Source organism: Electrona antarctica (assembly GCF_951216825.1).
Source record: "Electrona antarctica genome assembly, chromosome: 14".
NCBI lineage: Eukaryota > Metazoa > Chordata > Actinopteri > Myctophiformes > Myctophidae > Electrona > Electrona antarctica.
This window is the reverse complement of record NC_136795.1, coordinates 37045099-37174672: the sequence shown is the minus strand read 5'-3', so window position 1 is coordinate 37174672 and position 129574 is coordinate 37045099. Positions and strand designations below refer to the sequence as shown.

General features: G+C 43.6%; 5 protein-coding genes and 1 long non-coding RNA gene across 6 annotated transcripts; 2 read left to right on the top strand and 4 right to left on the bottom strand.

Annotated features, from left to right (window-relative positions):
- Window positions 1–4131: 4131 nt before the first annotated feature.
- LOC306937172 (small ribosomal subunit protein eS27-like) lies at window positions 4132–4413 on the top strand (the record flags this gene model as incomplete). The annotated part of the gene is made up of 1 exon (XM_079520836.1): window positions 4132–4413. The coding sequence occupies one exon, from the start codon at window positions 4132–4134 to the stop codon at window positions 4411–4413; it is 282 nt and encodes a 93-aa protein (XP_079376962.1).
- An 8727-nt stretch (window positions 4414–13140) lies between these two features.
- Window positions 13141–41548, top strand: LOC306936960 (myosin-4-like; the record flags this gene model as incomplete). Its single annotated transcript, XM_079520627.1, has 39 exons — window positions 13141–13344; window positions 13959–14102; window positions 14687–14843; window positions 15255–15282; window positions 15897–16008; window positions 16139–16231; window positions 16831–16894; window positions 16996–17094; window positions 19742–19845; window positions 19936–20074; window positions 21253–21371; window positions 21993–22142; window positions 22237–22407; window positions 22634–22940; window positions 24175–24248; window positions 26230–26317; window positions 26410–26527; window positions 27499–27622; window positions 28279–28415; window positions 28508–28763; window positions 29500–29742; window positions 30021–30197; window positions 30494–30639; window positions 30794–30884; window positions 31001–31390; window positions 31524–31650; window positions 32031–32149; window positions 32246–32442; window positions 33352–33535; window positions 33938–34103; window positions 35854–35978; window positions 36070–36378; window positions 36890–37093; window positions 39035–39160; window positions 39427–39597; window positions 40148–40252; window positions 40387–40482; window positions 40832–40963; window positions 41252–41548. 39 exons carry the CDS (start codon window positions 13141–13143, stop codon window positions 41276–41278), a joined length of 5823 nt encoding a protein of 1940 aa, XP_079376753.1. The 3' UTR covers window positions 41279–41548.
- A 911-nt stretch (window positions 41549–42459) lies between these two features.
- Window positions 42460–61875, bottom strand: LOC306936962 (myosin heavy chain, fast skeletal muscle-like). The gene is made up of 41 exons (XM_079520629.1): window positions 61852–61875; window positions 61500–61719; window positions 60616–60759; window positions 59678–59834; window positions 59517–59544; window positions 59129–59243; window positions 58950–59042; window positions 58725–58788; window positions 58531–58629; window positions 58340–58443; window positions 57867–58005; window positions 57654–57772; window positions 57394–57543; window positions 57075–57245; window positions 56044–56259; window positions 55781–55874; window positions 54932–55023; window positions 54736–54823; window positions 54485–54602; window positions 54122–54245; window positions 53904–54040; window positions 53543–53798; window positions 53169–53411; window positions 52136–52312; window positions 51548–51693; window positions 51380–51470; window positions 50901–51290; window positions 50677–50803; window positions 50476–50594; window positions 48803–48999; window positions 48153–48336; window positions 47907–48072; window positions 47643–47767; window positions 46691–46999; window positions 45892–46095; window positions 45295–45420; window positions 44181–44351; window positions 43990–44094; window positions 43317–43412; window positions 43098–43232; window positions 42460–42573 (listed from the first exon to the last, which is right to left on the bottom strand). Exons 2-41 carry the CDS (start codon window positions 61701–61703, stop codon window positions 42550–42552), a joined length of 5847 nt encoding a protein of 1948 aa, XP_079376755.1. The 5' UTR covers window positions 61704–61719; window positions 61852–61875; the 3' UTR covers window positions 42460–42549.
- A 3124-nt stretch (window positions 61876–64999) lies between these two features.
- On the bottom strand, window positions 65000–67545 carry LOC306936973 (large ribosomal subunit protein eL27-like). Its single transcript, XM_079520642.1, has 5 exons — window positions 67491–67545; window positions 66888–66970; window positions 66377–66546; window positions 65275–65388; window positions 65000–65064 (listed from the first exon to the last, which is right to left on the bottom strand). Exons 2-5 carry the CDS (start codon window positions 66966–66968, stop codon window positions 65016–65018), a joined length of 414 nt encoding a protein of 137 aa, XP_079376768.1. The 5' UTR covers window positions 66969–66970; window positions 67491–67545; the 3' UTR covers window positions 65000–65015.
- Window positions 67546–68312: 767 nt separating this feature from the next.
- Window positions 68313–69358, bottom strand: LOC306936976. The gene is made up of 4 exons (XR_013791576.1): window positions 69292–69358; window positions 69113–69195; window positions 68902–69005; window positions 68313–68802 (listed from the first exon to the last, which is right to left on the bottom strand). It is a non-coding gene; the product is annotated as an uncharacterized lncRNA (long non-coding RNA).
- Window positions 69359–86953: 17595 nt separating this feature from the next.
- On the bottom strand, window positions 86954–109240 carry LOC306937171 (uncharacterized protein; the record flags this gene model as incomplete). The annotated part of the gene is made up of 15 exons (XM_079520835.1): window positions 86954–87288; window positions 87529–87603; window positions 87796–87843; window positions 88074–88121; window positions 88674–88818; window positions 89820–89966; window positions 96265–96527; window positions 97686–97912; window positions 100003–100055; window positions 102376–102425; window positions 102647–102682; window positions 107043–107093; window positions 108101–108149; window positions 108437–108501; window positions 109024–109240. 15 exons carry the CDS (start codon window positions 109238–109240, stop codon window positions 86954–86956), a joined length of 1809 nt encoding a protein of 602 aa, XP_079376961.1.
- Window positions 109241–129574: the final 20334 nt, after the last annotated feature.

The following is a 129574-nucleotide window of genomic DNA, read 5'->3' as shown; positions in this document are numbered from 1 at the left end:
GGCCCCTCTAAAAAGATTGAAAGAGTTCAAGTGAGTAGCAGCTAGGCATAGCTGGACAAGAAAAAATATGACCCAAGAGGTGTATCGCTCTGAAAGAGATATGACCATTGTTGAGGAAGTTGCCTAATGACAATGGTCAAGGTCATATGCCTACTGGCAACATGCACAAGCGGAAATGCAGTGCTGGTCGGTCCAGTGGTTTGCGTGATTAGCCCTGGAGTCGACAACACACAATTACAATAACAGACCCTCATACACGGCTAGCTCCATATATGTGCCATGACATAAAAATGCATGTAACTTATTTAGATAGCTCGGATAGCACATTTCTTTCCCCATTTGGTTTCTCTCTGCCCCCAGGGCACAGTAGAGTATACAGGGGATTTTCAGTAAAGCAATTATAAAATGGAGCAGCCTTTTAGATGAATCTATAGCAACACAGGATGTTGATGGAATATACAGGCCAGGGGAAAAACAACTGGTCATGTTTCCTCTCCCACCCTAATGAGCATATAGCAACCTCAACTTCTGTTGACAGGTTGTCTAGACTTTTTCCACCAAAAAAAACCCAACAACAGAGCTTTAGAGAATACCACACAAAGGAACAGACTATAATGAAGTGCTGGACTGCTAACAACAGAAACACATTTGGCATCTTAATACCAACTGTGTTGGCAGAAGCAAGAACAGTGATCAGAGGATGAGACATCATCTTAATACCAACTGGGTGTTGGCAGGGCTACACAAAGCAAGAGCAGTGATCAGAGTATATGTGACATATGAAGGCAACACGTGTACGGCTGCACACTCTTTCAGAGTTAAACACTCAGGATTTTACAGTGTGGGTGTGATCAGGCCAGGGGACACTGATGGATTGATGCAAACTGGGCTGAATACGGACAGTATTGAGTGTACTTCTCTGTATCTCTACATACAGTACAGTACATTACTGTACTGTACGGTTCTTCCTATTGTTAGACAGATGCTACGTTCTTAGATTCCTTATGATTCTTGATGACTATTTTTATGTATTTGATGCATTACCATGTGTTGTTCTTGCTTACTGTAAATCGCTCTGGATTAAGCGTCTGCTAAATGCCTAAATTGTAAATGATAGAACAGCATACAATTCTTATATTACATACACACTATATTCATTAATAATTACACCATCAAATTACATTTTGTGATTTGTGATATGATTTTCATGTCCTTTATTATCCATTACTGTACAACAGCCACAGAAAGTAGTTAAACGTTTAGGGGTTTTATAGTACTTCACTATATTAGTTTAACACACCCATAATGTGTTTATACTGAACATGCTCAGTCATAAATGTGTTACCAGTTGCATACAGTGTACCATTGTTCAACTACTTTTGTAAAGCAATCCTTAAAGAAATCATAATTGCAATAAATAAATAAGACACAAGAATGAATCATTCCCATTCCTCTTAGATATGGCTTTAGTAATACTGTATAATACTGTTATAATATACGTAGATAAAACGTGCACAGCAAACGTAACAGATTGTTAGAACTCAATGATGCCTTTTATAATTTATTTGTTTTTATTTTATGTTTTTATTTTTCGGGGCGCAGGGGTGGGGGTAGTTTTAGCTTTATTTAGATATATAGGTGAGACAGGAAAGTGAAGGCAGCGAGGGTGAAGTTCATGCAACACAGGTCTAACCTTCAGGTCTCACTGTCTGTCATCAACTGGCGCGCATCAATGCCTTACAAACATGGGTGATTTTCACCCAGACAATTATATTTTTGGAATTTTCATAATGTCGCTGATGTCTGCAGGTGGGTGGGTCTTTCTGTACCTTCATGATGCTAAGTGACGTCATAGAAGGTAGGTTTGTTTCGCAGCCTACAGGGATGTAGGCTGCGAAACAAACCTAACTGTTTTTTACTACAGGCAGGTGTTTGGGTGAATTTCACAGATTTTTCACTGGACCATTCTCACATGTCCCAGGAATGGGTGGACCAAAGGAGGAGCTCCCAGCTCCATTAGACCATTATCAGTTTTTTTCATTTTTCACCGATTTTACCCGCCCATCTATTTTTATTTTTTTTGTGAAAAGTCATGATGAAATATTAAAGAAGAATTTGCCGTGTATTGGCAAATTGACAAAAAGGATGTTTAGTGTTATAGCCAGGGTTAAAAGGAATTTATGAAGACGGACTGGAAGGCTTGCCAATGCAGTCCGAATCATATGAGCACTTCACTACAAAACCCACATAAGGGCCATGCAAGGTACATTATCAGGTCATTAAAATGAAATCCTTACCATGTGCCACAATGTTGTCGTCTAACTTGGTCAGAAGAACTCCAAGAGCCAGAGGTGTCCGTTAACAAGCCACTGGAAAAGTGGATAGAGATAAAGCTACTTTAGAATGGAAAATGGAACGAAAACCTTTAGACGTACAGGATCACATAAACTACTGTACAAAAGTATTCAAAGCCTGGGGTCATAGCTAAGGACATAGAATATAGAGACACTGAATAGTTTATAAGTTATTCAGTATAGCTTTCAAGACAATTTCTTTCTTCATTTATGGGGGGAAAAAATCTGGAAGGGAGACACGCCCGCCTTGGTTTAATCAGTGCAAAACAATTTCTATGAGTCTTTGTTGAGTGTAAAGACCAGATGTAAGGGTCCAAGAATTGGCCCCATTGCCCATGCCCGAGCGGAGCTTCGCTCAGTGTTGGGCAGCACAAAAGCTGATACTGTCAGACAGAACTGTGATTTAGTCCCACACAACAGGGACTGTTCTGTGTTCCCAGCTTGTACTTTTATGCTAAATCAAATTGACCCTACATTATAGAGTGTCCCTTTTGTAGCACTCCTCGCTGATTCAAACAGATGAGAGCTATATCAAGAATGCAGACCCCACTGTCTGGCAACTAGCTAAACAGACTGTCAAAGACAGTGAGCTAAATGAAAGAAATCAGAACAACGCAAGCAAATCCTTCATTCTTAATTTCAACAAAGCGATTTGTGTTCAACTTCTGTGGTTCTGTTTTTTTGGCAAATCTAAGCTAGCAAATATAAGACTTCCAGTGGACGATCTCTTCAAAATAAGAGTACCCACTAGAGTATTGAAAAAAAGATTCATTTGCGCATTTAAACAATGCTATAAGACACACATTATGTTTCTGTGTAAAAATAAGTAATTAAAGTTATCTAAATGGATAAATGCTATTCACTGGAGTGCATGGACTTTATAAAGTGGACGCTGGACAAAAGACGGCTCCGCGAGGCAACTGTTGTGACATACGCACGCGTTCAGGGAGATGTCCTCTACCACACCCCACTCTCCGCTAAGCGGGAGAGGTGTAAAATTCTGAGCAGCAGACCTTCTACTGGTGTCAAGGTAAAAAAAGTGCCGTTTCCAGACCCAGAGTGGACACTGGACAAAAGACGGCTCCGCGAGGCAACTGTTGTGACATACGCACGCGTTCAGGGAGATGTCCTCTACCACACCCCACACTCCGCTAAGCGGGAGAGGTGTAAAATTCCGAGCAGCAGACCTTCTACTGGTGACAAAGGTAAAAACAAGTGCCGTTTCCAGACCCAGAGTGGACACTGGACAAAAGACGGCTCCGCGAGGCAACTGTTGTGACATACGCACGCGTTCAGGGAGATGTCCTCTACCACACCCCACTAAGCAGGAGAGGTGTAAAATTCCGAGCAGCAGACCCTCTACTGGTGACAAAGGTCAAACAAAGTGCCGTTTCCAGACCCAGAGTGGACACTGGACAAAATACGGCAGTAGGCTATATGCCCATATAATGTATGGGCATATGGCCATACATTATAAAGGTATGGGCATGTGCTTATATATGGGCAATATGCCAATGCATTGCCCATATATGAGCAATATGCCCTTATGTGTGCATATAGCTTGAGGTCGGATTGACCTTCAAGCCGGACACTAGTGCATTCAGGACACCTCTGAGTCTGCACAAATCGGCGTTGCTAGGCAACAGTTTGTGTTGTGTGTGTGTGATGTCAGCGCAGAACTCCTATTCAAGAGAGCAGCTTTTCTGAGGAGGATTTCAGCCTGATTTTTTTTAAGTTTTGAGAGAGAAACAACCTTTTGGATTTCTTCCTCGCCAACATGCCACTCGCCAGACACTTGCTGCACCCGTCCCCCGAGGAGCAGAGGAGGACGCACAAGAAGAAACGGCTCGTGCAGAGTCCCAACTCGTACTTCATGGACGTGAAGTGTCCAGGATGTGCCAAGATCATCACCCTGTTCAGCCACGCCCAGGCGGTGGTGCTCTGCAGCCGCTGCGCCACGGCCCTCTGTCAGCCGACGGGAGGAAAGGCACGACTCACAGAGGGCTGCTCCTTCAGGAAGAAGTCTCACCACAACGTGAACCAACAGAGGCAGAACTAGTTTGCAGCACTTGGAACCGAAGCAGAGAGAGGTTATGTTATGGGTTGATTCCACGACTCTGGCCGTTTCCTGTTTCTCTCCACTGTACTGCAGTGGTTCTCAAAGTGGGTGCCGTAAGCGACGCAAGTCCAGTGGTGGTCCAAGTCCAGTGGTGGTCCAAGTCCAGTGGTGCCTCAGAAAACGGGGCGACGCAAACAGCCGCCTGTATCTTCGCCCCGGCTGGAAAAATCCAACTGAAGCGACCCACGCCTCCCCTGGCCCCGACTCCACCCATCGCGTCCTGATAGCTAATCAGCGTTGATGTTGTCCCGTCCGGAACCCGGAAATGTTTTTGGCTGTTTGGTTTCATCCAGTTCCAACTGAACTGACCGCCGAGACCCTGCGGCAACAGTGGAAAAAACAATATACAAACCTTTGCAAACTTAAGACATGAGAACAAATTTTGCTGCTCATAAATGATATAGTAGCAGGAATTGTGTTAGATAATAAGAACCAAGCCGTCTTGGGTGAAGGAGCGGGTCCATGGTTACACAGTCCCAAAGTTAAATGACGGTGTCAGTGGGCCTACAGCCAATGTTCAGGGGTAGAGTGGCTGGATGGTAACCGCAAGGTTGCCAGTTCGAACCCATTTCCCCCACAGTTAGTGTCGAAGTGTCCTTGAGCAAGACACTGAACCCCTAATTGCTCCTGATGTGCTGGTTGGTGCCTTGCATGGTTTCCTCCACCATCGGTGTATGAATGTGTGTGTGAATGGGTGAATGTAATGCACAGTCTATGTAAAGTCCCTTGGATAAAAGGCGCTATATAAATGCACCATTTACCATTTACATATAAATGCACCATTTACCAATCTGCGCGATCAAAGTGATAATCACAATCATGACGACATGCCCAGAAAGCCAAGTTTAAAAGACCAGTTGACCAAGTTGTAATTTACAACAAAGGTAACTTTTAATTGCTCCTCATGGCTTGCCAAACGTCTTTAGAGATGACCCAATGCGATTATTTGGTTTTTTATCAGTTGAGTTTATATTTTGCCATATTATTTATGATGGGATGCATTTATAGGTTCTGATGCTATAGCTAGCTTATCACATTCACATCTAAGAGCAAAACATTTATCATTATTCGTGGGCCAATTATTTCCAACGACAATTAAGGCTAAGTTATCATTGATAACTTATCACTTATACTGTCTGTCCAGTGAGTGCATGGTTGCATGCAGCAAGCACATTATTGTTCAAGCTGCTCCTCTGTTCATCTGTTGCTCTTATTTGGCTTATAAAATAATTAAGAATTAACGCAATAGCAAGTTGTTGCTGTCATGTTGCTGTTCTTTTCTCTCTCTGTGTGACTGAACATCTGAAGGTTGTGCCCAAAAATTGTAGACAGTGGTTTCCACTCATGTTCTTTTTTCCCTCGTAAAATGACCTCTTTTCACCATTAATGTGACCATTAACATGTCCACGTGTCATTTGTTTACATATTTGGTTCGCTTTACAAAGTCCTGTGTGTGTGAACGGTGTCACGCTCGTAGAACGCAGTACCACGCCGTGGTACCAGTCATTTTGTGACGTGCACGCGCAGGGACGGAACGGTGCACGCTAGAACGCGTCCCCATAGAGGGTATGCGCGTGACATCATCATCAAACCAGGAAGTTATGTGGGAATGAGTAGCAAAAAACTACTTTCTGTCCTTCACAGCCCATACATCCACACAGAAAAGTCATATCTGATTGCATTAAACGACATTAAACAATGTTAAACTCACTTTGCATGTTGCTTTGCCACTCGATGTGCCATTCACTTTAAGCATGCGCATACTCTATTCAAGAGGTGAAGAACTGTCTAATCAACCACGCGTCACCAGACTTCCCAAGACGCACCATGTACCCAGTGGTCTAGGTTTACAAAAGAGTAGTATAAAAGAGAGTAATGACATCCCGTTGACTCTCATTGTAACAATGGAATGCGGAAGTGATCATTCTATCTCAATGGCATAGTTCCAGCCATAGGAGCAATGTTTGGAACTATCGCCCATAGGCACCCGTTTTGCAGCGAGATCAAAGCGTGTCACTACATTACTCTGGGTTTACTCCCCCTCCCCCTATCTTCACGCCGTGTCAACTACCGTGCCGAATCAAACGGATACTACTTTGCATAACAGGACAGCTTTAACTGTTTTTGCCTGAGCGCACGTAGCCTATACGGTAAGCACTAAGCATGCACAGTGCACACTTACAGCAGTAGGGATAGGCTATGGCTCCAGTAGGCTATAGACCAATTATTTGTTTACAAACATTGGGACTGGGCGCACGGGTGACTGTTTCATGTAATCGATTCCCAACAGATCTCCAAACCTGTTGTTTTGGGGAGCGCTGGTTTCAGTCCATTCAACCTCCTCTTGTGAGTTGGCTAGTGAGGTCTGGTCATAGAGTATATATATAATAATATAATAGAGACTGAACTGGCGCGAAGCTCCGCCCCCCCAGCTATTCATGTCAGTGGAAGTTGCTCAGTGGCGTTTTGAAGCACCCGGAAGACTGCCGGAAGTCCCTCCCAGGACCTCAACTTTGAGGTCCTGAGTGACGTAGGGCAACCGAGCGCTCAACGTTAAAGCCCAGCTGCACGGGGTTTCCCGGTCATGAATCCACGGGTCTGCCTGTAGTCCCTCCTCCTACCACTAGGACCCAGAGCTTCAACGTTGGAAAGTCTGCCTGCCCCCTTGGGTCTGGTGCACCATAGGAGACATTTATACTTCAAAGCCCAACAGTATTGCGCACATGGAACAGCTGATATACAAGCTCACATCGCATCACAGATGCGACTGTTGTGAGCGTAGAGGTCTCTGCGTGCGCGACACCATCGCTGGACGAAGCATAAATTATACTTGATGGACTGCAGGTGCGCGTGCAGCCGTGCACAAATAGGCTCTGCCTGGACGAAGCATAAATTATACTTGATGGACTGCAGGTGCGCGTGCAGCCGTGCACAAATAGGCTCTGCCATAGATATCTATGGGCTCTGCTGCCGTGTTCATGAGCGCACCTCCCGTTCTTATGACAGCGACTGGAGGTGTGGTTTTGAGCCCGAGGACAACTGTTTTGAATTGCTATTATTATTCAAACACAACAGAGACCAAGGACTATATATTTCAAGGGCGAGAGATCACAATAAAAATCCTAATCATTCCTCCACACTGTCACTGGGAGAAAAACAGCATCTGAAAGTTTGATGGGGCATTTTTTACACGTGAGTGCAGTTAGAACTTTTCCATTGCATCTTATGAGAGGTGGTGTTCTTCTGCTGCCTTTATGCGCGCGCATGATGTTTCTTATCAGTGTGACGTCGTCTGATAAGGCGTCTATTCTGCGTCTGTGTTCTGTACACAAGAAGAATGCCTCCTCCTCCATCAAAGAACAGATTAATTCGTCCAAAGCAAACTTTTTAGTTTCGCTAGTGTGCAAGTACTAAATTATTTTCGCTCTATATGCCACCAAAATGTGGAACGCCCTACCAACAGTCATTAAGACATGCAAATCCCTTGACTCCTTCAAAACCGCTCTCAAAGGGCACCTACGGACGGCTGCAATTCGAAACTGGCCCCCGAACATTCGGAATCCTCCCCCACCCCTTTTTCCCCTCACTATGTTTCTTTTCCCTTTTTACCTCCTTTATGATGAATTCCTGTTATGTTCTTTGGCTAGAAGTGTCTATTTGTACGTCTCTAAATGTTTTGATGAATTGAACAAGGTGAACCCTCTTGTAAAGAAGTGTAATGCTTTATTGGGTCGTCCACTCACAGTTAACAGTCTTTGTATTAAGTTGTGCTGCTGGAAATGTACTGTAATTCTGCAAACTGTTAATAAATATTTCAATCAATCAATCAAGATGTTTGTCTGACTATTTTAATTGTTTACTTTTGTGTTTGTCTAAAACTCCCATACACTATTTAACAATACTAGGCTTTATAGGTTATATCAGCTATTCTGTGTGCATGCCGCAATGCGCACATGCACACGCGTGCACGTGCGCGCGTGCACGCAACGTCATTAAAACACCACTGCCAGTGACCACTCTTTGCAAGATGTTAATGTTTCACCCAATAATCCATGCCCAAAATAGGGATTCCAGATTTAAAGTGGTTGAAATCTTTTTTGGGTGGACCAGGGTATAGAATTGGGGGACTCATGGGAATAGACTGACAACCAGGTAGCAGGTATAGTCTGGTGACCACCAGAGAGACGGGTGACAGCCGGAATGTAGACGGCACCCGGGTGAGCAGTATGGGTTAGCGCCCCAGCCTGTGTCCCCTGTGAGGAGGAAGCCCAACAGCCCTCTGTGAGGCCCTTAGGAGGGCCATGCAAGCAGCAAGCGGAGCCGCAGCACCATTTCCCTGCAGAACCATTGCCCACCACTCCTGAATGAAGTGTCTGGTGCTGGGACTCTGGTGCAACGCACAGGTCCCTGGTGAGAGCAGGAGTGGACCTGGTGAGACGTAGGAGGGGCCCGGACAGGAGACAACCCACATAGCCTAGTCCTTCCATGCGCCAGAAGTGTACCTCCCAGCCCTGGCAGAGTAGTTCTGGAGTAGTTCCAACAGATTGTGTGCAATGTGTGGCCCTGGTTTTGCCCTAGTGGGACTGATTGAGGGTAGCTACTGGGACGTAAGTCGGGACTTGATCACCCCGGCTGGGTCGCCTGAGTGAGGGGTATGATGTTGGAAGACCCGAAACCCCGTTGACCTCAGGATACATCACTGAGAAGTGAGAATACGTCCCAGGTGCATCTATGCGATGTATTTTTTTGTTTTTTAGTTATAGGGGGAGCTCTTGAGAATAATCACAAATATTAAATTTTCTCAAGTACAGTATGTGTATCTTAATTCTTAAATTTACTTGATTGATTGATTTGGGCTTGTGAATGAAGTGTTTGAGCAAGCAGCAAGTTGGTTTGAGTATACCAGTAGTTTATTAAAAATGAAATAAAATAATTTGCCATGATAATTGGATAGAATGTAACATACAATTTGTACTCCTAATTTTAGATAATGGTGATAAACCGTGGCAGTTCTTGCAACTTCCTAATACAACCTAACTTTAGTAATACCGGTATTCTTGTTGTAGTTATAGGTTACTGCAGTGCACTCTAGTGGAAGTTGTGAAAGGCATCATTTGCAGTAATGCAACAGAAAATATAAAATCTGCTTGCCTGACAGATACAGTAATGTATCTTTGTCTGCAAACGTGCAGACTAACATACAGTTTTTAATAAAAAAATAATTCTACCACACACTTGGACAATGCTATGCTGAAAGTGGCATTTAATTTGTTTAAAAATTGAATGTAATGACACTAAAGGTGAAGGCGATATAACATGTCTCCCTTTAGATTTGTATTGCTAGGGTGTGGCCTTTATGTTCATTTAATTTGACACCTACCGCAGTGAACCGTTACTGTACATACTGTACATACTGTAAATTAAAATGTCTTCTCAATAGAAACGTTGATTCCAGAGAACATTGCAGCACCCACTTTGTGAAACCCTGGTCTAAGCATACTTCCACTGCTGGCCGGTTTGGCAAGAGGCAGCCGTTAGGGGCTGCAGGCCTAGCTTCAGGTTCAGGGACCATAGCATTCACTTATTGCCATCAGACTATGTAGGAGAGCTACCAATTGAAACATCAGTAGTAACATAGTGAGGAAGAAATCATATGGTTGATTATATCTGACCTTTGCATTTTGCCATCACTTATGATACTTGTAGGCTATAATACATCATATTTGTAGCTGTATGGGCCTAGCCTAGATGTCTCCACTAAGCCTAATTAATAGTTTATGTTACAGCGTTCTTGTTGGCAGCTATATATAACCATTTATATACTATATAATATAATATATGATTTCTGCCCTGTGCTGATTGGCTGATTGATCCAGAATTCCACGACAATAGTCTCGAGACAGTGTTGTTTTTTTTCCCAGATTGGTAGTAACATAAGAGGCAATATCTAGAACTTCTGTGTTTGACTTCTCTGGCCACAGCACATGGTCAACTGACAGACTATCGCATATCTGTACACCACAGGGAATGGGCACTACAAAACCCAATCACCACACCACCAAGATACTCATGTACCTGTCTAGATACTTCCTTAATGTTAACGAAGTCCACACCCACAACACCAGAGGGAGTGCAACGAACCATGTACAACCTAGATTCGGCACAAACAAGGGACTAAATTATTTTCGCTCCTATGCCACCATCCGTAAAATCTGATTCCACCCTGCCCACCCCTTTTCCCTCACTGTATATGTTTCTTTTCCCTTTTTACCTCCTTTATGATGAATTCCTGTTCTGTTCTGACTATATAGAAGTGTCTATTTGTACGTCTCTAAATGTTTTGATGAATTGAACATGGTGGACCCTCTTGTAAACAAGTGTAATGCTTAATTGGGTCGTCCACTCACAGTTAACAGTCTTTGTATTGAGTTTGTGCTTGAAATGTACTGTAATTCTGCAAACTGTTAATAAATATTTCAATCAATCAATCAATCAAAAACAAACGTGCATGGTTCTATGTTGGAATACGGTATTCATTCCATTGTTCCAATATTCATGTTCCCAGCAGCTAAACATTTGCAATTTTTTTTTAACATGCATCATTATTATCCATCCATTACTTTACAACTTATTTTGATTTATTTTCTCTTGGGTTGTCTGTTGTTTTTCCTGTATTTGTGTTGTATTGTATATAGTAGACAGTTACAGTACGTATACTTTTAATTAAAATGACTACCCGTAAAAACATCTATGTGAAATATGAGCTCTATAAGTATTTTGTCAGCAATACATAGATGTATTGACTTCATAAATGGATGTTAGCATTTTACATCCAGACTCCCCAATATTCTTACAGCATTGCTGTAAGTGAAGACATAATTCCTGCCTGTCACCCTGGTGGAGATGATTAAATGTATATTGAATTGATGATATACACTAAAAGTATCCCTGTATTCCTGAGTGCCGGTGCGGTCAATTATCAGCAAGATAATACTACTCCCATTCCTGACATCAGACCAGCCTTGAGTATGGGAAATGTTGGGTGTCGGGAGGATTTAGCTGTGAATTTCTTTATATCTCTATCTCCATCTACCTAATTTGAAATACAAACAAGGACATACAATTACAATTCATTTCAATTTACATTTTTTATAGGACAAGCTGTGGTCTGTCTAGAATTGAGCTATCAAAGTTAAATCAAAACCCTGGTGCCAAACCCCTGGCCTTTCATCCCTCACCTTGTTATGATGTTGCACTCAGTACTGTCAAAGGATATGGAATTCATCCAAAGTATTTACCAAAATGATGACTAAACAAAGGACACAAATTGCTCAGTTTATTTATTTTTACGTATTTTATGTGGGGTCCATTTGAAGTTGGGGATTACAGGACTTTCTCATAGATGACCACAACGGAGTGCAGTATATCATATTATAAGTACTGTTTGGATTGGACTGACGCCATGTTCTCATTGTTAAAACAACTCTATCCCACTCAGGCTTTGATGGCCGGTATTTCCGTCCCAGCTGGTCGCAATAATCCCTTAAAAAGAATATAATCAATCCTCTTCAAATCCCCTTCTAAAGGTTGTCAGGCCGTTCGTGTCCGGACACTAATCATGTTAGTTTTCTTTATCTACCGAAATAGCTGTTGCAAAGGCTTTCACAACAAGTTCCATCAAGGGGAATATTTAGCCAGCTTAGTTTGGAGATGCACAGCTCTACATACGGACTACTGAATTGTCTCTGATGAGATTGTATAGATCTTGTTTGAATAAACTACTGCATCTAGTATGTTCTGCTAAGTTTGAATTTGCAGGATTTGAAATCAAACTGTATGGTTAGCTAACTTGCATACTGTATATGGCTAACATTCCTCCATTTATAATAGTTGGTAAGTATATTACATATTTAATTGTTGGAAAAATTGCAGTATGTGGAAGTGGCTTTTGATATACAATATTTCACTGGTATCAGTGGAAAATATGGCATTTTTGGGGGGGTTGTTCTGAACAATTCAAACGGTTTATATTGCAAATCTGCCTTTACCGTGCCTCAGAAAAAAAGTATTTAAGAAAACTGTTCATTGTGTTTGCTCGGCTTGAATATGACAATTTAAATATGCATGGCAGCATTCCTGGCATGGACTGTACTGACTCAAAACATGACATTTTACGGTGTTGGATGCTAAATATAGTTCTGTATGGCACCTTGTACTAATTAACTTATCCATGATGTGCAATAGGTTCACATAGCAGCTTAACCACTACGTGCCCATGTAAAGGGAGAAGGATTTGCACCTAGGACAATGACACAATATAAAAAGGGCCTCTACAACAAGCCCAGCCAAATCAACTACTGTAGGTAAGTCTGCACAGCACTCACAATGTATGGTGACGGTGTCTATCACGATGCAATGTATTTTATGTCATGGTTAGGATTAAGTGTGTGTGTATTTGTAAGTGTTTTGTCGTTGTAACACAAATTACCCAGACAGGTTTGGACGATTCAAACGGCTAGGCCACTTTGGTGATATTGATATTTTGTCTGGTGCAAGTAGGTGAGTTCAATCATGCCAGATGTCCACTATATATAAGTGAAGTAAAACAAAAAGAAGATGATGATGATGATGATGATGATTCTTCCATCTTTGACACAGGAATAGAAAATGAGCACAGACGGGGAAATGGCCATTTTCGGGCCAGCCGCCCAATACCTGCGTAAGTCAGAGAAGGAGAGGATTGAGGCGCAGTCTCGTCCCTTTGACAGCAAAGCGGCATGCTTCATCAGCGATGAAAAAGAGCTGTATGTGAAGGCAGAGGTCCTGAGCCAGGAGGACGGAAAAGTCACTGTCAAGACTCAGGATGACAGGGTAGGCCTGCAGTCTGTAGTGGATGCAGAATGTTGGTTATTCTATATCTGAACGTTCATGATGTGTCACACCATGTGTGCCCCCCAGGGATTCTTGAGGGGGTTCCTCAAGAATCCCCCAAGGGGGTTCCCCAGCTAAATTTATTTTGCTATTTGTTTTACTTCATGGCTATTAAAAAAAAATAGCCAATCTTGTAGATTGGATATCTTTGAATAAACGTGGATGATTTTGAAAATGTCATCACAACACAAATTATTTTTAGATTGGGGTCCACACACAGCCTAGCAGGCTATACTATAATAATATAATAATAATATCAATTTGGGGGTCCTTGACGTGAAAACATTTGAGAATTAACCACTGCTGCTGTGCACATGATAATCTTTACACATTGTGTGCAGTATGATAGTTGAGTGCATGTGTTTGGTCCGACGAGTCATTGGTCCGAAACACAACAACCCACCTCAAACCCTAACCTAACCATAACCGCAAGCACGGGAGCAGGCGCTAGTTCGAGGTGCGGACGCATGTCGAACCAATGCTCGTATGCTTCCCATGATAGTTATTGCTTCATCTTAACATAAAAGACGACCATGTTTTTGCTTCCCTCCTAGACGGTAACGGTGAAGGAGGACCAAGTCCTCCCCTTCAACCCACCCAAGTATGATAAAATTGAGGATATGGCTATGATGACCCACCTCCATGAGCCAGCGGTCCTGTTCAACCTCAAAGAGCGCTATTCAGCATGGATGATCTATGTAAGTCATTCAGGGAGCACCGGGACAGTTGTACAGTTTTACTTCAACCAGCAGTATAGGCCTTATTTGACACGTACACTGCTGTACATGATGGCCTGACATTACGGCTTTTGTAAGGGAAAAGTTGAATTGTTCCTGTACACTTGGGCGGGTGAAGTCAGTGATTTGCAATTGCATTTCTTATACCTGAGAAATGCACCTACCTTTCCTGTCTACATGCATCTATAGCTCACAACTAGGGCTGTCCCGATCATGTTTCTTTGATCTGATGATCATTTGATTGAGTATCTGCCAACACTTATGCCATATCACAATAGTAATATCCAAAATCACAGACAATATCCAGTTTAATATCATGATGATATGGATATAATATTGATACTATGGATATCCCGATCATGTTTTTTTGCCCCCGATCCGATCATTTGAAAATGACGCGATCGTCCCTGATTTCCAATCACGTGATCGGATTGGGACAACCCTACTCACAACATTTACATTCACATTTCTGCCTATATTATTGACATGGCCACGACATGTGATGCCAGGGTTTAAGAGGTTAACTTGCCTTCCCCGTCAACTAGACCTACTCTGGGCTGTTCTGTGTGACTGTGAACCCCTACAAGTGGCTCCCAGTCTACAACCCAGAGGTGGTCCAGGCCTACCGAGGGAAGAAGAGGATGGAGGTTCCTCCTCACATCTTTGCTCTGTCTGATAATGCATATCAGCTCATGCTTACTGGTACGTACATATCCACCAATTTCCAGTATACTGTACAGTTGGAGGCCATCGATATTGTCCTTTTCTTTTTGCTGAGGTTTGCGTGATCTGCGCAAAAGGACAGTTAACCCATTTTGGGCGGGAACCCCTTTTGGTGTTTTAAACATTATAATTTAGCTATTGAAAAATAGCAGATCTACAAGCTCATAGCGCGCCACCAAGTGGCGCGCTACGAGCTTTGTAGGTCTGCTATTTTTGAAAAATCGTGAAAATATTTATTTCAGAAAACTGGAGGATTTAGAAGGATTTAAAAAAAAATTGAGGTCAGGCCTAAATGGGTCAAATGATAAGGGACAATATCGGTGGCACCCAACTGTAGGTATTTTGGTTTCATAGTCACAATATGTCACAACCTAATCTTTCTTTTGACAGATCGTGTAAATCAGTCTATACTTATCACGTAAGTACAATTATTATGTTCCCAATAAAGATTTTCAACAACATGGTCGCTATATGTCTATCTCCATATTTCATATAAATTAAAGCCCTATTTTAAATTGTCATGACAATGTTGTGCAAATGTAGCAAGAATAGGCGATCCACAATGCATTGTGATGCGACATGTTGTGAGCTTGCATATCTGCTATTTCCACTATTTTCTGATTTTATTTGAACCCATTTAGGCCTGAGGCCGATTCTAAAAACGCCTCTAAATCCTATATAGCAGCATCAATTTTTTTTTAACATTTTTTGAATACTGTACATACTGTACAGAACCCCAAATGGGTTCCCGGCCTGAGGGGGTAAAACACCAAAAGGGGTTCCCGCCCAGAATGGGTACCTATGATGACTCAAAATAGGGATGCCGGCAGGGTTGAAAGTGGTTAAGGTTGTAACAAGAGCTTGTGACTAGATGATAACTATCCATTGGAATTCCCTATTTCCTGAAAAGTAACTGTTTGGGACATAAAGGTTTTCAGCCTTTGTTACGGTATTATAATTGATTTAATTAGATTATCTGTTATGTAACAACAGCCAAAGGTTAAGTTGAAATGTATTCTTTCATGCTTATAGTGGGGAATCTGGAGCGGGGAAGACTGTGAACACCAAACGGGTCATTCAGTACTTCGCGACAATCGCGACAGTGTCTGGAGACAAGAAAAAAGAGACGGCAAGCAAAATGAAGGTGGGCTCACTTCGGCTGACGTCTGAATGAGTAGCAGTACAGTTTATGTCTATGCAGACATACAGAGTGTTATTTAAGTCTGGATACATCAGTTTGCAAGAAAGATTTTACTGTGTTGTTCTTGAACCAGGGGACCCTGGAGGATCAAATCATCCAGGCCAACCCTCTGCTGGAGGCTTTTGGGAATGCCAAGACTGCGAGGAATGACAACTCTTCTCGCTTTGTAAGTCTGCATAAAATGTTACCATCCATCCATCCATCCATCTTCAACCGCTTATCCGTAGTCGGGTCGCGGGGGCAACAGCTCCACCAGAGTGTTCCAGACTTCCCTCTCCAGATCAACATTAGTGACTTCCTCCTGGGGGATCCCAAGACGTTCCAAGGCCAGTGAGTCAATGTGTTTCCTCCAACTGCGCCCCGGGGTCTCCTCCCAGTGGGACGTGCCTCAAGGACCTGCCTAGGGAGAAGCCCGAGAGGCATCCTAACCAGATGCCCGAACCACCTAAGCTGTCTCCTTTCCAGGCGAAGAAGCAGCAACTCTACTCGAGTCTCTCTTGTGTGACTGAACTTCTCACCCTATCTTTAAGGGAGATGCCAGCCACTCGTCGAAGAAAACTCATTTTGGCCCCTTTTATTCGCAACCTTATTCATTCGGTCATCATGACCCACACTTCATGACCATAGGTGGGACCTAGGACGTAGGTAGGACCAAAGATTGCTTGGTAGACAGAGAGTGTTGCCTCTCTCTTGTTATGATTGTACACTAAAATGTTTTTCTTGTTTTTTATAACATGGTCAGTAAGATGTGCTTCTGTTGAATAGGGCAAATTCATCCGAATACACTTTGGTGCAACTGGCAAACTGGCATCTTCAGATATTGAAACATGTAAGTTTTGCTTTCACGTAAATTGATCATCTCCATGCTAATTGAAATAATGCTGGCATGTTCTTATAATTTGTTGATATACTTTCTTGTGTCTTTGAAAGATCTGTTGGAGAAGTCCAGAGTGACATTTCAGTTGGGAGCTGAGAGGAGCTATCATATCTTTTATCAACTTACTTGCAACAAGAAGCCTGAACTTATTGGTAATCTCTCTCTCTCTCTCTCTCTCTCTCTCTCTCTCTCTCTCTCTCCCTACATTGCCTCCAGTGAGTCGGTCGGTGTGAGCTTGCCACCATTGGTGTGTGAATGTGGGAAGTGAGGACACTGGCGTCAACTGTTCGCCACTTCACCTCCCAATGTATGAATGAATGAACCATTGTAAAGCGCTTTGAGCACATGGAAAAGCGCTATAAAAATGAAATTAATTATGTGTCACAGAGACTAAATACTCATTGCTGGCTGTCTGAATACAAAAAAGGTCCGCCGGAGACGGCCGGTGGTCCGTGGCCGGGCGGGATATTATTGCTTATAGCAGCTTTAATGACCATAGGTGAGAGTATAGAACAAAGATTGCTCGGTAGACAGAGAGCTTTGCATTCGTTCTCAGCTCTCTTTTCAGTGCAGTACAGTGACTGCATTGCAATACCGCCACTGCTGCTGCCGTTCTCTGGCTGATCTCCTCTAGGCCGTCCTCCCCTCACTCGTGAACAAGACCCCGAGATTCTTAAACTCCTTATTCACCTGGGGTAATGTCTCATTCCCTACCGGGACTGCCCAATCCATCGGTTTCCTGCTGAGAACCATGGCCTCAGATTTGGAGATTTTGAATATCAGGTTTTTCTTTTATTGTTTTTATTTGTTATATAACCATCTCTTCTCTACAGTACATGTGAGGTTGTTCCTCCTTAAATGCACATCATAAAACATTATTTATACAGTGAGTGCCTTTCAGGTCACCCACTGACACAGATCACCCAAGGACACTTAAAGGGATATTTCACTTAAAAAGACCTCCGAGGCTATTTTATCATCTACTCAGGGTTATGTGAACACCCCAGACAGTTTTTTATGTTGCTCCATTCAGTATTTACATATTTGATATTCCTTTTTGCTGCCCCGCCCCCTACCTATACAAACCCATTGTAACTTCTTGCTCCATTGTAACCATGATACATTCATCGAAAAAAATAACTCCTTTTTTCTATTGACTGAAATTGTCCTAATACGTGAGTAACCAACATTTTTACCCTATAGCAACAGCATAGTATATCCTAGCAACTGCCTATTTACCCTAGCAACCACCTGTTTTACCCTACCAACCAACTAATTAGACCATAGTGACTCCTGCTTTACCCTAGCAGTCACCTGTTTTACTGATTTGATTATTAATAGGCCTACAACATTAACTACCCCAAAGGTTCTCAACCTTTTCAGGCCGCAACTCCCCAAAATAATCATATTTGAACTTGGGACCTGACTAGCTCTTGGAGTTGTAGGAGATGAGGCATTACATCTGGGATTACATCTGGGATAGTTCAGAACTTTTGAGGGGCGCCAGCCCCTCCTATATACAACTTTTGTCCCCACACGTCTCATATTTGCCATTGACAATGAAAGGAGTGAAGTGTCTCTTAAGTACTTTACTTTCAAGTTTCAATCACTTAGGCTTAGGCTATTGCCTAATCTGTGTTGTCATTGCAAAGGTTTGTTTGTGTGTGACATCACACCACAGCTGTGCTCAGCCTATAAAAAGGTCAGGGCAACAGGTCAGTAATTAGTTTTCATCGTTGAAGTCGGAGACAGTAGTTTAAATCCCATAGGTGTATAGACGACATATGATAGACGACAACATGCTTAAGAACAAAGGTAAAGGAGGTAAGAAGGAGAACGCGTGCGAGAAGAGATGGATGAAGCGCGAGTGCGAGAGGGAAGAGCTGAACCTCGAGGACAAGCGTACGGTGTACGCCCAGGTGGTCAAGATGTTGGGCGACTGCTATCTGGAGGCGGCATGCTCCGACAGGGAAACGCGCAGTTGCCACATCGGCAATCGGCTGCGCAAGAAGGTGTGCATCGACGGCCAGCTGCGCTTGAAGGTGTGCATCGACCCCACGGATATCATCCTGGTGAGGCTGGGTCCGGCTGGGAACGAGGGCCATGGCTCGGTCATCCTCAAGTACAACCTGAAGGAGGCGAAGAGACTGAAGACGTGCGGCTTGCTGCCCGAGGACGTCCGCATCAATGAGTCCATGTCCCCGTATAACAGGAACATAAGGTTCTTCTGTCATGCGGAGGTGCATGATGGCTTTAAATCAGATTCCTCTGACTCGCGTAAAGGTTCGATCCAGTTTGACAACGACGTGAAACATGGACGGCGACATGGACGAGGAGCGAGGACAAGACTAGAGGACAAGGCCCAGGCGGTGGCGTAACCGTCTGGGCACCCGACTGGTAATCCAGTCGCAGTGTGCCGCGGGTTCGACTCCCGAGCCCGACACGGCCTTTACTGCATGTCTTCCCCCATCTCTCTCCCGTTTCCTGTCACCCTTCAAAAAACCAATAAAAGGCGTAAGCCGCAAAAAAAATAATATATAAATCACCGTCAACCTGGCCAAATTGCACAAGATTATGGATTACTTCTGTCTGTTCTTTTTTCTCTCTACACCTGTGGTTTTCAACCAGTGGTCACTCTGGGGACCACCAGTGGTCCTTGAGGTGGTTCGAGGTAATCACTCTTGAGAGTGTAACATGAAACCCGAATGGACCCTGAACTTCAGTCTCAAGCCTGCCTCTTTCACTCACATGAATGAAGATTCAATTAACTTGAATATGACGTGATTGTGTTGATTTCAGATATGCTTCTCATCACCACCAACCCCTATGACTTTGCCTTTATCAGTCACGGGGAAATCGCTGTGAAGAGTATAAATGATGCGGAGGAGTTGATGGCCACTGATGTGAGTTTGACTCAGCGAAATGTGCTGGCGTGGTGTGTCTGATATCTAAAGCACTTAATTCAGCATTAATTTATCTACTTAATGAAACAGGAAGCCATTGATATTCTGGGCTTCACTGCTGATGAGAAAATGGGCATTTACAAGATGACCGGTGCAGTGATGCATTATGGGAACATGAAGTTCAAACAGAAGCAGAGAGAGGAGCAGGCGGAGCCTGATGGCACAGAGGGTGAGTTGTCTCTTAAACTTTTGATTTAATTGAATTGTCTCTTAACCTTTTAATTTTGGCTCCACTTCATTTACATCACTGATTCCCAAACAGTGGGTAAATAAATAATAATAAATAAATAAAACAGTAAACACCAACTCATTCAGTGCCACCTGGTGAACACCAGTTTTGGCCCTCGTTGCCACCGAAGCCCATTATAAATAAAAGAAAGAAAATGAAATTATATTGTGCATGTCATGTGCATGTCATCACCTGACATGCAGATTAGAGCAATTTTCAAAATATGGACTTTTTTCAAAAAGGCGTCCAAAGGCACCATTGGCACTCTCCGCCACCAGGGGGAGGTGTCCAAAGGCGTCCTGTGGCACTGAGACAAGTAGTGAAAATAGGCCCGGACGGTTAGCTCAACCGTCTGGGCACCAGGCTTGGCAAGCCAGCCTGACGGCGTGCTGGGGGTACGATCCCGACGGCCTTTGCCGCATGTCTTCCCCCCCATCTCTCTCCCCATTTCCTGTCCCGCCCCCTTTCATGACGACGCCAGGCCCAGGAAATGATTCCAAATGCATTTTTCCCATAGACATTTCAAAGAGTATTTATTTAAAGACTGTTACGCCGCGGACAAAGCCAACTCAAGTTGTGACAAATCATGACAACAAACACAATATTTTGGACCAAACACAATATTTTGGACCAAACAAATAATTACAAAGAAGAAAAACAACAAAAAAAGTGTTGCAACCTTTTTTTGGGCCCTGGTAGGGGGGCGGGACTGCGACGCTCTATAAAGGCAGACAACGCCAAAATATATATCTTAAATAAAAATAAGTAGTGAAAATATAGCCTGGCTTGGCCAGCCTTTTAGCGGGGATTCACTGAAGATTCCTCCTCGGAGGAAGCGTCAGTGAATCCTAGCTATGAGTCGCCAGGCTAGTGAAAATAGACAATCTATATGCTCGCAATGCTGCGCGATGCGATGTGCGCTTGTAGATCTGCCTTTTTCACTAGTTTGGGTCCCAGGCAAACGTCTAGTCTCTCTTTTGAGAAAGGTTTGGGAACCACTGATATGCATCATAAATACAACCACCTGACTAAAGCACAGACCTACAGTGCTGTACTATTCCAAAGAATCAAGTGCTTTGATATTAAGGATTACACTTATTTTCTTTTATGTTGTCCAGAAGCTGATAAGGCAGCATATCTGATGGGTCTGAACTCGGCAGACCTGCTTAAAAATCTCTGTTGTCCCAGAGTTAAAGTTGGAAACGAGTACGTCACAAAAGGACAGAATGTTCAGCAGGTAAGATTACTCAGAATGCTTGCTTTTTATTTATATTGATGTTTTTTATCACTTTCTTATTGCCTTTGCTGCTTATCGTTTTGATCAGTAACATATCATTGGTCAAATGTTCCGCAGTGGTCTCTGTGCCTTGTGGGACATATAGGTTGTACAATGCTCCTGTCATTAACCCTTGTGGAATGGTGAAGGGTAGGTAACCTCACAAAAAACATGCAGTGATCCTGGTCTCTAAACTGCCTCCCCCTGGCCAGCCGGGGCGCTTGATGGAGGGGAAAGGAACTGGTCGGAATAACGTGTTCCTTCCATGTGCTACGTTCAACCAGGGAAACTCCCCCCTGTCAGGTGTAAAGGAGCGACTTGGACACTCATGCATGAAGGAAGCATGAGTTCAAGTCTGTTGCTCTCCCCAGGTTGGCGGAGGGTGTGTAGAGCCCAGGATCACATTAGATAATTGACACAGGTGTGAAAAATGGGTTCCAAAATTGTGATATAAAAATTATAAGAGAAACAATATATACTTCGTTTTCAAGTAATTGTGCAACCCTAATGGCCAAAATTGTTTCATGTTTCTAGGCCTTTGTTTATAAGTGAAGACCTCCTTTCATTCTCTTCTTTTTCTAGGTGTATAACTCTGTTGGAGCCCTCGGTAAATCAGTCTACGAGAAGATGTTCTTGTGGATGGTTGTGCGAATCAACCAGCAGCTAGACACAAAACAGTCTAGACAGCACTTCATTGGTGTTCTGGATATCGCTGGCTTTGAAATATTTGATGTACGTGCTGAAATCTGCGTGCACAGCTCATAATGCACCTGATGGCTTGATGAATAATGTTAATGAATACTGTATATGATGCATGCTCCCTCAGTTCAACACGCTGGAACAGCTGTGTATTAACTGCACGAATGAGAAGCTGCAACAGTTTTTCAACCACCATATGTTTGTGTTGGAACAAGAAGAATACAAGAAAGAGGGGATCGAATGGGAGTTCATTGACTTCGGCATGGACTTGGCTGCCTGCATTGAGCTTATTGAGAAGGTATGTACTGTAGGTTAATGATCACGGACGTTACAAGTGGCAATATCTTAAGTCAAATTAAAACGGAAGGAACACTTAGCCTTGTACCGTTTTCTGATAATTAATGATAACTCTTGTTCAAATAGCCGATGGGCATCTTCTCCATCCTCTATCCCAATATGTTACAGTCGCTTTATCTCAGAGATGACTATATCTCACGTTTATACCTACGATTATGTCCAACAAGCCGATGGGCATCTTCGCCATCCTCGAGGAGGAGTGCATGTTCCCCAAGGCGTCGGACGTTTCCTTCAAGAACAAACTGTACGACCAGCACCTCGGCAAGAACGACTGCTTCATGAAGCCCAAGCCTGTGAAGGGCCGGGCGGAGGCCCACTTCACCCTGGTGCACTACGCTGGCACCGTGGACTACAACATCGGCGGCTGGCTCGACAAGAACAAAGACCCGCTGAACGAGTCTGTCGTGCAGCTGTACCAGAAGTCCTCGGTCAGAATACTGTCCATGCTGTACGCTAGCTTCTCTGGAACAGATGGTAATGATGAGGTTTTTCAATTATGAAAAATAAATCACATTTATAATTCTGAAATGTATCATTACGCTAATACTTTGTCATGTGTTGATGCGATGGGAGAGTGTGGTCTATCGACTCTATAGCCAACACCAACTCGGGTCACTGCCCTCCACACTCTCCTATCTAACATCAGGTTCTTGAACTCTACAGTGTTGTTAGTTAAGCTGTCGCGCCGCAGTGCGTCTACGTAGGTGGTGTGCTTCTTGCCCCTCGTGGCTCTGCCCTGGGTTGGCTCCCATAGAGTCAATAGTTAGTTCTGGCACTTCTGGGTGCCTGACAGAGTGCCCTGCCAGCCTCATCCTTCTCTCTCTGACTTTGTCTGTGACCCGTGGTAGGTCCCCATGTAGGTCTACATTTCTGATTGCAAATGTAGCAAGAATAGCCGATCCACAACACATTATGATGCAACGTGTTGTGAGATTGTAGATCTGCTTTTTTCACAATTTTCAGACCCGTGTGAACTGAGTGGTGCAACTCCCCTCTCTCTCTCTCTCTCTCTCTCTCTCTCTCTCTCTCATTAGCAGGCAACAGTGCAACACTATCTCTCTCTCTCTGTTTCTGGCACAACAGCGCCACTTTTGCCCCTACTGGTACTAACATAGTCTCACAGTCCCATAGGGACATTGCTGTTCCTTGGAGTGGTTGCACCACTCAAAAAAAGAAAAGAAAACGGGAAAAGAATGTTTACAATGTTCACCCATAATGACAGGTTGAAAGTCTGTGAGTGTTTTAGATATTTAACCAATTGAAAATATTAAGAGCTTGTGACTACACTGGAGCCATTGTATAGCTGTACCAGAAGTCATCAGTCAAAAAAACTGGCCATGCTGTACGCTATAGCTTATTTGGAACAGATGGTAATTAAGGGTTTTTCCAAGTCCTGCCTCTGATTTTCAATTATCACATTTATAATTCTGAATTGTATCACTACACCAAGTGAATATTAATGGATAACATGGGGAAATGAGTTTGAAAGTAGGATACTGTATGTCACTATGAAATTAAATAATGAAATATACAGTCAAACATTTTTTGCAGTACTTAAAATCAAATCAATCAGTTCAAACGGTTAAGGTCACTCCTTGAGTATGATCGTTACAAGTTCATGGACTCAAAAAGGAACATTGGACATAGTTTTCATTAGCATAAATAATGCACATCAATACAAATTAATTTGTTAATTGTTTTTCTGCAGAAGCACCTGCAGGAAGCAAGAAAGGCGCAAAGAAGAAGGGATCATCTTTCCAGACAGTGTCAGCTCTGTTCAGGGTAAACCGTTGACACAGTACATATTATGAACATTGCACATGCACTAGCTAGCGTTTAAGTTAAATATCTGAGAAACTACAAATCATTTCAAAGTAAAAAGTTCCAGCATGTGTCTCCACAGTAAGCTGAATTATAAAATGTGTGAATGGAGTTTCTAGGTGAAAGTGCTTTTTTGACGTGCCAATATCTGCCATTGAGCCCCATTATACATTTCTCAAATTTGAAAGCACTATATTTCTAAAACTATGAAACATTTCAAAGATTCAATTTCAGGCAAACATGTCCACCGTAAGATGAACCTAAATAGGTTTGAATGGGGTTTCTAGGTGTAAGTATGTAGGACTAGCAGCATGCCAAAGTTTGTGCTATTGCCATTGAGAATGCATTGGGCGTTTAAGTTAAATAACTCAGAAACTACAAATCATTTCAAAGTAAAAAGTTCCAGCATGTGTCTCCACAGTAAGCTGAATTATAAAATGTGTGAATGGAGTTTCTAGGTGAAAGTGACTTTTTGACGTGCCAATATCTGCCATTGAGCCCCATTATACATTTCTCAAATTTGAAAGCACTATATATTTCTAAAACTATGAAACATTTCAAAGATTCCATTTCAGGCAAACATGTCCACCGTAAGATGAACCTAAATAGGTTTGAATGGGGTTTCTAGGTGTAAGTATGTAGGACTAGTAGCATGCCAAAGTTTGTGCTATTGCCATTGAGAATGCATTGGGCGTTTAAGTTAAATAACTCAGAAACTACAAATCATTTCAAAGTAAAAAGTTCCAGCATGTGTCTCCACAGTAAGCTGAATTATAAAATGTGTGAATAGAGTTTCTAGGTGAAAGTAATTTTTTTGACGTGCCATAGAGCTGCCATTGAGCCCCATTATACATTTCTCAAATTTGAAAGCACTATATATTTCTAAAACTATGAAACATTTCAAAGTTCCATTTCAGGCAAACATGTCCACCGTAAGATGAACCTAAATAGGTTTGAATGGGGTTTCTAGGTGTAAGTATGTATAGTAGCATGCCAAAGTTTGTGCTATTGCCATTGAGAATGCATTGGGCGTTTAAGTTAAATACGGGGGGGACATATTTTGACAGCAGAAACTGCCTGTCATAATTTCTCCCCCCTCCCTATTCCAAAGCCCCCCCAGGTACATTATATATTTAAACTATTTTCAGCAATGGTACGCTTATTTTTTCAGTGGGTAGATCTTGTTGAGCTGGTAATTTTGAAAGTAGATCTCACGTCATAAATGTGTGGGCACCCCTGATGTGTAGGACTAGTAGCATGCCAAAGTTTGTGCTATTGCCATTGAGAATGCATTGGGCGTTTAAGTTAAATAACTCAGAAACTACAAAACATTTCAAAGTAAAAAGTTCCAGCATGTGTCTCCACAGTAAGCTGAATTATAAAATGTGTGAATGGAGTTTCTAGGTGAAAGTGATTTTTTGACGTGCCATAGAGCTGCCATTGAGCCCCATTATACATTTCTCAAATTTGAAAGCACTATATTTCTAAAACTATGAAACATTTCAAAGATTCCTTTTCAGGCAAACATGTCCACCGTAAGATGAACCTAAATAGGTTTGAATGGGGTTTCTAGGTATACGTATGTAGGACTAGTAGCATGCCAAAGTTTGTGCTATTGCCATTGAGACTGCATTGGGCGTTTAAGTTAAATAACTCCGAAACTACAAATCATTTCAAAGTAAAAAGTTCCAGCATGTGTCTCCACAGTAAGCTGAATTATAAAAAGTGGGAATGGAGTTTCTAGGTGAAAGTGCTTTTTTGACGTGCCAATATCTGCCATTGAGCCCCATTGTGAATTTCTCAAATTTGAAAGCACTATATTTCTAAAACTATGAAACATTTCAAAGATTTTATTGAAATAAAAACAAAACCATGTTTGAAAAATAAGGAAAAGCTAACTGAAATGACAGTTGAATGAGTCTTTTTTTCCCTATTTTCCCAGGAGAACCTTGGCAAGCTCATGACCAATCTGAGAACCACTCATCCTCACTTTGTACGGTGTTTGATTCCAAATGAGTCAAAGACCCCAGGTCGGTTTGATAATCACCTCAGTCGGATAAAATCCATCCCGTGAAAGAACATGCAGACCAGTGTATGTTTTTAACTTCATGAATCATTGCAGGAATTATGGAAAACCATCTGGTTATCCACCAGCTGCGCTGTAACGGCGTGCTGGAGGGCATCAGGATATGTAGAAAGGGATTTCCCAGCCGAATAGCCTACGGGGACTTCAAGCAGAGGTACTTTGGCATCTATCTATATAAATTCATGAAACGTCTGTCTGCCTGACTGTCGTTCAAATATCTTGAGAACTGTTAATCCGATCTACTTCATGCTTGGTGGGTGTCATAATCATCATCATCATCACCTTTATTCATACTCAGAAGTATTGAAAATGAGGGCAAGCCCTCATTTTCAATGTAGCCGAGGTTTTAGCTACTGCTGTGGGCCCAACGTGATTTCACTCTCTGGTGTGAAGTCAATTGGATGAGCGGTTCTTGAGAATGCTGGAAGCAGGGCCATACCACAGTTCATGTGTTCCGAACCGTCACGTTGGTCAAATGGCCATGCCCTGAACATGCAGTGCACTAGTAGTGGCTGGCTTTACATTTGACTGTCTTATTATGCACTATACTGTATACATTATATATATCAATATTATCTATTGGTAATCATTCATAGGGTCTTGTAAAAGTTGTCTTTTTGGCATTGACAATATATCCCTCAGAAAGGGATTAATGTGGAGTGGTTTTTGAGTAAATTTTTGGCATTTTGGCAAAACATATTTAAGACATCTTTCATGGGTATACTTGGCAGAATCAGTCAGGATTTCAGAATTATATCACCTTTAGGAATAATAGGTAATTTCTGGTGGCCATTTTGGATTTTTCCTTTAAAAAAGCCTTTAATGTGTCCACATTTTTGGGCACCCCTTCTGAGATGGTGCTCGTTTCCACCACATAACGATTTCAGCGATTTCATTTCATTTGACACCGGGCACTGCATTCCCTGTGGGGGTGTGGAACGTGTGTGTCGAATTTGAAGTCGGTGGGGCGAACTGTTCACGAGTTGCGTGGATTACTCCCCCCCCCCCCCCCCCCCCCTTTCTGATGTATAGTATTTTTTACCTTATTGTATGCCTGTATGAGCTATAGGATCATCGGAATTTAGTTTGGAGGATCAATAAAGTATCTATCTATCTCCCACACAGGTACAGGATCCTCAATGCCAGTGCTGTTCCAGAGGGACAGTTCATGGACAACAAGACGGCGGCTGAGAGAGTCCTGGGATCCATCGATGTGGATCACACACAGTACAAGTTTGGACACACCAAGGTGACTGTTGGTCTCAGTGTTATAATGTCGTCGACTAAAAACTATGGCGAAAAATGTCCCGTCGACTACCGAAAATTTCGGCAACAAATACCAACTACCGACAATTTCGGCAACAAATACAAACTGGACTAAATGTTAGGGAGGGACTAGTGGAGAAGAGTTCCAGTAGAACTAAAAGACATTATGTTTGCTTGCGCTCAGGTGTTGCGCTCTGAAAATAGCCAATCTACAAGCTCACAGTTATACTGTATTTCAAATAAACAAGCAATCTATCGGATGTTCTTCCAGGTCTTTTCTAAAGCTGGTCTCCTTGATGTTCTTCCAGGTCTTTTCTAAAGCTGGTCTCCTTGATGTTCTTCCAGGTCTTTTTTAAAGCTGGTCTCCTTGATGTTCTTCCAGGTCTTTTTTAAAGCTGGTCTCCTTGATGTTCTTTCAGGTCTTTTTTAAAGCTGGTCTCCTTGATGTTCTTTCAGGTCTTTTCTAAAGCTGTCTCCTTGATGTTCTTCCAGGTCTTTTCTAAAGCTGTCTCCTTGATGTTCTTCCAGGTCTTTTTTAAAGCTGGTCTCCTTGATGTTCTTCCAGGTCTTTTTTAAAGCTGGTCTCCTTGATGTTCTTCCAGGTCTTTTTTAAAGCTGGTCTCCTTGATGTTCTTTCAGGTCTTTTTTAAAGCTGGTCTCCTTGGAACGTTGGAAGAGATGAGAGACGAGCGCCTGGCCCAGGTGGTGACGTCCACTCAGGCGCTGTGCCGTGGCTACGTGGTCAGACTGGACTACCAGACCATGATGCTCAGAAAGTAAAGATAACTTAGTTACTGAAATCAACATTAATATCACTGCAGGTTGAACTCGGAACAGAAAACCGTTCTGGTCTTGCTTTGTTAACTAGGGAGGCCATCTACACCATCCAGTACAACTTCCGTTCGTTCATGAACGTCAAGCACTGGCCATGGATGAAGCTGTACTTCAAACTCAAGCCCCTCCTGAAGAGTGCGGAAGCGGAGAAGGAGATGGCCCAGATGAAGGTGGACTTCACCAAGCTCACGGACAACGTGGTCAAATCGGACAGCAGACGCAAAGAGCTCGAGGAGAAGATGGTCTCCATTGTACAAGAGAAGAACGATCTTCTTCTTCAATTCCAGGCTGTAAGTTCATCCACACACACAGCCGTACATCCATTTTTAAAACAAACACGGGTAGATTCTCCTTCTACAGCACTGCCACCCAAGTGTGGAATGCCCGCCCCTCACCCCTTCCCTCAGAAAATGCAAATCACTGGCGTCCTTTAAAACAGGCCTGAAAATCCACCTTTCAGCAGGCCAAAGGGAGAGAAAATCCTCCCTTAGTCAAGTGACTACCCCCCACCTCTTAGTCCGACATACCAATAGTCCAACATATGTGACCGGTTAAGACTCACCCGTGGCTCCGTCATGTTTTGCCGTTTTTGACACATGCGTGGCCGGTTATGACTCACCTGTGGCTTCCGTGTGCGGTTAGGGTTTGGGGTAGGGTTAGGGTTAGGGTTTGGGGTAGGGTGTCGGACTATTGTGTGTCGGACGTCAGTATGTCGGGCTTCTGTGCTTACCTGAACTATCGCTGGGCTGGATTTATAGTGTGGTTAAAGTTTTTATTAAATTGTTAAATTGTGATATACCATGTCATAATCTACATTTCCCCAGAAGGAACTGCATACTTAATTAAGTCTTACCAAAGCAGACATACAACATCTGGTGACAACAATGAATGACAAGAAGGGGGGTGCGGAGATATCAAACACAGGGGCATGAACTTTCCCTCCCATGCCCCCCAGCAAATCGAAACCCCGAATCTCTCTCCAATAAGACCTATGTAATATCAGCACTTTCTCCTATATAATGTCAGGAGTGTGACAACCTGCTGGATGCGGAGGAGAGGTGTGAGGGGCTCATCAAGAGGCAGATCCAGCAGGAGGCCAAGCTGAAGGAGGTGATGGAGAGGATGGAGGACGAGGAGGAGGTGAACGCCGAGCTCACCGCCAAGAAGAGGAAGCTGGAGGACGAGTGCTCCGAGCTGAAGAAGGACATGGACGACCTGGAGCTCACCCTGACCAAGGTGGAGAAGGAGAAACATGCAGTGGAGAACAAGGTAACTGAAGTGCTTCAGTGATCCTCAACCGTTTTCATTTCAAGGACCCTAAACACTGTTTCAGCGGGTCGGGACCACCATGATGTGGCTACCATCATGGTGATAGGCCTCGGTGCAAATATTTTGTCTAGCCCCTCCACCCTTGGCTTTATTTTTATTTTTATATATATATATGGGCCCCACAACATACAAACATTTGAGGGTCCTGGTCCTGGACATGATAATGTTTGAGAACCACTGCGCTAAGCCACAGCGACTGTGTCTTTCTATCTCTTCAGATGAAGAATCTCACAGAAGAGATCCTGAGCCAAGAGGACAACATCAGCAAACTGAGCAGAGAGAAGAAGGCTCTGCAGGAAGCTCACCAGCAGACACTGGATGACCTTCAGTCAGAGGAGGACAAGGTCAACTCACTGACCAAAGCCAAGGCCAAGTTGGAACAACAGGTGGACGATGTGAGTTACATTTCATAAAAGAGATTTGAACAGAATTACGGTTTACTATAAAAAAATGTTTAACAAAATCATTGCATTCCTTGGGCATCTATTACTTTTATAATTATACATCCCATGTATGGAAGGTGCAATTACTAAACTAATAATAACATTATTTTTCATATAACATTTGTTTTCAGGAAGTGATCTTTTATGATTTTGTATGTTGTCATTGGTCTCTAAAGCTTTGACTCCGGAATGCTCCATCTTTTTCAAACATTTACTCAGAAAGTGGAAAAATATGGCCTTTTTAATAGATGGAGGGTTCACTGGAGCAAGAAAAGAAGATCCGCATGGACCTTGAACGGGTGAAGAGAAAGCTTGAGGCTGATGTGAAACTTGCCCATGAGTCTCTCATGGATCTGGAAAATGAAAAGCTTCAGCTGGATGAGAAGCTGAAAAAGTAACATGTCTTCTTATTCACAATGTTGTGACGAACCTAGTATCGTAATAAATAGTTATTTAGGCTCATAGTATGTAAGGTTTCATTATTGGTATTTCTTTTGTTTTGTCTGTCCCTTTTATTCTACGTCACCATGCTTGACTTCATTTTACAGAAAAGACTTAGAGTTGTCACAGCTGCAGAGTAAGGTTGAAGATGAGCAAGTCCTTGATACACAGCTTCAGAAGAAGATAAAAGAGCTTCAGGTGATTTACCGTTCTGGATTTCACAAGTTAATAACTTACTGTTGTTCTGATTGTTTAGTTATCATAGGGATGTTCATTATACAATGACAGTACTTCAAAACTCATGTTGCACACAGGCTCGAATTGAGGAGCTAGAGGAGGAAATTGAGTCTGAGCGTTCTGCTCGGGCCAGAGTGGAGAAGCAGAGGTCTGATGTCTCCAGGGAACTGGAGGAGATCAGCGAGAGGTTGGAGGAGGCCGGAGGAGCCACTGCTGCTCAGATCGAGATGAACAAGAAGCGCGAAGCAGAGTTCCAGAGGCTGCGGCGAGACCTTGAAGAGGCCACGCTGCAGCATGAGGCCACGTCTGCCGCTCTGCGAAAGAAACACGCAGACAGCATGGCTGAGCTGGGAGAGCAAATTGAGAACCTCCAACGGGTCAAACAGAAACTGGAGAAAGACAAGACCGAGTTAAAACTGGAAGTGGATGACTTGTCGAGTAACACGGAAGCCATTGCTAAATCAAAGGTCTGTCATTAAGCATCATTACAGATCATGATTCATCATCAATTCACTAGATTGTGTGCTAAGCTGAGTTTATATTTACACTAAACTGTAAAATCCTCCTGTTAATGTGCCCAAATGGACCTGGATATTGTAGGTTAATTTGGAGAAAATGTGCCGTTCACTTGAAGACCATCTGAATGAGGTGAAAACCAAAGAAGAGGACCATCAGAGACTGATAAACGACCTTTCAAGTCAGAGAGCTCGTCTACAGACAGAACATGGTGAGAGTTTATTGAAAAGAAATATAATCTAGTAATTAAGCACGCACGCACGCGCGCGCGCGCACGCACGCACGCACGCACGCACGCACGCACACACACACACACACACACACACACACACACACACACACACACACACACACACACACACACACACACACACACACACACACACACACACACACACACACACACACACACACACACACACACACACACACACACACACACACACACACACACACACACACACACACACACACACACACAGAGACAGAAAGCTTGGCTACAGACAGACAATGGTGAAAGCTTATTGGAAAAAACAACAACAAAGCAATTAGATGCAATACATTTGTCATTTTTTCTCATGCTTTATCAAGGTGAAATGTCTCGCCAGATGGAAGAAAAAGAATCTCTGATGTCACAGCTGACTCGTGGCAAACAAGCTTTCCTTCAACAGATTGAGGAACTAAAAAGACTTCTTGAGGAGGAGGTCAAGGTAAAAGAAGACACAAAAGGATAAGCAATCCCAATTATGTTTCAGATTGAAATCTACGAGTGTGTTTTTACACTTTCATCTGTCGTTCTTTCAAAGGCAAAGAATGCCCTGGCTCACGGTTTGCAGTCGGCGCGTCATGACTGCGAGCTCTTAAGAGAACAGTACGAGGAGGAACAGGAGGCGAAAGCAGAGCTGCAGCGCTGCATGTCCAAGGCCAACGCTGAGGTGGCTCAGTGGAGAACCAAGTATGAGACTGATGCCATTCAGCGAACTGAGGAGCTGGAGGAGGCCAAGTAAGAATTGTGTACAATATATAACTTGATAAAGTGGCAAAAATAGCTTGTGGAATTCCAGCAGGACATGCTGTACGGTACGGGTCTTCAACAGGGGGTTCGACCCGACCGGGACCTAGGGGGTCCTCAGAGTTGGCCTACAGGTGGCCCACCAAATCTGTGTGTAATTGGTACCTTTTTTCTTTCTTTTTTTGAGTGGTGCAAACCACTCCAATAACCAGCTTTGTCTGTATCTATGTATGTGTCTATGTATGTGTGTACCTGTACGTGGCCCCACGCATGGTGAGCATGGTTGCTATGGTTAGTGTGTGACGTCACTGCACCACTCAGTTCACACGGGTGTGATTTTTTTTGTTTTACACTTAACCACTTGAACCCTAGCATCCCTAGTGTGAGGGTAATATTAGCCGAAAACAGCACGCTCACAACGCCTCACTGTGAGCTTTTAGATCGGCTGTTTTCAGCAAAGAGGTTTGGTGTAGGGTGAAAAAGCAGACCAAGAGCAGGTTTTGAGGATTTAAGTTAGGTTTAAGTGGTTACAGTAAGTGTCTGAAATGCTACATGATGATAGTGCAGTCAGACACGTCTATGAAGCCATCTATTCAATGAAAAATCACACCCGTGTGAACTGAGTGGTGCAGTGACGTCACACACTAACCATAGCAACCATGCTCATCTGTACGTGGGGCCACGTACAGGTACACAGGTACACGTACAGGTACACGGGTACAGACAAAGCTGGTTATTGGAGTGGTTTGCACCACTCAAAAAAGGTTAATCTGCAAAATTGTATACAATACGATATGTAGTGGGGGGGTCCCTGCTTCATCTCTCTCTCTCAGCTAGGGGGTCCTTGGTCTGAAAAACATTGAAGACCCCTGCTGTATACTGTATGCTCTCGCACCACAGGAAGAAGCTTGCGTTGCGTCTTCAGGAAGCGGAGGAGGCCGTGGAGGCTGTAAACAGCAAGTGTTCTTCTCTGGAGAAGACTAAACAGCGGCTGCAGGGAGAGGTGGAGGACATGATGATGGACGTTGAAAGGTCAAATGCTACTGCTGCTGCCTTGGACAAGAAGCAAAGACATTTTGATAAGGTTTGTTTTATATGTATATACTTACGATGTCAAATGCCAATGCAGCAATGTGTGAGAATTGTGAAATGGTAACGATGATGTTTGTGCATTCTTCAGTGCATGATTGTGCTTCAGTTTATAGAATAGACGAATAACCGTTTAAGTCCAAATTGTATTCTGACCCCTCCACGAAAAGGCCTCGTTGTCCTGACCCCTTATCCATCATTTATACATTATGGATAATTAGTGTGGACTTAAACTGTTATTCGTCTATAGTACTCAGATGATACACTAGTTACCCTGGGTGATTCATCTGCCCTTGTTAGAAAATAAATAAGTTGAAAGCCAAGGAAGTTATTTCTGGAATCCATGAGATGTTTCTATGGGTGTTTTGCAGTTATTCCACTACACATGTACCTCTAGGTGTTGGTCGAGTGGAAGCAGAAGCATGAGGAGACTCAGGCAGAGCTGGAGTCATCTCTGAAGGAGGTGCGTTCTGTCGGCACTGAGAACTTCAAGATGAAGAATTCCTATGAGGAATCCCTGGAACATCTGGAGACGCTCAAACGTGAAAACAAAAACCTGCAACGTATGTCATTGGCCTTTAAAATGTTCATGTCAACATATACATTTGTTAATAGATAGAAATAGGCACCCATCATTTCCCTCCCGTCCACCCACTATGCCCACCCACTCTTCCCCAATGCAGAGACAATACTGAAGAAAGGGGAAGAAAAAAATACAAAAATAAATAAAGAAGTAAATAAATTAAAAGAGAGGGGGGAGGGGGGAGAGAAGAAAGGAGGGGGGGACCACCTGTGTGTGTGCGCACAGCCACCGGTTTAGACGACGCACGTACAATGCATAGGCCTATGCGTTCACCATTATCTAGTTCAAATGTCGCTCATCTCTGGGACTACAGTCAGGGTTTTTACATGGTCAACAAAGGGCGTCCATGTTTGCTGGAAAGTTGTCATGGAACCATTAAGTGAGAATCTAATCTTTTCAAGCTTAAGGTAGAATAGTGCGTCCTTTATCCATCCATTATGTTATATTTGAGGAGTATAAGACGTCTGGCTAAAAGAGAAGTAAAGGAGATTATTCTCTTAAGGTATAGAGGAATATTAGTCCCTGGGGGAATGCCAAACAAGACCGTTAGCGGGTTGGGTAGGATGGATACACCCAGTATGTCAGAATAGAGCGTCGCAGTCCCGCCTCCTACCCTGGACCAGGAAATGAAACCCAATGCATTATTCTCATAGACATTTCTTAAAGTATTTATTTAAAGACGGTTACGCCGCGGACAAAGCCAACTCGAGTCGTGACAACTCATGACAACACAAACAATATTTTGGACCAAACAAATAATTACAAAGAAGAAAAACAACAAAAAAAGTGTTGTAACCTGCCGTTTTTTTCTTCTTTCTAATTATTTGTTTGGTCCAAAATATTGTTTGTGTTGTCATGAGTTGTCACGACTCGAGTTGGCTTTGTCCGCGGCGTAACCGTCTTTAAATACATACTTTAAGAAATGTCTATGAGAATAATGCATTGGGTTTCATTTCCTGGTCCAGGGTAGGAGGCGGGACTGCGACGCTCTATAGGATTGAAATATATGTGTGACAGACCAGCAGCGGGTTGTCTGCACCGGTTACATGGATCATTAATGTCTGGAAATATCTGTGCTAGTCTTGCATTTGTGTAATGAACCCGATGAATGATCTTACATTGGATAAGACTATGTCTAGCACAGATTGAGGACCTGTGAACCAGTCTCAGAGCTGGCATTGTCATTGGCCTTTTATTGTTAGGGTTTAGTATGATAGGACCCAAAAGCAGAACTCAGAACCAGATGAATACAAACTCAGGTATTTATTCACAAAACAGGTGAAAAAACAAAAATAAGCTGGGGGCTGTGTTGGGCTATGTTGAGCTGGTCGGCAGGCAGGCAGGCAGGCGGCGTAGAACACTGGGGGCACAAGGAGACGAGGAGTTAGAATAAAGTTGATTTGCACGCAAAACACGTAGAGCTCAGAGGCACAGTAACTTTACCGATCGGCAACTGACAAACTGGCAAGGGCTGGAGTGACGAGCCAGGTCTTTTATCAGCTGGGCTTGATGAGGTGATGACCCCAAGGTGTGCAGTTCCACAGGAGGCAGATACAGCACGTCACAGCCCAGGAAGTCAGTCACACGCCCATGCCAGACCATATAGGGAAAAAGGGAAAAAAACAGAAAAACAGCCAGCCCATAACATTTATATTCAACACTGTACATGCCAAACATTACTATTGCAAGAAAACCATTGGGAACATTGAAAACATTTATTGTGCTTTCAGAGGAAATTATGGATTTCACTGAACAGCTTGGAGAGACGAGCAAAACCGCCCAGGATCTTGAGAAATCAAAGAAACAGGCTGATCAGGAGAGACTGGAGGCCCAGGCTGCGCTGGACGAAGCGGAGGTAATGGCATTACACATTTGAAGAGGTCTAGTAGTCCATTGTGTTGAAAATAATTTAGGTTTTAACGTTGCCTCTCCGGCTGAAATCCTAGGCCTCCTTGGAGCACGAGGAGTCTAAGATCCTTCGCGTCCAGCTCGAGCTGAACCAAGTGAAGTCTGAGGTTGACAAGAAGATAGCTGAGAAGGACGAGGAAATTGAGCAGCTGAAGAGAAACGGCCAGAGAATCATCGACTCCATGCAAAGCAACTTGGATGCTGAGGTCAGGAGCAGGAACGACGCCCTGAGGGTGAAGAAGAAGATGGAGGGAGACCTGAATGAGATGGAGACCCAGCTGAGCCATGCTAACAGGCAGGCTGCCGAGGCCCACAAACAACTGAGAATCATACAGGTTCAGTTCAAGGTAAACTACAGCAAACGCGTAGTATGTCCATTTTAATACCTGGAAAAACGGAAAGAAATACCAAAAATATATTATACTAAATACTGGTCAAATATTGGACAAAATAATTGTCAAATAGCATAAGAAAGAGGCAAACATCGTGAAAATAGCTGATCTACAACGTGTTGTGAGCTTGTAGATCTGATATTTTCACAATATTTATCTGTGGAACTGGGTCAAACAAAATGTAATGCCTCAACTCCTACAATTGTGTGTGTGTGTGTGTGTGTGTGTGTGTGTGTGTGTGTGTGTGTGTGTGTGTGTGTGTGTGTGTGTGTGTGTGTGTGTGTGTGTGTGTGTGTGTGTGTGTGTGTGTGTGTGTGTGTGTGTGTGTGTGTGTGTGTGTGTGTGTGTGTGTGTGTGTGTGTGTGTGTGTGTGTGTGGGTCCAGAGAACGTGAAGAGAACCACTGCTGTATGATAATAATAATATGAACTCACAGAAACTCGCCTATATGGATTTACATTCTCTAGGATGCACAGCTTCACCTGGACGATGCCCTGAGAACCAACGATGACATGAAGGAGCAGGTTGCCATGGCTGAGCGCAGGAGCACCCTGATGCAGGCTGAGATGGAGGAGCTCAGAGGAGCCCTGGAGCAGACGGAGAAGGGCCGCAAAGTGGCCGAGCAGGAGCTGTTGGATGCCAGCGAGAGAGTGCAGCTTCTCCACTCACAGGTTCCAATGAGCTCTATGCACACACGACCCTTCCCTACTTCTTTCACGGGTGTGATACTAATGCAGGCTCTGTTCCATTCTGGTCTCAAAGGCCCCATTTACACTGTCAGACAAATCTAACCTGAATCAGATCTGTGCCACATCGAGATTGGAATCCGATTGGTTTAAATGAGTCCAACATGTCACATTTAAACAAATCAGATTCCAATCTGGATGTGGCTCAGATCTGATTCAGGCTGGATTTGGCTGCCAGTGTAAATGGGGCCAAAGTGTCCTTGAGTGGGTTCCATTCATTCCTGATGAAGACCCGATTGGGGTCGAAACGTTGAATCCTAATAAAATACTACTGGGAGCTTAAGAACGGTGTGCGGACATCCTACCTTCTTTCTGTATGCATATTTTTTGTTCAGCACCCGTCAACTTTTTTGAGATGTGCGTGTTTCCATTTTGGATCTTCTTATCTCATGGGTTCCAAATGGCCCCATATGGGTGTGTAACTCTGAGAGTGTACAAATGGAACCAAATGGACCCGTCAGAGTTATGGGGGTCCTTGAAATTAAAAAGTTTGAGAACCACTGCACACTGCCACACTGAATAGAACTGAGCCTTACTGAATGCCACAGACCACACTATTTATCCATAATGTATAAATGATAGATAAGGGGTCAGGACAACGAGGCCTTTTCGTGGAGGGGTCAGTCTGAAATTTGGACTTAGACTGTTTTTCGTCTGTGGTACTAGTATTGTTGGTAACACCTGTGAAGGAAGTATAGGGAAGCGGCCGAGTAGGAAGAGTTATGCTCACTGTGTTGCAACTGTGGCTCAGGAGGTAGAGCAGGTCGTCCAATGATCCGTGGGTCGGCGGTTCGAATCCCGGCTCCTCCTGTCTACATGTCGAAGTGTCCTTGGGCAAGACACTATGGGCCCTATTATGCGTGTCTTAAGTACCAGGTCTTATGACTTAACTTAAGACCTGGAGGCGTGGTCAATGCTGTTTGGCCACTCAGAATAGCCAAATGGCATTGATCACGCCTCCAGGTCTTAAGTTAAGTAATAAGACCTGGTACTTAAGACATGCATAATAGGGCCCTGAACCCCAAATTGCTCCCGATGTGCTGGTTGGTGCCTTGCATGGCTTCCGCTGCAATCGGTGTATGAATGTGTGTGTGAATGGGTGAATGTATTCAATCTCTGTAAAGCGCCTTGGATAAAGGCGCTATATAAATGCACCATTTACCATTTAGTTATTCTGTGTGCATATACTGTAGGCCTATAGGGCATTGACCTTAAATGTAGAGACACAAAGGGTGCGTTCGGAAATGCGCACCGGGAATGTGATCAGTTTGTTGAGTGTGGTGGGCGGTGACGTCACAGTGTGCCTTATTTACGAACGACCACAGCTGTGACGCATTCACACCGCCGACACCGGACAACCCCAGCTTCAGGGTAGGCACTCGGCACACCCGGTGCGCAGCACACTGGATTTTCGAACGACAACGCACCGAGTGCACTGAATAAACGAACGACAAGAGAGCACTCCACTCTGGAGTTGTGTAAATTGATGTCTTCAATGTGGCTGTGCCCAATTCTTTGGTTTTGTTTAGACTGAAGGCAAATCCGATTTGTTTTCTCAAATCTGACTGCCCACACTGTTTTTTTGCAAGTGATCATGGATCTGCATTGGTTGCTGCGGTAAGGAAGGTAACGATGTAACTACCTAGGGGTGAGTATAATGCTCTGTCAAGTGACACTGGCTGAAAATAGCCGATCTACAAGCTCACAACGTAGCTTGTCGATCATCTATTGTAATTTGTCACCGCCATGACAAAGTATAAATCAGATTTTGTCCAGTCTGAGACATTTGTGCTTCCAGTCTGAACATAACCTTTGACCTCCAAGGCGCTCTTATCTCTGCCACCTCTAATTTTCTATCTCTTCTAGAATACCAGCCTGATAAACAGCCGGAAGAAGTTGGAGACCGACTTGACCCAGGTTCAGAGTGAGATGGAGGACAGCGTCCAAGAGGCCAGAAATGCTGAAGAGAAAGCTAAAAAAGCGATCACAGATGTAAGCATGTTTATTATATCATTTAAGAGTCTATACCTGGTAAGAGTGCATACCACATAAATAAGGCTATAGTCCTTCTCGCAGCTGGCCCGGGCTTGAATCTGACCCAAGGCTCTTTACTGCATGTCATTCCTTCTCTCTGCTCACCTTTCCTGTCTCTCTCCCACTGTCACTATCAAAGAAATGCAAGCCGAAATTCCAAACAATATAGTTTATCATGAATGTTGTATTTGTATATTTTACTAAACCCTGTTTGCATTAATTAGGCTGCCATGATGGCTGAGGAGCTGAAGAAAGAACAAGACACTAGCACTCACTTGGAGAGAATGAAGAAGAACTTGGAGGTCTCGGTGAAGGACTTGCAGCAGCGCCTCGATGAAGCTGAGAGCCTTGCCATGAAAGGTGGAAAGAAGCAACTCCAAAAACTGGAATCAAGGGTATTGTATCTTAATGAAACAATAAATCTAAAATTCAATCTATGTTTCACGTTGTAAACATAGTTGGTTTTCCCCCATAAACGTCACTAGCAGGGATAACAGCATGACTAGATCTATATTTGAGCCTGATTCATAGCCTGGCTCCAGCCCTGAATCGCTAACATTAAAAAAACATTTTCCGAAATGAAAATTCAGACTGAGTGTCAGGCTACCTGATTCATACATAGTTGCACACTGGTGTCGCATGCCAAAAATAGCCGATCTACAAGCTCACGGCGCATCGATACGTTGTGTGAGCATGTATATCTGCCAGGGTTTTTTTTTTGTGCGCAACACCAGTGAATTAAGCACTAACCACCACCATACTATTTGCCATCTTTTGGAATCTGATTATTAATTAGACAAAATATTTTCTCACCACCAGTGGATTACTGGGGTTCAGACATGTGATCACGGCACACCAATGTGACAGGTATCATTAGAGCGAGGTACTGTAAGTCAACATGTCAAACTGTGTTGCAACAACGGTATCATCATGGATGTGTTCCAGGTGCGGGAACTGGAGAATGAGCTCGAAGCAGAGCAGAGACATGGATCTGATGCTGTGAAAGGGCTGCGCAAGTTTGAGCGCAGGATCAAAGAGCTGACCTATCAGGTATCTCACACTACGCCAAACCGTGTGAACAGCGTGAACGTTAGTGGTCCTTAATTACATCATTTTGGAAACGCATACGAGTACTTTTCTGTTTTGTTTTTCAAATATTTGCTCCTGGAATAATTGAAAACCAGTCTGAGGAAGATAAGAAGAACCTCACAAGACTTCAAGAGTTGGTGGACAAGCTGCAGTCGAAGATCAAAGTGTTAAAGAGACAGGCTGAGGAGGCTGTGAGTATTTTTGCCACTAACCCTCAGCTTAAAATATATTTTAAAAAAAGTACATGCCGATTTATTGATCTTGTGGGGAGAATTCAGTCATTACAGCAGCCAATATTAATAAAGATGGATTCAAACGTCTAGAAAAGGACATTTAATGAGCAAGCATGATCAGTATACTGTAGCTAGGTAGTCTGTGTGCTTATGACTTAACTACTTCACATATACAGCATAATCAGTCATACAGTATAGCAATAGTAGTATTAGTGAGTTTATACAATATAATATCTAGTAGTGTAATATCAAGGCGTAAAGCCTTGTCATCATACGTATTTTAATGCAGTTGTATGTGATCTAATAGGAGGAACAAGCAAACACCCATCTAACTAAGTTGAGGAGGGTTCAGCATGAGCTCGAGGAGGCAGAAGAGCGTGCTGACATTGCAGAGTCCCAGGTCAATAAGATGCGGGTCAAGAGTCGTGACATGGGCAAGGTGAGTCATCCCTGCCATGCAAGGAACCCCGGGGCGTGGACGGGGGTCCCCGGACCCCCACTTTGAGAACCACTGTTTTAGGAGAGCAGGACCGTGTCAATTGAATGTAAAAAAAACTCAAAGATTTTCATGACGTTTGCTATAATTTTTTAATGGCAAAACAAATCTTATACTGTTCAAAGCAGGAGTCAATATGTTTTGTTTCCAGTATAAAATGGCATCAATTTAAGTGATTTATCTTTAAAGTTTGGATTTCAGTGTTTTTACTTTCATTTTATTTCTCAACAGGGAAAGGACAGTGGCGGAGGACAATAGTGGTGCCTGGCTGGAATAATGAAGATGAGGTGTGCTGTGATTATCTAGTGTGCAACATACTCTTAACCAAATATCTCTTCTTTTCTTCAGCTAAGTAAAAAGTGAGGATAAGTCATTACAAAGGGGTATTCTGAAATGTATTTATTATGTGGTAGTGGATATATGTTGCCATGATTTAAATAAAACTAAAAAAGACGACCCTTTCCCTGCTTGATTAAATGCATTGTTTGGAAGGAAAAAAAACGTATTGCATTGCTGGGATGCAAGAAGCATTCTACTTCTACGTATTAGTAAATAAAAGACGTGCAAGATTTAAATAATTTGCAATGACACTGAATTACTCCAGAAAAAAGCAATATTGTTCTTCTCAATAAACAACCACTTTGTATCAATGGATGGAGTTAATTGGTATCATTTAATTATTTGAAGACAGGAGTAGGCTATGGCTATTACATAATCATAAGGGACCATTCTCACACTATGTTCATGTTGTTATTGAACAAACACTGTTCTTTGGTAGCCATTATTAACCCTTTAAGACCTGTGGCAGATTCTACAAATGCCTTCTAAATCACTAGGTTTTTCAAAAATGTGTGTACAGTACAAGCTCACAGCTATATCTGCTATTTTTGAACAGCCAGTGCAAAAATGTAAAATAAATTACACATGCTTCCCCGGTTTTAATGGGTTAATAAGATATAATTGCCACTTTAAATTACATGTAACACTTAAGTTTAGTACATCATTTTAGAATTTCTCATTTCTGCAGAAGTTATAGTGCTATGTACTGTAGGTAACATGCTCAGGTGAATTATTTTGAATAGAGGTGTTTCTATGGTCATGGACAGTGATGCTAACCACTTTCAACCCGATGTGTCTACTTTGGGGCATGTTATAGGTCAAAGGTTTTCAAAATATTTCAAGAAATGTCTAAATAGTGGAAATAAATGCTTTGTTGTACTATTACCAAGGTGATTATACAATAATGTTAGCTATAGTTTAACCAAAAGTTGAATGAATTCATAGCGGTGACAGATCATGCATATTTTGGGGAGCTTTACGTACATTGTGTAATATTAAGGTGATCACTGTGAAATGCAATTGGTTTCCAAACACAAATTCAGTAGCATTCACATCATGCACATGTAACATTAAAGGGACACTTCACCCTTTTTGCAAAAATATATTATTTGGCAAAAAGGGTGAAGTTTCCCTTTAAAACACTGTCCACTGCTACTCAAACAGGGGCCATCTTCATCATCTTCTTTCTGCTACTCTCCTTGTCCGTCTTGTGCCTTCATGCAAGACATTTAGAGAAATACACAATTATCAGCATTATCCTAAAAGTGTCTCGGTTTCACACACCTTCAAGCCTGGAGTTTTATTTTAATACTAACTTATACAATTTCAGGCTTAAATGCCCAGTTGCCCACTCTGTATTTCACTGTGAAGTAATGTTGTGCTATTGGCGGCGGTGGATCAGGGGTAGAGTGGCTGGATGGTAAGGTTGCCAGTTCGAACCCAGGCTCCCCCAGAGTTAGTGTCGAAGTGTCCTTGAGCAAGATGCTGAACCCCTAATTGCTCCCGATGTGCTGGTTGGTGCCTTGCGTGGTTTCTGCTGCCATCGGTGTATGAATGCGTGTCTAAATGGGTGAATGTAATGCACAATCTCTGTAAAGCGCCTTGGATAAAGGCGCTATATAAATGCACCATTTACCATTTACTTTAGCATTAATTAAAATCCTGGCAGGTCATTATTCATTTCAAGACAGATACTCGAAAAGTATTATATATGGTATGCAAAATATGGAGCCTATACCTTAGATCCTATTTCCCGGCTCTTGGCTCGCATCTTGTTGGCCTGGGATTCAGCTATATCAGCTCTCTCCTCAGCTTCTTCCAACTCATGCTGGACTTTCCTGAACCTGGCCAGGTGGATATTACATTGCTCCTCCTGTAAATAAATAAACACTGAATGTATGGATGGTCTGATTGTCTGAAACATTTAAATGTTTTCTTTTAGTTATGTTTCACTCACAGCTTCTTCAGCTTGTCTTTTGTAGGCTTTCACTTTATTCTGAAGCTTGTCCACCAAATCCTGGAGTCTGACATTGTTCTTCTTGTCCTCTTCAGCCTGCAGTAAATTGATTGATTGATTGAAATATTTATTAACAGTTTGCAGAATTACAGTACATTTCAAGCACAAACTCAATACAAAGACTGTTAACTGTGAGTGGACGACCCAATTAAGCGTTACACTTGTTTACAAGAGGGTCCACCATGTTCAATTCATCAAAACATTTAGAGACGTACAAATAGACACTTCTATATAGTCCAAGAACAGAACAGATCATGAATTCATCATAAAGGAGGTAAAAAGGGAAAAGAAACATATACAGTGAGAGGAAAAGGGGTGAACTGTGACTGAGCAAGTGATTCTTGTTATCTTAAGTTGACCAGGGTCCTCTAGGGCTCTATACTAGGCCTGCTCCATTGCTCCCTCTACAACAAATCTCTTTGATGAAAATAACACATCTGCAAGCTGTTTGAGCTTGTAGATCTGCCATGTACATGTAATGTTCAGCCAGAATAGTGATGTGCATGTGGTTAATCTGTCAATGCACATTGACACTAAAAATATTGTATATGTATGGCAAAATATACTGTAATAGGATTACTTTGAAAATTTCAATACAGTTTTTAGGATTTACCTGATAAGTGCACTCTTTGATTTTCCTCTCATATTTACGGACTCCTTTGATGGCATCAGCACCGCGCCTTTGCTCAGCGTCAAGCTCATTTTCCAGTTCACGGACCTTGGTAAAAGATCATCATTAAGATAACTTTCTCCTTCCATACCAACATAGAGGATTACGTAAAACGTGCAACTTGTTATGCATACCCTAGTCTCCAGCTTCTGAAGTTGTTTCTTTCCACCTTTCATTGCCAGGTTTTCAGCCTCATCTAAGCGATGCTGAAGGTCCTTGACAGTCACCTCCACGTTCTTTCTCATCCTCTCTAAGTGAGCACAGGTGTCTTGTTCTTTCTTCAGCTCCTCAGCCATCATGGCAGCCTAAAAGAGCAACATAGATCATGTTTTTTCCCCCACTTAATTTCACTAAAATAAAAGCCCAGACAGGAACACCACAGAGGGTAATTTCAGGTACTGTAGATGCATGCAGGGACTTAAGGACATGTTTTTGTGCTGAAAAAGCCCTCCTTCTTCCCCCATTCTAATTCCCAGATCTTGTAATGAGCCATTTATAATGCTCAGAAAGTTAATGCTGCTTCTTTGACAACAACATGAATGGTTCCAATCAGAGTTTCTTAAGCCTAATAGCCCATTCAGAGACTTGGAGCAAGTCATTCACTGATCATTATGGTTCGCTTGCAGAACCTTCTGGTGTATGAGTACATACACTTTCTCTTTAATTCATCAACTTTATTAAAAGCTCAATCTTAACCCATTAAAACCGGGAAAGCCTCTGTGTTATTTTAGAGTTTAACCACTTTAAGCATTATTTTATACTATAGCTATCTCAAATAGCTTATAGATCTCATCTGATATATGTGTAAGTCCTGAACAAATCGTAAGCAAATCTTTAAACATATTATATTTTTAAAGCGAAAAATATTTTGAGATGCGGGTCTGCAGTCAAATACATGTCATTTGTGGGGGTCCTTGACATGAAAAGGTTTGAGCACCAAGTTGATATACTGTAGCACTAGCAACATAAGTTTTTCAGAAAACTAAGGATGTCGAATAACTTTTGTAGAATCGGCCTCAGGTCTTAAAGAGGTGGTGTGTGTGTGTGTGTGTGTGTGTGTGTGTGTGTGTGTGTGTGTGTGTGTGTGTGCGTGCGTGCGTGCGTGCGTGCGTGCGTGCGTGCGTGCGTGCGTGCGTGCGTGCGTGCGTGCGTGCGTGCGTGCGTGCGTGCGGGCGGGCGGGCGGGCGGGCGTGCGTGCGTGCGTGCGATGCTTTTCACCCCTTAATGAGGACGGGGACGAGGACTCACATCGGTTATGGCTTTCTTGGCTTTGTCCTCTGCGTTCCTTGCCTCTTGGGCGGAATCCTCTATTTCACCTTGAAGGTGAGTGACGTCTGCCTCCAGCTTCTTTCTGCTGTTCAAGAGACTGGTGCTCTGCGGGAAACCAAACAGCCATATGATGTGAGCAGTGATTCTCAACCTGTGGGCCGGGGCCCACTGCTGGGCCGGTAGGATATTGCAATTGGGCAAAACACTAAAGATTGTAATGGTAAATGTGACATTGACATGTAAAATAAAAGGTTTTCATGGTATTTTGTCATTAAAACATTGAAAGAAATGTGTTTTCATTCAGATACTGATAAATGGGAGCTTGTAGTATATTATGTTAGTACTATTTTAGTAGTACTTCAAGCCAGAATGCAATCGATTGATTGATCATTAAAATAGACATGCTCTGAAAGTGCATGCGACCCATATGGCTGCCGTGTTAAGAGGTCAGATGGGTGGGCCGCAAATGCCTTTAAGATTCTCAAAATCAAGATGCCCTGATCCAGAACATTGAGAATCACTCGGCTAAAGAAATGTAATTTCTATTAACAACCCCACACTGGAAAACCAACGGACCTGTGAGTGTAGAAGCGCTGCTCGTTCACTGGCATCAATCAGCTCCTGCTCGGCTATCTTGCGGCCACGTTCGGTCTGCTCAAGGGCTGCCCGAAGTTCTTCGATCTCGGCCTGCATCAGGGTTGTTCTGCGCTCCATCATGGCTACTTGCTCCTTCATGTCATCCTGCCCCCTGATAGAGTCGTCGAGGTGAATTTGAGCATCCTGAAATCCCATTAAGGTTTTTATCAGAGTCACGTATTAGTGTTTTTACAGCATGTTACCTAGGGGGTGGGCTGTCTAGATTAAGATGGTCTGTCTGTGTGGGTGTATTTGCTAATCTCTCAAAACACTGGACTGTTCTTGTGCACGCTGCCAGTAGTCCAATATTGTTTTCACATATTGTGAATATTTGTCACATTTTCTGAATTCATAATCTCAGATTCACCATCCGTCTATCCCTCCATATTTGGGTAAGACTAGCCTTGGGGTTTTGTTTTCAAAAGAAAAAAATGCAAGGAAATCTGGTCTAGGAGTGGCAGTGAACCTTTTGCTAACGAATAACAGTGGGGCCGCTGTGTTCTATGGGGGGGGGGGGGGGGGGGGGCTGGGGGGGGCTGGGGCAGGCATGACTATAGCATCCAAAGTGAGGTCACACCGTTATTGGTCACCGTCTTGTTTTAAATACATTCATTACGGTTGTGGGTGGTTTCCTTCTGTATAGATTCATTTTTAAAGAGATTTCTATCGATTAAAACGCATTATTAATGTGTGTAAAATGATGTTATATTAAAACATAAGGAACTATATAAACACTTGCCTTAAGTTGCCCCTGGACATTTCTCAGTTGTTTCTGGGCCTCGGCAGCCTGCCTGTTAGCATGGCTCAGCTGGATCTCCATCTCGTTCAGGTCTCCCTCCATCTTCTTCTTCACCCTCAGGGCGTCGTTCCTGCTCCTGACCTCAGCGTCCAGAGTGGTCTGCATTGACTCCATTATTCTCTGGCAGTTTTTCTTCAGCTGGTCAATCTCCTCGTCCTTCTCAGACACCTTCCGGTCTACTTCAGCCTTGATCTGGTTCAGCTCCATCTGAACACGAAGGAGCTTCGACTCCTCATGCTCCAGAGAGGCCTGTAGAAAGATGCTATTTATCAGTTTATCATCTGCAGTACAGTGGTAGACACCACAGATGTCCACCATACATCTAGCCTTCATCTAGATGTACCCCCTCGGGGGGGTCGCCAAATTATTTTAGGGGGTCCCCAAATAATTTTCAAAAAATATATATATATATTTTTTTTGTTTAATTTTTTTTTCACGATTTTTCAAAAATAGCAGACCTACAAGCTCGTAGCGCGCCACTCGGTGGCGCGCTATGAGCTTGTAGATCTGCTATTTTTAAATAGCTAAATTATAACAATGCTTAAAACACCAAAAGGGGTTCCCGCCCAAAATGGTTTAAGGTTATTGTAGCAGTCAATTTATATTGGGGGTCGGGAGGGGGCGGGGCGGGGGTCCCGAGACGTTGCCAAAGCATTTTCGGGGGTCCCCGGCCAAAAACGTTGAAAACCCCTGTACTACAGTACCACACTATAACTATACCATTGCAGCAAGCCTAGCAGCTTTTATCTTTCACAATGTTGCAAGCAACAAAAATGTGTCTGTCAAATAAATGTTGGGACAACAGCGTGCTTTACTGGCAGTCTGCATCCACAGACAGTGAGTCCACTTAGCTAAAGGCAAGCTATTCCTGCTTCCATATTATCAATTTTACCTCAGCTTCGTCCAGTGCTGTTTGCATATCACTTTTCTCTGTCTCGACCTGCTTTTTGAATTTCTCCAGTTCATGGATGGTCTTTCCGCTCTCTCCAAGATGCTCTGTCAGGTCTGAGATCTCCTCTGCATTTTGAAAGATGAAACGCACATTGATAATGTGCTGATGTTCTTTTCCTTTTTTATATATATATATATTTTTTAATTCCGGCGGTTTCATTTAAGAATGAATAAAAAGACGTTATGAGTAACTGACTTCACTCACGCTGTAGGTTTTTATTTTCTCGTTTCAGAGTTTCCAGATGATCCAGGGCTTCCTCGTGCGAGTTTTTCAATTTGAAAAGCTCGTTGCTTAGAGAACGACATTCCTTCAGAGCCCCCTCAAGCTCCGCCTGAGACTCTTCATACTTCTGCTTCCAGTCAGCTAGAATCTGAACCAGACGATCTATTATAGCTACTAAAACCTGACAATGTGATGTATATATCAATACAAGACGAATGTATTGAGTACCTTGTCAAAGTTCCTCTGTTTCTTATCGAGGCTAGCCGCTAAGGAGTTGGACCTCTCCACATCCACCATTAAATCCTCCATCTCATTATGAAGCCTCTGCTTGGTTTTCTCCAGGGAGGCACATTTTGAGTTTCCCGCTTCGATTTGTTCCTCAGCCTCTTGGAGGCGTTGTGTAAGCCTTTTTCTGGAGGAAAGCGAAAACAACAGTATTAACTCATTAAAACTGGGAAAACATCTGTGTCGATTTAGATTTTAACCACTTTAACCATTCTTTTATACTTTGGCTATTAAAAAAAGCAGATTAAAGCTCACAGCGCATCACTTCTCTGAGCTTGTTAGCAGATGAGATCTGCTATTTCTTTTTAAATCCTGAAATTACATAGGCCTATATTTGGGGGTCGACGGACAAATATGTAACATTTTGTCTCATTCCTAAGCCAATAATTTGATGACCAACAGTCACTCCTATTGAGTCTCCTACTGCTACAAAAACAACAAAGTCTCCATCAATTCAAGGCTTCATGGGGTGTGTAAATTATTGATACAAAAAAAAAAATTACAAGTAATTATTTGGGTGAACTTCTCCTTTTAATGGGCTAAGATTTTCAAGAGGCTGACAAATGAATATACATTATATGGTCAACATTTACTTTGCCTCCTCCAGTTCGTCAGTGCGCTGGATGGCATCAGTCTCATATTTGCTCCTCCAAAGGGCCACCTCACTGTTGCTTTTTGATAAGCCACGCTGGAGCTCAGATTTGGCCTCCTGCTCCTCTTCAAATTGCTCCCGAAGGAGGTCACAGTCATGGCGAGCTGACTGTAAACTGTGAGCCAAGGCGTTCTTAGCCTAAAATCATAGAACATGAACATGATCGGAGTACAATAAAGCAGTGGTTCTCAACCTCTGGATCGAGGAAGGGCATTTAAGACATTTAAGGACATTTAAGATTTTTTAAACATAAGAAATAGGTCATTACGGCATCAAAAGTAATCAACAATCAATACTATAAAAACTAGTCAAACATTGACCAAATTGTCAAATAATATAAGAAGGGGGCAAAAATGGTGAGCTTGTAGATCTGCTATTTTCACAATATTTATCTGTGGAACCGAGTCAAATGAAATTGAATGCTCTCCTGACAAGTGCTTGTCAGGTCACGTTCAAATAATTGTGATTATTTTGGGCCCTGAAAAGGTTGAGAACCACTACAATAAAGTATCCTGTGGTCAAGATTATGACAGCAATCTGTGGCACTGCCACATAAAATGTGTGAAATAATGTATTTCCTGTCCTGGTATGAGTATTGAAAGAAAATGAAACTGGGGAATAACAAGGGAATATGTTGGTTAAACTATGGTTGAATATTTAACACTGAAATGTAGTGTACGGAGAATATAATATAATGTGTTTTGTGTAGTTGAACCATGGTCATCAATTTTCTGTTGACAAAATGACAAGGTTTGATCACAGGGGGAGCTGTGGGGAAATGTATGTGTGCAATAGTTCCAGGAATATATAGTTCCAATTCCAGGAAGTGAACTGCCAGGAAGCTATAAAAGAACAGGAAGTGAGGCGCCGAGCCTGGGTTCCATTTTGGGCATGTGAGAAGAGGGTTTGGTGTGGTTATTATTCTTTGCCAAACACAGTCTTTTAAAAGCCAATACTAAGCCAAATCAGAACTGAACTCGAACAACCACACAGTTTGACCGAAAAACTTTGTAGGGAAGGAGAGAAAGTTTGGTCGGACACTTTCTGAGGCTGTGAGCTCTGAACAAACGATCAGAGCTGGTGAACAGAGGACCCAGCGGACCACTCCCGACTTAAAGGTTGGGTGAGCAGCATATACCTTTTCTTTTTTCCGGTAAGCAATGCATTGCCTTTTGTTTTCAGAACTTTTTTGGACTACCTAATTGAATAAAAGATGATCTACAACGTTCGGGACACTTGGATTACCTTTTTCGGGATTACTTTTGGAATACTTTGACTTTGGGGCACCTTTTAAAGGGACATTTCAGGGGAGAATTTAAAGGGAATTAAACATTTTCATTTACATTTTGAAGGGACATTGATTGACCAATTGTACATTATTTTTGTTTGACCTACCTTATACCAATATAAAGATATCTCAATTTAAGTTAAAAACAAATGGTACTGTATTGAACTGTATTGCTCTGCAATACAGTTCATTTCCAGTGTTAAGACTTACTGTCGCAATCACAGGACCTTTATTTCTTTATTTTATTTAATATAACTCAGACCTATAACTTCAAGGTTCTGATTGTTATAAATCTACACAGCATATGACCTCCCAATAGGTGTTACCTTTGTTTCTTCCTCTATCTGCCTCTTCAGTTCATCAATTTGGGTTGTGAATCCCTGTTTTCCTCGTGTCAGTTGAGAAACTAGACTTTCTCTCTCTTCCATTTGTCGAGAAAATTCAGCTAAAACGCAATAGAAGATCAATGTTTTTTAAGTCTGTAATCATATAACGGGTGAGATAATTAGACATTTTCAAAAGATTACCATTCTCAGTTTGAAGACGGGCCCTCTGAGTACTAAGATCAGTCATTTGACGGATGTTTTCTTCATTCTTGGTTTTCAGCTCTATAAGTTGATCTTCAAGTGAGCGACACATTTTCTCCATGTTGACCTTAACATTTTTCATAAAAGGTTAGACATAAACGGTCTAAATGAGAGATTCTGCTGTGTCACGCATACAGGTATTTAGGCATTGCAGAATAATATACCTTGGCTTTTGCCACGGTTTCCATATTGCCAGTCAAATCGTCAATTTCCATCTTCAGTTCACTCTTTTCCTTTTCAAGTTTCTGCTTTATTCTTTGGAGGTTGTCGATCTGCTCTCCCAGCTCAGCCATGCTGTCTGCCTGCTTCTTGCGCAGCGCAGCAGCCGTGGACTCGTGGTGCAGCGTGCCTTCTTCCAGATCACGTCGCATTTTGAGGAACTCGGCTTCGCGCTTCTTGTTCATCTCGACCTGAGCAGCAGTGGCTCCTCCGGCCTCCTCCAACCTCTCGCTGATCTCCTCCAGTTCCCTGGAGAGATCAGACCTCTGCTTCTCCACTTTGGCCCGGGCGGCACGCTCGGCCTCAGCCTCTTCTTCAAGTTCTTCGATACGAGCCTTATTGGGACGGAACATATGTTTTTTTTACAATAATATCAGTTAAAAGCATTAATGGATATGTCATGTATAAATCAGGGCTGCATTACATGTAGTTCCTTCATCTTCTTTTGAAACTGGATATTTATTGCTTGCTCATCTGCAATTTTGCTGAATAGTTGGTTGTTTTCAAATTCTGTCCTGGGAAGACAACATAATGGGTCAGTTTGAATCCAACACCTTTTCCCCATGTACAAGGGTCACAGGTCATCACTTACTTCTTTATTTTTTCCTCAGATTGCTGTTTGTCATTCTCTAGATCCATTATGGACTCATGCACAAGTTTGAGATCACCCTCAATTTTCCTCTTGGTTCTCTCCAGGTCCATACGGATCTTCTTCTCTTGCTCCAGTGACCCCTCAAGCTTGAAATGAAGTTGGATAAATATCAGCAATTGTCAAAAATATTTACTTTAATGTGTAGAGCAGTGGTTCTCAACCAGTGGGCCGGGGACCACCAGTGGCAACCAAATGGGCCCTTATAGATCTTTAACTATACGGGTCCATTTGGTTTCATTTTACGTTCTCATCAGTAACATTTGTTAAAAATCGGCATTGCTTAATTTACAAGAAGTCTACACAATTGGAGAATGTAAAATTATTATTATTTCGATCAACATTTGCCTGTTATCTCTCCTCTGGTACCACATCAATACAGCATGGAAATGTGGGCAAAATCTTATCCAACGATACCAAAATATTCTTTAGTCTTGCGTCGGTGAGGCTAAATCTCATCAAATGGTGGTCGAATAACTAATGGCCCTTGATATGAAAAGGGTTGAAAACCACCAGTGTAGAGTAACTCACATCGTCCACTTGTTGTTCAAGCTTAGCTTTAGCTTTGGTCAAAGAGTTGACTTTGTCTTCCTCTGCTTGAAGGTCGTCGAGGGTCTGTTGGTGGGCCTCTTGGAGGACTCTCTTCTCCTTGGTCAGTTTGCAGATGCTCTCGTCCTGGGCAGTCATCTCCTCCGTTAGATTCTTCACCTGCAATAGGTTTATAAATCAATATAAACAATACAAACAGCTATTTCTTCATTCACCACACATCAGTGGTGGAAAGTAACTAAGTAGCCTACATTTATTTAAGTATACTGTACTATACCAGGGGTTCTCAACCCGTGGGTCGCGACCCCTCGGGGGGGGTCGCCAAATTATTTTGGGGGGTCCCCAAAATATTAAAAAAATAAATAAAAAAAAATATATATATTTTCACGATTTTTCAAAAATAGCAGACCTACAAGTTCATAGCGCGCCACTCGGTGGCGCGCTATGAGCTTGTAGATCTGCTATTTTTCAATAGCTAAATTATAACAATGCTTAAAACACCAAAAGGGGTTCCCGCCCAAAATGGTTTAAGGTTATTGTAGCAGTCAATTTATATTGGGGGTCGGGGCGGGGCGGGGGTCCCGAGACATTGCCAAAGCATTTCCGGGGGTCCCCGGCCAAAAACGTTGAGAACCCCTGTACTATACCATACTTTTACTTCTACTCTACTACATCTCAGAGGCAAATATTGTACTTTTACTCCACTACATTTATTTGAAAACTTTAGCCCAATATATGTGCATTGTGAGCTTGTAGATCTGCTCTTTTCAAAAATAAATACATTGAAACGGGACTTTTCTGCATAGTGAGTACTTTCTACTTTTGGTACTTTAAGTACATTTTGATGCCAATACTTTTGTACTTTTACTCAAGTGCATTTTGAATTCCAGACATTTACTTGTAATCGAGTAGTTCTACATTGCGGTATTGATACTTTTACTTAGTACTTTTTCCACCACTGCCTATTATGACACGCCCTGCAGAATGGAGATGCTTATGGGCTTAAATTACAAACCTTGTTTTCCGTGGCGTGCTTTTCCTTCTCCACTTTGGCCAAGGTCATCTCGAGGTCATCGATGTCCTTCTTGAGCTCAGAGCACTCGTCCTCTAGCTTCCTCTTCTTGGTGGTGAGCTCAGAGTTGATTTCCTCTTCGTCGTCCAGTCTTTCGGTCACCTCTTTGAGTTTGGCCTCGAGTTGGATTTTGCTTTTGATCATACTCATACATTTCTCCTCTGCATCACAAAGGTTTTCTGCATCCTATGAAATGGGGGGGGAAAACATGTTGAGCTACTGTGAAAAGGCAGCCGAAATACACCATCTGACATACATGACAAATAACATTGAAAGGTTAACGCAATAAAAGTACAGATTACATGTATAATACTCACAGCTTGCACTTGCAAAAGGAGGTCATTTTTCTCCTGCACCAGAGAAACCATTTTCTCTTCCACATCCTTCCTCTTGGACTCTGCTTTTGTCAGATCCTCCTTACATTGGACGAAGTCCTCCTTCATGGTTACCATCTCCTTTTCAGTTTCTGCACTCCTCAGCAGGGGCTTTATTTTGAAGAACAGCTTCATCCATGGCCAGTGTTTCACATTCATGAATGAGCGCAAGTTGTATTGCAGAATCCACACACAATCCCTGGAACATGCAACAATCTTTAGTTCACACTAGTTAAAAAGTATATCTTTTATATAAAACTTGTTTGAAAAGAGACGGGTACTTCTAGTTTAAGTGTAATCTTACTTCTTAATCGTTAACTTGAAGAATTCTTGTCTCATGACGTAACCACGACAAGCTGCTTGGGTCTGTATCACCAAAGAGACTAGTTTGTCATCCCGCATCTCCTCCAGAGTGCCGAGCAAACCCGCTTTGAAGAAGACCTGCAATCACATTGTGTGACATTTACTGCTATTGACAATCTGTGTGCCTATAACTATAATTGTAGAGCTGTCGTCGCATACCTTTGTAGTCCCAAATCTGTACTGTTCATGGTCAACATCAATCGAACCAAGAAGCTTCTCACAAGCTTTCTTTCCATCGATAAATTGTCCCTCTGGGATTGCACTGGCATTCAATATTCTATATCTAAAAAACAAACAGAAGCCCAGATGAAAAACCCAGATGAAAACAGATGTTTTACTCTGTATGCTGGTGTAGGATTCAGTACTAGTCTAGTCTGTATGCTGCCTAGTCTGTATGCTGGTGTAGGATTCAGTACTAGCCTAGTCTGTATGCTGCCTAGTCTGTATGCTGGTGTAGGATTCAGTACTAGCCTAGTCTGTATGCTGCCTAGTCTGTATGCTGGTGTAGGATTCAGTACTAGCCTCTGCTTGAAGTCAGCATAGAGAATCCTGCTAGGGAATCCCTTCGTGCAGATCCGGATTCCTTCCAGCACACCGTTGCAGCGCAGCTGGTGGATGACCAAGTGGTTGTCCATGATACCTACAGTACAGTATGTTCAACACAACAGAGATCAGTTCATAAAAGACAGAAGCTATACAATTATTCCACTTTTCTTCTTTCTAAGGTTACATGAGAAGGATATAGATGTTTGTTCATTAAAGCCATACAGCACCTGGTGTTTTCACCTCATTTGGAATGAGGCAACGGACAAAGTGAGGATGGGTGAGCCTCAGGTTAGTCATTAGCTTTCCAAGATTCTCCTGCAAAGGAAAACAGTATTATTATAGTATAGTAGAATAGTCACTATTATAATTTTTTTGTATAATGCTGGATCCTTTCAATGAACAATTCATAATTTATTTTCCTACCCTGAAAACAGCAGACACAGTTTGGAAAGAGCCCCCCTTCTTCTTGGCCCCTTTCTTTGCAGTCTTACCGCCACCAGCAGCAGCATCACCACCTGATTCTTTTTTATATTGTATAAAACACTATCAGAACTCTGATTACATTAACACATTTTGTGCCCAAAACGTCTGTGGACGTCCTGGGTATTACCGCACGTGCATAGCCCAAGACGTCTGTGGACGTCTTCCAAAAAAAAAATATATATATATATATATATAATATATTTTTTTATTTTTTATTTCTTTTATTAAAAAGAATCAGAAAAATCAAAGCCCTTTTTTTTTTTCTTTTTTTTACACGTGGTGCCAAAGTTTGTGTTTTCGCCATTGAGAATGCATTTGGCGTTTAAATTAAATAACTCAGAAACTATAAAACATTTCAAAGTAAAAAGTTCCAGCATGTGTCTCCACAGTCAGCTGAATTATAAAAAATGTGAATGGATTTTCTAGGTGAAAGTGATTTTGGGCAGTTTTGCGTGGGCTCTCAATGTGTTAATACCTGCTCTCTGAATATCTATGTCGGGCAGAAACGTATCTCCATGTTGCGAGTTTTCATGTCTTTTCATAAAGGAATGCCAAATAGCCAATCTACAGTGTCGGTAGAGCGAATGTGAGTACTTTTTATACCACTGACCATAATTATTCTTGTATTACTGTGTGGACGGACGGTACAGTACAGCTTGTATTACTGTGTGGACGGACGGTACAGTACCTTGTATTACTGTGTGGACGGACGGTACAGTACAGCTTGTATTACTGTGTGGACGGACAGTACAGTACCTTGTATTACTGTGTGGACGGACGGTACAGTACCTGCTTCAGCTCCAGAGAACGAGGCGTACAGGAAACACAGCAGTTTAACCGATGACTTCTGGTACAGCTGCACAACGGACTCATTCAACGGGTCCTTAATAAAATTATTAATAATAATAATACATCAGACTTACTGAAGCGCTTTTCTTGGTACCCAAAGTCACTTTACAAAACAAATGAAAAAAAACGTTATTAGAAGATAAATAGTTAAAAAGGCTAAAATATTTAGCAAAGAAAAACAAAACATATTAAAGCTATAAGACCTTGTTCTTGTCGAGCCAGCCACTGATGTTGTAGTCCACGTTGCCAGCGTAGTGCATCAGGGTGAAGTGGGCCTCAGGCTTGCCTTTGACAGGCTTGGGCTTCTGGAATGCGTTGTTCTTGCCGAGGTGCTGGTCGTACAGTTTGTTCTTGAAGGAAGTGTCCGATGCCTTGGGGAACATACACTCCTCCTCGAGGATGGAGAAGATGCCCATCGGCTGTTGGACATAATCATAGGTGAGATATAGTAATCTCTGAGATAAAGCGACTAACGTTTTTGTCACTGTCGAAACCTTAACTGTAACTTTTCAGGAAATGGGGGGGGAAAAAGAGCATACATGAGTTCCAATGGCTCCGAGAGGCAGTTATAATTTGGACCCAAGTTCAGCCAGGACAACTCATGAATGCATCAAATATTTTAATTGAATAAAATATGAGCAATATATTTATTATGGTTCGGCAATTCAATGGATCTGCTTTTAGGTACTCTGATAAAACGCATCTCCCAACCATAGGGACTCTGAAAGTCTGAATCCCCCTAGCCCTGGTCCAGTGCTTACAGCGAGTAGAGTCAGAGAGAGACTCGCTCTACTCGCTGGACCAAGGCTAGAATCCCCCCTACATAAACAGCAGATCCAAAACGAAAGGTGGTAGCGGTGGAAGTGGGTGAGCAGCATTTCTTTTTAGCAAGACAGCAGTGGTGAGAGCGGCACCATCAACATAAGCAGCAGCAAAAGCAAGCAGGGATGAGTAGTGCAAACTTCCAGCTAAAATAAAGCAGTCTGAGAATTAAATGTGTGTGTTCCTGTTCCTGACAGAACTTGCTCTGCACATGTCTGTGCGACGCCCGTTTCTTGTTACTACTTTTCATTGGCTAAATATTTATAAAAGCCCACAAAGTTAATTTGTAGATATTTGATATTTTCACTACTTTTGCATGACATTGTTATACAACAAAGTATAGCATTGGGCATTCATTTATGAACAAAATATGAAATATTGAACAAGGTGTATTCATTCTCGTTTGTCTTACCTTCTCAATAAGCTCAATGCAGGCAGCCAAGTCCATACCAAAGTCAATGAACGCCCAGACAATTCCCTCTTTCTTGTATTCTTCTTGCTCCAGCACAAACATATGGTGGTTGAAAAACTGTTGCAGCTTCTCATTGGTGAAGTTGATGCACAGCTGCTCCATGCTGTTGTACTAAGTGAGAAGAGCAAATCATTCATCTCTTTCTCTGGCAATTTTAGTGAAGAGAAATGATAAACTAAACCCATTTAATGTACTGTATTTGATGTATGCGTTATTTGTATTTATTTTTTGAATAGTATGCAGTAGAGTTCATGCTCACATCAAAGATTTCAAATCCAGCGATGTCCAGCACACCGATATAGAACTGCCTGGCCTGCTTGGTATCCAGCATTTCATTGATTCGGATAACCATCCAGAAGAACATCTTCTCATAGACTGACTTGGCCAAGGCACCAACTGCATTGCTGACCTAATCGTGGGGATTATGCAGAATACACTTTAAGGATTTGTGTTTCTGTTTCTGACAATAAATCACTAAAATAATACATATTATTTATTAAGATTGAGCTGTGTCAGTACCTGTGGGACTGTCTGCCCTTTGGTGACATACTCATTCCCTACTTTGACCCTAGGGTAGCAGAGGCCTTTCACCAGGTCAGCAGAGTTTAAACCCATGAGGAATGCCACTTTGTCTGCCACTGATGGATACCAAGGAAATATATCAACTTATTAGCATAATGATGAATCAATGTGTTGAATATAACTGGTCACAACAGTGCAGATATTCTTCACCCTCTGTGCCGTCAGACTCCGCCTGTTCCTCTCGTTGCTTCTGCTTGAACTTCATGTTCCCATAATGCAGCACTGCACCGGTCAGCTTGTAGATGGCCATTTTCTCATCACTGTTGAACCCCAGGATATCAATGGCCGTCTGAAGTTTAGGAAACAACATTGTAATGAATTAACAGGAGACTGCTTATGTAGCAAAGTAGCTCCGACTTGAAGCCCAAATGCATAATATGATTAATATCTGACGGAGCAAGACTAGTGGTAGATGTTTGCTTTCCCACGTGGATACTGGAGTTCGAATCTTGGTTGTGCTGTGACCCGGATGGGATCAGGTCACTGGAGGTTTAGTGTAGCAGAGTAGCTTAACCTGAAGCCTAAAAGGCTCCCCTGCCAAGGGGATTTCCTCTTCCCTAGCAGTAGATGCTTGGTTTTTCCATGCAGAAGACCTTGGTTTGTATCTCGGGTGTTACACTTACATCTGTGGCCACCAGCTCTTCTTTGTCATCGATGCTTGCCACAGTGATCTGCCCATGACTTACCATGGGGAAGTCATATGGGTTTGTTGATATGAGCAGTATCTCTGTAGAGGGGAAAAAAGAGCATTAAATGGCTGTATTATGATGTGATACTGTACTTTTTTTTGCATGCTATTGTGTTTTTACCACACCTATAAGGTCTGCTTTGTGGCCTGTCATTATCTGATAAAAGATGTGATAGCTTCTCTCTTCAGATAACTGGTATGTCACTCTTGACTTTTCCAGAAGATCTGCACAGAATACCATGTTTAATGACAATGATTATCATTGCAAGCATCCTACCTATATGAAACAAAGGTCACATGTTCAGGCAAGACATACTTACAGGTTTCAATATCGGCGGAAGCCAGTTTTCCTGTGGTTCCGAAGTGAATTCTGATAAATTTACCCTAAGAGATATTAATGTACCGTCAACAATTTTGGAAATATCTTCATTGTTCTCATTTTCAAGATGATCTATAGTAACTGTCTAGTAGTAAGTAATTCAATTAGATCAGAATGTCTTGTTGTTTTAAATTCGGGAACAATTAATTTGGGAGATCATACTTACAAAGCGGGAGGAGTTGTCATTCCTCACAGTCTTGGCATTCCCAAAGGCCTCGAGCAAAGGGTTTGCTGACATGATTTGATCTTCCAGTGTCCCCTGGAGAGGATACCAAGCTCCTTCAGTACCTCATAATGTAGATGTATGTTTATTTCTTACATTGATTAGTGAAATGTTTGTCATACCTGTATTTTTCCAGACGTTTGTTCTTTCTTGTCGGCACCACCTGCCACTGCGATTGTCGCAAAATACTGGATGACACGCTTGGTGTTGACAGTCTTCCCTGCACCAGATTCTCCACTGTGAATAGGGACATCAATATAGTTTTGGTATAGGCACATACACATTTCTGACCGTTTCCAAAACATACATTTATTATCATTATTTGTTTTTTACATTTTTGGGAGAAAAAAATGCAACATTGAGGTGCCCACAAGGTTAGATGTTCACTAACCTATGTTAGCTAGGTTAGTGCCCACTAAGTTAGGTTAGGTGCCCACTGGACCTGTATATAGATAGATTATACCTCTCTCTTTGTTAGTGTCAGAGATTCTGAAAATGCAACAGACTCACGTAATCAGGACAGACTGGTTCTCGCGATCTGTATAGGTTAGAGGACGATAGAAACAACGTTTCAGTGGCAATTCCATCTAAGCAGCGATCGATCTGACTGCATGTGTTTACAATTAAATTAAAGTGCATGTATCTAGTCCTGTAAGGTCCTGTAAGCATACCTGTAAGCATATTTTGATATGCATTATCAGAAACAGAGAAGATATGGGGTGGGGCCTCCATGCGCTTCTTGCCTCTGTAGGCAGACACCACCTTGGCGTCGTACACTGGGAGCCACTTGTAGGGGTTCACGGTAGCACAGAAGAGCCCCGAGTAGGTCTGCAACAAAGTCAAAACCTCTGTGTTCATTTCACTTAGAAAAGGACCCAAATTCAGTGGTGTAAAAAGCACTCACATGTTTTACTTTAAAGGGGCATTCCACTCATTTTCAACATTTTACTATGTCATTAATATACCTTAGAGCTGTTGTGTGGAAATAATAAAAAGGTTCCCCCATTCTGTGTTTCCTAGAACTAGAGGTCTGAAAAAAATCATTAACATGGTGAAACACATCTTGATGATGTCATCAAGATGTGTTTCACCATGTTAATGATTTTTTTCATAATTACAGTTCTAGGAAACACAGAATGGGGGGACCTTTTTTTATTATTTCCACACAACAGCTCTAAGGTATATTAATGACATAGTAAAATGTTGAAAATGGGTGGTTTTCCCCTTTAAGTAAAAGTATATCAATAGGCCTATACTGCAATATAGAAATACTGTTACAAGTAAAAGTCCGGAAATCTAAATTTACTTGAGTAAAAGTATTGGTATCAAAATGTACTTAAAAGTACCAAAAGTAGAAAGTAAGTGTACTTAGTTACCCAAATTGACCCTTACAGGTTGATTTCTACATGGTTGCAGTGCCACGCACTGAAAATAGCCAATCGACATTACAAACTCACAATACGTTGCAGACCGTGCTTGTAGATCTGCTATTTTCGGTGTGTGTGCAACACCAGCATGTACAGTAACCAAGTATAAATTGGGTAGGATTTTAAGATGGAAGATAAAACAGATAGGAAGATGAATGGAGTGCTGATTTGAAAAACCTTACGTAAATCATCCATGCTGCGTAGCGATCTTTGAGGTTGTACAGCACAGAGGGCTCGTTGAGGTGGGACATCATCGCCATGTCCTCCATCTTGTCATATTTTGGGGGGTTCATTGGATGGCAGTCCTCTTCCTTAACGGTTACCGTCTGATGAAAACAATGACAGACTATTCAGAGTGAAGCATGCTGCGTCCACATTATAGTAATGTCATGTGACCCATTAGTCATCCATTCTTATACTTTCAACTTAAATGTTATTGTCACATCACAAGTTTACATGTGCATTTTCTCCCAAGCTCCAAATGTTTTGTAGTTACAAAATATAGTCGAGAATAGATAAAGAAACAAAGGAAAAAAGTCATAACACGACAATAGTATCCACAAATATACATAAGATGCATGCTCATAAAATAAATAAAAAGTAGGCAAATAAAAATAAGTAGTGCATAAAAAGAGATCACTTAGTTAGCTGTGTGTGTGTGTGTGTGTGTGTGTGTGTGTGTGTGTGTGTGTGTGTGTGTGTGTGTGTGTGTGTGTGTGTGTGTGTGTGTGTGTGTGTGTGTGTGTGTGTGTGTGTGTGTGTGTGTGTGTGTGTGTGTGTGTGTGTGTGTGTGTGTGTGTGTGTGTGTGTGTGTGTGTGTGTGTGTGTGTGTGTGCCAGCAGATACAGTGCTAGCGCAGCAGGAATGGAGCGTAGTCATAAAGTGATAATGCCTGTGTGACGGTCCATGTCACCAACTGTTGGTTGACAGGTGGAAACTGTTCCATAGCAGTGGTATGGCTTTTTGATACATACTGTTAGGTATCGCTTGCCTAGCTTGCCTGACATCAGTGAGTGGTGGTGTGAACATTTTAATTAACGCCCATGAATTTTGCTATATGACTCACCTCCCCATCTTGCGTCTGCACTGTGGCTTGGCCACCTTCCTTTGACTGAATCACACCTTTGACATACAGCTCTTTGGCATCAGGAACAAAGCAGGCTGTTTTGGCGTCAAAGGGTCGGTTCTGCGCCTCAATCCTCTCCTTCTCGGGTTTGCGGAGGTAGATGGCTGCAGGCCCATACTGGGCCATCTCCGCGTCAGAGCTCATTATTGTGATTAGCTCACTAATTTACCCAGAGAAAAACAACACAAGAAACACATTCCACTTGAGTTCAGTCTGTTAGCAATCCTTCATCATGCTTAAAAAATTTTACTGTATGATCTATCATGCTAGCCGCATTTGTTATTTGCCTTACCGTGTTCAGCTGACCCAATAGAATCGACTTGGTTGAATGTTCCTCAGATACTGCAAAGGAAGCACAAACAGTCCCATGAAGTTTATATAGAGAGCACATCAGATGCCCAGCAGCTGTATTTAATGGATGCTTGCTTCAGTTGGAAGATCTTACCACTGCTGTAGTCAATGACCGGCCTCCTGAGTCTCCTCCTTAACCCTGACTATGAGAGATCGAGCTCCTTTTATCAAGATGAAGGTGCTGGTCAAGCAAAAGCCCACGGTCCATATTTGGAAATGTAATTCTATTCAAGTCCCAATCAAGTCACATTAGCAATGTCTGCACGGCACTTTTGGCAGAGGATCTTCAAGTGGTAATAAGAATATGCCACCAGCAACAGGTGATTATCCCCATTCCCCAAGCACTATTTTTACATGCCTTCCGTCCTGTGAAGTGCTGCTGTTAGCTTACTCATGGATGGTAATCCATGGTCTAATTACACGTTTAAGGCACTTTCACTTTTAGTCTGAGTAAACTATATACTATATATATATATATATATATATATATGTAACAATGTATGTAAATAAAAATAAGACTGTAACAATCACTACCGAGTTTCACATATTGTTTATGTATACTGAATTTTTTAATTACTATATATATATTTTTCTTTTTAACTTTAGTGTGTGCGTGCGTGCGTGCATTTATTTGAACTCATTTACGGGGTGTAACTGTCTTTGTGCATATTTATGGATGGAAACGAATATGATACCTCATTCACCCTTCATGGCTCTATAAGATCCTTATTGACCTACACAGCTCATCCTGTACTAGTAGGAGCACCTGCTCATCCTCTCCAAGGCATCTTGCGCAAGATTTACTGACTTAGCCAAGAAGGATGTTAGAGCTGGCAACCAAAGTAGGGATGTCCCGATCACGTTTTTTACTACCGATCCGATTCCGATCATTTGATTTTGAGTATCTGCGAATACAGATTTTTCCAAATCTGTATTCGCAAGCTCCGAGCTTGTAGATCTGCTATTTTTCAACAGCCAAAGTATAAAATAATGGTTAAATCCAATGCAATATCCTCCAACCTCAACTGTCAACCTAGTGGTGGTGTTGTATCCCGGTGCTAGGGGTGACATCCTAGAAATCCATCTCTTCCTGTTGCTTCCGCCAGTGCCCGTGCAGCAGATGTCCAGTGGGTCTTAGGGGGACTCTGCTTCTAGCTCTAAATGTCACTGTCAAGGTTCTTCTGGCATAATGTATAAGTCTTCAATGGTGTTGATCTGGAACAGACACAGAGAAGCCTCTGTGTGTCATTTATAGTTACACCTGTGCCCAGCCAACTGTGCATTGCAAAGATAGATGTGGAATGCTCCAGAGGTTTGGTATTGCTGCTGCTTCTTTGACAGATTAACACCTAAATTATACAAATGATTTACAGTCTGAAATGAAATAAAACATATCTAGTTAAAATACCAATGTAGCATCAGATCAATGAGTTATAATACAGTATCTTCTTGGATAGCATTCTTGTTTCATTTTTGTGGATAGAGGTTAATAGCGTAAGTAGGGTAGCGTGAAAAAAGAGCTGTAAAGATGTTCGGTATTTGTGTTATTTATTTTCTCATTTTCTTTTCTCAAGTATATTAGTATTCTCTTACTGTGTTCTCTGGTGAGCCGCTGCACATGCACCCCATCTTGTGGTATTTCACCACGACTTCACTTTTAGAATAGGCACATAAGGCTGTTAGAAATCTCATCTGTCATTGCATGTAGGCAAAGTAGAGCATGTGGAGCAGTGTGACTGAACTAACGTGTGAACAGAGTGTCAGCTTGAAAACATATCACACCATAACTTCATCTTCAGCACCAAGGTGTAATATGTTTTACGCTCAATTACAAGGAAATGTAGACAACACAACTTTCAACTCTGATGACCTTTTACTATAGTTGCTGTCTGGCTAGTGACAGCTGACTATATTCTAAGGTCATGCACAGGACCCTCTGCTCAGACAGCTTTATTGGAGAAGCTTAAGAGGTTTCAAAGTCGATATGAGACATACATGTCAGTGATGCTGTGAATATGTAGGGTGACTGCAGTTAGGATTGATTGGCAATGAACTGGGGGAATGTTTTATAAATTCGTAGAGCCCTGGACAGACAGGAGCCCTCAGATTTATCATTGTTTTTAGATATCACGTGACGTCAGTGTACATTTTTGAATCTCGCCCCTGACTAGCTATCACAATAAAAAACTTCGTCAAAAATTAAAATGAATTCTAAACTAAAATAATAACCTTGCTCAGAATGCTGTTTCTTAAGTCCAGAAGCCTTGGAGCTGGAAACACTTGTTCACAGCTCCAATGTGACCTCCTACACTGAAAGTCACACATGTGCACACGTGCAGGAGATAATTATCCCTACTTTACAGGGATTTCTGGAAATGTCATGTACATACCAGCTGCTGCCGTTCAGTACAGCCCAACGGAAAAGGTGGACTTTGATAGGGTCTATTATAAATCATAGGCTTTCCTTTTTGCAATCCAAATGCAAAGCTAGTCTTTAGATTAGACGATATGGCATGATGGTCACGTTTTTATTTTTGGCATTTTGAATGAATGGCGACTGCTAATGTATTTGAACAGGTTAACCCATTCAGGACGGGAAACCTTTGTGTTATACTTTAGCTATTGAAAAATAGCAGATCTACAAGCGCACAGCACTGGGTGCTTGTAGATCTATTTTTTAATCGTGAAAATGTGGCACAAGTCTTTGAATATTATATTCTTTTAACTCAAATCTTTGCTTCTGGGGGGTCCCTGGAACAACATATTTTCAGATGTGGGTCGGTGGCCAATTACATAGTTTTTGGGGTCCTTGACATGAAATAGTTATTCCCAGAATCTTAGACCAAGGTTGTGGAAAAAATGGCCGTTTCATTATACACTGTGACGATTGCCAGTTCAGTTTTAGGAGCCAACCAGACACATCTGGGAAATGGGAACACAATTAACTGTAAAAACCAACAGTACCATAAGATGTCAATACAATGTCACATTTTATTCAAAAACTTTTAGAAAACATGACAACTATAAAAGAAAAAACAACAAATCGTGATATATTTTTATACACCAAACAAAATAAAAAAATAAAATTTGTAGAACCAAGGGAGCCTAGAATCTCAGCTTTTGGAAGAACCACTTGTTCTGGCCGGTCTTGTACCTGTGGAAAAATCAAACAAGACTTTAGAAAGTATTTACAACATCACAGCGAACAGTCTATTGTCATGCCAAGACAAGATTGTTAGACATGTTTCTTGGACATCAAATCCACGTGTCTTCTTTCAAAGTGTTACCATGTGCATATACATTTCCACAAAGACCCAATACCCAATAGAAAAACAATTTGCTCACAAAATAATAACAGTCTCACCTCTGCTCAAACTTGACCTTTGCTTCCCGCCTGGCCTTCCGCTTTGCGGCAGGGTCGCCATGAAGGACATCCTTATTGACCACATTTATGTCAATGTTTATGTTGACCGAGTATCTGAAAAATAATTAGTCCATTAGTCGAGTCAATAAAATCCTTTTTTTAACATTGTTCAAGGTATTTCCGGTTGTTGATGCAGCTATCCTAGTTTATCCCATTATTAAAGGGTTAGTTCAGATTTTTGGACTTAATGTAGGAGGAGAGCTGTAGGAAATACATGAACTATGGTTTTGTATATGCTGCTGGCATAGTGACAGAGAAGTTGAACGAAAGTTGTGCTATATGGTTGAAATAGGTCCAACAATACAACTGATGCTAGTTTTGTCTTTTGTGTATTCATTCATTTTAATGCATGGCCCACAGACCCACACAAAATGACCGTAACTACTTTAGGTTATGGTTTGAGGTAGGTTGTTGTTCTACCAATAGTATGTCGGAACTAAAGCCTGTACCCTTTTGAATAGCCAACGGAAAAATCTAAAATCACAGATGCTTTCCTCGTTTTAATGGGTAATATTAGATGTTGGCTTCAGTTCCTTTGACATTTTTTCTCTCAAACCAGTTTACTGGTATATGCACTACATAATCCCCTGATTTCAATTATGAGTCGTGTAGTGCAATTAATGGCCAACAAAACTGTACACAATCGTGACAACTCCATACACCCATGCATGCAAAAGCACAGAATTGCCCAAGTGCCAACAGGATTTTAGGAGTGTTGGATGGTCTATGACCAAACTGTTAAATCTCTAATTTCAACATAATCTGTAATAAACAAAATACTATTTTTTTGAGGGGCAGTATTTAATGTTTGTTTTTAGTTCGTTTAAAAAAAAAACATTGACAATGAAGAGAAAGTATACGTCATCTTGTCCCTAACAAACATTAAATGCCATTAAGAATAAATCACAATAAATCACCTAATCATAGCAACATGAGTTAGACTTTAATATATTAGCGCCCCTCACTTCACACAGTTGTGGTTTTTGTTATAGAAAACACCTTATTAGATGGAACTATTATCCACATCCAAGCTGGTACTGACCTGGTGGGCATAATGTGACTGTGGTTGAACACCTTCACAAAGGCCTTGATCTTGGACCTCTTGGCAACCTTCTTCTTGCTCATGGATGCGGTCACCTTGCGAGGGTAGCGGTCGATCCCCGCAACCAGAACGTGGCTGTAGAGGTGGTCAGGTGTGGCCTCATCGAAGTTCTGCAAAGAGAAGCAAAACGTGTTGACACTGTGCAACAAGACATTCTAGGCCAGTTCAAACTAAGAGCAGCATCTCTTTGGGCTAATTCTACTGAATGACCAATTAGCAGTGTATAATTAAATAAACTTGTGTTTTTAATCTCAATTAAATTCAGTGGGTGGATATAACTTGAAATGCATGCATGGTGTATGTAATGCTTTTTGTCCTTGGCTTGCAGGAATTCATTTTGCATTAAGCAGCCATCAGGACACAACAATACATTACACAAGACATTGCCAATACTACACAGCTCCTGCATGATTCACATTTTAAGCACTATAACATTAGGGCAGACTTTTACCTGCACTATCATGGCTTTACGCCCGGCGTAGCGTCCAGCCAGGATCATCACCACCTTGCCCGGTCTCATCAACTTGCCCATATCTGTCACAAACAAAACACCGTAAGCTCCCTCATAAACACAACATATTAGTCTAGTTACCGGAGGCTTTGTATGCCGTTGTGTGCACCGCACAAGCAAACAATGTTATGTAAAATCTAGTCATTTAGTCATTATCAATGATTGCAGCCAGCTTGATTATTAGCAAGCTGAGCTAGCATTAGCCATGTGGCTGCGAAACGCCGGTTGAAAGTGCAACCACTACCGGTAAATATTATGTTTCTAGTGGACAACACAGCTCATTGTTGTCAGAATTCGAAAAACAAGCTACAGCTCAGACTGTAATCAACAGAGCATCTACGTGTAGGAAGCTGTCATGTTGGAAATGACGGCTACAGAGACAAACTTTTAAAACAGTTTACATTTCCTCCACTGAAAAATGAACAGAAATAGTAACATATCTGAGCTCCATGTATGTTCACTACACATACGTCGTAGATGAAACAATGAAAATTACTAGATTTTAGAGGATGATTGAAGATTATAAAAAGGAATATCACTCACCAACACGTTCTATGATCACCGCTATCAAGAAAGGAAGTTACGAAAGGACTTTTTTACGTTCACGTAGTCCCTTGACCTCTCACGTACCTGTCACGCCCAACTGGTAGACGTCACGTTCTGCTGAACCTTCAAACTAAACGTATAGTCAGAAATGTGTTTATGTATGCGTTTTACGACTGTAAGCTTGTGAGCTCAGCTAATTTATTATTTAATCAATTATTTGCATTCTTTTTTTTCCTCTTGATGTTTAGTAAACAGACGATGATTGTGGTGAAATAAAAAGAGGAAATACAAGCTCTTTGACTTTACACCTGGGAAAAACTGAATCCATTCTCTTTGGATCAAATAGTAATCTCAGGCAGACGGCTTCTCAGTATTATCACACGAAACGATGAAATAGGTTCCATCCCGGAGGCAAATAATCTAGATTCCTGTACACCTGGAACTCTTCACTAGTCAACAAAAATACCTTGAAGACTCGGCCAGGAGTCTCTCAGACATACAAGGTTTCTTCGACTATGCATGCACCGCTTGTATTTTTATTCAGTTGCGCTTTTGTTTGAAATGTACCCATTCTGATACTGTTAAATACTTCAGCACTTCAAAACAAGGCTCCAGACTTCCCAAAACAAACTGGTCAAGCCCATTTGAATAGTCTTTATTCAGACCACAGCCATCTTGCCAGTGTGGTATGAATTAAACTGTATTTGCACCCCAAGAGATATATAAAGTTCTAATTAACCATGAAAACCCCGAGTAGGCTACGTAATGACTCCTCACACAGATTCGTTTTACATTGATGAAGGCAGGCAGAGACGTATGTATCAAAATTACAAAAGGTTTTATTAAACTCGGTAGCAGCAAGTGTATTAACCAACATCAATTAATTATTATGAAGTCAATATTACGATATTTCAAATCAGCAAAATAAGATGCAGGATAAAATGGGTTACACAACACATTATATAATAGGCCACTGCTTCACAAGGGAAATATAAAAGCAGTAGGCTACTCTAATACTCTCCTCCCCTACGGGGAAATAGCTGTCGGCTTAGGAGACTGGTGGTGTCAAACTCAAGGAACAAAATAAACAATGAATGCAAAACAAGCAAACAGAAATAATAAAGGATAAAACAAGTGACAACCCCGCAGGTTTAGGGTAGTCTACGAGCCAGTCGGTCGTGTCCCACCGGCCGTTGTGAATGACGGAGGATTCATTGTGAGGACGGTTTGGAGACTGTGGACCCTCGAAGGAGAAGAGGTTGTGTGAATGCTCCGTAAACAAACCCCAGCAGCAGTGGTGATGCTGGCCCTGCAAAGCACAAGCGGCCGTGTTAAACTAATACTTAAAATACTATACTACAATTCACTGAGGCAAGACAGAGAGCTCAGAGAACACTATGAGACCTACCACTTGAGGGCGACACGCACCGTCGTGATGACCACCGCGGCGGACCTCCGAGGTGGTGGAAAGCCTGGTGAGGCGAGGTTACGGCGGACCAGATAAGGGGACAACTGTAACAACAAGAGGCAGAGCCCATGCATGTTTATTCCCGTGGCGTCAAAGACACCCAAATTAACATGTACTGCCGCTACTGCGGGTAAGGAAGCCGCCGACATACCTGGGTATGGCGTGGTGATGTTTCACCGCACGCATGCAGGACTCCAGAAGGAGTCCTGGAAGGGAGGGTGCAAAGCCCCGAAGCTAAAGAGACAAGCGGTCAGTCACACTGTCAAGTTCACGACCAATAAATAAGTGCAGGCGATCATTTCAAATAGCAAGAGGGAGAGAAACATATACCTGCACCAATATGTACAGCGCACGCTGTATTGTGTGTGGACACGCCAGCTGACAGAGCGTGGTAGCCACGACGAGCAGAAGAGACAACCAGCTGACAGTAGGAAACGTCGTTTATACTGCCATTAATCAGCCACTGATGAGTGGGATGGTCCGTGACAGCGTGGGAACTCACCCTGGAACTCACGCCCATGCAGTGCCACACCAGCAAGGTGCTACGTAGGTGCTACTTCCCATAGACAGCCCATTCATCCAAACAGAAAAGTCCTCTCTAATTATATTAAACAATGTAAAAGGGAATGCTTGAATTATCCTCTTTATATCCGCAAAGTGTTTGTTTCATAAAAATCCACCGTAGACATTTTATGAGCTACTTCCTCAAGAAATTCCAACTGCAGGCTGCAGCTCTCCTTGCATGTGATTTCTTTCTAAGTGTTGGAGTTTGGAAGCGCTCGTTGAATCTCACTCAATGGCCCATGCGTACCACCTGTTTTGAATTTGCACATAGTGCAGCAGGCAGCAGGAGGTTGCTTTACAGATAACGAGCGCTTCCATACTCCATACACTTGTGGGGACAGTGAGGACAGGCAGGTGTGTCTCATCTGGAGAAGACAGGAAGACAAGAGAATAGATGAAGAAGAAGCTGTGTGATGTTGAGCTGAGGAGGATCCAGCAATATGAGGTGGATGTAACTCTGGACCCTGATACAGCAAACCCCTTCCTCATCCTTTCTGAGGATGGAAAACAAGTGAGTCATGGAAGAAAGAAGAAGAAGGCCCTCCCAAACAACACAGAGTTTCTCATATTGAGTCTCTGCATGTCTTATAGGAAAACAAAGCTTCTCCCCAGGAAGGTTTTACTATGAGATTCAGGTTGGAGGGAAGACTGACTGGACAATACTGATAAAAGTCCATCTGACAAACAGTATATGTAACATGATTCAATCAGTTATGATTAACAAGCCACATTTAAGTAGTAGACGCACGTGTGACGGTTTTATTTTCGCGCCACTGGCTGGTTGTTTTTGATACCAATGCATGTTGTACACGTTGTGTATAATTTGGTGTTTACATTAGAAAGAGAGCTTTGAAACAACTCATTTGGTTTCACAACTTTCATGAAGCCACGTTTCATCTTGAATGCAGCCTTGGACGTTCGCATTACAGTATCCACTTCCCGCATGACCGACGATGCACCCTTGGATATACTGACATTTTATTTTAATGGACGCGTTACGTTATGTGAAAATATAATCCGACTTTGGAGGATTAAATGTTTATGGCCTATTCATAGTTATAGTTTGAGGAGGTGTTGGCCATGGAGGGTATAGATATACACTACAGTGTAGTGTATATCTATACCCTCCATGGCCAACACCTCTTCAAATTGAACGACCGGGGGGAGCCAACCGAGTACCCGAGTACCCGGCCTCTGTCCCCCGACACACACACTCGTCACGGCCAGCAGGACAGTAACCTTGCCTCACCAGGCTTTCCACCAGGACAGCGCTGTGGTTTTGCGAGCTGAGCTGTCATTGTATTAGGACAAGTGGTGAAGTAGAAACGTGGAGAGAAGATGGTGTGTTTTGGACAAACTGGCTAGCAGTGGTGTACGTTGATTTGTGTCAAATGGAGTCTGTATGGCTAAAGATAAATGAACACATGGCGTCGGTGGGAGAGGTCCCCACACACCGGGCGCGATTTTCGGATTTCTAGCGGCGTTTCTCCATCGGTTTTCCGAAAAACGCGTCCAGTGTGCAACCACCTTTAAAGGTCTCCACACACCGGGCACGAATCGGATCAATTGTGTGTTTTGGACAAACAGCGTGGTGGTGTTTTGTGTCAGCTGAAGCTTCATGTCAGAGTCTTTGTGTTGCGCCTCAGTGAGGCCAAACTCTTCCAGAGAGAGATGGAGACACTATCTCAGCTGGAGAAACATGTTGTTTGCATGCATGCATCGCTGCCTTGCATGCTGTGTGCTACTATGCCCTAGTGACTGACAACTTGACAAGTGTTGAGTCTGTCACTCACTTTGAGTGATTTATGGCGTTGTCTTTCTGTTAAAATCCAAATATGTTAACTTAAGAACTCCGGACATATTAGGACATTGTTTATTTGTGCACACGTGTAGCCTATTGTATGTCCCCACACTCGCAGACCAAATGTTGTTATTCTCACACAGTGATTATAACCAGTTTAACTTGCACATCTATTGTGGTTTAATATCGTGGTGGTATGTATAGCCCAGGAGGTAGACATTGGTGATCTTGCATTATAGAAGGGTCGGTGTCGGGGGAAAAAAGGGTCCACATTTTGCAGATGTGTGAAGCTCACCTGCCCCAAATATAATGTTACTGCTTATTTGGCTACATTAAATGTACAGTACAAGCTTGTAGATTTTTCCAAACAGATATTTAAAATAAAGTATAGTAGAGAGTCAATCGCGCACACTCACGCACGCAGTAGTCATGAGGTTTCACTAACTGTTTTTACTGTGATTTCAGGCTGACCGACTAGCTGACTGGAGTGGAGTCCACTGCAGCCTGGACTGGAGTGGTCACCATCACCAAGTCACACAGGTATGACCTTCACAAAACACACAATGTTCTCATATTCTTTTGAACTCTGGTCCTAGATTGGCTAAAATAGCCAATCTACAAGCTTGTTTGTTTTGCCTGACTTCTATGCTTGAAGTATTCCTTCTCATTGGAGGAAAAATCACAGTTTAACCAATTTAACCCTACACATTGGCTATTTCAATACAGCAAATGTACAGTACAAGCTTGTAGATCAGCTATTTTCCAAACAGATTTTTAAAATGAAGTATAGTAGAGAGTCAATCGCACACATTCCAGTTAAAACTGCTAGTTCGTGCACGCACGCAGTAGTCATGAGGTTTCACCAACTGTTTTTACTGTGATTTCAGGCTGACCGACCCACCCACCCAGCCAGCTGACGTCCACTGCAGCCTGGAGTGGTCACCTGCACCAAGTCACAGAAGCAAGTCGCAGCTGTCGCACAGGTAAAGACCTTCACATAACACGCTACGCAATGTTCTCATTTTCTTTTGAGCTTCCTTCAACCCCAAAAATAGCCAATCTACAAGCTAATTTGTTTTGCTTGACTCCCAATATGTTTGAAGTATTCCTTCTCATTGGAATTTATGGAAAGTAGACTTGCAATAGTGTAGTGGTTAGTTTGATGCACTTCTGCATTCTGATGTCTGTACTGTACAATGTCATTTTATGTGTTTGTAGGACCACAGCATTGAGTCCTGTAGAGAAGCTGTCATCAGAGTCCTCATTGTCTTCCTTGGGGAAAAGACGGAGGAGTTGATCAAGGATTACAAGGTAAAGAAAATCTACCTCTGTTCTAAACTTCTTGCTAAAAGACCTAGCCTATAGAGCGTCGCAGTCCCGCCTCCTACCCGGGACCAGGAAATGAAATCCAATGCATTATTCTCATAGACATTTCGTAAAGTATTTATTTAAAGACGGTTACGCCGCGGACAAAGCCAACTCGAGTCGTGACAACTCATGACAACACAAACAATATTTTGGACCAAACAAATAATTAGAAAGAAGAAAAACAACAAAAAAAGTGTTGTAACCTGCCGTTTTTTTCTTCTTTCTAATTATTTGTTTGGTCCAAAATATTGTTTGTGTTGTCATGAGTTGTCACGACTCGAGTTGGCTTTGTCCGCGGCGTAACCGTCTTTAAATAAATACTTTACGAAATGTCTATGAGAATAATGCATTGTATTTCATTTCCTGGTCCCGGGTAGGAGGCGGGACTGCGACGCTCTATAGAGCACCGAAGTCTGACGTCACTTTCAGTAGAGGGCACCAACACACAGGTTCATGTATTTTTGAGTGGTGCAAACCACTCCAACAACCAGCTTTGTCTGTATCTATGTTTGTGTACGTGTACGTGTGTGTACCTGTACGTTGGACCCAAAAAAATGAGCATGGTTACTATGGTCACTGACATTACGTCAGACCACAGCTGATCAGGCTATATAAGACCCTGCACCACTCGGTTCACACAGGTGTGATTTTTGTATTTGCTTTGAAATCTCCATAGGGCGATTTTAGGTCGCTTCATATAAGAACTGTGTTTGAAAAATAAACTGACCACCCCGGCCTTTCTGTAAGGGGAGTGGCTGTGCGTCGTTAATGATGTCCATTCATATTTGATACAGCCAGTTTCTGGAGAAAATGGAATTAATGTGGCCGCAAAAGCCTTGAAACTACATATGAAGGCAATGTCGCTGCTAATATACGTAGCATTAAATATCAATAAAATAAAAATAAACGTAATTGACATTCAGTTTCTGAAGATGCAGCCACCCGCCTACCCGGAAATGTAGTCTCTGGGTTGTTTGACTCGTTTCTAACGCTTATTTTGTTACTCTTTGGGTATATTTGTACATTTCCACCTTCAGTCGATGCTTCATATCCATATGAGTGGGTGATCGGTTTATTTTTCAAACACAGTTCTTATATGATGCAATCTAAAATCCCCCTATGGAGATTACAATGCAAATAAAAAGTACATGATACCTGTGGACTGACGCTCTCTACTGACAGTGACGTCAGGACTTCGGTGCTCTATATGAGACAGGATTTTGCCATCTACAATATAGGGTATCCGTGTGACATCATCATACCCGGAAGATATGCGGGAATGCCTACTGAGTGGCACAAAACTACTTTCTGGCAGAGTATTGGACTTGAGACTCGATGACTCGACTCGAGTCCGACTCGAGTCATTGATTTGACGACTTGCAACTCGACTTGGACTTGAGGGTAAAAACTTGAGACTCGACTTGACTTGGAAGACAATGACTCCAGAGTCGACTCGACTTGAGACAAGCTGACTCGGACAACTTAAGTAACCGGCCTGTCCGGCAGAGTATTGGACTCGAGACTCGATGACTCGACTCGAGTCCGACTCGAGTCATTGATTTGACGACTTGCAACTCGACTTGGACTTGAGGGTAAAAACTTGAGACTCGACTTGACTTGACTTGCCCACAACAGAAAAACTTGAGACTTGCTTGAGACTTGGACCAAATGACTTGCTACTCGACTCGGACTTGGATCGGAGAGACTCGTGCAATTGTCTGCTTTCTGGCCTTGACACATACATCCAAACAGAAAAGTCCTATTTGATTGCATTAAATTACTTTAAATTCACTTCATCACTCAATCTGCCATTCACTTTATGCATGTGCATACCCTCTATAGAGCCTATCTGATGGCTTGGTGGGATCAATGGCTGGTCAGTTGGCTGGTCAGTTAAGTAATATCATGGTCAGCAGGCTATACCAAATACTAGTAGTTTTGGTACATCCTGGTAGAGGTTTTCACTGTCAGTGATGATTTTGGATGCCATATCATCTGCTGGTGTCGGTCCACTGTGTTTTATCAAGTCCAGAGTCAATACAGCCATCTACCATAAGATGTGTTGTTGACCAGCTTTATGGAGATGCTGATTTGCTTTTCTAGCGAGACGTGGCACCTTCCCACAGTGCCAAAACTACTAGTAACTGGTATACTCACCATAGTATTAATCTTGGAGGAAGGTGTGAGACACTGGACACAACAATACAAACTAGAAAAAGTGCCCTTCTGGGCACAGGTCTCCACCAGGAGGATAGGATTGTGTGTGATGTTTGGCAAAATGTTTAGGAGTAATATAAACGTGTGTGTGTGTGTGTGTGTGTGTGTGTGTGTGTGTGTGTGTGTGTGTGTGTGTGTGTGTGTGTGTGTGTGTGTGTGTGTGTGTGTGTGTGTGTGTGTGTGTGTGTGTGTGTGTGTGTGTGTGTGTGTGTGTGTGTGTGTGTGTGTGTGTGTGTGTGTGTGTGTGTGACGCGACTTGGCCTGTTGTAGCGCCACCATGAGGCTGATTTGAAAACTGTCAAGTGGCATTTCTTCCTCAGCCTAGTAGTGGGAATAGGCATGCACAGTTTCACCGCAATCGGACGCTGCGTTGCGGAGTTGTGGCAATTTGTACAAAACGGGTACAAAACATGACATGACTATGGAGAGCATGTGTACCGATTTGCGTGAAATTTGGATAAAATCTGAAGGAGTAATATTAGAAAATGTGTTTTACATATGTCGGCCTCCTGGTGGCGCTATAAAGAGCAGATGTGAAAAATTCCAGGCAAAGGTTTTTCCTTGGCCTCTAGGGAGTGTGCATACATGGTTTTACACAGATCGGTGCAGTTATAGGTAAAAACACAAATCGGCCAGTTATAGCGCCACCATGAGGCTGAGTTGAAAATATTCAAGTGGCATTTCTTCCTCAACCTAGTGGGAATGTGCGTGCAAAATTTCACGGAAATCACACCATGTGTTCATGATTTGCAGCATTTTGTTTGAAACGGAGCACTCCTGCGAACTTTGGAAGCCAATCTTTGCCAATCAGGATGGAGTCTGAAAAATCTGAAAGACCCTTTTCGTTGAATGGCTCTAGAGAGACTGTGTACCAATTTGCGTAATGTTTGGACAAAATCTGTAGGTGTACTGTCAAAACATTTGTTTTGCACAAAGCGGCCTCCTGGTGGCGCTATAACAGGCCAATGTGAAAACTTTGGGGCAGAGGTTCAGCTCTGGCATTCAGGGAGTGTGTGTGCAGAGTATGGCTGCGATCAAGCCAACGGTGCCAGAGATTAGCTGTTCACAGACGGACGGACGGACACACGGACGGACGGACACACGGACGGACGGACGGACGGACGGAGTGCAAAACATACTCTCTCCCCATGCCTTCGGCCTGGTGGAGACAATGAGATTACAGCTGCTGTCAAAGCAAAACTGGGCTTCTATTAGCCCAGACCACACTTGCTACAAACTGCCGTGTAGACTGCAGAGAGAGAGCAAAAACAAATGTATGCACCTTTTTGTTTTAGCATATTCTCACTGTCTCTGTTTTCCCCAGGTATTTGATGACGATGATGCAGCTGTCCATGAGGCCATCTCTTCTAGTGTCCTGAGCATCTTCGAGTACAGCAGAGGTGGTAGTCTCGACAGAACGGCCAGGGGATCCGCAAGTAATTCCGACGGGGCATTAGTCCTAGGTTGTCGTTTGTCTGACCAATGACCAGTCTGAAGTACTGCACCCTAGGCCATAATGACCTTTAGAACACTTTAAAATATTTTTTAGACAGTCATGAGGGCTATCATCCACGAAAACATTAGGCCAATGACTTTTAGAACATACTTTTAATTGTTTAGTAGCCCCGAGGGTTGGCCTCCATGAAAAGATTAGTACTTTAAACTTGAATTCAAACCATATACTTTGGGAGACATTTTGGTGCTTGCGTCCAGCTCAAGAAATATTTTCTGAAACGCCTCAAAAGTGTACTTCAAAGGCTTGGGGTAGGTAAGGTCCAATGCATACATCAGGCCCATCAGGTATAGGTGCAAGTATTTGCAACATCAGGGATACCATTATGGCCTAACGTTTTCAATGAGGCTCTAGCCCTCAGGGGTACTAATACAAATTACAAGTATGTTCTAAAGGTCATGGCCTAATCATTACCTCTGATAGACACACGTCCACTGCCAATGTGTTAATGGACTCTATATTTGAACAAATACAATTATGTTTCTTTGTGTTTTTGTTATGCACTGATAATTTTGTTAAGAAAAGCCAAACACTGGTTCCCACTGCCCACAGAGCCATAGAGAACCACAGTACACTGTTGGTCCAATGGGGCCCACAGAGCCATAGAGAACCACAGTACACTGTGGGTCCACTGCCCACAGGGCCATAGAGAACCACAGTACACTGTGGGTCCAATGGGTCCACTGCCCACAGGGCCATAGAGAACCACAGCACACTGTGGGTCCACTGCCCACAGGGCCATAGAGAACCACAGTACACTGTGGGTCCACTGCCCACAGGGCCATAGAGAACCACAGTACACTGTGGGTCCACTGCCCACAGGGCCATAGAGAACCACAGTACACTGTGGGTCCACTGCCCAAGACATATCTTGTAGATCCAGTACATTTTACTGGACATATCTTGTAGATTTTACTGGACATATCTTGTAGATTTTATTGGAAAATGTAGACTATTGAATTGACTGGATTGCGTATTTTATACAAGAACTAGTCTTGTTTAATAAAAGTACCTTTTTGATCCCTTAGTTAGGAGGTTGGGCAGTGGAAGGGTTCCACTGCTGGAACTCAGGTTTACATGTTTTTTGACCATTTACGGTATTATTATTGTGTGTGTATTTTCTGCCCACTCTTTCTTCCTTTTCTCCTGAAATGTACATACACTCTGAAGTGATATTGCCCTGTTGCCCCTGTTAAGTGTTGACTTGATGCCATATGTAGTCCATCTGAAGAAAGCGAGGATTATACAGAGGCATTGGAGATGGGGGGGGGGGGGGGGGGGGTGAAAAAAAAATCCTGGGAATTGCACTTGTGTCCAATGTATAAATATAAATGCTGTCTATACTGTACTGCTTTTTCCAAAATAAATATTATAAAAAATAAATAAAAAATAAAGTACCTTTTTGACTCAATTAAATTCATTGATTTTTTTAAATAAATGGGGTGGCATATTTTTATCAGTTGACCTTTACTGAATTGCTTCAGTTTGAGTTCATTTGAGCACCTAAATTCAGATTTGGGCACCGTAGCATGTGGTTTTTAAGTGGTGGGCCTCGGGTCATCCTAGGGGCTAGAACAGGGGTGCCCACACATTTATGACATGAGATCTACTTTCAAAATGACCAGCTCAACAAGATCTATCCACTGAAAAAATAAATGTACCATTGCTGAAAATAGTTTAAATATATAATGTACGTGGGGGGGCTTTGGAATAGGGAGAAATTATGACAGGCAGTTTGCTGTCAAAATATGTCCTCCCCGTATTTAACTTAAACGCCCAATGCATTCTCAATGGCAATAGCACAAACTTTGGCAGTCCTACATACTTACACCTAGAAACCCCATTCAAACCTATTTAGGTTCATCTTACGGTGGACAAAGAAATCTTTGAAATGTTTCATAGTTTTAGAAATATAGTGCTTTCAAATTTGAGAAATTTATAATGGGGCTCAATGGAAGCTCTATGGCACGTCACAAAATTACTTTGGCCTAGAAACTCTATTCACACATTTTATAATTCAGCTTACTGTAGAGACACATGCTGGATCTTTTTACTTTGAAATGATTTGTAGTTTCTGAGTTATTTAACTTAAACGCCCAATGCATTCTCAATGGCAATAGCACAAACTTTGGCATGCTACTAGTCCTACGATGTAGGACTTTCCCTGGACCTTCTAGCCGCTAGAAGGTCCAGGGAAAGGCATACTCTCCAAGAGTTGGGAAAGAACATATCAAGAGAGTGGAGTGGTAGGCCCTTGGATTGACCAGTGGATGCAATGTACCCCACTTTGAGGTGTCACGTCTTAGGCCTAGATTTAGGGTAGGATTGAACCAGTCACACTGTAGCCATACAAGGGCCTAGGGTTCCCAGATTGTAAAATGTTGTTCCTCCATCTTGGGAGAGTATGTAGGCCTTTCACTGGACCTCCTAGCCACTAAGATGACCACAGGCCCACCACTTAAAGACCACATGTTAGGGTGCCCAAATCTGAAGTTAGGTGGTCAAATTACCTGAAACTGAAGCAATTCAGTAAAGGTCAACGCTTCCTCATGGGGTCATTTTAGGGCCTAGGACCTCCAGTAAAGGGTAAAATACTCTTCTTGGTTGTGGGAACAACATATCCAACGATGAGGACCCCAGGCCCAAAGATGTCCCCCTGGCAACTGTTTCAACTTTGGGTCAGCCTACATGTAAAAGTGCCCAAAGTTGAAGGGCAGAGCTTCAACTTCAGCTACCCAGTACCCAAGGTTGAAGCCCTTCAACTTTGGGCAGATCTACAAGCTCGTAGTGCGGCACCGAGTGCCACGCTACGAGCTTGTAGATCTGCTTTTTTTCAGTGGGGTACATTGAATCACTGGTCCTGGGTCAATCCAAGGGCCTATCACTCCACTCTCTTGATATGTTGTTCCCCAACTCTTGGAGAGTATTTAGGCCTTTTACTGGAGGTCCCAGCCCCTAAAATGACCCCAGGAGGAAGTGTTGACCTTTACTGAATTGCTTTAGTTTGAGTTCATTTGAGCACCTAAATTCAGATTTGGGCACTGTAGCATGTGGTTTTTTGAATAAATATATATATCCACAGATTGAGAAACTGATGTGGTATATACATTGTGGAAATCAATGGTGAGTGCTTATATTATATTTAATGGGTGTGTGTGTGGGTGCGTGCATGCGTGCGTGCGTGGGTGCATGCGTGCGTGTGTTTCTATGTGCAGGGGTGTTGCACTCTGAGTAAATAAAGACATGGAGAAACAAATATAGGCCTACAATTGACATGCTAGTCAGAGACAGCAGACATCAAACATGCAGAAAGGAAACAACTCAGAATCAGGTTTTGTTGTGTTCGCTTATGTGCTAAAAGAGTGACTTTGAGAGCTATTTACTGTTACAATGGAAGTCAATGAGAGCTGTTTCCTGTTACAATGGAAGTCAATGAGAGCTGTTTCCTGTTACAATGGAAGTCAATGAGAGCTGTTTCCTGTTACAATGGAAGTCAATGAGAGCTGTTTCCTGTTACAATGGAAGTCAATGAGAGCCTATTTTTATTTCTAATATTTACTATTAAACTGCACAACGGAGCGAAATAATTACTAGTTTGCTCATAACAAGGTAAGGGAACCAACCCTCTTTCTGAGGTCCACACATGCTACAGCAAACATATTTATTGACACTGCTTAACCATTTTGACCAGCATTGAAAGCTTGACCAGGCCTTACTTAGTAACCGTCGCTAACGTGGTATTGGCCAAGAACGGGCTTGGGTGGGACTTAGCGAACGGCTGAGATGTTTCCTATAATACTGTAGTCTGTATTGATACTGAGCTGTTTCCTATAATACTGTAGTCTGTATTGATAATGAGCTGTTTCCTATAATACTGTAGTCTGTATTGATACTGAGCTGTTTCCTATAATACTGTAGTCTGTATTGATAATGAGCTGTTTCCTATAATACTGTAGTCTGTATTGATACTGAGCTGTTTCCTATAATACTGTAGTCTGTATTGATACTGAGCTCTGTTTCCTATAATTCTGTAGTCTGTATTGATACTGAGCTCTGTTTCCTATAATACTGTAGTCTGTATTGATACTGAGCTCTGTTTCCTATAATACTGTAGTCTGTATTGATACTGAGCTGTTTCCTATAATACTGTAGTCTGTATTGATACTGAGCTGTTTCCTATAATACTGTAGTCTGTATTGATACTGAGCTGTTTCCTATAATACTGTAGTCTGTATTGATACTGAGCTGTTTCCTATAATACTGTAGTCTGTATTGATACTGAGCTGTTTCCTATAATACTGTAGTCTGTATTGATACTGAGCAATACCTCGCTAACTGTTCTCGCTATAAATCTTTTGCAACGCATGCAGGCAGACAGGCAGGCAGACAGGCAGGCAGGCAGACAGACAGACAGGAATTCAGGCAGAAAGGCAGACAGACATGAATTCAGGCGCACACACACACTGCACACACAGCACACGCACACACAGCCTAATGTATACTCACTGTGAGAGAGGACAGGTGGAGAGAGCTTGTTTACATGTTCACAGATCATTTATTTTCCACTCGTCCACATCAGGGAGTGCCTGAGTGAGTGACCGTTGAACCACAGTCTATCAGGGAGGAGCAGCAGTGGTGACCGTTGGACCAGGAAGAGTCTTTGTTTGCAGAGCCTGGGAGTCAGAGGTCGCTGAGGTGAGGTGGCGCTTGTTTTACAGGTGAGGTTAGGGTTAGGTTTAGGTTTGGTTTTTTGTGGGGTTATATATAACACCGCCCTACTAGTAGTAGCTGGCGCTGTAAAACAAACATCCCAACACAGCGCCCGACGAAACCCAGGCTCTGCAAAAAAGGTACTTCCCCATTGGACCTCAGTCTAACAAGAAGAGCAGCAGTGGTACCTGTTGGACCTCAGTCTAACATAAGGAGAAGCAGTGGTACCTGTTGGACCTCAGTCTAACATAAGGAGAAGCAGTGGTACCTGACCTCAGTCTAACAAGAGGAGCAGCAGTGGTACCTGTTGGACCTCAGTCTAACATAAGGAGAAGCAGTGGTACCTGACCTCAGTCTAACAAGAGGAGCAGCAGTGGTACCTGTTGGACCTCAGTCTAACATAAGGAGCAGCAGTGGTACCTGTTGGACCTCAGTCTAACAAGAAGAGCAGCAGTGGTACCTGTTGGACCTCAGTCTAACATAAGGAGAAGCAGTGGTACCTGTTGGACCTCAGTCTAACATAAGGAGAAGCAGTGGTACCTGACCTCAGTCTAACAAGAGGAGCAGCAGTGGTACCTGTTGGACCTCAGTCTAACATAAGGAGAAGCAGTGGTACCTGACCTCAGTCTACCAAGAGGAGCAGCAGTGGTACCTGTTGGACCTCAGTCTAACATAAGGAGCAGCAGTGGTACCTGTTGGACCTCAGTCTAACATAAGGAGCAGCAGTGGTACCTGACCCCTGTCTAACATAAGGAGAAGCAGTGGTACCTGTTGGACCTCAGTCTAACATAAGGAGAAGCAGTGGTACCTGACCTCAGTCTAACAAGAGGAGCAGCAGTGGTACCTGTTGGACCTCAGTCTAACATAAGGAGCAGCAGTGGTACCTGTTGGACCTCAGTCTAACATAAGGAGCAGCAGTGGTACCTGACCTCAGTCTAACAAGAGGAGCAGCAGTGGTACCTGACCTCAGTCTAACATAAGGAGCAGCAGTGGTACCTGTTGGACATCAGTCTAACATAAGGAGCAGCAGTGGTACCTGTTGGACCTCAGTCTAACATAAGGAGCAGCAGTGGTACCTGTTGGACCTCAGTCTAACATAAGGAGCAGCAGTGGTACCTGTTGGACCTCAGTCTAACATAAGGAGCGGCAGTGGTACCTGTTGGACCTCAGTCTAACATAAGGAGCAGCAGTGGTACCTGTTGGACATCAGTCTAACATAAGGAGCAGCAGTGGTACCTGTTGGACCTCAGTCTAACATAAGGAGCAGCAGTGGTACCTGTTGGACCTCAGTCTAACATAAGGAGCAGCAGTGGTACCTGTTGGACCTCAGTCTAACATAAGGAGCAGCAGTGGTACCTGTTGGACCTCAGTCTAACATAAGGAGCAGCAGTGGTACCTGTTGGACCTCAGTCTAACATAAGGAGCAGCAGTGGTACCTGTTGGACCTCAGTCTAACATAAGGAGCAGCAGTGGTACCTGACCTCAGTCTAACATAAGGAGCAGCAGTGGTACCTGTTGGACCTCAGTCTAACATAAGGAGCAGCAGTGGTACCTGACCTCAGTCTAACATAAGGAGCAGCAGTGGTACCTGACCTCAGTCTAACATAAGGAGCAGCAGTGGTACCTGACCTCAGGTACCCACCTCTCCCTTCTGACGCTAATGTTACTACCATGTCTACTCCATTCAGAAATAAAAGCACCTTTATCCCTCCTAGCAATCGCAATGCGTCTATTGAAACTTATTGTAGACTGGTTGAACAAGAGATAATGTCACTCTTACAAGAAAAAGATGCACACATATCTCATTGTAATCTTAATATAGACGAGAAGCAAGCTTTGCTTGATCTCAAGTCGGATAATTCCATTGTAATTAAAGAGGCTGATAAAGGGGGTGCTGTTGTTTTGCTCAATAAATCTGATTATGTCATGGAATGTCATAGACAGTTACTGGATGAAACCTCTTACACACAACTTCCCAGTAATCCTGTTGAAAACTTCAAGGGTACAGTAAATGACAAGGTTTTTTACATTCTGGTGAGATTACAAAAAGGAATTTGAATTTCTTAATAAACAGCATCCTAAGACACCAGTGTTCTATATTTTACCCAAACTTCATAAAAAACCCCAGGTCGCCCCATTATATCGGGCATCGACTCAGTAACAGCACCTCTCTCTTCTTTTGTAGACTTTTTTATTAAACCTTTTAATGAACTCCTCCCGTCCTATGTGAAAGACACAGGTCACATGATATCCATTGTTGAAAACCTTGAACCCTTAAGAGCAGATACCTTTCGTGTCACGCTGGATGTAGAGTCGCTGTACACAAATGTACCTCACGAAGGCGGCATCCAAGCCTTGGAACATTTCCTATAAGAGCGCCCTACCTCAGCCATACCCTCTAACTCATGCATTGTCAATCTGGCTGAGCTCGTACTTACACACAATTACTTCATGTTTCAGGATGACTATTTTCTACAAAAGAGGGGTGTAGCGATGGGGTCACCTATGGCCCCTAATTACGCAGGCCTGTATGTTGGGTACCTAGTGAAATCAAATATTCTCAATCCTGCTCAAAACCCATTTTTATCTAATATAACTCTTTGGAAAAGATATATAGATGACGTCTTCCTTTTGTTTAATGGTACAAGAGAACAACTTAATAACTTTTTTTTGTTTGTTAACTCATGTTCAGATCATCTGAAATTTACCATGTCTTTTGATTTTCATTCTTTGAACTTTCTGGATCTACTGATCCTCAGGGGAGAAGATGGTGTTTTATATACTGACCTCTACACTAAGCCAACTGACCGAAACGAATACCGGACATCTCACCCCGGTGAGTTGTCTTCACTTTTTGACATGTCGGGGTGAGTTGTCTGTACTTTCCGCTGGGGCGAGTTGGGCGAGAAAGTACGGACAGCTCACCCCGGAAAGTGAAGACATCTCACCGGGTGAGATGTCTTCACTTTCCGGGGTGAGCTGTCCGTACTTTCTGACATTGCGGGGTGAGTTGTCTGTACTTTCCGTGGCACCCATTACAGTAGGCATAATTCAATTTCGGATATAACTATCGGTTCCTACAGACGTGCGCAGTCACGGCTAATTATTTATTTATTTAACAGTAAAATCCGGTGAAACACTTGTAAGGAGTAGAGCGTCTCTCTCTCTCTCTCTATGCAGCATTGAGGGGGGGGGGGGGGGGGGGTCGTTTGTGGATAATGTTTGCGCTTCAAAGGCAGAGTCTCACGGCTGTACAAAGTTGCTAATTAGACGCACAACGGACGCATGATCAATCAATCACAGTTCTAATAGGCCTATACTGACTGAATTACATCTGAATAGCAAAGCAATATCGATGATGGTCTGGCTACTGCTAGTTACATTAGCATGTGAGAAAAGTGACAGCCATCTGGAGTAACCAAATTGAGAGGGGTTCAGTTCACATTTCTTCAGAAGTTTGCACACACACACACACACACACACACACACACACACACACACACACACACACACACACACACACACACACAAGCCTTGAATTCCTGGTGATCTTTTGTTTAAAGACATTTTCAACAATTTAAGATCTCCATTTTATTTATTTGCTCATTGATTTGCTGCACAAGGAAGCTACCTTGATCGACTTCCAGCTGCGTATGGTTTCAGAGAACAAGCTACGCCGCTACCAGCGAAAGCAGACCAAGGCTACACAGGGCAATCTGGCCCAGTTGTGGAAGGACTTGGAAAGGAACGATCTGACCATCATGGACATGCTAACAATTGCTTCTGAAGTGAAATCGTTAAAATGTGGCGCAAATCATTGAATATATATTTCAGAGCGAACATTTTTTAACTAAAATATTTGCTTTGGGGGGTCCCTGGAACTACATATTTTGAGATGGGGGTCCGTGGCCCAATAGAGATAATTCTGGGGGTCCTTGACATGAAAAAGGTTGAGCACCACTGACATAGAAACATGGTTTTTTCAGAAAAAAATTGCTTTTTTTTTAAATCGACCTCAGTCCAAAATGGGTTAAGTCAGAGCAGAGGTGATCCAGTGTGTGCTCAAAGTTCACATCCTGTGTACAGGTATAAAGTTCACATCCTGTGTACAGGTATAAAGTTCACATCCTGTGTACAGGTATAAAGTTCACATCCTGTGTACAGGTATAAAGTTCACATCCTGTGTACAGGTATAAAGTTCACATCCTGTGTACAGGTATAAAGTTCACATCCTGTGTACAGGTATAAAGTTCACATCCTGTGTACAGGTATAAAGTTCACATCCTGTGTACAGGTATAAAGTTCACATCCTGTGTACAGGTATAAAGTTCACATCCTGCATGTACAGGTATACGAGTAAAATGTATTTTTGTGTGGCTTCCTTCAGACATTACGATTTAGTACTTATTGTCAATTACATCATACTGATTTCAACATGCTGCTTATATTTTCACTTTTGTGCTCATTTTATTTTACATTCTTTACTTAATTCTTGTTTTACTCCTTGAACTGCACACGTGGAAGGCTGCAGTTTCACCTCACTTTTACCTGCAACTGTTCTGACAATAAGGTTGGTTGATTCCTTTCTTTGTCTCAACGATGACATTCAGCGGTCACTCTGATTGATTGATTGATTGAAGTATTTATTAACAGTTTGCAGAATTACAGTACATTTCAAGCACAACTCAACACAAAGACTTAACACCCTGAACGCCCAGGACGAAGTTCTTTGTCCTTTCTATTAGTAACGCCCTCAGGACGAAGTATTGTCCAAAAGACGAAGTTTATTGATACGAGAACAGTTCACATCGCTGTATAGCCCAGGAGCGCCTGCTGGGCTCTCCTCGTGACGCGCAAGAGTGAGACGTCATCGAAAAACTCCCTCCCCTGTTTAGCTGATGAAAACTAAAATCTTAAAACGTTCATAACTCGCGATCTAAATCATCCCATCTTTTTGTGAAAAAAAATCCTGTGTTAGACGGCGCTCCGCGGTCCAGTCGCTAGTCTCGATAGATTTATTCTTGTCTCCCGTTGTTGTCGATCGACTCTAGAGTGGTGTGGCTATTGTTAGCTGCTACATACACATCAACCACTTCCGCCGGTCCGTCCGGAAAAGGGGTCCGTGTTTATAAATCGACTGGGCGCATGAATGTAATGTATTAAATAACCCTGGCCGCTTAAAGTGTTAACTGTGAGTGGACGACACCATAAAAGCATTACACTTGTTTACAATAGGGCCCACCATTTTCAATTCATCAAAAAGGGAAAAAACATGAGGGGAAAAGGGGAGTGGGTGGGATTCAGATTTTACGGGGGCCAGTTTCGAATCGCAGCCGTCCATAGGTGCCCTTTGAGAACGGTATTGAAGGAGTCAGGGGATTTGCATGTCTTAATGACTGTTGGTAGGGCGTTCCACATTTTGGTGAATGTCTAACCTGAGACGATAGCTTAGAATCAGTAGCTTGTGGTCGTGTTGTCAGTTCAAACCCTGGCTGGATGGTCGTGTTGTCAGTTCAAACCCTGGCTGGATGGTAGTACCAGGGCATGTTGGTCGTGTTGTCAGTTCAAACCCTGGCTGGATGGTCGTACCAGGGCATGTTGGTCGTGTTGTCAGTTCAAACCCTGGCTGGATGGTAGTACCAGGGCATGTTGGTCGTGTTGTCAGTTCAAACCCTGGCTGGATGGTCGTACCAGGGCATGTTGGTCGTGTTGTCAGTTCAAACCCTGGCTGGATGGTCGTACCAGGGCATGTTGGTCGTGTTGTCAGTTCAAACCCTGGCTGGATGGTCGTACCAGGGCATGTTGGTCGTGTTGTCAGTTCAAACCCTGGCTGGATGGTAGTACCAGGGCATGTTCTCCAGATCAGGAAGCAAGTCCGTTAGTTCGGGGGCTCGTAGCAGAGACAGGAACGCCTGGCAGGTCGGTTCTCCCTTGCTCATCATTTTGTCCACCAGTTCAGTAGCTGCCTTGACTGGGTCCGACTCTGAGATGTTCTTCAGCTTAAGATACTCCCAGTCCACCAGGAGCTTTGCTTCATGTTGAAACACACACTGGATGACATATCCAATTACTGCCCTCAGGATAGCTTGGAGGTCTGTCTTGTTTGTTCTGAGATGCTCTGTAGCTGTCATGCCTGTGTAGCAGGAAGAGGCACCTGGAAGAGGAAGGATAACGCGATACTTTCATTGTTCATGAAACATTTCACACCGCACACCGTCCGCACTTGCAATACGAACTTTATTAGCAAAGTTTCGGTCAAAGACCTTCTTCAGGCATCTCAGATGCCTGAATACATTGAGTCCTGCCTACGCACCCACCTCAGAGCAACTGCAACTCCGTTTGTTTTATCAAAGGTTACAGTTGTTAATTGTTGAGTAAGGAAATGTAAAATCACCTCCTCTCTCCTGTGGGAGACAAAGTCTCTTACTGGAAGGTCCTTCCTCTGATTTCTGCGCCGAGACGGCTCCGCCTGTAAGACAGATGGACCTTACACTCTGCTGCCTTCTACCATGCTGAAAATACCATATTATATTATATCACACAACAGAAAACTAATGTATCATCCATCCATCTTCAACCGCTTATCCATAGTCGGGTCGCGGGGGCAACAGCTCCACCAGAGAGCTCCAGACGTCCCTCTATATGAATGTATCATGCTTACATAAAGTCCTTTTGCTTGGCCTTTCCTCTGTGCAGGACACCAAGCCACCTGGAGAAGAGAACCAAAGATAAGCAGCCTCGTTCAGAAATCCACTGCAAAGTTACATAATTATATATAAACAAAAGCAAAAAAAATCAAGTGGGGACCCACTCATATAGAACACAGCAAAGCGAGGAAAAAATAAATAAAATAAAGAATATATTTATGGATGTGGAATTTATTTAAAACAGGCTAATGCAAATGTGGGTTGAGTGCAACAGTGAAGAGCAGATGCTTACACATGATCCGTGGGCATGGCTGTACCCTGGTGCATTTCTCCAAGTCACCTGGCGCGGGGGACACAAGTCACGACCGTTAGTTAAATATATACACTGATAAAATACACTGAACGTTTCAAGCATACAAGCTTTTAAACACATTATGCACAAACTAGAGCAGGTCTCCGCCAGGTTGGGTTGCCTACCCCAGGGCCTGCAACAAAAAGGCATTGGAATAGAATCTGAAAATAATGTGACTGAATACATTTTGTAGGACATTTTGTAGAGCAGTGAGGGGGATTTGATTCTACAACCTACTGTTCAAGAGTCATAGACGAAAACGTGAAGGGCCCTGTTACAATGAAGGGCCCTGTTACAGTGCCACCCTGTTACAGTGTCACCATGGAGGGCCCTGTTGCAGTGCCACCCTGTTACCTCCATGACGTCATGATTTGAAATATCATTTGCTTGGCATTCTGGGAGTAGACTATAGACTAACAGTAAAACATTTAAGATTACTAAAATGCGACAAATTTAAAAGACTTATGACTAAAACTAAATAAAAATTTGCTATCAGAATCAACACTGCTGTGTACATACAGTATTACAGTATGTAGGTACCTTTTCGAATTTTTGCATGCCATGTTGCCATTTCTGCCTTGTCTTCAAGTTGAAGTTGAAACCTCATCTTCTCATCTCCCTCATGCTCTACTTCCACCGTGTAGTAACCTGGGTGTATCAGTTCCTCCAGGGTGAACCTCAAGCCCTGCACGCGCACATAATACATTAACTTACACATTAACTTTTTATCCCACGATTTTGTAATCCATTTTTTCACCCAGTGTCAATTATCTAATGTATTCCTGGGCGCTGCACTCCCTCTGCCAGCGGACTGACCTCATGCTTCCTTCAGTGCATGAAGAGGCCAAGCTGCTTCTTTTCACCTGACAGGGGGGAGTTTCCCCGGCCGGACGTAGCGTGTGGAAGGAATACGTTATTCCGACCAGATCCTTTCCCCTCCATCAGGCGCCCCGGCTGGCCAGGGGGAGGCAGTTTAGAGACCAGGATTACTGCATGTTTTTGTGAGGGTACCTACCCTAGGGGACACGGGGAGAACATGTGAGGGTACCTACCCTAGGGGACACAGGGAGAACATGTGAGCGTACCTACCCTAGGGGACACGGGGAGAACATGTGAGGGTACCTACCCTAGGGGACACGGGGAGAACATGTGAGGGTACCTACCCTAGGGGACACGGGGAGAACATGTGAGGGTACCTACCCTAGGGGACACAGGGAGAACATGTGAGGGTACCTACCCTAGAGGAAACAGGGAGAACATGCGAGGGTACCTACCCTAGGGGACACGGGGAGAACATGTGAGGGTACCTACCCTAGGGGACACGGGGAGAACATGTGAGGGTACCTACCCTAGGGGACACGGGGAGAACATGTGAGGGTACCTACACTAGGGGACACGGGGAGAACATGTGAGGGTACCTACCCTAGAGGACACAGGGAGAACATGCGAGGGTACCTACCCTAGGGGACACGGGGAGAACATGTGAGGGTACCTACCCTAGAGGACACGGGGAGAACATATGAGGGTACCTACCCTATAGGGGACACAGGGAGAACGGCCCTTTCGCCAGCTTACACATTCATAACAAGTACATATGCCTTCATAGCTATACAGGTACACCACTAGTCACTACACATCATTACAAACAAAACATGTCAGGCCGAATGAGCATTGAGACGAACACACCTTGTCACCAGGGATTATTTCTACCCCAGCGTGTTCACTCGTGAGACAGTAGGTGTCTTGCTCTACCAGTGGACTACTGGTGCAGGGATTCTTCTCAACTTTCCCGAAACGCTTCGCGGAACAGCTGAGCAAAGCCTTCCGGATGTTCTGCCACGCACAAGGAGGACATGCAGGTGGACAAGGTTAGGGTGCTTTTCAGAGGAAGAGAAGAGGCAGAGAAGGTATAGAACCAATTCAGTCAGTTCTTTCCAGCTCAATTATGTGTATTAGTCAATTTACAATTTAGGCATTTATCAGACACTCTTAATCCAGAGCGATTTACATTAAGCAGGAACAAAAACATGGCAATACATCACATACGTAACAACAAGTAGTTATCATGAAACATACGTAAGCTAAGAACGTAACAGTGGAATATCTATAAAATGGAACTATGCATGTATAGTGCTATGTCTATATAAAAAGCTATAAGTCTACATAAAATGCTATCTAAGTCTACATAAAAAGTCGGGGCTAGGGCAAGTGCTACGGGCCATGATGGAGTCTGAAGAGGTGGGTTTTCAGACTACGGTGGAAGATTTGGAGTGGAGGCTGCAGTTCTTTAATGGGAAGTTCATTCCATAGCTTTGGAGCCAGAAGGGAGAAGAGTTTGGGACGTGTGGAGCGGTGTCCCGGCGTTTTTAGTGAAGGTACTTCCAGCTTCCCTGCGTTGGCTGATCTGAGTGCGCGGGAGGGTTTGTAGGGTTCGATCAGACTTTTAAGATATGGGGGAGCCATACCTTTGGTTGCTTTGAATGCCAGCATCAGAGTTTTGTATTCTGTGCGGGCAGCGACCGGGAGCCAATGGAGGGAGCGGAGCAGGGGGGAGACATGTGAGAATTTAGGCTGGTTGAAGACCAAGCGAGCTGCGGTATTTTGGATCAGTTGGAGAGGATTAAGTGTGCATGCCGGTATAGGCTGTAAGGAGGGAGTTACAATAGTAAAATTTGTCCAAATTAGAACACACTAGTCGAGCATTATTCAGAACAGCTGGAATAAGTAAAGTCTAGCGATGTCTATACTATACTGGACAACATCGATCATCCTGATAGGTCTAAATACTGGACAACATCGGTCACCCTGATAGGTCTAAATACTGGACAACATCGATCGCTCTGATAGGTCTAAATACTGGACAACATCGATCGCTCTGATAGGTCTAAATACTGGACAACATCGATCGCTCTGATAGGTCTAAATACTGGACACCATCGATCACCCTGATAGGTCTAAATACTGGACAACATTGATCGCTCTGATAGGTCTAAATACTGGACAACATCGATCGCTCTGATAGGTCTAAATACTGGACAACATCGATCGCTCTGATAGGTCTAAATCCTGGACAACATCAGTCGCTCTGATAGGTCTAAATACTGGACAACATCGATCACCCTGATAGGTTTAAATACTGGACAACATCGGTCACTCTGATAGGTCTAAATACTGGACAACATCGATCGCTCTGATAGGTCTAAATACTGGACCACATCGGTCACCCTGATAGGTCTAAATACTGGACCACATCGGTCACTCTGATAGGTCTAAATACTGGACAACATCGATCGCTCTGATAGGTCTAAATACTGGACAACATCGATCGCTCTGATAGGTCTAAATACTGGACAACATCGATCGCTCTGATAGGTCTAAATACTGGACCACATCGGTCACCCTGATAGGTAACAATCAAGTCAAATAATGAGCCTGTAACTCGTCACTGTGCTCACTATCCAAAGCAGCTCATATTGAGGCAATATATTTCACTTTTTTCCCCGGTACGTATATACGCTAGGTGGCGTCATATCCCAACTCTGTCTTTTAAAATGCTTATACTATTGGAATGGTACACAGGTTCTGACAAATAATGAATTACAACATGCCAGTACAGCACACTGCTTGTAGAAGTAGGTCAAAAGTCAAGTCATTCAAGTCCAGCGGAGCTGGTCTGGACTACTGACCGACCAGCTCTCCTAAAAGTTTAAACCATGTAATGGTATTTTCAGCCAAGACGGTTACGATTAGGCCTTCTCCATGTTCTCTGTTCATGTTTCTGAACTGCCCACAGCCCTCCTATGAGACACAGGCTGGTTTCTGAACTGCCCACAGCCCGAGATACAGACTGGTTTCTGAACTGCCCACAGCCCTCCTATGAGACACATACTGGCTTCTGAACTGCCCACAGCCCTCCTATGAGACACAGACTGGTTTCTGAACTGCCCACAGCCCTCCTATGAGACACAGACTGGTTTCTGAACTGCCCACAGCCATCCTATGAGACACAGACTGGTTTCTGAACTGCCCACAGCCCTCCTATGAGACGCAGACTGGTTTCTGAACTGCCCACAGCCATCCTATGAGACACAGACTGGTTTCTGGACCGCCCACAGCCCTCCTATGAGACGCAGACTGGTTTCTGAACTGCCCACAGCCATCCTATGAGACACAGACTGGTTTCTGGACCGCCCACAGCCCTCCTATGAGAGACATACTGGCTTCTGAACTGCCCACAGCCCGAGAGACAGACTGGTTTCTGAACTGCCCACAGCCCTCCTATGAGACACAGACTGGTTTCTGAACTGCCCACAGCCCTCCTATGAGACACAGACTGGTTTCTGAACTGCCCACAGCCCTCCTATGAGACACATACTGGTTTCTGAACTGCCCACAGCCCTCCTATGAGAGACAGACTGGTTTCTGAACTGCCCACAGCCCTCCTGAGACACAGACTGGTTTCTGAACTGCCCACAGCCCGACACAGACTGGTTTCTGAACTGCCCACAGCCCTCCTATGAGACACAGACTGGTTTCTGAACTGCCCAAAGCCCGAGACACAGACTGGTTTCTGAACCGCCCACAGCCCTCCTAGAGTGGTTTCTGAACTGCCCACTGCCCTCCTAGAGCACAGACTGGTTTCTGAACTGCCCACAGCCCTCCTATGAGACAGACTGGTTTCTGAACTGCCCAAAGCCCTCCTATGAGACAGACTGGTTTCTGGACCGCCCACAGCCCTCATATGAGACACAGACTGGTTTCTGAACCGCCCACAGCCCTCCTATGAGACACAGACTGGTTTCTGAACTGTCCACAGCCCTCCTATGAGACACAGGGTGGTTTCTGAACTGCCCACTGCCCTCCTATGAGACACAGACTGGTTTCTGAACTGCCCACAGCCATCCTATGAGACACAGACTGGTTTCTGGACCGCCCACAGCCCTCCTATGAGAGACAGACTGGTTTCTGAACTGCCCACAGCCCTCCTATGAGACACATACTGGCTTCTGAACTGCCCACAGCCCGAGAGACAGACTGGTTTCTGAACTGCCCACAGCCCTCCTATGAGACACAGACTGGTTTCTGAACTGCCCACAGCCCTCCTATGAGACACAGGCTGGTTTCTGAACTGCCCACAGCCCGAGATACAGACTGGTTTCTGAACTGCCCACAGCCCTCCTATGAGACACATACTGGCTTCTGAACTGCCCACAGCCCTCTATGAGACACAGACTGGTTTCTGAACTGCCCACAGCCCTCCTATGAGACACAGACTGGTTTCTGAACTGCCCACAGCCATCCTATGAGACACAGACTGGTTTCTGAACTGCCCACAGCCCTCCTATGAGACGCAGACTGGTTTCTGAACTGCCCACAGCCATCCTATGAGACACAGACTGGTTTCTGGACCGCCCACAGCCCTCCTATGAGAGACAGACTGGTTTCTGAACTGCCCACAGCCCTCCTATGAGACACATACTGGCTTCTGAACTGCCCACAGCCCGAGAGACAGACTGGTTTCTGAACTGCCCACAGCCCTCCTATGAGACACAGACTGGTTTCTGAACTGCCCACAGCCCTCCTATGAGACACAGACTGGTTTCTGAACTGCCCACAGCCCTCCTATGAGACACATACTGGTTTCTGAACTGCCCACAGCCCTCCTATGAGAGACAGACTGGTTTCTGAACTGCCCACAGCCCTCCTGAGACACAGACTGGTTTCTGAACTGCCCACAGCCCGACACAGACTGGTTTCTGAACTGCCCACAGCCCTCCTATGAGACACAGACTGGTTTCTGAACTGCCCAAAGCCCGAGACACAGACTGGTTTCTGAACCGCCCACAGCCCTCCTAGAGTGGTTTCTGAACTGCCCACTGCCCTCCTAGAGCACAGACTGGTTTCTGAACTGCCCACAGCCCTCCTATGAGACAGACTGGTTTCTGAACTGCCCAAAGCCCTCCTATGAGACAGACTGGTTTCTGAACCGCCCACAGCCCTCCTATGAGACACAGACTGGTTTCTGAACTGTCCACAGCCCTCCTATGAGACACAGGGTGGTTTCTGAACTGCCCACTGCCCTCCTATGAGACACAGACTGGTTTCTGAACTGCCCACAGCCATCCTATGAGACACAGACTGGTTTCTGGACCGCCCACAGCCCTCCTATGAGAGACAGACTGGTTTCTGAACTGCCCACAGCCCTCCTATGAGACACATACTGGCTTCTGAACTGCCCACAGCCCGAGAGACAGACTGGTTTCTGAACTGCCCACAGCCCTCCTATGAGACACAGACTGGTTTCTGAACTGCCCACAGCCCTCCTATGAGACACAGGCTGGTTTCTGAACTGCCCACAGCCCGAGATACAGACTGGTTTCTGAACTGCCCACAGCCCTCCTATGAGACACATACTGGCTTCTGAACTGCCCACAGCCCTCCTATGAGACACAGACTGGTTTCTGAACTGCCCACAGCCCTCCTATGAGACACAGACTGGTTTCTGAACTGCCCACAGCCATCCTATGAGACACAGACTGGTTTCTGAACTGCCCACAGCCCTCCTATGAGACACAGACTGGTTTCTGAACTGCCCACAGCCATCCTATGAGACACAGACTGGTTTCTGGACCGCCCACAGCCCTCCTATGAGAGACAGACTGGTTTCTGAACTGCCCACAGCCCTCCTATGAGACACATACTGGCTTCTGAACTGCCCACAGCCCGAGAGACAGACTGGTTTCTGAACTGCCCACAGCCCTCCTATGAGACACAGACTGGTTTCTGAACTGCCCACAGCCCTCCTATGAGACACAGACTGGTTTCTGAACTGCCCACAGCCCTCCTATGAGACACATACTGGTTTCTGAACTGCCCACAGCCCTCCTATGAGAGACAGACTGGTTTCTGAACTGCCCACAGCCCTCCTGAGACACAGACTGGTTTCTGAACTGCCCACAGCCCGACACAGACTGGTTTCTGAACTGTCCACAGCCCTCCTATGAGACACAGACTGGTTTCTGAACTGCCCAAAGCCCGAGACACAGACTGGTTTCTGAACCGCCCACAGCCCTCCTAGAGTGGTTTCTGAACTGCCCACTGCCCTCCTAGAGTGGTTTCTGAACTGCCCACTGCCCTCCTATGAGACACAGACTGGTTTCTGAACTGCCCACATCCCTCCTATGAGACAGACTGGTTTCTGAACTGCCCAAAGCCCTCCTATGAGACAGACTGGTTTCTGGACCGCCCACAGCCCTCATATGAGACACAGACTGGTTTCTGAACCGCCCACAGCCCTCCTATGAGACACAGACTGGTTTCTGAACTGTCCACAGCCCTCCTATGAGACACAGGGTGGTTTCTGAACTGCCCACTGCCCTCCTATGAGACACAGACTGGTTTCTGAACTGCCCAAAGCCCTCCTATGAGACACAGACTGGTTTCTGGACCGCCAACAGCCCTCCTATGAGACACAGACTGGTTTCTGAACCACACACAGCCCTCCTATGAGACAGACTGGTTTCTGAACTGCCCACAGCCCTCCTATGAGACACAGACTGGTTTCTGAACTGCCCACTGCCCTCCTATAAGACACAGACTGGTTTCTGAACTGCCCACAGCCCTCCTATGCGACAGAGTGGTTTCTGAACTGCCCACAGCACTCCTATGAGACACAGACTGGTTTCTGAACTGCCCACAGCCCTCCTATGAGACACAGACTGGTTTCTGGACTGCCCAAAGCCCTCCTATGAGACACAGACTGGTTTCTGAACTTAACCCATTTTGACCTGAGATCAGATTCTAAAAATGTCTTCTACATCCTGACAGTTTTCTGAAAAAGCTATGTTTCTATGTCAGTCGTTCTTTGATTTTTCAAAAATAGCAGACCTACAAGCTCGTAGCGTGCCACTCGGTGGCGTGCTATGAGCTTGTAGATCTGCTATTTTTCAATAGCTAAAGCATAACATAAACCAAAAGGGGTTCCCGCCAAAAATGGGTTAAACTGTGTGACGGGCACAAGCTCTTTTGCACTCATGTGCGATAAAATGTAAATGCCGTTATCGTTACACTCAGTCATGCTAAAACGTGTACAAATGCAATCTTTCCGTTTCCACCGTGGAGCAATCCTCACCTCAACGTGCGCCAGGCTGTTGTTGGGGACGAGGTAGATCTGTAAGGTTAGCACGTCGTCGTCGTCGTCACAGCTCAGGTCCTTGTAGATCAGCACGGCGCCGTGGTATTCCAATGGCGTTGTGTTTCTGACGATGGGAGTGCCAGGTGACAGGGAGGACACACACCACTTCACATGGCTACCAGAGGACTCCGCTGGCTCAATGACAGGATCCTTGCTAGTGATGTGTAGGACGCCAAATACCGTCTCCTTTTCCACTAGGCCTGGGAGAAGACACAATGCAAGGAAGGAAGGAAGGAAGGAAGGACAGTTTTTGCAGAGAAAACAAGAAAATATGCATGGAAGACAATGGTAAATGGTGCATTTATATGGTGCCTTTATCCAAGGCGCTTTACATAGACTGTGCATTACATTCACTCATTCACACACATTCACACACCGATGGCGGAGGAAACCATGCAAGGCACCAACCTGCACATCGGGAGCAATCAGGGGTCCAGTGTCTTGCTCAAGGACACTTCGACAGCAACTCTGGGGGAGCCCACAGGGTTCGAACTGGCAACCTTGCGGTTACCATCCAGCCACTCTACCCCTGAGCCACTGGTCAGGGGTAGAGTGGACGGTACAGAGACCAGTGGCTCAAGGGTAGAGTGGACGGTACAGAGACCAGATGGAAACCGCGAGGTTCCCGGTTCGATCGCGGGCTCCCCCAGAGTTAGTGTTGAAGTCAAAAACTAGATAAAGTGCCCCTCAGGGCACAGGTCTCCACCAGGGCAGGTCAGGTTGTGGCCTCCTGGTGGCGCTATAATAGGCCAATGTGAAAAGGGTGCCATTTCTTCTTACGCCTTGGATTGAAATTGGATGATTTGACACATTTTGTTCCAAAAATGTGTTTTGCAAAAATCCACCTGTTGGTGGCGCTATAACAGGCCAATGTGAAAAGGGTGGGATATATTCCTCAGCCTAGTAGGAAAGTCTGTGAAAGATTTCAAGTGAATTGCACGCTGCGTTCATGATTTGAGGCTTTTTGTTCAAAACGGGCCAATCCTGCAAACTTTGAAAGCCAATGTTAGCCAATCAGGATGGAATATGAAATATGGGACAGATCCGTCTTGAACACATGACTATAGAGATACTGTGTAACGATTTGCAGGATTTTTGGACAGAATCTGGAGGAGTAATATCAAAAAATTTGTTTTTCAAAAGTCGGCCTCCTGGTGGCGCTATTTCTGGAAAATGTGAGGCAGAGGTTCATCGTTGGCATCCAGGGAGTGTGTGTGCACACACACAAACACACACACACACACACACACATGCACACGCGGACACGGACACGGACGGTGTGTGTACTCTCTCCCAATGCCTTCTGCCTGGTGGAGACAAAAAATGTAAAAGTAATGGAGGGGACGATATGTTCTCACCAGCCAGGCACAGGGAGTGAGGGAGCTGGATGGACTTGAGGGCAGAGTCATCCTTCGGGACCGTCTCCACGTTGAATGTGGGCCCAGCGATCATCCAGGGCTTCTGGACCAACCTGCCGAACTTGGACCAGGGCAGGACAGAATAGCGAACCACAACTGGCTCCGACGCCTCCAATATCAAGCCTGTGGACTCACACTCGTATGTCCCCTCTGCTTCCAGCCGTGCCCTGAAACAACAACGCACAAACACACACACACAAAACAAACAAAGACAAAAGTGAAGAATGGGTCGAATGGGTCAACTATAATATAGTGTCCCGAACATTAGCTATGTCAAATTTGTACATTTCTGAGTCATTCCATGAAACCGGTATGATTTGGCCTTTTTTTAAAAAAAAATTGACCGAAAGGTTTTACTTGTCTGAATAGCCCACACTATAGAGTATAGAGCGTCGCAGTCCCGCCCCCTCGAGAGACCCGGAAAAGAAATCCCCGTTAATTTTCCTCATAGACTTTTCAGAAAGTATTTATTTAAAGACGTTTACGCTGCGGACAAAGCCAACTCTTATCGTGACAAATCATGACAATAAACACAATGTTTTGGGCCAAACAAATAATTAGAGTAGAAAAAAACAGCAGGCTAAAACACTTTTTTTGTTTGGTCCAAAATATTGTGTGTGTTGTCATGATTTGTCACGACTCGAGTTGGCTTCGTACGACGCTTAAAAGGTCTTTAAATAAATACGTTTTGAAATGTCTATGGGAAAAATGCATTGGGATTCATTTCCTGGGCCTGGCGTCGTCATGAAAGGGGGCTGGACTGTTAAGGACGCTCTATTAAGGACAACTTTAGCTATCAGAATAACATAATTTCCCATCTCAGGCATTCAATTAATATTTGTATGTATTTTTATATAGAATAATATAGTAACAGGGTTGAAAATCATAACGGGGTTGTGTCAATTTTTTACTCAAGATGGACACTACTCTACCTGTGGTGATTAAGAGGAGACCACATGGCATGCATGAGATTAAGAAATCAGATATATTGTTGAAATAACAAACATAATTTTCACAAATAATTGTTTTCTATCTTTATTCCATGTAACGGAGTTGAGCTGTTATGCTTTACGACCACATGTGAGAGTAAAAATTACTCTAAAACATTGTAAAATAAGGTGTGAGATTGCCTCTTTCTGTAGCATGTTGTTCAGAAGACTTGTAGAATGCCACTTCCTGTTGGTGATGTCACTAAAGGGCCAGTTAAGTATTCTTATGGAGGGGAGAATGGCTTGTGTAACGGGGTTGAGTGCGATTGGGGGACAGAGCTATATAATGCTATTTTAATGATTAATCATCAATTTATTCAAAAACTAAACATGACCAGCAGTAAAGCTCTGATAGATTTATATGTCCATCCATCCATCCATCCATCTTCAACCGCTTATCCGTAGTCGGGTCGCGGGGGCAACAGCTCCACCAGAGTGCTCCAGAATTCCCTCTCCAGAGCAACATTAGTGACTTCCTCCTGGGGGATTCCGAGACGTTCCAAGGCCAGTGAGTCGATGTGTTTCCTCCAACTGCGCCTTGGTCTGCCCCGGGGTCTCCTCCCAGTGGGACGTGCGTCGAGGACCTCCCTAGGGAGGCGCCCGAGAGGCATCCTAACCAGATGCCCGAACCACCTCAGCTGACTCCTTTCCAGGCGAAGGAGCAGCGGTTCTACTCCGAGTCTCTCTCGTGTGACTGAACTTCTCACCCTATCGCTAAGGGAGATGCCAGCCACCCGTCGAAGAAAACTCATTTCGGCCGCTTGTATTCGCGACCTTATTCTTTCAGTCATGACCCACACTTCATGACCATAGGTGAGAGTAGTGAATGGCATAATTTATGGATTTTTGCACATTTTTAATAGTGATATCTGAAGTCGACTTTCATCGAAGGCCATTGGGGACATGAAAAAATTGACAAAATAGGGGGTGTCTACTGAAAGAAAACAAGATCATTTCTGATATGAAGATACAATCCATGTAATTTTTACACAATATTAAAGGGAACATATACATTGATGAAAAAAGCTTTTGAAAATAAATTTTGGTGACTCAATCAATAAAATACACCTTAAAAGGTCAGAGGGACTGCAAATCGTACCGGTTTCGTGGAATGACTCTTCTAATAGTCTTATTTAGCAATATTATTATTGTGTGCTTATTGTGTGCAGAAATCACACTGCTCCAATGCGATGAATATACATTTGTGGTTGTGTTTATGTCATGTGAATATGAATGAAAGCAGAAGGGTAGATGATGTTCAGACTCACTGATAGCGCCCTCTGGAGAGTTTCTCAGGAATGATCCTCTTACTGCCGTAGCTCTACCAAACAAACCCAAGGCAACAATTAATGTTATGAACGTTGAATCTCAGTCGCAATACATGGAGCACCAGCAAGTTGTGATATCTGTTGATCTGTACCAAGTCAATGTATGTTTTATGAGTGAGATACCATACCATACTAGTAAGGGCATTTTATCAGGTATTTGACCAATCGTTACAAAGACATTTCTTCACCAATATGTTTCTAAAGGTGTCTAATAACATATGCTAAAAGTTTGAAATTCAACTCCCGGGGGAAATTTGAGTTATTAGCATAATATGTGACCATACCATTAACATCTTTAAGTCCAAATGTCATAATTCTTTCAGTAGCATGTCAAACTAGGGGGTTTTCATGATTCTGAATCCATTCCAAGCATTAGTTTTGCACACAAAACACTCCTTGGGCTAAATTTGGCCATATCCACTTCCGTATCCAAATGTGCTGACCTAATCACGTTTGTGATGATGGCAATGGCTCCCAAGGAGTGTTTTTTGTGCAAAAATAATGCTTGGAATGGATTCAGAATCATGAAAACCCCCTAGTTTCATATGTCTCATGCTACTTAAAGCATGATGCAAATGTGGCTTATATAGGATGTTAATGGTATGGTCAAATAAATTAAAATTTCCCCCAGGAGTTGAATTTCAATATTTTAGTACATGTTATTAGACACCTTTAGAAACACATTGGTGAAGACATTTCTTGGTAACGATTTAGTTCCCAGATTTTCATAGGTTTCTCTTACTATACTGCATACTACAACGTACCATGCTGCAATTATTCATGTATTTATCTACTATACTGAATACTACAACGTACCATGCTGCAATTATTCATGTATTTATATACTATACTGCATACTACAACTTACCATGCTGCAATTATTCATGTATTTATATATACTATACTGCATACTACAACGTACCATGCTGCAATTATTCATGTATTTATATACTATACTGCATACTACAACGTACCATGCTGCAATTATTCATGTATTTATATACTATACTGCATACTACAACGTACCATGCTGCAATTATTCATGTATTTATTTGGATCCCAATGAAATTAAGTCCTCTGCCTTTTTGTGCAATCCTGATAATTCTACTGTGCTGCACTTTGGTGAATTGTGTCATGAATTCATCAAATAAATCAAATCAAAAATCCAAACACACACCGGATCTCATTTAGAGACCATTACCAGGGTTAGAGTGGCCGGATGGGAACCACAAGGTTCCCAGTTTGAACCCTGTGGCCTCCCCCAGAGTCCAAGTGTCCTTGAGCAAGACTCTGAACCCTGATTGCTCCTGATGTGCAGGTTGTTTCCTCCGCCATCGGTGTGTGGATTGGGTGAATGTAATGCACAATCTATGTAAAGGTGTGTGAATGTGTGTGTGAATGGGTGAATGTAATGCACAGTCTATGTAAAGGTGTGTGAATGTGTGCGTGAATAGGTGAATGTAATGCACAATCTATGTAAATGTGTGTGAATGTGTGCGTGAATGGGTGAATGTAATGCACAATCTATGTAAAGGTGTGTGAATGTGTGTGTGAATGGGTGAATGTAATGCACAATCTATGTAAAGGTGTGTGAATGTGTGTGTGAATGGGTGAATGTAATGCACAATCTATGTAAAGGTGTGTGAATGTGTGTGTGAATGGGTGAACGTAATGCACAATCTATGTAAAGGTGTGTGAATGTGTGCGTGAATGGGTGAATGTAATGCACCATCTATGAAAAGGTGTGTGAATGTGTGTGTGAATGGGTGAATGTAATGCACAATCTATGTAAAGGTGTGTGAATGTGTGAATGTAATGCACAATCTATGTAAAGGTGTGTGAATGGGTGAATGTAATGCACAATCTATGTAAAGGTGTGTGAATGTTTGTGTGAATGGGTGAATGTGATGCACCATCTATGTAAAGGTGTGTGAATGTGTGTGAATGGGTGAATGTAATGCACCATCTATGTAAAGGTGTGTGAATGTGTGTGTGAATGGGTGAATGTAATGCACCATCTATGTAAAGGTGTATGAATGTGTGTGTGAATGGGTGAATGTGATGCACCATCTATGTAAAGGTGTGTGGATGTGTGTGTGAATGGGTGAATGTGATGCACCATCTATGTAAAGGTGTGTGGATGTGTGTGTGAATGGGTGAATGTGATGCACCATCTATGTAAAGGTGTGTGGATGTGTGTGTGAATGGGTGAATGTGATGCACAGTCTATGTAAAGCTCCCTGGATAAAGGCGTTATAAATGCACCCTTTATTAAGAGACAGAAACAAGAGTCTTTCCTATGAATGAACTGACCTGGTGGACGTGTTGGCATCTTTCACAGCATGATCTTCTGTACACCTCATCTGGAGGAACAGATAACTAGTTACACATGTCATGGATAGATGTTGGTGCTGATATGAGATAAAATAATATACAGTATGTTTCTCACGGAAAGGTTCAACTCCAGGACAAGCTTTTAATTAACATCATTCACATCAAGTCATCAAACTTAATCTTATCACCATGGGAAAGGGGCCAACCTATTGAGAGGTGATTATGATTCATTCATTCATTCATTACCTACCATTGTCAGTATCATCCGGGCCAGGTTCCATGAGCTCTGCAGGAAGACATTAAAGTGAATAAATGTATGGCTGTGTGTCATCTTTCATTTTGTGCATGGAAGGCAGAACAGGACTGAGAGAACAGTGTGCATGGAAGGCAGAACAGGACTGAGAGAACAGTGTGCATGGAAGGCAGAACAGGACTGAGAGAACAGTGTGCATGCGTCGCCTCAATGACTGGCTGGTCTCTCTGTGTGAACCTTAGAGTATATATATTATCTCCTCGCATCCACTTGCATTAAGTTACTCAAAAGCGCATGAGGCGATTTCACTACGCATTCTGGGATGGATTGCCCCAATAACATGAACGCGCTGTGCCGTTGACTATCATTGCGCCGTTTGCGTGCGTTCACGTATGAAACATAGCGTTCACGTGTCATGGGCCCAATAACATGAACGTGCGCAATGATAGTCAACTATCCGGTTCGGTCTCTATCCTTTTAATACTCAGGATCAGGGGTAGAGTGGCCGGATGGTAACCGCAAGGTCGGCAGTTAGAATCCAGGCTCCCCCAGAGTTGGTGTCCAAGTGTCCTTGAGCAAGACCCTGAACCCCTAATAGGCCTAAAAAGGGGGGCCAAAATAAGGGGCAAAATAAATTGCAATAGTAATAATTCAAGGTTTTTTATGATCCTTAGGGTCATCCAATTAACATATCAAAAATTGTGAATTATATAAATGTTGGATCATGGTAAATGCAGAGGTTGAAAGTTGGGTACCATTAACATCCTATATGGTAAAGACATATATATAATTTTAATTATGCTTTAAGTAGCATTTAACGTGTCAAACTAGGGGCTATCCATGATTCTGAATCCATTGCAAATATTCGGTTTTGCACGAAAAACACACGGCCATAGCCACTTGCCCTTAACCCATTTAGGCCTGACCTCGAAATTTAAAAGATTTCTTCTAAATCCTCCAGTCTTCTGAAATAAATATTTTCACGATTTTTCAAAAATAGCAGACCTACAAGCTATGAGCTTGTAGATCTGCTATTTTTCAATAGCTAAATTATAACATAATGTTTAAAACACCAAATGTGCTGACCTCATCACATTTGTGATGACGGCTATGGCCGTTTTTAGCCCAAGGAGTGTTTTCCGTGCAAAACTAATTCTTGGAATGGATTCAGAATCATGAAAACGCCCTAGTTTAGAAACTAATGCTTGGAATGGATTCAGAATCATGAAAACCCCCTAGTTTAGTACTTAGTAGTAGAGATCCTACTGATAACCCCTACAAGCATAGGTATTCTCAGTTACATGGTCCTTCGAGCCGATACGTGGATAACTGGTTACAGAGTTTTCATTCCGAGGATGTAGCGAGGACGACCGTCAACAGACTATACACGCTCCTACTACAAGGAGGGTTCGAACTACGCGAATGGGCTAGCAATACTGTTAATGTAATAAAACAGTTCCCTAAAGCATCGCTATCCGACAACAGTGAGCTATGGTTCACACAAGAAGGAGCAGATCCAGAAGAACGCACATTGGGACTCCTATGGCAATGCGCATCAGACACTCTACGATATAAACAGAAACCGGGAGAGCCTCTCACGCCTACTATGCGCAACATCTACAAAACGTTAGCACGGCAATATGATCCTCTAGGGCTCATCATCCCATACACCACCAGAGCGAAGATGATAGTAAGAGAACTCTGGAATAAACCAGATAGGCTGTGGGACGACCCGAACCTACCAGCAGCACTCCTGAAAGCATGGAGCGAATGGGAAGGCGAATTGCCCCACCTTACACAAATAACATTACCCAGATGCTACACTGGCTATACGGGGGGACGCCCTCCCAGAGAGCATACCGTACACGTATTCTGTGATGCATCAGAACAAGCGTATGGTGCCGTGGCGTATTTACGCACAACCGACTATAGAGGCGACGTCCATGTCTCTTTCCTGGCTGCGAGATCGAGAATCGCCCCTAAGAAGCAACTCTCAATACCTAGATTAGAACTGTGCGCCGCAGTGGCCGGAGCTCAACTGGCCGGGGTGCTCAAGAGAGAACTCACGATCGACGTCAAGTCACAAACACTCTGGACAGATTCAACTACAGTCCTATACTGGATACAGTCAGAATCGTACAAATACAAAGTCTTCGTGGGTCTTCGTGTAACCGAGATACAGACGCTCACGGAGAACGTAGAATGGCGCTACGTCGATACAGGAAGTAACCCAGCCGACGACATTACCAGAGGGAAGACGTTGCAACAAATCGCGAGCAAAGACCACTGGAGCCAAGGACCCCCTTTCCTTGCCGAAGCTGACAACCGATGGCCCAAACAACCTCCCATACACCCCTCGGAGGAAGCCGACGCACAAGAAATAAAGAAGTCAACATTATGTAGCCTAACAATGGAAGGGCCAACCTACGAATCATACGAGGAACTCCTTCATGCTACTGCACTTTCGGTGCAGGGGGGGACGGCAGATCCCCCTCCACCACTGAGTGCTAACGATTTTCGAAATGCCGAAGTGACTATCTTAAAACAGATCCAACGGGACTCCTTTCCAGACGAACTTGAATGTGCCCAAGCCGGAATAGAACTACCCAGATCGAGTAAGATACGAATGCTAGCGCCAGAATACCACTCCGAACTCCTCAGAGTAGGAGGCAGACTCCGCAGATGCCACGACCTAGACTATGAAGCGACCCACCCCGTCCTGCTATCCCCTTCTCACCCGTACACTAAACTCATCATCGCTGAACATGATAAGAAACTTGCACACCCAGGTGCAGAACGAGTCTTCGCTGAATTGCGAAGGAAATATTGGATACTGCGAGGAAGAGAAGCCGTAAAGAAACATCAGACAAGCTGCTTCGAATGTCAGAGATGGAAAGGACAACCTAAAATACCACGAATGGCCGATCTACCAGAGTCCAGTCTAAGACTGATGGACTCAACATTCTACTCAGCAGGAATGGACTGCTTCGGACCGATGACTGTGAAAATTGGCAGGAGGACGGAGAAGCGTTGGGGCATAATATTCAAGTGTCTTACAACTCGAGCGATCCACATGGAACTCCTCACGGACATGAGCGCAGATTCATTCCTAATGTCGCTACGCCGGTTCATAGGACGCAGAGGAAAGCCTTTCGAACTCCGATGTGATAGGGGCACAAATTTCATTGGAGGAAATAGAGAACTGCGTGAGGCCTTCGAACATATGAAACCAGAGCTTCAAGCAAGAATGGCTCCTATGCAAATAGGCTTCGTATTTAATCCACCTGTCTCTCCACATTTCGGAGGAGCTTGGGAAAGAGGTGCGATCGGTGAAGACCATCCTGCGAGTGATCTTAGGAACACAAGTGATATCAGAAGAAGTACTCGCCACGGTCCTGATAGAGATAGAAGCTATTTTGAACTCTAGACCCCTCGGCTATGTCTCCACGAATGTAGGTGATCCAGATCCATTAACCCCTAACCACCTTCTGATAGGACGACCGAATCCTTCATCACCACAAGCCATTTACTCTGAGACCGAATTGCTTAGTCGCAAGAGATGGCGACATTCACAAGTCTTAGCCGATCAGTTTTGGAAAAGATATGTACGGAACTTTCTCCCGTCCTTGCAGATACGTTCAAAATGGACTAAAGAAGAGGAGAATATTGCTGTAGGCACGCCCGTCGTTGTGGTAGACCCACAACTCCCCAGAGCATTCTGGTCAATCGGGAAAGTGAAAGAAGTAATGATAGAGAGAGACGATCGGATTCGAGCGGCGGTGGTACAGGTAGATGGTCGTACCTACACACGACCCGTAGCGCGCTTGATCAAGCTCCCTAAATTGCCTACCGAAGCAACCATCGTCAGGGAAGTAATCGAGAAGAATCCGAATCCCCGTCACCGTGACAGATCTAAGAAGTGAATCCATAGCGCCGCATGGATCCACGGGGGGACTGTTGTCACGGAAACGGTGGACAACATGACATCATCCACAAAGTCGTGTCTCCCTATAAAGTGCGGTGCCCAGAAGAACATATATATATATATATATATATATATATATATATATATATATATATATATATATATATATATATATATATATATATGTATATATATAGGCAGATATCTTATACTACTAAGCATCTCATAGGCAGATATCTTATACTACTAAGTATCTCATATTGTAAGAAGTATTCAGAACTATACATCAAGGAGGTACCTAAATCATTGGGCTCAAGCTGACTGCTACTGACTAGTTCACCAGCTCCCTCCCCCTACGCCTAAGGCGAGATACAGTCCTTTAATCATAAGGCCATAAAGCCTTTCCCAGCACATCCTACTGATAACCCCTACAAGCATTGGTATTCTCAGTTACAAGTCATTTGTTACCTTCCTCTTGGCTGTCTATCTTCATCATCTCCATCATCTTCATCAAGCGTTCTGTTCAGAGTAAAGACAGTTAAGACCTATTCATTTAGGTGAAGAGGTGACCACCGAAAACTACAACATGACATCACTGACCACCGAAAACTACAACATGACATCACTGAGTGTGGTGGTAAGAGACTCACCGCTCACCAGAACACATCTGTTTTTACTAAAACTATAACATGACATCACTGACCACCGAAAACTACAACATGACATCACTGAGCCGCGGTGGTAAGAGACTCACCGCTCACCCAAACACATCTCTCTGTTTTTACTAAAACTACAAAATGACGTCACTGAGCCGCAGTGGTAAGAGACTCACCGCTCACCCAAACACATCTCTGTTTTTACTAAAACTACAACATGACGTCACTGAGCCGCGGTGGTAAGAGACTCACCGCTCACCCAAACACACCTCTCTGTTTTTACTAAAACTACAACATGACGTCACTGAGCCGCTCACCCAAACACACCTCTCTGTTTTTACTAAAACTACAACATGACGTCACTGAGCCACGGTGGTAAGAGACTCACCGCTCACCCAAACACATCTCTGTTTTTACTAAAACTACAACATGACGTCACTGAGCCGCGGTGGTAAGAGACTCACCGCTCACCCAAACACATCTCTCTGTCTTTACTAAAACTACAACATGACGTCACTGAGCCGCTCACCCAAACACATCTCTCTGTTTTTACTAAAACTACAACATGACGTCACTGAGCCGCGGTGGTAAGAGACTCACCGCTCACCCAAACACATCTCTCTGTCTTTACTAAAACTACAACATGACGTCACTGAGCCGCAGTGGTAAGAGACTCACCGCTCACCCAAACACACCTCTCTGTTTTTACTAAAACTACAACATGACATCACTGAGCCACGGTGGTAAGAGACTCACCGCTCACCCAAACACATCTCTCTGTTTTTACTAAGCACCGTTTCGGTGGTCACCTTATCACCTATAACTGTGTGGACAGGCCTTTGCAGGATAAAAAAGGAATATGTCTCTCACCGGAAACCACATCCTCCTCTTCCTCTGATGAGCTTTTCACCGACTGAATCTAATGAATCAACGATGAAGCAAAAATAAACAAAAGGTACTTATTTTCATAGTAGACTAAATATAACATTTCCATATTTTGGATTTGGCAACGTGGACATTAAGTATGCTATACAGCATAATTTCATGCACAGAAAGCATAAATATACAGCATACATACAACTACATTGCAAATGCTTTGCAGGTCCTGTCCTGCATAGAACCACAACCAATTCAACAGGTGCACATAATTATTCATAGATGTGTAAAAGACATCAGATGTATTTCATGGACCTGAGAATGAGTTACCTCTGTCTTCATCGGTTTGTCTTCCTTCAATGCATCAGGGAGGACAGAGCTGGTTGATGAGCTGCCTGAGAGAGAATACAGTATGAATGCTGCTCAAAACCATGTACAGTACAGTACAGTACAGTACAGTACAGTACAGTACAGTACAGTACATGTACCTTTGTGTATTGAGAATACAAAATATGTAACATACTATTTTACATGTTATGTTTGGAGTTCTATTTGTTTGTGATAGCATTATAATTGATTACATCAGTCACTTATGTAAGTTGTAGCAGCCAGGGTATCACTACAGTGAATATACGATCCATCAATATTCTGCACAAATTATGTTTAGACTGGCCAAACCATTGACACAATTGTTGTTAAAAAAATATAATAAAAAGACTACATTTAGGCTAAAGAAATGTGTGTGTGTGTGTGTGTGTGTGTGCGTGCGTGGCTGCTTGTCATAGCCACTTGCGAGATATTTCCTATTTTTTGCTATAACGTTTTTCAAAACGTGTCACACTTTCAATTAATTATGTCAAACAAAGTAGACATTACTCCCCCCGGCACAAAAACAAAAACAAAACGCCTTGTTTTACCTGGCAGCGCAACAGAAGGATTCCATCCTTCCAATATCTTCACAGACGAGCCCGAAGTCTTCACAGACTGGTGGGGCCACATGTGGCTCGGGGTGTGGCCCGACTCATGGCGGGCCACAAGTAGATCAGGGTGTGAGGGTCTCTTTAGAGAAGCATATTTATCACCCCGTATGACCTTGAAGGTTTTGCCATCAAGATCATTAACAAGATTGGACATTTCGGTGATTCTGTGTTTGCTTACGTTCTGCAGTGAGCATGCAGAGAACACATCACCTCTGAAGCGTCCATCTCGTTCCAGAGCCGACTCGACGGTTTCTCCTTCAAATGCATACACACTGACCTCATCAGCTTTGGCTTTAAGATTCGTATTGTTCAGAATCTTATACTTTATTTTCTGACCTCCTTCAGTCTTTACATGAAAGATTACAGCCTTGCGTTGTGGAGAACCGACTACACTCTTTGGGGGTTCAGAGTTTCTCTCAGCTTTTAGATATTCAATAGTCAGAGGATCATTTCTTCCAATTAACCAGCATGGAAAGTGTGTGCTGATAGCTTTTTCACCTCTCATAATTACAAGTTCTTTATCTTTAACCTTGTTGGCATTATGTTTATATAAAAAGGATGACGATGTCAGTAGTGCATCTAAAATGGTCTGTGGCGTGCTACAGGTTATCAATCGATGGGATTCCTTTCCAATGGAATATGCAAAGGAATGGATGTCATGATGTCCTTCCTCCTGAGAAAATAACAAATTATTTATAGTCATGATTTGTCAGCAGCCGAGTTGGCTTTGTCTAAAGAGGTCTTTAAATAAATACTTTTTGTAAACATCTATTGAAAAATGCCCTCTTCAATCTGAAAGGAGGCGGGACTACGGTGCCCTCGTCATTCTGAAATGTGTAAAAGACATCAGATGTATTTCATGGACCTGAGAATGAGTTACCTCTGTCTTCATCGGTTTGTCTTCCTTCAATGCATCAGGGAGGACAGAGCTGGTTGATGAGCTAGCTGAAAGAGAATACAGTATGAATGCTGCTCAAAACCATGTACAGTACAGTACAGTACAGTACAGTACAGTACAGTACAGTACAGTACAGTACAGTACAGTACAGTACAGTACAGTACAGTACAGTACAGTACAGGTACCTTTGTGTATTGAGAATACAAAATATGTAACATACTATTTTACATGTTATGTTTGGAGTTCTATTTGTTTGTGATAGCATTATAATTATACAAATTATGTTTGGCCAAACCGTGTGTGCATGTGTGCGTGGCTGCTTGTCATAGCCACTTGTGAGATATTTTCTATTTTTTTTCAAAACCCACACTTTCAATTAATTATGCAGTGAAACTAGACATTACTCCCTAAAAAAGAAAGAAAAACACTTTTGTTTACCTGGCAGCGCAACAGAAGGATCCCATTTCTTGAGTTCTGGATACGTGGCGAGAATCTCTGGTTTTTGGAGTAGTGTAAGGAACTGAGATGAAGTTCCCTCTCCTCTAATAATCACTGCATCAATAAGTTTATTACAAACATCTTCTGGTTCTGTATTCATCAGTTGGTTATAAACTCTAGCATTAATAATTCCATCCAAATGAGCATGATGTAGAATGTTACGATCTGAGCTGAGCCACTTGACCAGTTCCACCTTGTTGGCGACCAATATCTTCACAGACGAGACCTATAGAAATGAGTAGCTTTTATTAGTAGTATTATTATTATCAATATGCAACAAATTGTAACAAAGATTTGCCAGTAAACCAACCTGTAGAGGATCTCCGTGAGAGGAACCCATGGTCTTCTCTGGATGAGGCACATCTGTGGAGCAAAGGAGACATGTTTTCTCATTGGACTAATCTTTGTTTTTGGTTTTCCTCCGTTCATTTCTAAATGAATAAACTTCATCCCACCAGTGTCACACAAAAATAGCACATCCACAACCGATCTACAAGCGCACAACACTTTACAACACGTTGTGAGTTTGTAGATCGGCAATTTTAGCTACTTTTAGCTACTTTTGAAAAATGGTTAAATGGGACATAAATATTGAACCAGTGAAAAGTATTAAGAAGACAACTGCATTGGAACACTATGGGTTATTTTTGTACATTTCCTAAAATGTATGTAGGCTAAAAAGAGAAAAGAAACAAAAAAAGAAGAGAATAAATGTGTAAGTGACTACATTAAAGTCGCAGAGAGGCGATGGGAATGCACCATGTTGTCAGACGCGCTCCGCTCCGCAAACAAAAGGAATTCACTGGGTCCAAAACAATGCGTTTAAGGGGTTTAATAAAGCAATGTGAATAACTCAAAGGGTGCTCAAACATAAAGCAAAGTAACCACAGCGATCAACGTGAATAAAGTAAATTAAATAAAGCAAAATAAAGTGGTATAAAGCGGTCAACAAAAAGTACGGCGTCCCCCTCTCTCTCTCACTGTGTGTCAAGCAGGTGAACTAGGTGAGTGACTAGGTGACTAGGTTCACTAGGTGAGGTTCTTGTCAAGCAGGTGAACTAGGTGAGGTTCTTGAATTAATTAGGTCCGCCCCTATGCCCGTCAATCAATCATCCACATTACACCAGTGACAGCCCATTCATTTCATTGACCAAAAACATAAACATAACAATAAACCAATTCACGGCTCCTACAAAATGTGTTTTCCACCTGACAGTGTTAGTTTCAGAAAATGCTGAATATGAATATTATATATTTAAATGCTTGGTTTAGTTTAGTCTGTACAGTTAACTGTGGGCAGATAACCTATAGTCATTAGTCTAACCCAGAGCCATCAAATAGAAGAGTTACGATATTGAGGGGGTGGAAACCGAGCGCTCGAGCGCTGTTCATGCAGCCTGAACTGAGACAATTGTTTTCAACGAGGGCGACGCAAATAAGAGCTATTTTAAGCATGTGTGCAACATGACAACTGTTTTAAAGTACTGTTATAAAGTATTGTCGAAAAATTATGATGATGATGGAGCGTGTCTTGAGTGTACAGGGTTTGATGAGGGCCCAGGTAGGGCCTGTTGAGAACTCTACTTTTCGCCGGCTGCCGGGCGCAGCTGCACTAATAACTTTGGGGCAGGCCTGTCTAGAGTTTAAATGGATAGTTATTGGTCAAAAGGGAGACATCGAAGAGGAAGGACGGATTCATAATTTTAATGCCAATAGAAAAATGCCCGGGGAAATCCCATAGCATTAGACACCCAGTCCTGATGGTGGCGGTAACTCTGGCGATGTCATTTCCGGTTAAACGGAACATCAACATCCGCTATCTTTCTGCACTGTGTTACACGGTCATCTGTCCAGGATGCTAAGCTATCATCGTTTATTTTCATATCCAAGTGAAAGCTCTAATCAAGCCCAGAATATCGCATTTTACGCAGCTATGCACATAAAGACCGCGCGCGTGAGTGCCCCGACCGTGCACGCGAGGATTTCGGTAGGTAGAGGTAGGTAGAGGTAGAGGACAAAGTTGCTACTTTATTTAAAACAAAGCCCCCGATTATAGGGAATAAAACAATTACGTCAATAACGTCAACGGTAGTGGCGGATTAATTAATTCACTACGTCAATAACGTCAAGGGCAATAAGAGGGGTAATGACGTTTAGAAGATTTAGAACACTTTCCGGGGGGTCTTTATGTGTGTACCAAGGCGCAGTTGGAGGAAACACATCGACTCACTGGCCTTGGAACGTCTCGGGATCCCCCAGGTGGAAGTCATTAATGTTGCTCTGGAGAGGGAAGTCTGGAGCTCTCTGGTGTTGCCCCCGCGACCCGACTACGGGTAAGCGGTTGATGATGGATGGATGGATGGATGGATGGATGGATACTGTATATTGGATGCTGGTGCTTTAAGGAAAAAGTAGGCGGTCCTTAACGGATGTTATGGAACGTCAACACTCCATGGGAATTACTTTTCACAGCGTGTAGAAGAGATGTAAACTAAAAAATATACATTGTCACGCGATTGAAGAGGAGATCTAGCGCAAGGATCGCTACAGCGGGGAAATCCTCTCAATCGGTATGGAACGCTCGGCTTGTTTTGTTTATTTTATTATTATTATAATTTTCAGTGACGGATACAGGTCTACAAATTAAGGTAAGAAAAAACAGCTTGTTTCCCTCTCTCCTTAAATGGCATGGGTGTGCTCTATGCCTGGCTGTGTAAATGTATGGAATATCACAGCCAATCAATTTATAGTCAGTTAAACTTTAAACAGCAGCACTCACCTGGGACAGATGAAGATGCTCCTTTACTGAGTGGAGAGGACTGAGACTCCCAGCTGTGAGATGCAATATATGTTTTACTATCCGTGAATAAATCTACCAACCATGGTTGGTAATCTACCATGTAATGTACCATCTAAACTACCATGGTTTGTAAGAATTATGAATAAATTGGAATTGGAATTGAAAAAGGATAATACTGAAAGCCTCACAGCCTGAAAAGCTACATATTCGTGTACGAAGACATCGTTTGGCCTAAAACATAATTTAAATGAGAATCACTTACAGCTCATATAAATGAAACGGCTCATGTTCCTCAAGAGCTCTGTAGAAAACTTCTTTGGATCTGCTGGAGTTCAGGTGTTTAAAGAGTTCCCTCATCTGCTCCTGACTGGTGGGCTTAGACCTGACATCATGACAGTCACGATAGGTGATGACACGTGCATCAAGGAGATGGTCCAGGATGGGGTGGACATCCACTCTCTTAATCAGGAAATCCCGGTGTTGGTCAATAAAGTGTTTCTCTGAAGAAAAGGGGAATGAGAATTGAGATGTGTTGGTGAAACTACATAATTAGACATATTTAAACACATATTTCTCAACAAAATAACTATAGGGAAATCAATAGAGTATACCCATATACAATTATACAGTATCAGTCATTATTAGACTGTCTTAATAACATCTGATTAGTCTCACGTTTCCAGACTGTTGCATCTTGCAATTTCCAAATGCTTCCATCATACAGTCTGGACATATATAGGGTTTTTTCCAGAAAACTGTCATGATTTAGAAGACATTTTGTAGAATGGAGCTCAGGTCTAAATGGGTTAAACAGCAGCACTCACGTGAGACGGATGAAGATGCTCCTTTAAGTTGTAGTAAGAGGACTTGTAGTGGAGAGGACTGAGACTCCCTGCTGTGAGATGCAATATATGTTTTACCATCCAGAAATTAATTACCAACCCCAAATATTATACTGTACTTCCACTTAGGAATGGGATCAATGTATGTTTTACCATCCAGAAATTAATTACCAACCCCAAATATTATACTGTACTTCCACTTAGGATCAATATATGTTTTACCATCCACAAATTAATTACCAACTCCAAATATTATAACGTACTTCCACTTAGGATGGATAATTTTGAGTTATTGTAGATCTGTTATTTTGTGGATGGAAGTTGTTAGATAAATTCTGACATGTTGTTTACACGTCATGTCAAGTTGGCCACTCCATCATATTCTGTTGGTCAACTCAGATAGAACTTTGGCCCAGACCGTGTTCTTTGGCCCAGACCGTGTTCCTTATAGGTCATATTTTGTCATCTTGCCCTTTTATCATCATTTTACTCATAGCCTACTGCCTGTTTACTCCGGGTTGTTCTCCTTATCCTATTTATGTCATGTCACCATCCACGTGCCTAATCATCTCAGACCTATATTATCCTTTATATTATTTTATCATACTTATATTATGGGTTTCCTGACGCCAAGTTCAGATTCACTGTCTCTATTAGACTTTCCCCAGTCAAGTTAACTCGCATACTGAGAGGCCTATTTTGATTTGAGACATGTATTTGACCTTGGTGCCTAGTGAGAAAGTAGATAGGAGTATTTCTCTCTGTCGAAAGTTTACAGCTAGCAGGGAAAGAATGTTATCTTCAGGTTGCCATAGCAACGCCAGCCTCTGTGCTTTCCCGGTCTATGGCCCTCAATGACTGAACCAAGGAAGATGTCACGATACCAGTCTCATCATCCATGTGCTGGTCCAATGAGTGCTCGACAGCACTGTTAAAGGCTCTCGGCTCTTGGTCTTATCTTAAATATATTTCCAACATATGTTTTACCATCCAGAAATGAATTACCAACCCCAAATATAATAACGTACTTCCACTTAGGAATAGGATCAATATATGTTTTACCATCCAGAAATAAATTACCAACCCCAAATATAATAACGTACTTCCACTTAGGAATAGGATCAATATATGTTTTACCATCCAGAAATGAATTACCAACCCCAAATATAATAACATACTTCCACTTAGGATCAATATATGTTTTACTATCCGTGAATAAATCTACCAACCATGGTTGGTAATCTACCATGTAATGTACCATCTAATCTACCATGGTTTGTAAGAATTATGAATAAATTGGAATTGGAATTGAAAAAGGATAATACTGAAAGCCTCACAGCCTGAAAAGCTACATATGTCAGGATCTGCCTTCTGTGTGTTGTGTTTGGTGTTCCTGAATCTTATTTTGAAGTGATGCTTTTGTGTTTCCTGTCCTCCCTTGTAGTAGTTTCCTGCCTTGTCTCACCTTCCCTGATTTTTGGTTCTTTGTTTCACCTGTGTCTTGTTTTCCCCAGCCAATCCTTGTGTTAATTTGATTTGAGTTCACCTGTGTCCTGTTAATCTTGTGCCTATTTAAACCCTGTGTTTGGTTGTGTTCTCTGTTGGATTATTGTATTGTCACCTGAGTTCCAAGTCTGTTTTACGTTTGTTTGATGGTGTTGCTCTCCTGCAAACCTCTGTTAAAATAAACTTCCACTTGATTCTGACTTCCTCGCATTTGGGTCCTACTTGGATTACACCCTGACAGAATAATCCAACCACCATTGGACCCAGCGGGAAGAGTTTTGTTTTTGATTATTTTTCAAGATGCCAGCAGTTTGGAGCAAGCCGCTAGTGAGCCTAGGTCTGTCGGTGTACACACCTGTGACACATGCCTGTACTCTGCCTTCTCCTGCCCATGCCTTGCCCACCCAGGGGCTCCACGCTCCTCACCCTGAGTGTTATGGAGGTAATCCTGAGTCCTGTGACTCTTTCCTTGTCCAGTGTTGGGCAGTTTTTGAGGACCAGGCACCTGCCTTCTCCACTGAACATTCCCGCCTGGTTTATGTGAGGTACATGCTCACAGGAGAGGCACTATCCTGAGCTATTGATGTGTGGGAGGAGGAACAAAGTTTTTGCTCCAGCTACAACTCTTTCACAACAGAGCTGAGAAGAGTTGTTGGTTCTCCAGTATCTAGTGTTCCTGAACCTGTGTAGCCCGTCTCCGGACCCCCCGGGTTGAGCTCCTTTGGACCTACCACGTAGGGTCCGGTCTCACCGGATTCAAGCGACGTGGGACGCAATCTGACTTACCCTGACTTAGCCCTGTGCTGCGGTGTGGGTGTCACGCTGACATATTCCAAACGAAGCATATGGACGCTATAGGATACAACGAACCCTCTCACCCCCCCCCCCGAACGGCACAGAAGCCGTTAAGTATTTTTAATGTTTGTACGACCGTTTTGGCAGCTCTGAAATTCTCTCTTGTTGACATCCCATTGTACCGCCTCTCGGCATCTCGGTTGGCTAGCAGCGCCTCCCTACGCGCCTCGTAGGCGCAGCTAGCCAACCGAGATGTCAACAAGGAGGGACCGAAGAGAGAATTTCAGAGCTGGCAAAACGGTCGTACAAACATTAAAAATACTTAACGGCTTCTGTGCCGTTAGGGGGGGGGTGAGAGGGTTCGTTGTATCCTATAGCGTCCATATGCTTCGTTTGGAATATGTCAGCGTGACACCCACACCGCAGCACAGGGCTAAGTCAGGGTAAGTCAGATTGCGTCCCACGTCGCTTGAATCCGGTGAGAAGGAACCCTACATAAAGTCATCACAATGTCAGAAACTTTAACGTAGGGTTCCGAAAGGAGCTAGAACCTGTGCTGCCCAGCAACACCAAGTCCATGCCTGTGCTGCCCAGCGCACCCGAGCTGCCCAGCGAACCCGAACCCGATCTGCCCAGCGAACCCGAACCTGTGCTGCCCAGCGAACCCGAGCTGCCCAGCGAACCCGAGCTGCCCAGCGATCCCGAGCTGCCCAGCGAACCCGAACCCAAGCTGCCCAGCGAACCCGAGCTGCCCAGCGAACCCGAGCTGCCCAGCGAACCCGAGCTGCCCAGCGAACCCGAACCCGAGCTGCACAGCGAACCCAAGCTGCCCAGCGAACCCGAACCCGAGCTGCCCAGCGAACCCGAGCTGCCCAGCGAACCCGAGCTGCCCAGCGAACCCAAGCTGCCCAGCGAACCCGAACCCGAGCTGCCCAGCGAACCCGAACCCAAGCTGCCCAGCGAACCCGAACCCGAGCTGCCCAGCGAACCCGAACCCGAGCTGCCCAGCGAACCCGAGCTGCCCAGCGAACCCGAACCCGAGCTGCCCAGCGAACCCAAGCTGCCCAGCGAACCCGAACCGCCCAGCGAACCCGAACCCGAGCTGCCCAGCGAACCCGAGCTGCCCAGCGAACCCGAGCCTGCGCTGCCCAGCGCCACCGAGCCTGTGCTGCCCAGCGCCACTGAGCCTGTGCTGCCCAGCGCCACTGAGCCTGCGCTGCCCAGCGCCACCGAGCCTGCGCTGCCCAGCGCCACCGAGCCTGCGCTGCCCAGCGCCAACGAGCCTGCGCTGTCCAGCGCCTCTGAGCTGCCCAGTGTCACTGTGCCCGGTGCTGCTGACACTCTTCTGCATGGCACCTTGTTGGCCGTCCCTACACCTGCCTGCTTTGTGAACTTCCTCTGTAATGACTCGGTACCTGTCTACCCTGAGCCGACTCCAGCCCAAGACCCATTTGAGGGGCCTCGTTTGGTCGTGTTCAGGGGAACCCGTGGGACCTCCAGAAGGGGGCGTGCGCGACATGGTTCCAGACACCGCCAACGCTCCCTGTTGCCCAGCGTCCTGGATTCTTCGCTGCCCAGTGCCCAGTGTTCAAGAGGCTCCACTGCTGCCCAGTGCTACAGTGACTCTGCCCCAAGTTTTGCCCGAGATTGTGTTGGATTATTGTATTGTCACCTGAGTTCCAAGTCTGTTTTATGTTTGTTTGATGGTGTTGCTCTCCTGCAAACCTCTGTTAAAATAAACTTCCACTTGATTCTGACTTCCTCGCATTTGGGTCCTATTTGGATTACACCCTGACAACATATTCGTGTACGAAGACATCGTTTGGCCTAAAAACATAATTTAAATGAGAATCACTTACAGATCATGGAAATGAAACGTCTCTTGTTCCTCAAGAGCTCTGTAGAAAACTTCTTTGGATCTGCTGGAGTTCAGGTGTTTAAAGAGTTCCCTCATCTGCTCCTGACTGGTGGGCTTAGACCTGACATCACGATAGTCCTCTCCGGTGATGACACCCGCCTCACGGAGATCGGCCAGGATGGGTAAGATTCTCTGAATCAGGGAAAGCCGGTGTTGGTCAATAAAGTGTCCGAAGAAAACTAAAGAAAAGGGGAATGAGAATTGAGATGTGTTGGTGAAACTACATGTTATTTAAACAATAACTATAGGGAAATCAATAGAGCCAGACCCATATACAGTATCAGTCATTATTAGACTGTCTTGATGACATCTGATTAGTCTCGCGTTGCCAGACTGTTGCCTTTCGCAATTTCCAAATGCTTCCGTCATACAGTCTGGAGCAACGGAAGCTCTGATCATGAGTAAAATATAAATGCTTCCGTCATACAGTCTGGAGCAACGGAAGCTCTGATCATGGGTAAAATATAAAGCGGAAGTGGAACCTCCTCCCCACTTCCATTTCGTCTTTACAGTCGCGCAAATGTATCCTAATATAAATAGAAATCATCTAAGCATATATAGCTTGCTGCTTAGCAGAAATTAAAATTTAAAAAATAAGCTTTCAAATATATTTTCGTGAATGGAAATGGCAGTTAGCTTCCTTATGCTGCATTCACATGGAGTCAGGCAAGCGGTAGACGGCAAACGGCAAGATCTGCTGGACAGCACGGAACGGTAAAAAGATATATTTTAACATTGATGCCATATATATAGCATTCGGAGATTGTGGAATAGTTGTCTTGCTACATGAGACTAACATCTGATCAGTATCAGTCCATGTGTCATTGTTTAAACCACTTTCACCCTGGTATCCGTATTATTGTCATGTCATTAAGGGACTGAAACATAACTTGAATCTTCTCAGGAACTAACTAGGGGCAATGAATATATCTCTGCTGTCCGCAGGAAACCTCATAACTCCAAAATATTCATTTTTAAGGAAATTAATAAAACCTTATATTTTTTAAACGATGCAATACTGCCTCGTCAAAGTTGGTGTTGTGACTTTAGATAGTGTCAATTAATTGCATGAGAAGGAGAGGTGGTGGAGTTAGCTGTTTTAGCAGACAGTTTGAGAGGGAGAGAGGTGGTGGAGTTAGCTGTTTTAGCAGACAGTTTGAGGGTCCAATGGAGTTAAGAGGTTTTGTCCAGTGCGTTTTTTACTACTTTTCATTGGTTCGATATTTTCTAAACAACACACAGACGTAAAGGGTGTTCAATAGCACTGATTTATGGAACAACACACAGACGTAAAGGCTGTTCAATAGCACTGATTTATGAAACAACACAGACGTAAAGGGTGTTCAATAGCACTGATTTATGGAACAACCCTACAGAATATGTAAAATGTTACTTTAAAAGAAGAATAACATGCTAGAAGGCTTTCTTACCTTTATTTGTAGTTGTTGCGTCCCCACCAAAGAGGTCCAGGTGTTATTTTGTGTAAATGTGCATTATTGGCTATTTCCCCTAATATAAGCCCTCAATGGGGGTTGGGTTTTTGTGCTAATTCGCTTTTTTCCATCGAAATAAGTAGTAAAGTGTGCCGCTTGGGATACTATTTACATTATGAAGAGAGGGTAAATACAAAAAAATATATGTTTGAGCGATGGCGAATTAGCACAACAACCCAATGCCCCATTCAATTCAATGCAATTCAATTAAATTCATTGGGGGCTTATATTAGGGGAAATAGCCAATAATGCGCTTTTGCACAAAATAACACCTGGACCTCTTTGGTGGGGACGTAACAACTACAAATAGGTAAGGTAAGAAAGCCTTCTAGCATATCATTTTCCTTTAAAGGTGATATAGACAAGTTTTCAGCCAAAATTTGAAATATATATAAATGTATTTTGTTGGCCTTTTCCCCCTCTATCTTTCCCTATATTATGATGCTGAGGTGTTCTCCTGCAACAGCACACACCCCCTTTGTCCCCCTGTGGCTGAATGCACTGTTTATATCCACTACAGTTTACTATACGGGACGTCGGGGGGGATTTAAACTTTTAGCCAATTGCAGCGCGAGGCTGTGACGCTGTGTTCAACCCAGCAGTATTATAATGAAAACGCGATGCGATTTCAATTGCAATGTATAATATTATCCCCATATCTTAGTTTCACTAACATTGTTCATGTGAAATAGTATGTTTAGGATTTAATATGTAAGCCTATTGAAATGATGAGAATCGCTATGTATAGTGCATGGTTGGGTGGTGTGAAACTAGTGAACAACACCAGCAGCAAGCACCCCTCAGAACTCGGAGGATCCTTAGTCACAGAACGACTCGGACCCCAATAAAATCTCCTGGTTAGGCCTACATTAATATCGTTCATGTGGAGTGGGTTGTATGTGCTTATTTGTTGAAATGGTGGAAGTGAGTAATAGTATCATTTCACCAGCCACGACCACCGCGGCGACTGCCTGCATACCGGCCGGCTTGAAGCGTGCATTCAACCCGTGTTCGCCAGCGGTGACAGGCTAGCCGTCGCGGATCATCATAGTGATTTTTCTTCATTGCAATGAATAACCGTGGACAGAGTAGTTCACATGAACGATGCTGTAGTGGCTGGGGCATTTGAGGGGCAATATGTTTTTTATGCACGATTACAAATAAAAGAGAATTGAGAGCCAGTGAGTCTCCTCCTCCGCTACTTCCTCATTTGAGGGACTCGTCGTGTCAGTCGTGTGATATTGCGATTATGCTACAGTTACCCTTAAAAAAACATGTCAACTCAATGTCATTGTTGTAACTAAGATATCGATAGAAATTCATAATTTTTTAATGTCATATTTAGCCATACGAGCGCAATATCCATAGCGTCCCTCCCAGCAGCAACAACAATCCCATAGCCTGAAGTGACCTGGCTCAGCCAATAGAATGAGGGGGGGAGGGGGGTGGAGCTAGATTTGCATTTGTTTGGAAACACTCACGCACTTTGTGTACAAACACTGGAAACTTGTCTGTATCACCTTTAAAATGCATGTTTGGTGTTCTATTTACTACTACAGTGAATAATATGCAATCCATCACAAATAATGTTTAGACTAGGCAAACCATTCACACCAGTTTTGTTGTAAAATAAAAAAAAGACTACATTTAGGCTAAAGATGTTAATGAGATAGGCCTATAACTCAAAACGGCATTATCTTACGTTCGGAATCTCTCCGTGTCTCTGCCTCACACAGCTCCTTCAGAACCAGGTTACGGGGTGGATTCTCTGTTATGTGATGTACTTTCTTACAAAGTGGACATTGCTGTATTTCCTTAATTGACCACCATATCCGCAGACAGGCATTACAGAAGCTGTGCCTACATGACAGTGTAACAGGATCTATGAAGATGTCATAGCACATAGGACAGGAAAGATCCTCATCTGGAAGAGACGACGCAGAAGCCATTTTTGTTGTTGTTAAAGTCCATCCAGCAGGTTGTCCCAGTGGTCTGGGTCACTGTCCCTGATGTGTCCTCCCAGTGGTCTGGGTCACTGTCCCTGATGTGTCCCCCCAGTGGTCTGGGTCACTGTCCCTGATGTGTCCTAGTGGTCTGGGTCACTGTCCCTGATGTGTCCTAGTGGTCTGGGTCACTGTTCCTGATGTGTCCTCCCAGTGGTCTGGATCACTGTCCCTGATGTGTCCCCCAGTGGTCTGGGTCACTGTCCCTGATGTGTCCCCCAGTGGTCTGGGTCACTGTCCCTGATGTGTCCACCCCAGTGGTCTGGGTCACTGTCCCTGATGTGTCCCCCAGTGGTCTGGGTCACTGTCCCTGATGTGTCCTCCCAGTGGTCTGGGTCACTGTCCCTGATGTGTCCTCCCAGTGGTCTGGGTCACTGTCCCTGATGTGTCCTCCCAGTGGTCTGGGTCACTGTCCCTGATGTGTCCTCCTAGTGGTCTGGGTCACTGTCCCTGATGTGTCCTCCCAGTGGTCTGGGTCACTGTCCCTGATGTGTCCTCCCAGTGGTCTGGGTCACTGTCCCTGATGTGTCCTCCCAGTGGTCTGGGTCACTGTCCCTGATGTGTCCTCCCAGTGGGTCTGGGTCACTGTCCCTGATGTGTCCTCCCAGTGGTCTGGGTCACTGTCCCTGATGTGTCCTCCCAGTGGTCTGGGTCACTGTCCCTGATGTGTCCTCCCAGTGGTCTGGGTCACTGTCCCTGATGTGTCTTCCCAGTGGTCTGGGTCACTGTCCCTGATTTGTCCTCCCAGTGGGTCAGGGTCACTGTCCCTGATGTGTCCTCCCAGTGGGTCTGGGTCACTGTCCCTGATGTGGGGAAATCTTCTTGTCTAGAGAGAGAGAGAGAGAGAGAGAGAGAGAGAGAGAGAGAGGTCGGTGCCAACATCTCTGTTTCCTGTCACATGTGAGACCATGACAGAAACATGCACTTTGCTCTTTCTTGCACTCTTTATTCTATCCCTTTGTTTGCTGTGATTGATTGATGTTTGCGGTTATCTATCTATGCTGCTGCATTGTCTGTAAGGAAGGTTATCTATCTATGCTGCTGCATTGTCTGTAAGGAAGGTTATCTATCTATGATGCTATACGTTTCAAAAAGCTTTTTCCCTGTACAATACATATAACATGTATTATAAGCATTATAGCAATGTGACATAGCTCTATTTACACTGTAATGCAATTGATTAAACACAATGAATTGATTAGCGGTTGTTTAAACGTCTATATATAGATGCCGGCCCGATTCGATACACCACCAAGATACCCATGTACCTGTCTAAATTCGAAACTGGCCCCCGTAAAATCTGAATCGCCCCCCACCGCCCCCCCCACCCCCCCTTTTTTCCCTTCGCTGTATATGTTTCTTTTCCCTTTTTACCTCCTTTATGATGAATTCATGATCTGTTCTGTTCTTTGACTATATAGAAGTGTATATTTGTACGTCTCTAAATGTTTTGATGAATTGAACATGGTGGACCCTCTTGTAAACAAGTGTAATGCTTAATTGGGTCGTCCACTCACAGTTAACAGTCTTTGTATTGAGTTTGTGCTTGAAATGTACTGTAATTCTGCAAACTGTTAATAAATATTTCAATCAATCAATCAATCCTGTCTGAAGTTCCCAATGGGCGGTAGTGAGGGGGCGCATCCGGTGAACGCCGGAATTACACGCTATGTAAACACGACGTAAACGAGCGGGGGAAATGGCGTTTGGCCACAGACTGCATTGAAACACTTCTTCCTTGATGTATGGACTAATGTGTTGCACAATCACCCCGCAGGTCTCTCTAACATTTGGGCCGTCAGGATAAGATCCTTTATATTTCGTATTTGTACATGGTCAGAGTTGTAGGAGCTCTGCGGGTGTCTGTCCAACATCTACAGGGAATGGGCATTGGAAATGTCAAAATCGAGCCCATCGAGCCCATAGAAGTTAGAACTCCTTCCTCCTTGTCCCAACCGATACAGCGCTATGGACCAGCGCTAAATCAACTGACACACACACGCACACACACGCACGCACATTACACACGGCCCTGCAGTTCGATCGTCCTGCTAACTTTGTTTGGACGTTTGGTTCCTGCTGTTAGCCTGTTTGGATAAAGTTCATTACGTTCTGACCCACTGCACCACACCTCTGGCGGATTGACTGGGTCATTATTTAACAGTTTCCCACCATGCACTAAGTTAGAAGAACATGAAACGTCCATACCTGTCCTGTCCTGTAGCCTCACGTCGCTGCTTTGGTGGAAAGAAATGAGGAAGGAATGAGAAAACGAAAGTAAACATGCAGGCGCATGCAGGCGCATTCCCCTGCGGGGAAAAAAGCTTTTTTTTTGTACTTTATTTACAGTTTGCTAATAAATACAGTGGTGCGCGCTTTCAGTTCACAACAATTAACGAACAAATTAAATTGTTTCAGCATCTTGTTTCAACATTTCAGCATGATCAACAGTAAATAATTAAATTGTTTCAGCCATAAGCGGCGGGTGGATTTTACCTTTAGCTAGGTGGGACGACGACGACGCAGATTTATTTATTTATTTCCCCCAGATGGTCAAACAATGTCATGATTTGACCAATGTATTACCAATCTCGTACACCATAGAGCTCCGAAGTCCTGACGTCACTGCCCTTAGAGGGCAGTGAGCTCAAAGGTTCATGTATGGTTTTATAAGCATTGTACTCTCCATAGGGGGATTTTAGATCGCCTCATATAAGAACTGTGTTTGAAAAATAAACCGATCACCCCGGCCTTTTCACTCATATGGATATGAAGCATCGACTGAAGGTGGAAATGTACAAATATACCCAAAGAGTAACAAAATAAGCGTTAGAAACGAGCCAAACAACCCAGAGACTACATTTCCGGGTAGGCTGCTTCTGCCCGCAGCCCGTCGCACAACAGAAACTGAACGTTAATTACGTTTATTTTTATTTTTATTTTATTGATATATAATGTATCGTGGTTAGTACGAGTCGAGTCACCACCAGCTGAGCTTACGTCAACGAGGAATCTCAGGAACGCAATATGTTGACAGCTGGGCGTGACGTATATGCTCAGCGACATTGCATTCATATGTAGTTTCAAGGCTTTTGCGGTCACATTAATTCCATTTTCTCTAGAAACTGGCTGTATCAAATATGAATGGACATCATTAACGACGCACAGCCACTCCCCTGACAGAAACGCCGAGGTGGTCGGTTTATTTTTCAAACACAGTTCTTATATGAAGCGACCTAAAATCGCCGTTTGGGGATCTCAATGCAAATAAACAAATACATGAACCTGGAGATTGACGACCTCTACTGAAAGTGACGTCAGACTTCGGAGCTCTATTGCTCACGAAAACAAGATCCTTGACCCAATTACAGCCACTGCATCTTACCTTTTAATTAAAGTAAAAGTAGTCTGAGGAAAAGGAACAGTTCTGTTCCCCGGACATTGTTTGGGGATATTTTGGCTGAGATGGCTCTGTTTGTCAAGTCTCAAGTCAGTGTGGAGATTGGCCGGCGGTGTTGCTGCCCTGCCCTCCCCTCCCCTCCCCCCCAGACTCATGGCTCTTTACAGAGGGCCGACGGTACACAGACAGCAGCCTCGCCGCTGACTGTGTTAGGGGCTGCCTTCACGAGGACGTCGCGGGCTGTTCCCCGCCTAAGTTTTGTGAACGATATAAAACTTTACTGCGTCTACATTGCGGTTATGTTAATTATGTACGACGTCCACTCGAGACCGGTAAACTGCTTCGTTTTCAAGATAAAGATGCAGTACACATGGCTGGCCTGTAGATGGCCACAAAAAAAGAAAAAGCTTATTCTAAAGGCTATATGAAAGCGTTGGTATTTCACACAGGTGTTGCCAAATAACTAATTATCTTGATCAGATGCGCATATGCGTCATATCAATTTAATGAGCAGAGCAGTGCTGCTTCTCTCTCTGAGTCTGCACACACTGACTGACCAGCTAAAGTGTATGCCTACTAAACCATAATATATGACAAACCTTGGATTAATTCTTCTGAAAACAGCAGCAAGCACAAAGTAAGTGTGAGAGAGAGAGAGAGAGAGAGAGAGAGAGAGAGAGAGTGTGAGAGAGAGAGAGAGAGAGAGAGAGCGAGAGAGAGCGCGCCCCTTCTATTTTTTAACACGCAGCATCTCTCTCTCTCTCTCTCTCTCTCTCTCTCTGTGACTGTGACTGCGACGCGGTCAATAATATATAGCATAAATAATAGGCCAAATATAACACTTTCCCTCTATCTGTGATCAGCTCCTCACACACAACTCCTCTCTCGTGCATGCCTGCTCAATCTCAACAACGGTTTGCATGCGTGCGGGCTGCAGATCGGCTATTTTTGGAGAAGAGATTTATAGACATTATGTGCAAATATAAAATAGCTGTGATACTTATATGTAAGTGGTTATGGTGAAATAAACCATTAACACTGGTTAGTTTGGAGGGGCGAGGGGACTATGACATCACCGTTTCAGCAAATTAGGCGGCATTCGCTGTACACACGGAGACGTGAAAGTCGCGTCTCCAAACTTTCCCACTCTGGAAGGTAGTTTCAAAATTAGCCCTTTCCCCCAAAACGCCGTCTCCGTGTGACAAAAAGGGTAGATCGGCTAATTACTTGCCCCAGAAACACCGAATACGTCCTCGTCTGTACAGGCCCTAGTGTAGCCCTGAAACATGACTGCCATGATAATCATCATGACAGTCATGACGCAACTGCAGCCTGTTTTACGCGATCGCTACATTTACAGTCCAAACGTGTATATAAACATTCCGTTTTCAAATATAAAGTACTCACAATTTGTCCCACGGGTGTTAGAGATTTGTTGGTACAGCGATTAGCATTGCTGCATCCCGCGTTGTTTAATAAAAAGCATTTTTATCCGAGCTGTTTTTTTGCCATTGGCTTTCAACTACGCGCCCCTATCGGTCGGGAGGAGTGTGGCAGTCTGAAACACTGGGTGTGTTCGATATATGCACGCTGACAGCACTGCCAATACAGACTAATAGGCGAGTGCGCTCCCGGTGTGCAACTTTGTATTTCCCAAACGAACCCCGTTTGAGAAAAGTAGCCGGGGAGCTCGGATAAAAATGCTTTTTATTAAACAACGCGGGATGCAGCAATGCTAATCGCTGTACCAGCAAATTTCTAACACCCGTGGGACAAATTGTGAGTACTTTATATTTGAAAACGGAATGTTTATATACACGTTTGGACTGTAAATGTAGCGATCGCGTAAAACAGGCTGCAGTTGCGTCATGACTGTCATGATGATTATCATGGCAGTCATGTTTCAGGGCTAGTGTTAGTGTTGTGTTGCTGCAGGAGACGGAGTGTGAATGAACCGTGCGGTCACTGGAACAAAGCCACCGTATTAGCATTTGAATACCTGTTCTGTGAACACCGTAAAGGTGTGTGCCTACGTGACAAAATGACCAGGGGGAGGGGATCTTCAGCGGGTGCTATTTGGCTTATTCTTTTTTCAGTGGGTGCCCAAACCCTCAGGCACTCCTAAAGTTGACGCCGTTGCTGCTCGTCATCTGGAGCCTCTATCCTCTCCCGGGATATCCCCCTCCCCCTCCCCCAGGACAGTCAATCCATAGATATTGAGCCTACCCCCCTCCCCCTCCCCAGGACAGTCAATCCATAGATCTATGAGCCTACCCCCCTCCCCCTCCCCAGGACAGTCAATCCATAGATATTGAGCCTACCCCCCTCCCCCTCCCCAGGACAGTCAATCCATAGATCTATGAGCCTACCCCCCTCCCCCTCCCCAGGACAGTCAATCCATAGATCATGAGCCTACCCCCCTCCCCCTCCCCAGGACAGTCAATCCATAGATCTATGAGCCTACCCCCCTCCCCCTCCCCAGGACAGTCAATCCATAGATCATGAGCCTACCCCCCCCCCCTCCCCAGGACAGTCAATCCATAGATCTATGAGCCTACCCCCCTCCCCCTCCCCAGGACAGTCAATCCATAGATCATGAGCCTACCCCCCTCCCCCTCCCCAGGACAGTCAATCCATAGATCTATGAGCCTACCCCCCCCTCCCCCTCCCCAGGACAGTCAATCCATAGATCATGAGCCTACCCCCCTCCCCCTCCCCAGGACAGTCAATCCATAGATCATGAGCCTACCCCCTCCCCCTCCCCAGGACAGTCAATCCATAGATCATGAGCCTACCCCCCTCCCCCTCCCCAGGACAGTCAATCCATAGATCTATTAGCCTACCCCCCTCCCCCTCCCCAGGACAGTCAATCCATAGATCATGAGCCTACCCCCCTCCCCCTCCCCAGGACAGTCAATCCATAGATCATGAGCCTACCCCCTCCCCAGGTCAGTCAATCCATAGATCTATGAGCCTACCCCCCCTCCCCAGGACAGTCAATCCATAGATCTATTAGCCTACCCCCCCCCTGTTGGGATTGTGTGTTCTCATGTGTTGTGTTGTGCGGCCTGTGGCCAATCCTTTGTGTTGCACTTGTATTGTGGGTGTTAACCTCTGACGTATATTATGTGAGAGTGTGATTTTGCCCGCTCACTCAGTAGAGTCCTTTGAGAAAGAACAGCATGGCTGCACACAAGAACTAAAATAAAACTTCAAGTGAATATACATGAGTCTGTGAGATTGATTTCAGTATGGCTGACGGAAATAGGAATCCTACACCCCCCCCCCCCCCCCCCCAGGACAGTCAATCCATAGATCTATGAGCCTACCCCCCCTCCCCCTCCCCAGGACAGTCAATCCGTATATCTATGAGCCTACATTATATAATAGGCCACTGCTTCATAAGGGAAATATAAAAGCAGTAGGCTACTCTAATACTCTCCTCCCCTACGGGGAAATAGCTGTCGGCTTAGGAGACTGGTGGTGTCAAACTCAAGGAACAAAATAAACAATGAATGCAAAACAAGCAAACAGAAATAATAAAGGATAAAACAAGTGACAACCCTGCAGGTTTAGGGTAGTCTACGAGCCAGTCGGTTGTGTCCCACCGGCCGTTGTGAATGACGGAGGTGTAGTGACTTTCTAGGGACATAATTCACCCTAAGAGAGTGGGCGGGGATTTCGGGGAAAACAAGGAAGTTGGGGTGTGTGTGTTGTGTTGTCAGTATGCTTGAAGTGTGTGAAATAAACAGACGTGCCGTTCCGCACATTCTGATTCAAAGATAGAAATAGCCATTCGTCTTACTTGCTATTCCTACATTGGTGACCCCGTCATTCGTCTGCTGGTCGTTTCCAGTGACTTGACGTAACCTGAACGTAACCATGGCGACGAACGCTCCGATCAAATTACCGGAGTTTTGGGAAGCTTCTCCAGCAACATGGTTCGCACAGACAGAAGCTCAGTTCGCGTTGCGGGGCATTACCGACGACGTTGCTAAGTACTATCATGTCGTCTCGGCCCTCGGAAGTACGACAGCACTGAGAGTGGAGAGTTTAATTGTTTCTCCTCCACGGGCGGCTAAATACGACGCGCTCAAGAGTCACCTGCTGAAGACATTCCAGCTTTCTGAGGCGGAGCGCGCCGACCATCTCTTCTCCCTGCAAGGTCTGGGGGATAATAAACCGTCTGAACTGATGGATAGGATGCTGAACCTCATGGGACAAAACAAGCCGGAGTTCCTCTTCATCCACCTCTTCCTGCGACAGCTGCCTTCTCAGGTACGGGCCGCTCTGGCCAACACTAAAATAACAGACTGCCGTGCCCTGGCTGCGGAG

What these genes read in the sequence shown, in the direction of transcription:
- LOC306936962 (XM_079520629.1), bottom strand. Translation starts at nt 61,703, where the DNA reads ATGAGCTCTGACGCGGAGATGGCCCAGTATGGGCCTGCAGCCATCTAC. An exon ending in AAGAGCTGGTGGCCACAGAT is followed by an intron (nt 58,006 to 58,339) that starts GTAAGTGTAACA and finishes CCTAAACTTCAG; the next exon opens with ACGGCCATTGATATCCTGGG. An exon ending in TTCAAGTTAACGATTAAGAA is followed by an intron (nt 53,799 to 53,903) that starts GTAAGATTACAC and finishes TGCATGTTCCAG; the next exon opens with GGATTGTGTGTGGATTCTGC.
- LOC306936973 (XM_079520642.1), bottom strand. Translation starts at nt 66,968, where the DNA reads ATGGGCAAGTTGATGAGACCGGGCAAGGTGGTGATGATCCTGGCTGGA. An exon ending in AGTCACATTATGCCCACCAG is followed by an intron (nt 65,389 to 66,376) that starts GTCAGTACCAGC and finishes ATTATTTTTCAG; the next exon opens with ATACTCGGTCAACATAAACA. An exon ending in AAGGTCAAGTTTGAGCAGAG is followed by an intron (nt 65,065 to 65,274) that starts GTGAGACTGTTA and finishes ATTTTTCCACAG; the next exon opens with GTACAAGACCGGCCAGAACA.